This window comes from Patiria miniata, unplaced genomic scaffold (genome assembly GCF_015706575.1).
Source record: "Patiria miniata isolate m_02_andy unplaced genomic scaffold, ASM1570657v1 HiC_scaffold_5, whole genome shotgun sequence".
Taxonomy (NCBI): domain Eukaryota; kingdom Metazoa; phylum Echinodermata; class Asteroidea; order Valvatida; family Asterinidae; genus Patiria; species Patiria miniata.
In genome coordinates, this window is record NW_024037072.1 from 39,739,045 (window position 1) to 39,866,652 (window position 127,608).

General features: G+C 41.6%; 1 protein-coding gene across 1 annotated transcript; it reads right to left on the bottom strand.

The window, feature by feature from the left end:
* Positions 1-6,729: 6,729 nt before the first annotated feature.
* Positions 6,730-96,675, bottom strand: LOC119741697 (spectrin alpha chain-like). The gene is given in 76 exon segments (XM_038217552.1): positions 6,730-8,387; positions 8,390-8,801; positions 9,236-9,318; positions 15,828-16,821; positions 16,944-17,048; positions 18,064-18,219; positions 20,783-20,887; positions 21,713-21,889; positions 22,862-23,051; positions 23,858-24,075; positions 25,084-25,239; positions 26,159-26,350; positions 27,236-27,418; positions 28,204-28,434; positions 29,339-29,539; positions 30,394-30,580; positions 30,777-30,907; positions 31,312-31,437; positions 31,681-31,818; positions 33,153-33,390; positions 34,551-34,723; positions 35,258-35,335; positions 36,291-36,479; positions 37,626-37,727; positions 38,040-38,222; positions 38,881-38,994; positions 39,913-40,027; positions 40,328-40,452; positions 40,959-41,042; positions 41,753-41,944; positions 42,421-42,582; positions 43,199-43,289; positions 44,009-44,103; positions 44,512-44,616; positions 45,587-45,736; positions 46,606-46,809; positions 47,607-47,734; positions 48,444-48,606; positions 49,464-49,578; positions 50,519-50,664; positions 51,616-51,798; positions 53,156-53,269; positions 54,494-54,610; positions 55,206-55,406; positions 56,290-56,476; positions 56,866-56,996; positions 57,986-58,249; positions 58,812-58,958; positions 59,320-59,443; positions 60,183-60,322; positions 60,867-60,944; positions 61,353-61,512; positions 62,020-62,147; positions 62,781-62,940; positions 63,912-64,103; positions 64,690-64,946; positions 68,059-68,091; positions 69,667-69,845; positions 71,045-71,294; positions 71,743-71,964; positions 72,802-73,011; positions 73,633-73,833; positions 74,989-75,166; positions 76,068-76,276; positions 76,723-76,944; positions 77,804-77,938; positions 78,744-78,969; positions 79,939-80,126; positions 81,797-81,909; positions 82,563-82,678; positions 86,132-86,212; positions 86,921-86,991; positions 89,287-89,400; positions 92,012-92,179; positions 93,251-93,383; positions 96,514-96,675. Coding segments are annotated over 75 exon segments (12,897 nt in total). The 5' UTR covers position 93,383; positions 96,514-96,675; the 3' UTR covers positions 6,730-8,058.
* Between the last annotated feature and the right edge of the window lie 30,933 nt (positions 96,676-127,608).

Consider the following 127,608-nt stretch of genomic DNA (forward strand, 5'->3'; position numbering starts at 1 on the left):
TTCTTGCCGACAACTTTTACCTTGATATAGCGAAATCTAAATTTCTCATTATATTACGGAAATGAACTTATACATTGGGTATACAAAGGATTTCAAACTGAAATTACGGATATTTTTTTTGTCGAAATCGCGGTGCACGTCACTATTAAGAGGTGACCGCAGGCCTATCACGCACACGTCAAGGCTCACGCGCTACATCCTCCAGATATTTTTGTTTCACCATACACAGAGACCATGATGACCTGACCTACCTTTTATTGTGTGTCAGAGATTGACTGTACCCTCGAATTCGCCCCGTTTGCCTAATTGTAGAGGAATTGAAAAAAGACCAATTTAGCTGTGGAGTATGCGGGGTGTAGGGGAGGGGACAATGGGGGAAGCTTGGCTGGCCCCTGCGATGTTTTGGATTTTTAAGGTTTTAAGCATATAGTAGTACGGGGTGTCTAAAAAAAAAACCTCAAAGCATCCTCTTTTTCACAGCTTTTTAAAAAAAAACATCGCAAAAATATTTATACATATTTGGAGAGTATAGTCCTTTAGCTTTTCAACAACGAAAAAATCTTTCCAATCGGGTAAATTTTGATTCAGTTATGGCCAATTAGAAACAAGGACCACTTTTGCATTTTGTCCACGGCGACTGATGTTTGACTGCCGCCTTATGAACACGGACCGAAACTTGCATTTGTGAAAAAAGTACTACCAAGTAGAGGGCAAAGACAGAGCAGCAAAGTAACATTTAAGAAGTTTACCAAACAGTTATTTTCAGGACTACCATTAATTCCAAAAAGATAAATGACCATTGTTGCAAAAAATTAAAAATAAAATGAACAAAATAAAGAAAGATTAAAACATAAAGAATGGAAGACTATACCCTCACCCCGAATCCATTCACATTCCTAACAAATGACAATTGGGACCGTGGACAGATTGAAAAATCGGCACTTATTCTGAATTGGCCATAACTCAATAAATATTCACCCGATTGCAACGATTTTTTCGTTGTTGAAAAGCCAATGGACTATACTCTCTAAATATGTATAGATAATTGCGATGTATTTTGTTAAGAGTTGTGAAAAAGAGGACGCTTTGAGGTTTTTTTTTTAAAGACACCCTGTGTTACCCGCTGCCGCTACCCCCCCCCCCCCCGCACTATCCAATGGCCAATGGCGCTGGTGGGGGGGGGGGGGGGCTAATTGTGTGAAGGAAGTGCGGGTCACAGAAAGTCACTTGCTATGAAAAGTGTGCATACTTTTCGCATCTTGTGCAAAAGGATCGTGCACACGCGGAAGAGGTGACCCGTGTCAGCAGCGTAAACGGCTTGTCCAATGAGAGCCGAGAACGCGTTGACACCAAGTCATCGGGTAAACAGAAATCGTCCAATGAGAGCTCAAAATCAATCAGCCCCAACCAGTGCCGCTGGGGGAGGGGATAGTCGAACCCCATTGATGATTTTGCGGCGGTCAGGTGACTTGGAAAATCCCTGGCTACCTTTCAGGAGGGAGTGTCTGTCGTCAATTTTTGTTTGGCATAATTCCCCCCCTTCAAATTGGTCTGACGACGCTCGTGATCCCCCAGACCGCCCCAAACACAAAACCTGGTTACGGCTGCTGCAATTTGCTCGCCTTCCAGATTGGGTTGCAGTAATCTTGTATCGATGGGAATATCGCAATGATAAAGTTACCCCGGAATAAAATCGAAAGTAAAGTGGCAATATGGCTGCTAAAGCTTTTAGCGTCTCGACTTATCACTCTTTAATACAATTGGAGTACTTGTTATATATCATATAGATACTGGTTTCGTAGTGTGTTCTTATATGGGAAATAATTCCAGCGCATAGGCACCAAGCTGCTGACTTCTTAAGGGGAAACAAGATGCTATAATTACATTGTGGATAATTCATTGAGCTCTAATTTAATAACCTAGTCGTTGCATCCGTTGGTCACCAACGCTCCCTTCGCTCGAAAGGTCAACCCACAATACTGAAAAATAATCAACGCTTAGAAGTTCAATCAAGACGGCATAAGACATCAAACTGTGGAAATTCGTGTTTCATAATTCGCTCCGATGGCAGCAGATCGCTATTATACTCGCAAAATCTACCGCGTTAATTTTGCAGGACTGTCCGAGAAAATTTCCCACCGATATGCCAACATTGACATGCGTCTTTAAATGTATTTTAACACTAAAAGGTCTGCATATTTGCGCACGGACATTATGGCTAATAATGGTGAGGGGAAACGAGGCGTGGCGTTGTGTTGGTCTACAGCGTAATCTGTACGCAGTGACGTTACCTTTAGGGCCATCCTACGATTTTTAGCTCGGCGTGCTTGACATTTTCTGTTCTGGAGCGAGGTCGAACGTCGACGAGGGTCCAAAGTGCTTCATGTAACGGCTGACTGTTGACACAAAATGGAGATGCAAACACGGTTTGTAGAGTTTTGTAAGAACTCACAAATCACAACCAAGACGTTCGAGTATCTTTTCCAGAATTGGGGAAAATATAGCATTGGTTTAATCAATCCAAGACAGTGACGATAAAAATAATGTCTCGATAATTCTCGCTCATGATTTACGTATTTGGCTAAAATATTAAGAATAGACAAAACAAAATAACATATATTTCCTATGAAGCAGCCTATAATTCTTATCAGTTCAATAAATTCAACGTACAGAAAATGAAAATGTTTCAAAAAAAAATTCTCCCGAAAACCGGACTATAAGCAAACAAGTCCGTTACAAAAGGAATATTAACATCAGAAACGCGTGAGAGTTCAAACGCAGCCCCTTGAATTGCTTTCATATCATAAGCGGAAAATAATCACTCTGGAAAAGTAGCTGGCCCAACTGTTTAGGTATGCAACAAATATTAAGTAGACAGTGCTACGTTTGTTTGTTTTTAATTATGTACATGTGACAACAAATACCTCAAGGAGCTGTGGGAAAGGCATCATGTATTAAAAAAAAAAATTAATAATATCAATACATCGTCGGACCAACCAACCTCCGATGGTGTTGTCCAATACAGGATCAAGGGAAATGGTAAGGCACATTGGCGTTTCAGATAATTGCACTTGTCTGGTTTTATATCTGGGACGGATCCATTCTATTTAGTGACTACGACCGAGACAAATCAAAATCTCATTTCGCTCTTACAACCCTTGTTAATTGCTACACCCGTTAGGAAGTATGCGAAGCGTCGGCGACAGTCTGCGACTGCTTGCTGATTCCTTACATTATGATTTGTGTGCACTGTAAATTTCATGGACATCACTTTTTTTTATATAATATACCGTACGTTGAACACCTTATGGTATAACATTAAATTACTATCACTACCGTGTCCAGAAGGCATTACTTCACAATATGCTATAAAAGCTGTTTCCAAACAAATTGCTTACATATAAAAAAAGATATACATGAAGCCTTAGAGACGGAAGTATTATAAATAATGGAATGTTTCATTAAAACAACCTAGTGAAAACAAATATTTACAGTCCTGTATACAAGTAATGCATGCAACTATACATTATTTGATAATACATGTATCAAAGTATAAGTACTGCAGCCAGAGTAAGGCAAGGACCATACCCAAAGGTATCAGGGGATTAAGTTGTCCACCTGACGGATCAAATGCTTAAAAAGACGTATATACAAAAACGACGTCAGAAGGAATAAGTATACTGATGAATATGTTACATTCCGTGCCTTGAATTAAGAGGGACACAATCGCGAATGTGAATGACCGGCAGAAAGCGAACATTTAGTCCCGAAGTCAGTGACTACTAAGTTAAAATGTATATTTTGTAGCCATGAAAATATGGTGTATACTATTCTTAAATGTTGAAGACTCCATTGTTTCTCTTCAACCAAACTCCTTCATTATTTGATGAAAGAACCATGAACCATATATTTTTTTATCTTTTCAAGTCGGATGGCAAGAAAATGTAATGCACCAAAATACCTTTAAAACTATGTACAATATAAGCATATTTAAGTAGCTGGTGTTTTCTGAGATATCACAATGGTCCCCATTCCTAAACATTATCTTTAAAGAATTCTCCAATTTCCCAAGTTTAATGAAAGCACAGTCGTTTCTCGATATTTCCGGTGTGATTCTCCACACACACATGATCGTCGATACGACTCGTTTACGCGTGATACAACATGCATGGATTCATGAGAGCTATAAGTAAATGAAATATGTATTTTATAGTTATCAACGGGTCTATGGGTATAAGCAAAACAAAAATAACAAATTATATCTTTAAAAATCAGTCTCAGACGTCTCCAGCCTCTATCTCCATACAAATAATTCATAAAATGCAAATAATTGATTCGAGATATCAAATTTAAACATCATTAATATCTTCAGCCATTCCTCCTTAAAAACAACCTCTGGATAAAGGTATCGCGTATAAAAAACATATATCCGTAGGGAATACATACTAACAAAAGAACCCATTAATTCCTGTAGCGGAATAATGCCGCCATTCAAAATTTGCCAAAGTACGCTACATAATGTATGTTATAAAAGAAATAGTATAAAGTATCAGATTAAAAACAAGAATTCATTATTGCTACAAAAAGTATAGAACATTTCAGCTTACGCACGTACTATATTCTGCCGGGAAGTTTAACTTTATTCCCAAGAAATGTATCAACAAAGTACAAATCGGTGATCGCAAACGACCAAACAAATGAGTTACAAAAGCTAATATACATGTATTTATATTTCTACTGAAAAATGTACATTCTTATAGGTTAGCTATTTTTAATATGTAATACAAAAACAAAGCAGGCTTTCACGGTCATGATTTCATATTTCCTGTTTCTCACACCATATCAGCGTGATAACCTTTGACTTCAACGTATTAATCATGATAAAATGCAAACTTGCACTGCGGTGTCGCGTTCTGTGTTCAACTTGAGTATTCGTTTATTCTACTTTACTGACACGTTTTAGCGAACAACTCGTTCCACACTCGCAGCATATTCAGCCCAGAATTCGTTTAACTGCGAAAAGGGTTCAAGATGTAAAATAAAATATAAAGGTGGTTTACGCAGACGCTGTGAAATTAAGGCCAAGCCTGTCGGGCAAAAATCCTTGTAATACTCGTGTTACGGTCTACAAAATGTCTATAAATCGATTTTGCGTGCGAGTCGAGTTCATAGTTACGTCAGAGCTCACCTTTCTAATTTCATATCTGACCGATCTCCGTGCAGGCCTATACAGTTTCCCAAAAAAAGAAAAATGTGATATTTTTAGAATATAAATATGATATCCTTACACAAGCAAGGGCTTGTTAGCCTGCTTCCCAATGAACTCTTGGGCAAAGGGAGTTATTAAAATCGCAGGCTGAGTCTATTTTTGGTGTGAATCTCTGTGGATACATCTGCATGCTGTGTTCATGGTATAAAATGATATTAACAGCTGGATCTCAAAAGCCACTGGGAATCTGCTGTGAAGTGTTTTGAGCCGCAAAACCTTTCACAAATTTTCTGAAAGATACAAAAAGCCCATGCTTATGCAGAATTCATAATCGATTTCAATGTTATCTGCCTTCACTCAGTATCTGCCTTCATAGCGAACTGTGTGTAAAGTTCCGTGACCTCCCCAGATACTATGACTACGTGTCTTAATGCTAAAGTGTTAATTCCTGCACTTAATGGACACCATTTGCAAACATTCAAAACTGAAATTGTCAAAATATCATGAAATATCCTACTTGATTGTAAGTCAATAATAGGATCATGCATTCTGTGAAATCATAGCGCGTAGTATGCGGTCATTTTCGAGAAACGAGGAATTACCTATGATTATTTTGTCGAAAAGAAAAGATGATGATGCATTTTTCAGTTTTCTCAAAACGTATGTTATCTACTGCGCTGAAATTTCGACAGGCTAGTTTCTGAATAACCTACTTCCGATTTATTGTGTTCTTGTTCCTTGAATCGACAAAGATACAGTTTTTGCAAATGGTGTCAATTTACCTGTAGTTGACACCAACAGGGCGAGTATTATATTGCATTGGTTCATATCTAGTCAAGTTCAGGCATTGAAAACATGCAATACAGGAAAATAGACTGGTACCTGAAACAACCAGTCCAACAACCCTTCAGTACTGCATCTATCAACTGTGCCAAAAGAAACATCTGGCAGGTCCGGTACTAGTCTCTATTAGTCAGCCACCAGACTAATGACAGTGAATGAAGAGGTCAGACTTTTCAAAACGTTGGACCATGGTTGGGCATGTACCAGTCTAGTCTTTAGCCTCATTTTGATATAACTTGACTTCCCTCTTAGGTGTAAAATAGTGAAGAAAAGTCTCCCTTAAAAATTGAATTGAGACTTAAAACTTGGTTGGTGAAATACTGAGGACCTTGTCTTTCCATCATGAAAACTTTGAACAATTTTGTCGGCTAAAGAGCGAGTTAAGCTGGCTCGGGAGTTTGTTTGCATGTTTTTCAGCACTCGAAGTCCGAGTCTGGTTCATATGCTACACACACATTCAATCCTGAACTGGTACCACGACTTCAATTTCTTCTTCCAACTTAAATCACTACACTCTTGTGTGTCTCATATATCAAAGTTTCCTTTAGCAGGATTTTATAGACCTACAAGGGCTAGTAGTGCTTTGAGGAATTCCTTACTCCGAAACACAAAGCAACAGCAACAATCAGCCCTATAATAATTTAACATGAGAATCTTACCCCCCCCCCAAAAAAAAAAAATACGACAAAAACCCGAGAATGGTCATAAATAGGCATTGTTCATTTTTGTACAAATTTCTATATACACATCTGCCCCGGTGTGTCAGCCAAAACTAAATGAGCCTTGACGAATCCTGAAACAAGTCGTCCGAGTTAATTAGCGTAATGGCATCACCACAACACCATGTGGACGTAATAAACAAGGCAGTCTGCCTCAAAAGCCTGTTGGTCAGTTTCGCAAGGTAAGGCATGCAACGCTGGCAGCCATTGCATGGCTACATACAGTGAGAATTGATTTACTTGTCGTCATGACAAACAACTCATGCGCAGCCACTCTCCGGCCTACCTTTTTGCCATAACAGCAACGGAAATGTGTGTATTGTTTGAACACTGATATATTTCAAGCAAAAATATAATACCTGTGCCTTAAAAGCAAAAGGTGCCGACAGTCTTAAAATCCATTAGCAGAGCTGAGTAACAGTGAAACCCATCATCTTTCGATGGAAGACAAAAAGGGAGGCAGAGTGTTATTCTATTCTCTGTGGGCGATAAATTCCCGAAGGATACTGGGAGGAAGGTAATTAAGATGAAACTGACAACCCCGTCCATTATTTTTCACACCTCCGCTATATCTGGCTTTCAGCAATCGAATGTACAAACAAACTGCACGAATTGATGGAGGCATGGATCTATAAACCCCATGATGGTGGTATTTTAAAAAGGCTTTAACTAAATCACCACTGTGCACATCAAACACAGGTTTTAAGTCTATTTATCGGATGCTGGTCCAAATGTTCCATTATGCCTACACAAGTACAACAGCTGTCAAAATCTTTGTTTGCATACCATTTTTGATACAGTTGACTTCTATATCACTTATTATTTTTTATATAAGGCTTCCACGTTCAAAAATAAATCAGCGTATTGTACGGTGATCGGAACAAGTACCCAGATGACTGCAATATTATGTCAGTAAAACCGCCCGGATGACTTCAATATTATTTTTGATATCGTCTTCATCCACACCATCAAGACCGTAGCAACTCACAGTTGTCAACTATTCAACAGAGCGTAGCGTGCGGTACCATCACACGCAGGCCAATTTCAAAGAACGTGCTAAATACGTAACTTTGCTAAGCACTGAAAATAGTTGATTAGGAAAAAAAAAAGGTTAAACGTCATGCAACGTACGCTGCTCAGGATGGGTTCAGCTGATTTGTGCCTAGAAGCAGAAAAAAATGCTAAACAATATTTTCTGCTTGGCAGTGCCAAGAAATCGGTCCAAGAGATGTTCAATAAATGATTAGCAGTGGAGTCTAGATTTGAAGAGGTTTCTTCATCTGCAGATCATTTTTTCTTGAACAGACCTCCAAAGATCTTGTTCCTCTTGAGCTTGGGGGAATCTTGGCCCGAGGACTTGAGAGGCACCTGGTGGTGGTGGTGGCTCCCCTTCATCAGATTTGTGAGTTGGATGGGTGGAGGAGGCTGTGCTGTGATGACCCTGTCCACCTCATGATGGGTCCTGGGTGTGAGCTGGGGTGCTGCCCGACGGGGCTGGCTTGGGGAAGACTCCACTTGGGGTAAGGGTGAAGGCGGGGCTGGGCGCTTGGGTTGCTGGGGTTGGGTTGTGTGGGACCTGGGTGACGGGTGCAGCTGCAGAGGTAGGGTAGGGTGGGTTCGGGTTCTGGGTGTTGCTCAGATAGGATGGGTTGGGAGATGGATACCCTGGGTTGGTTGGGAGGTCTTTGATGGGAACTGGGTACAGTGCTTGGGATGAGATGAGAACTGGGTGACTGGGAATGACCGAGGGTATGTTGGTTACCGGGTACCCGGGGGGATGAAGATGGTGCATGGTAAGTATCTGAGGGTGCAGGTCTAGTGGGATGAGGGGGAAACAGTGGAGGATCTGATGGGCGGTCATGGAGGGCTGTGGATGGGTGAGGTTTGGGTACTGTGCTGCTTTGATGATCGGGCTGCCGAGGAGTTGATGGGCTTCCCTTCTTGTGATCAATAGAGGAGGCTCGCGAGCGTCGCCTCTGGGGAGGAGTGGGAGTTGGAGGGGAACTAGGAGGCTGTGAGGATGATGCGACCTGAGGAGTGCAATGAAAGCAGTGGTATATGAGATGATGGTTGGCAATCCAATGAATGGACAATGGTACCCATAACAATGAAGGCCCCAAAACTGAAGGGACACCAACCAATGAAAACAAAATACCTAAACCGGATGGTTGTTCTTTAATACTTCCATTTTCTCCAAACTTTTGAACTGTTATTTAAAGAAGTGATGTAAGTCACATGCTTATTAATTTATCCTGGTTTTAGATTTTATGACTTAGGATTTGTAGGCCGTCACATCCGCAGAGAAAAATCGAGGAGAGTGTCCAGGAACCTCTAAAAATATTTCTTTTTTTTGAATTGATGAGGCTGGCTATATGGAGGAATGATATGACATTTTTTCTCCATCCATGGTTGGCTCTAAAATGATTGATAAGATGTTGATGTATGTGTTTGACTATAAAAGCACCTCGTCTGGGGAGGAGTCCTCAAGATCAAAGAGTGGAGGAGGAACAGAGACTGGCAGAGGGGGTGGCTCGGCATCTGACTGATCTGTAAAGACAGAAAAAAAACCAATAAACAAATGATCAGATATTGACCAATATTTGACCAGCATATACACATTACTTCAAATGAAATACGAAAAAAAGAAAAGTGGTAGAATACAGATGTCATTATAAATACACATGGGGAAACTGGATATTGCCGTATATCATCATCTCAGAATTCTGAGTGTCTTAAGCCGTGTTCCCATTGGACTTTTTCTTCAGCGGCCACGCGGAAAGTTACCGTGACTGGCTTTGGTGTAATTCTACCGTGCGTTCCCACCTGGACTTATATTCCGCGACGGAACGGTTCATTCGCTGTTCGAGACTAGCAGAATGTCACACATTGCGGGCGCTGTGCACAGTCACCTTTGACCTATGCGGGATATGACGTGCCTGTGACGTATTTTTCGCGCGCTGAATTTAGTCGGCCACGTCATTTCTCCTGTGCCTTCATCAGCATTTTCACGTTCATCTAGCCCAATTAAACTCCTCACAAAATCGATCAAATCTGCCATGTTTCTAACTAGTAAAGTAGCGAAACTGCAGCAGCTGGACGAGATTGAAAAAAGCTCTGCAGCTGAGCGTAGTGCATGCTACACACGCTGTGTACGGTACGATGATAATATCACACCGCCATCAGTGCAAACGAGACAGGGAACCATACTACCATTTTCGCGCGAATTCTGTGTATACAGGAAGTGTTGTTGTTTGCATAGCGTTTTACCGTTTTACAGCGTGGACACGGTAGGTTTACAGCGCGGAGCGTTCCCATTGGACTTTTTAGCGGCCCTGTTAAGTTACCGTGGCTGCGCGGAAGTCTTCCGCGTCCTCTTTCGGCCTGTTAGTTTTACATCACGGTCGCGGTAAGTTGACAGGGACGTCAGTTTACCGTGTGTCCCCATTGGATTTAATTTTGTCATTCTACAGAAAAGTCGCGGTACTTTAACCAAAAACAGTCCAATGGGAACACGGCTTTATTGAAAATTGCAGCCAAAATTCCTTATTAAAAAAAATTTGTTTCAATTGTAAACATAACCAGTTCGCGCCAGGATTATTTTTGCCGAAAATTGGGATTTTTTCGAAAAAAGGCAAAATATAGCAGCCAACTTTTGATATACAGCCAAACGCCACAAATACTGATTCGCAAGAGTCATTTCAACAGTATTTGTACGATATTTCTTACCGCAACCTCATATTTTTCAACACTCTGAGGTGTGCCCACGGAGCACCAGTAAATTGTACAACAGGCCATGCCTTGTTCAAGTTCAACACACGGTCTGCCTCCACAGACTGATCGGACTCTGTGTGTGTGTGTGTACGAAACAAATGGGGGATTAGCATGTTCAGACGTCATCCGGAGGCAAATCGAGGCACGCTTGACGTTTTAACCCGTCAGCCGTGCCTGTGTATAAAAACAGCCAGATTGTGTAAACACGTCATTCAACTAGAACTGGTTAAATGGAAATAACCAAATTGCAAAGAAAGCAATACATTTTTTTGACTGGAAATGAAACATTTTTGAAGCTTAAAATCAGAGGTATAAGAGTGTTTGCCAGTACACTTGCATGACTGCTCTGGGATCTTTAACAGGGTTCCTGCACCTTCAGGACAATAACATTCTGTGACTTTTCCCATGACTTTTCCATGACCAAATTATGAAAATCTATGAATTACATGTACCGGTAGTTCATCAAAATGCGGATCAAAACTGTAAAACTTGTTTCTGTGGTTTATCACATTTTTAATGGGGATATCACGGGGCAAACATTTGAAATCAAATTGCTTGTATCAATGAAATTTGTCACATTTTGTTGGGTAGAAAAATCAGATTTCCCATGCTAAATTATATACAAAGTTTAAAATTTTAAAAGAATATTATGTAATTCCATGACTTTTGGCATTTTTACAAATTTCCATGAATTTCCAGGACTGAAAATTAACGATAAGATTTCACGACTTTTCCAGTTATTTTCAGGCCAAGGGCACCCTGTTTAACAACAAACCGATCACCTCAATTGGCCAGCTGAATTGTGATCAATACTGAATGGATCCTATGAGCTATTTCCACATGCCCATCACAACGTAATTAATGAATAGACCACTGACATATTGTAAAACATGATACATGTGTGTATTTGCTAACATGCCCCATTACAAACAAGCACATGACTTGTCTGCAAGTTATATGCAGGCTCCAATATTGGAGCGGTGGGGGTAATTTGCTTGTAATAAAATGGAAATGATAATACATGGACCATGGCGGCGGATGCTAGATGTTGCAGCGAGTGCGCTGGGCCAAATTACGTGGCTCTGCTATTCGCAGAAATTTGCGCTAACTACGATTACCATTCAGACATTCTGTACCTACCCTGCTATCAGAAAATTTCTTGACGCGGGGTGTACGCATAATGTGCAAAAGCCAAAACGCCATGCAAAAATTCCTTCTGCATTGAATTTCTACTATCGTTAAGGCCAAAAAAAAAAAATATTCGGTCTCTGGTCAGACCAAAGTTCCGGAATTGACGCGGGGACGCGGCTTTTGTTTTTTGTTTTGCTTTTTTTTTTTCTTCAAGCTTGGATTGTATAGACAAGGTGGGGTACTTTTTTGCTTTTTTTGGTGTCCTCGTGTACATTGGTGTCTTCCATAATTTGCCTTGGTGCTCTCGATCATTTGCCTTGGTGCAATTTCCCATTCCTTGGTGCTCTTTGGTAAAAAAAAATTGAGGAGGTGCGGCAATAGAGGGCGCTGTTGGAGCTACCGCAGAACATTTTGGAAAAAAACGATTGACGCGCATGATTAAAATCGACGCGCGCGCTGACCAGAGACCGACTCATTGTTTTTTTTGGCATAACTAGAGGAGATTTTTTGTTTTCCCTACGGTAAAGAGCCATTAAATAGTGCCCAGATCTCACTCTGTATTTTCAGAGAACTCATTGGAGTGTTTCATAAGAGGAATGTAATTAGTGTTTCTATATTTAAGCAGCCATTATCTAATTACTTGTGTATGCCGTGATGGATGGAATAGGAAATGTAACCTTTAGTTAAGATGCATGTGTGTACTTAAGCTCTGCCAAGCAAGCACAAAACAAGGCCATCTTCAACCATTAAGTCTAAGTAAATCCCAGCTGTCAGTAAGCACCTGTGCCTACAGAAAATGCACAAAGCCAATTAGGTGATATCAATCAATCCATAAATATTAGTGCTGTTGGAAATCTAGCCTCAACATCACTGAGTCTTAATGAAGAGCAGTTTAACCCTTTAGCCCTAACTCCCTACTGTCTTTTACTAAGTACTGGACCAAGTCCGCCAACATCCATCAATCACACTGCTTCCAATGCAGGCTTTGCTTCAGGCCTCCGGAGCCCAAGTCCATCATACTCCATCAATATTAAGTCAAACCAAGCCTGCAGGACCAAGTCCCCCAAAATCCACCAAAATGGGGGGATGGATTTTGATGGAGTTGGCGAGGTTTGGGTTAATCACAGTATCGTCCGAAAGTGCCCTGCCTATTACTCACTGTAGAGCCCAAAACCACTGGAGCACTCTATGGTTTTATTGATTTTTCAGTGAATCAACACAATGTAATACAGGTGTTGACAGGTTAGGGGGAAAAACCACTTCTGTATCTCTGAAGTGTTCTGTTTATTACATCAGTGTGTAACAGTAACATGTAAAATGTTCTCCCATCATTTATACCAGAGTAAGTAAATCGGCTGATGCATGTAGTATACCTTTCACGTGCAAATAAATTTGACATTTATTTTTTATAAAAAAACATTGAGTCACAAAAGTAGTAAACTGTAGTAAATTCTACGTAGTAGTAAATTAGTAAATTCTACGCAGCAACAAAAGATGGTTCCCGTCGTGCACTCGTCCGGATTATCTAATTTAATTGTGTAGCCAACCAGCGTGTGGAATAGTCTTATAAGAAGATCGTTTGATTGTGTACATGGGGAGAAGAAAACCTGTTTCTACAATACAGTGGAACGGCCGCTGTAACGAACATCGCGGGATCCACAAATTTTTTTTGCGATCGCGTAATGGCGATCATTCAGTATAGCGATTTTAAGCTGCCAGTGCTCCGATAATCACTCTTCAATAAATAGCCCATTCAGAACTTCACCCTGCATGCCCTGGTAGTTACGGAAAGATGACTTTGAACACTTGCCGATTATTTGATCATGTACAGTTTTGAGCTTATTACCTACAATAATGGGTGGCTTTCCCCTTCTTTTCCTTGGGGATATATTAGCCACTTCTCGCTTTCTTTTGAAATTTTTCAACAACAATGTCCGCATGTTTTGCACACAAAAATCGGGAGCCAAGGACGATGTTTGGTATAGCTGAATGTTTGGTATAGCGGTGTTCAGTATAGCGATGTGGATAAAGAATTTTCGAACAGAAACTTGCCAAAAGAAAATCTCTAACGGAGCTGATGGAGGCACTTAATAACAGAGTTATTTGAGTAAAATCCCACTCACTTATGGGAGCGACTTTTCAGAATCTGATTGCAAACAACAAATGTTACAATTTATGATCCTTTAGATAGAAAAATAAAATAGAGCTAAACAGTTTGAAACACCTTCCGTCGTCAACATGTGCGTCACCACTTTGAACAAGTCATGTGGTCACGTCTGTGCCACGGAATCGTCCTCGTGTCAAGATCAGCATGGTTGCGATTATTCTGTGTCAAGATGCCGCTTGCTCCATGACAATCACACGATTTCTCAGTTTTGTGACCCAAGCATGACCATTGTGACTGATGCCAACGGTTCCATCGCAGCGCAAGCAAATCGCAGGGCGGCTTTACTTTGCGAAACCAGAGGGCCGGCGTGCACAGACGAAATAGGGGAATGACGTGGACATTACTTAGTAACCGCTTGATCACGTATAACTCCAACTATGACCGGTGCCCGCAGTCTCACAGAAACTCACCATGTGAATAACCAACTCAGCCGCAACAATCAATAAATCAAACAATTACTAGAACATGGCCCAGCGAGTAAGAACCAGCAATTAAAAAACAAAGAGATCAATACCACCAGCTTGCAATACTTGTAAAAACAAATCAAACAGCGTTGCAGATGTAAAGCCATTCACAGCACTGGTAATATTATTATTAACTTCGTTGTTTCAGGCACAGTTTCTGAGCACATGGTCTATATGGTTTTATGGCTTCTGACTATTACAACACCCTAAAGCAAAGCAAAGTGAAAACTTCCAACTTAGGCCTGGAAGGCTCAGTTGGGAGGAAAACCAGTGTAGTGCTCCTACACAGGGTGGTCCAAACAAAAACAACGAAACCTCATACTTCCACTACCCTGAGACTCAATAATTTCACCAATAATTTTGTCAGTTACTTTTTAGATACCGGTAGCTGCAAATGATATACTCTACATTTACTCTAATTTAAAACTTGCAAGTTTAATCATGCGGACACAAGTCTAGAGAACTACATTATATATATTCCTTTAAAAAAACAAGGGATCAAAAAGTTAATGTTTTTCTTAAACCCTCTCCTCACATAGTTAAGGTACTTTGCAACGTTTAGTACATATCGTCCTGTGCCAAGGAAAGGACGTTAGCAGCCCAGGCATGCAAAAAAAAACCCACACTTTTGAAGATAATCGAGTTGAAAGGTTTTGTGCTCCCATTTCTAAATTAAAAATCACATAATGCTGAAATTTTGACTCATGAAATTGGTTAATAATTGAAATAGTAGTGTGCATTTTTATTTGAAAGTATTACTTAATTTTGAAGTTATTAACATTTTATGCTAACAACCTTTTACCGGGAACTCCCCCTGCCTTAAACATGTTCTAATTATAAAGTGGAATGTTAAATCATAATGTCCTTTTGCATACCTACTTCAGCGGGAAGTTAGCGCACTTGGAACATATTTTATTACATTAGTATTATATGCTAACGTCCTTTTGCCAGGAAAAAATAATGAAAAATCTCCTTCCGTCTTTTTCCTACTGTTAATTACGTCAAAATGATGTAGCCCCTTGAGACAAAATGTATATCAAATGAAAGATATTTCCATGCTCCATCGATTACCCGAAAAATCTGAATTTGACCTTTTCAACAATTGTTTGCCCTAACGGCCTTCTTCCACGCACCCGACGATATGTACATGTATTTGAGACAGTCATAGCACAAACAAAAATGCAATATAACTTTGAAAAAGAAATTGAACTAGAGTTGAATTTGAACATGTGGCCTTGATAAACACCATACAGACACTCTTATGACTGAATTTTCCAGCCATATATGTTGGTGGTTCTCCAATATCATGCAGCATTAAACCAAAGCCTTGAACCTGTGTAATGCAACGTGGCCAGGGATCACACCAACTGTCGTGATGCTAGCAACATAAGCCATGCTACACACGTGGAATAGTACACTTGGGATCACTCAGATAGAAAACATTGCCTTTTTTTTTACAATAGGACAGTGAAAACATCACAAGATATCAACACATCTAAAATCCTAGTTGAAGCAGTACTTACCACTTTTCCAAGACAACTCCGGGGAATCTTTCTCAATGGTGTGCCTTGTTGTCAACGAAGGATCTGATTCGTCGGGTAAGGAAAGCAATGAGCTCACACTCAAATTCTCATCGCCTGATAGGCTGTCGGGGGTCAGTAGCTCCTCCCCCTCATCTCTCGCCCAATCAGCAACAAGCTCCGGCGAGGGAATCTGGTAAGCTTCCCTGCTCTTGTGATTGTTATTGCTGTTCAGAATGGCCGTGTTTGTCCTTGAAGGCTGGGTTCTTTGATTACTTGGGCTTTGTCGAGGATTGCGGTTGTTGTCTAAGACGAGAGGACTAGGATGGAAGGGTTTGGAGGTCTGCCGTTTCCTGGGTCCCTGAGAGGGAGAAGTTAAACCAGGCTGTATCCTCCCGAGAGTACTGGGGCTTCGCGGAGAGGTCCTGTGCTGGCTGCTCTCGTCAGAGCTAAGGTCTGAGTCATAAGATCTATTCCTAGAAAACTGAGGCTTTGATCTTGGACTCGGGTGTCGTGGGCTGACATTGGGGGCTGATTGGCTAAGTCCTGGATCTGGTGTTGATCGCCTAGAGCTTTGCGACTCTGATGTGGTCCGCTGCCCAGCACTCTGTTGAAATGATAAGGGTGCAGGCATCTGTGGTCTGTGAGAGTCTGTGGTCTTTGAAGGAACTCTCGCAGACTCTTCTAGGATCTCAGCTTGATGGATGAGGTCTGTTGTGTCCGCATCGTCTTCAGACAGTAACTCGTCGATGGAGGTAACTGGAGAGCCGATATCCACTGAGTTGTTGTTAAGTCTTGGTGATTGCTTCTTTGCATCTCTAAGCAGTTCCGCGTCTCTAAGGAGTTCCGCTTCACTCAGGTTCTCAGTTCTCAACACAGGACTAACCCCTGTCTGCTTCTCAGTTTTATGTCCATTCGCAACTGAACTCTTGGGGGTTGAAAACCCAGTCTTGGTTCTAGGAGACATATCTGCTCTCCTGGATTGCACAGGGAAGACCTGCAAAAACATTAAAAAAATACACGGCTAAGTTAATGCACCTGTATTTGCAGATTAGGAACACCGCATTCGGCTGAAAACGTCTACAGACGGTGCAAATTGAATTTTAAATAATCGTTTACCTTTTCTGGTACCAGGGTCATTTCGTTGTCGGGCAGGACAGCTTGTAGTTTTTCCTGCAGTTCTTCCTCCATTAATTCCTCTTCTATCTGGGCCACAAGGGCAGCCTGGGTATTAATCACAATAGAAATTGTTGTCACAACCTCTTGAGGACTGTATCCCTAATTTGGCAAAGGCTGGCACGGTTAATTTAAACTTGTACTGATTACAATTAATAAAAGGTGTCAGGGATGAGATTGTCAATTTAAAAAAAAGTCTGAAAAAAAATTGGATGTCATTTTAGCACCTTGTTTTTACATGCATAATGGAAATGTTTTTGTGAGTGTCTGTTTTCAAGGCAGAGAGACAGGTTCATATTTTATGCCAAAAGAGTTTTTTGTTTGATGATTACTTTCTTGTATGTTTTAACTTGTTTCAAAGATGAGTTACCATAACGTGAGTTACCGAAATATATCCCTCTAGGGATTTTATGATCGTTTTTTTTTTTTTTTTTTTTAATTAATTGTAATGGTAACATTTGACTTACAACTAATGATGTAAGGGTACATAAAAAAATTGTCCATCAGTGCACAGTATGCAGAAACTTTCAAATGCAGGGTATTTTAATTTTTACCGTACCCTTTTCTTGTAACGTGAGTTACCGATAAAAAATGTATATTGCCAAACCAACTGAAGTTTATTTCGTTAATTTTTTTAAAAGCTCTGGCAGGAGCCTCTTCATGTCACTTGGTGGGCGGTCTGTCAGTTGGTGGATTGGTCGGTCGGTCTGTCAGTCGTTCCCCAAAAATTGACCAAACATAATTGACTAATTGACCAAATGCCATGCCGTAGTCATAAAATGCACTCTTGCTGATAGTTTTCAGAACAGCGATTTTATTTCAATCAATGCGCATGCGCGTTTATTTTGCATATGAAGTGAGACATTCCCAAACCGGGCCAGAGCTTATTGTGCACTCGCACTTGTTATAGTTTAGTGACTTTACTTCAAAGGATCTTCTGTGCGAAATATGCAACCTCAATGCTTTGACTTTTACAGAATAATACCACAGAGTTGATTGAAGACCCCCTTCTAACTGTAACATGAGTTACCATGGAATTGCCCTGATGCACAGCATCACCTACCCTCTCATCTTCTCCTAGCGATTCAGGTAGGTGCTCATCATCTCTGATAGCTTCCACATCCTCAGCTACCAAGCCTTGCAGACCACCAGGTGCTTTGTTCACTTCCTCCAGGATGTTGTCCAGTTGCTTCTGGTGGCCATAGGACTGCTCTTCGCACTTTGATATCAAAGATTGAACGGAACTTGCGTTAATAAAAAAAACCCAAGGCAGACGTGCTGTCATGAGGCGTTTCATGCATGTTTCAATAGGCTAGAATTTTAGACCCAACTCTCATACAACTCTAACGAGTCAACAAATCTTTTAGGCTGTGCATTCTCAAACAAATTTAGTATTTGATTATTCCAACTTGGACTTGATTAAATATTCAAGTTAAACACGGGTCAGTCTGAACTTGCCACCAATCAGGATTTACATGCGCTTTTCAAAAATTGGCAAAAAGCTAATAGCAAAATAATGTAAGGAGCAGGAAGCGCTATGGTTGATATTTGACTGATTTCGAAGAACAAATTTGAGATGATATTCATTACAGAAGCTCTCAAAACATGCGCAAAAGCGCAGGCTTCCAACAAAAGTGTGGCATTTGACATAAAATAAAACCACGCAACTTAATACAAAAAAAAAAACATCATGGACGTTTTCAACACATTTTTAGAATATCTTAATCGAAAACATACTTTTCAGATATTGGTTGATGATCAAATATACGTGAATATTCGTTAAATATGTTTCGGCCCAGCTCTTATACCTTTAAAATTTAATAAATTGTTATCAGTAGCTTGACTGTTTGAACATATATTACCACTTCGTAACCACTCACTGGTTATCTCAATGCCATTGAAGGATAATCTGAGTACGGCAGATTTATCTGATAAAAAAGGGTTGGTTTTCAATAACACTGTGAATTGGGCATTCACAAAAAACTGGTTTTACACAGGCCTTGCTTACCAACTCTATCACTTCCGATATCACAACACAAACTTGTTCTACCTTATCTTAACATTCCAGAGAGCGATAATATTCATTGAAGATAAAAATTACACGTGTATATTTCCCACATGATTAGGTCCTTTTTGTTTTAGACCGCAGGGCTGATGCAAAAGCGAGAGTGAGAATTCACAACAGGGAGTGGAGCAAAATAAAGTGCAGTGGTATAATGTCCATCTCTCTGACCAGCAGTCCTGAATATCCACACAGAGTGTGCAACTGCGTTAACTACACGAGCACATTTGGAATTGGAAACAGTCTTCATTGACCAAATAGGGGTCATCTAGGGAGTTTTTGCCATTTTATTTTTAACTACTACTTTTAGGTAAAAAAAAAAGGCTCCGGTTTCTGGTATTGAGATGCCCAAAAAGTGGTGGGGAGACGTGGCTTTTATTTTTTACCGTTTTTTTCTTCTTCAATTGTCGGCTGATGACTGCAAATGGTGCCCGATTGAACTGAGTGCAAATATATGGGAGTCCAGAGAGGCCAGAGGCTTATACTCGATCGTTACCCCATCTAAAAACAGGTTGAAATTTAGCAGCAGCAGGATTCCAGTCAAACCAGTGAGTTTGGCGGTTTTGAGACATCATCTTTCATTGAAAAAAAAAACACTTTTTCATTTTGCCGACGCGCATAGCTACGGTGAGGCGGGCGCATACCAGAAACCGGAGTCCTTTTTTTTTTGGCCTTAACTAACTGGTTTACTTTTTATGTGGTTTTGATATTTTGTAAAGAATCTCGAGATTTTTATGTAAAATGCTATATTAAGAATAAATTATATTATTATTGTAAAATGCCATTTGTACTATTAGCTGTTTGTCTAACCATGCATGAAAACACTTCAAAATTTCTAATTTTTCATGAGAGTGTTAGAGCCTGTGGTGATGTTTGACACTAATTGTTCATGAGTGCGTGAGAATAGCTTAGGCAAGTGTGTGGGTTTTTTTGGCAGCCCTTAAATTACTGAGTACCGTGCTTCATCAGGGGTTTACAAACCCTTGGTTTCACCTCCGTCTTCGGCTACAGCTTTATAATCTGCAGTCCCCTGATGTGACAGACTCCAGTGCAATATTGGTCCAATATCTGCCATTCATAGATATACCAAATTGTGTCACACAGGGCCAGTGGTTGGTGTATTTTACATTGGGTTTGAACACCGCAGGATTCTTATGAATCTTGGGCTGAAGATGAAGATGAAGATATTACACACGAGTCTATGGGACGCAACTGCAGCCACTTCGCATAGACACGTGTGTAATTACAAACCGTAGCTAAGTTATTCGGACACAGCCAAAGACTAGGGTTTAGTAAACCCCCAGGCCGCGATTTTTTTCGCCCAAACGACATCCGCATACATGTTTTTTTTTAGCGCCCTCTACGATACTTTTATGATACGCACGCAGGTATATAATTATTTGTTTCTCCGCATTTTGGCGAGCAGTGCGACAGCTCAGTCGATAGAGAGTAGGATTTTGCACTGCGAGGTTGCGGGTTCGAATCTCGGTTTTGCACCCGAATTTGTTTCCTTTTCTAACCTGAGGCTTTGGAGGATTTCTATTAAAGGGAAATAAAGTCCGAATTTCGTAACGTTCAAATTCCCTTTTTTTCCTAATTTTATATTTTCTTCTCATGTTTTTATAAAAGTTAAGTCAAAAATGCCATAGCGTACCCCCATATGTGGATGTCGTTTGGGAGAAAAAAATCCGCCCCCAGGCCTCATTTTCCAAACCTTTACCTTGGTCTGCCTCTTGAGGGCAGCAAACTTCTCTTCCTGAGCAGCAATAGTCTTTTCAAAGTCCTCATGTCTCTTGATCATCTCCTCAATGTCCAGAGTATCCTCCTGCACAGGCAGTTGGACAAAAACACAAAATAAGTCAGAGGACTGATCTGAACACAGAAAGGTCTTCAGGAGGGTGTAGGTTTTAAAGTAGTTCCAATCATTTGGATGGGTTTTGTCATTTCTCCATTTAGTTTGTCAATCTTGTGTCATATCATTCTGCTACTTCTGTTCCAAGCCCTAAATTTGGACTACCTCCCATGAAATTGTATTTCCCGTGTATGCTTACATCTCTAACAACTTAAAAAGAAAGGGGAAGTTTATATGTAAAACATAACTTTAGTGACTTGGAAAGCAAATACCTCCAGAATAATGTATCGATTCAGTAACAACTGATTTTAGAGGAAATTTCAGGAAACTTTTGTCCAGCACGACACTTTACAATATTGAAAATACATTCATTTATTCCTTCAATATTCTTAAAAATCATGACTTGCAGCCAAAGTGAACATGATTTACATTAAAAGACCATTTTTAACAATATTACGATAATTCATTAGATGAATTTGCGTCATGGTGATGTAAATCAATCTTGCATTTTGCCCTTCACCGAATATTACCATTGAGCCGTACATCAAATGAGATGTTGCCATAAATGGAAAAAACAAGTGCTTGGTATCATACAATGCCTTGAAATGATGCACTGACATGCCAATCTGTTTAAACCAATAGCGTCTGAACTACATTGTATTACATTGTGTTTATTCACCAAAGAATCAATAAATCCATGGAGTGCTCGGGTGGTTTCGGGTGCTACAATGAGTAACAGGCAGGGCGGTCTAGGGCGCTACAGCGACTAAAGAGTTTAATTAACCATGTTTTTCTCACCAGGAATGACTGGTCCTCAAGTACAGGGTTCCTGGCAGCCAGCCAGGTCTCAGCCTGCTCCAGGTCTCGCTTGAAGAGCTGAGCATCCAGGTAGGTATCAAACAGGGCCTGCTTCTCATGCCAGGCAGCTAGGAGGCCGTCCCAGGTATGATGAAGCTGCTCAACCTTCTCCGAGATCTGATTGTCAAAGAAAAGAAAATCGACAAGACATTAGCAAACTTTAAATCACTAAGACAATGGCTGATTTTTAGACACAGTTGTAACCAATTCATCACAAGTCTGCATAAGTAAATCACATGTGCGTTAAAAGTCATCCAGTCTCAAGACAAGCTATTATCTTCAAAGTGACAAAGTCATTCCTTTTGACATTATTCATACCCGTTGCATGTGACCCAACTTGTGATTGACTTATGATTGACTTGTGATTGACTTGTGACTGACTTATGATTGACTTGTGTTTGACTTATGATTGACTTGTGATTGACTTGTGATTGACTTGTGATTGACTTGTGACTGACTTGTGACTGACTTATGATTGACTTGTGATTGACTTATGATTGACTTGTGACTGACTTATGATTGACCTGTGACTGACTTGTGATTGACTTGTGACTGACTTGTTATTGACTTGTGATTGACTTACGATTGACATGTGATTGACTTGTGATTGACTTGTGATTGACATGTGATTGACTTGTGATAAACTAGATTACAACTGGGGTGCCTTGCCTCATCCGCTTTGCAGGCGATCAACCGGGAACAACTTGTGAACACACACACATAGTCCCTTTGCGTTTTGTAATATAGCGGTGATTATTTTTAAACCAATGCTCTGCGCATAAAGTGCATTAAACCAAAGCTCTGTGATAAAAAATGCAAAACCTTAAATTTTACTAACAATTCAGTGCCATATCTGCTACATACTTTAACTCCGGAACATTATTCCATGCTAAACACTAAGGTTTTGTGCATATTATGTTCCAACATGGTAACACACTGTCCACACTATTCACACATACAACATGACGGGTTGTTTATTGGCAAATAATGATATGACAAAACAGAGCCGGCCAGAGTTGCTACACAGATTGGAGCCTAGGTTTACTATACCCCTTGAAAGAGGTTAATATTTGCAAACTATATCCCTACCTCGTCAGACAGGAAATGGCCGTTGTCAATCAGCTCCTTGCCAGCGTTGGTAAACTGCAGCAGGCCGTCGGTCCTGCCGTCAATCTCAGCCTTGTGCTCGGCATGGCGACTGAGCAGGGATTCGGCACTGCGTACGTCGTGGGGTGTCTCGTGGGTTGTGATTAGGGCCATCATCTCACTCATCCAGGCACTGCATTGGAAATGAGGCAATGATTGATTCAAAATTTTCTATAAACTGCTAAAAAAAGGTTTTAGACCCACCTCTAAAACTGACCATTTCTTCTCTATTTAGATTTGTTCTAGCAGAATATTTGCTGTTGCTTTCAAGGTATTTTCAGCCCCTTTAGTTGTCAAAGTTCTTTGAATTATTCTTTGCTTACCGAAGCGAATCTCCCGCCGATCGAAGCTGCCATTTTTGTTTTCGACAAACAGTGCGTGCATCCTGCGTGCACGTGCAGCTGTACTGCACACAACGGTCTGTTGACTGGTTTACAACTGTGAGTTTTCTACGCTCTTGATTAAGCGGGAACCAGCGAAATGGGCATTGATACCGTGAAATGCCCAGATGACTTTACAATATCAAAAATGATACTGTATAGTCATTCAGGTACTTTTTCCAAAAGACTACAATAGACCCTTATCATGCTGCCACCATTTTCAGTCATGTTCCCTGTATCCAATAACAGTACTGAATAATAATGTTTTTAGTGCAAAAAGGAACCAGACTATTTTTCCTTCCAGCCTCACTTTGGTTACGTTGATTTGAATGGGAGAAATCCAAATGGCTGCAACATGATAATGGTCTATAAACTGATTTATTTTCACCACTTGGAAGTCTGATACAAATAACAATACAAAATATTACATAGTCATCCGGGTACTTTTCCGAAGGTATGCACTGCACTGATTTATTGTTACTACTTGGAAGCCTGGTATAAAGAAGAATTTAGAAAAACAAAAATAAAAAAATCAGCCAGATTTGGCACTGGGCCTGACCTCATCTCCCTGTAGTCATTGAAGTAGGTCTGGAGCTGCTCGGCTTGCATCAATCGGTCCTTGCGCGTGGCAGCTTCCTCCAGGAGCTGGTTCCAGGCTTCCACCACAGTGTCGTTCTTGCTGCTGATGTGATCGAAGGCGTGGGGGAATTGCTCTACGAGATGGGCAGCGTTGGTGGAGACCGAGGCAACTTGCTCCTCTAGGGCAGCCAGATCTCTCTACAAACCACAAATCATTGTTTTATCTTTAGCAAATCTTGTCAAAACTTACTCCTTTATTTCTTATACGTAGTCACCACCATATGTGGCCCTTGGCTTTGCAGTTAGTGAGTCCCATTTTAATAAAAGTCTACGATCATTTACAAATATGCATGCAAAACCCTAACACCAACTTAGTTGGTCATCTCGTGGAGAACCATGACCCAAACTATAATGTTTGTACTTCAGAATGCACTGTGCTTGTTTTTGCCCAAACTTTTTCTTTTCCTTTTCAGTTATATTTGTTACACCTTGGTTAACCTGTAATGATTATTTGAACTTATAAATTTGGTTTGTAGTATTAGTTTAAAAAAACCCTCATTTATGGAAACAATAAGAAATCTTCAGAATTTAAGATGGGGGGAAGGGAATAGGAAAATGGTGGTGATTTTAGGGAAATTTGCATGGATTTTTGGAGGGATGTAGACAAAATTGGAAATTTGGAAAATTTTAAATAAAATTCAGAAAAACTTTCATTTTAACCAAAAAGAACTTTGAGAAGCATTCACTTCAACAGAAACTGGCAAAAATGACCCCTTAAGGCCAAAAAAAAAAAGTCTCCGGTTTCTGGTATGGAGCTTGCCCAAAAAGTGGTGCGGCGACGCGGCTTTATTTTTTTTTTACCTGATTTTTTTGCTTCAAATGTCGGGTGATGACTGCAAATGGTGCCCGACTAAACTTTGTGCAAATATATGGGAGTCCAGAGAGGCCACATAAAGCTTATTCTCGACCATAACCCAATCTAAAAACACGTTAAAATTGTGCAGCAGCAGGATTCCAGTCAAACCAGTGAGTTTGGCGGTTTTGAGACATCATCTTTCATTGAAAAAAACTTTTTCATTTTGCCGACGCGCATGGCTACGGCGACGCGCGCGAATACCAGAAACCGGAGACTTTTTTTTTTGGCCTATAAGGCCCCTCCTCACTTTCACCATTTCCAAACATTACTAACATGCCCTTAAAACCGACCTCCAGTCCGTTGTGTCGTCTAATAAAAGCCTGCACGCTGGCCAAGTCATGTCCGTAGTCTTCAGATGACACGGATGTCTCTTTCTCTTGTATCCAACTCCTGGTCTCGTCCGAGTCACGGTCAAAAGTGTGAATCAGTTTGGCTGCTGCCAGGGCCTGTGACAAGGGTTCATACCAGAGACAAAGTCAGTGTTATTAAACTGCTACGGTACTGTTTACTGTGGTGGACACTCAGCCCTTGAATTCTGCCACTCCTTTGTATTAGACACCACCCTTTCATTGTCTTAACCCTAACAGAACTCAACCAATCAAACCCCAACGGTTTTGTTGGAATCTGTCAGGATGGGTACAGTACCTCTAAACTGACAGTCTTTTACATCGGGTTGGCACACCTCCAGAATCAGAAATATGTGTGTGCAGTTCCCCACATGGTGTTGGAATATGCCAGGATGGGTATGGTTCCTAGTAAATCATGCTAGGGAGTTAGGGTTAAATGCTTCCTGGAAAGGCCTAATTGGGCTACAAAATGTGTTTTTCATTGGATAAGATCTTAAAAGTAGAATATGAACGTCCACTCAACCATATTTTAAAAATTAGCATGAATATTCCTTTGCTGAGTCTTAGTGGATTCTTTTTTTCACCAGCACTTACAGGTAAGTTCTTTCAGAGATTTCGGTAACCATCCGGTTGCCTTTTTAAATGCGACATTATGACTCCAGTTCCTTTGAAAACATTCATTAAACCGTGTGTGTAGGCATCTGTTTGGTAAATAGATCGGCTAATTTACATTGAAACCACCTGCAATATATATTTTGCAAACTGTCATTATATTGTCTTTCCATTTGTTTCCAACAAAATTTTAGAGATATGTAGAAATAGTTACGGCTCCTTTGGACACAATTTTATATCAGCAAAGAGTCAAGAAAATGATAGAATCCATCCGCCATCTTGGAAAATCCGCCATCTTGGGGGGAAAAAAGGCGGGGGAAGTACAAGCCTTTTTCGTTTTTTCAAAAAGCAAAGACGATAAACAATTTGTTTTTTTGTGCCTTTTTGAAAGGAAAGTTAAGAATACCTCAGTCCTGGCATTGGTGAGTTCCTTGAGTTGTTCCCACATCTCCTCCGCGTGATGACAGCGTTCTAGTACCTCTTTCTCTTCTCCAATGGATTGGTCCACCAGATGCAGGCTCTTGGTGCCAATGTTGGTGATGCGGTACTCGTTGGCCAGGAGGTCACGGGTGAAGTCCCCAAACTTGACTTGCAGAATCTAGCATTGCAATAATATTCCCAAGTGTTTATTATGCATGGCAAGAAACACAACAAAGGCATCACCATTTTCAGAAGTTCTGTGGGTATATGGATAACTTGGAGTAAGAGGTATTGGACACAATTTGCAAATATTTTGCTGGGTAAATGAATGACGCTGGATCTAATATAATCAAGTCTGTGTTTGCTTGTTCACAAGTAACGTCTATGACAATCGGGAAAGACTTCCATACTGGGCCACCAACTCAGACCTCCTGCACAAAGTCTATGGGCCATGGCTTAAAAAGTTAAGTATTTAAAAGAATTTTTGCACTCCTTAAATAGTGTTTCTTCATCAGATTTACAACTTTTGGTACTTTTCAGGTCATATTAAGGAATATGAGTGGTGGCCAAGTATGGAATTCTTTCCGACAATCGTATCCATGCAAACAGAGAGATTAACCTAGCAAGAATTGTAGTCAATTCCTCTCAAGTTCTAATGCGTCTTCACAAGTCATGCTTTGTCATTGTGAATCCTCTGTTTCTTTGTGAAATTTCATGAGATCAACTTATGACAGACTTGACTCTAACACTAGGCCACATAAAAATTTTTTTTTTTTTACTGCCCACCTCATACTGCCCATTTTACTGCCCATTCATACATGTCTTTTTATTTGTTTCCAGCAAGATTGTAGCTATGTACAAAGGTGACGCCTCCTCTGGACACAATTTTGTACCAGCAAGAGTTGAGAAAATGGAAAAATCCATCCACTTCTTTGGAAAATACGCCATCTTGGAAAAAAAGGGGGGGGGGCAGGAGGAGGCGCCTCATTCATTTTTCTAAAAGCCCCAAAGAGAAACTGTTGTTTTTTTACTCGGGCTAAACCTGGCTGAAGGCAAGACCTACCTCAACGTGCTCCAGATCCTTCCCATAATCCTCAGAGGATGCCAGCGTTTCTTTGTCTTGAATCCAATCCAGTGTCTCCTCAGTCTCACTGTAGAACTCATACAGCTGCTTGTGATCTGTCAAGGCTTTCCTACGATGGCTTGATAAGTCAAGTAACTCCTTGTACGATGCTTCAACTTCGTTCTGCAGTACAGGAGAAAGTGTTCATGTTTCATTATATATTTCACAACTAGATTTGCTGTCACCCCCAACAAGATGCCTGAGTTTGATAATATAATTTCATTTGAATGTAATTATATTTATTTATTTCTGATATTTAATCAGGGTAGCCCATTCACAATAATGTGGTCTCCCACGGGGCCCTGAGAATTAACTTACAAGGAAGATAATTTTTTTTATTATTAGCAATTAGTCGATTAAAAGTATTAAAATATAGTCAAACAAACAGGAGATATAAAAAAAATATGGTTGTCAATTCTTCATTGTCCAAGATTTCATTACAGTCGACTCTCGTTAGTACAAACACTGTTAATTCAAATTCTGGTTATACCAAATATAAAGCCTTGGTCCCGAGTGTGCATTTATGCTCACAATGAATTGGAGTGATGTTCCTCTTAATACAAAATTCTGATATAACAAACGATTTGGCTAGGTCTGAACGAGTTTGTATTAGAGTCGACTGTATTTATCATAATAAAATGATAATAATGCAAATTTATAAAGCTCCGGTATCAGCCGCAACAGCGCTCATGGCGCTTCACTGCATTACAACCAATGTAACAATGAAATCATATGCAGAAAAGTATCAGAAAGTCAAATTCTGAATCAAGTTAAACTTACATATGGAGGTTCACCTGAAAACAAAAAAATCGACCACCCTTTGAAATTTTGGCTTTGCCTCACTGTACTGCAAAATGGCACTTTCCAACTTTAAGCTCATTTTGTAGTGACAGGTCACATTCGTTTACCTGTCTGCATTCAATATCTGTGCTGTCAAAGTGTCCCCTGGTGATGAGACCACTACTCAGGCTCTTCAGGTTGCTGATATTCTTCTGGAAGCTCTCCAAGTCCAGATCCAGGGCATCAAGCCTCTTGAGCAATGACGCCACCGAATCCTCGTCCCTGCCGTAGTCAGGACTGGTCAAGAGAGGGCGCTTCTCCTTCATCCAGGACTGGGCCTCCTGAACCTCTGAGTAAAACTGTTTGGCATAAAAGTTTACAAGGTTTATTGCATGTTTTGTCTTTGGCAACCTTTTCAATTCTTGTGTACATGTGTAATATTTTTGAAATTGTACAATGACTCTGTCCATGTTTAATCTATATTAATTTTTTTTTAATGAAGCTTAACTTTTTATTGTTAATTTTGTTTTACTCATTGTGAATTCAATGCAATTTTGCCTCTGGCAACCAAATTGAATTTTTAATAAACCATGAAATCAAACCAAACCAAACCAAACCAAACCAAGGTGTAGACATTAACATGAGCGACGATTTGATGCCATGTTGTTGTAAATATCACCAGCTCCATGTGTGCTGTTTATTCTTTACATTTTGTGAATCAATTAGGGCTGTGAATCAGAACCAGGTACCCGAGTTCCCTACCGCTGATGTCAGGAACCAGTTCCAGATTATGGGATCGGGTACCCGTAACCATCTTTACAAATTACTTGAAGTAACTTCTCAGACAATGATAAAGAAAGGTTTTGAATGCCATTTGTGGGGATTTTTTAAAATGAAAAACAAGCTATATGGAAACCAACACAGATTTCACGTTTACGTATATTTTAACATGCGACAGATGACACTCGCGAAAGCTGTAAAGCCCTTCAGACACCGCCAAAATTCACATTGCTAAGTTTTGTATAGGACTAGAGTTTCTCAGGAAATTTACCAGGTTGCGTTTTTTGTCGTCTGTTGATAAGACCATCTTTTACGGGTACCAGGTTTACTTCATAGGATACCCGGTTCCCAGATTACCCGTAAATGCACATTACTAGATGCCATCCCCTATAGTCTTCCTTTGTTTTTCTGCTTCCTGATTCTTTTAACCTTTAACCCTGAGCAGCTCCTAGCTAAGTGCGGGATGATTTCAGGGAAGCCTACCGTCTGGGACTCCAAGGCATCCAGTAGTTTCCTCTTCCTGTCTTCGGCTGCCTCTTGCAGGTGATACCACATGGTTTGTAACTGGCTGAGTTCAGTGTTGATGTCCTCCATGGCGTAATGGTTTCCCTGTATCAGCTGTTTGCCCGTCGAGATGACGGCACTGATGAGCGGCTCATGGGCTGATAGCTCTGCTTCCAATGCCTGAAAGGCCAGGGAAAGGATTATTACACCTCATATATTCATGAGTCAAACAGGCTTTTTTCTTTGGTTGATATTCCAATGTGTCTGGGATGTAATACAGGAGTGAGATTGAAAAATCTGTGAAGTAATTGGCAGAGGGCCCCAGAGCAATGTAGGGTCTATTGTATAAGTTTTTTTTTTGTCTAAAAGGCGCCCCTTAAAACACATATTTCTTTTTTATATATACCTTTAGAGGTAAAGAGACCTTTATGGTAAAATCTCACAAGTCCAGGTTTCAAAAGGGAGCTTTGAAATACCCTGTACTCAGGAAAAATCCTGACAAATTTCACCGAGGACACAAAATGCACCGTTCATTAATTACGCTAATTATACCAAGTGGCAAATGTGCAGCAACTCAGTTTTTTGTTTTGACAAAGTGACAGATTTTGATTCGTCACTTCATCTCAGAGATTTTACACTTGTGCTAGTGCTAGTGTTTTGACAAAAGAGACAAATCTGCACTCTACCCGATGTGTGGTTTATAATGTACAAATTTGACATACGAGTGCATGGCGAATTTGTGTACAAACACATGCTACGTATGCGTGACAAATATGCGCATGCTCTACTTTTCCATTTTGACAAAGAGGCAAATCTATTTAGTAATTAGTATCTCTTCAATCAAACATGTTTTTGATGAAATTGGCTATTTAACTACTGGGCTATTGCATCACTTATATATTTTTCAATTTTGTGGACAGATTTGTCACTTTGTCAAAACGGAGACGAAGTGACTGTCCAACTCTCCCTTTGCTACCGTACTTTTGCACAAAGTGTTTGAGGCCACCAAGGGCATATGAGCCCAATACACTGACCTGATGTTTCTTGTACAAGCTCTGTACAGCATGTAGGCTGGTGCCCAGGTCATTCGAGGCAATCCAGGGCTGCTTCTGGCCGATCCAAGAGATCTCATCTTCGACGTCGCGGTGGAACTGGTACAGGAGGAGGGCGTCTTCTAGGTTGTCACGCCGCAGGTGGAGTGGTTCTCTCAGAGCTTCATACCTAGTGATGTAACAAACCATGAATGCCATTACATTCAAGAGCCCATCAAATAATTAAACATTAAAACATATTTTAACAAATAAACTGAGGGTCGGAGGTTTCAATCCATTTCCACTTAATTTCTTAAAGGCTGTAGATTTTACGTCACCACAATTGCCACTGATTGCAGCGTTTGTCTCCCCCATCTGTGACTAACCTGTCAAAAATCTGGTCAGTTTTCTTCGACAGCTCTTCCTTTAAGAAATGGTTTGCTTCTCGGAAGGAGTCTGCCATGGTCTTGGCATCGGCAACTTTCTCCTCGTGGGCAGTCATCTGGGATTCCATGACCTGTGGGCAAAAAGGTCAAAGGTCATTCGATTTTTACAGTTTCAACATCATTACGAGATCCACTGTCGCACAAAGTCATTGATAAGATAATTTTGAAAGAAATTTAAAGTCAAAGATGGGGCAACAAAAATCAAAAGTTAGAAGTTTGGAGGGGATGTGGCAAGAAGGACAAAACAACTTGAAAGAACAGCACTGAGCATGAAAACAAGGTCAAACAAGCTGTGCAGAAAACAAAACAAGAAGAAACAATAATGGGCACATTTTGTAGTATTTGATGAGTAGGGGCTGACAACCAAATCCCTTTTAAGTGTTAGGGAAACTAAATAAAATAAAAACAGTGTTGTTACATCTTAAGAGCGAGCCATGTTAAAACTATTTAACATCAATTACAAACTGGCACTCACCGTGTGCTTCTTGAGCAGCTTGTTGACACTGCTCAGGTCTCGGCCCAGATCCTTGGAGGCCAGCTGAGATTCCATCTCAGTCAGCCATGTCAGGAGGTCATCCAAGGAACGATGGAACACCTGGGCCTGCATGAGGGTAATAACAGACAACAAAATTCTTAACCCTAACCCCATGGTAATACTGGTAAAACCTTCTTGGATCTTTCACAACCATCCACTGAGCAGGAAACCAACGGCAAATATTTTGTACTAAACTCCTCGACTAAGGAAAATGTAATATTGGGATTTTTATTTGTTTGCCCTTCACCAATATAAACACTGCATAATCAGTGTTGTCTAGGATTATGCTTGTTAGGATCTTACAAGTACCTGGTAAGCATCGTTCAGCAGATCTCTTTTCTTTGTAGATGACGCAATAAGTTGCTGCCATTTTTCTTCCATGAGAGTGAGCTTCAGTTGGACATCGTCTGCTGCAAAATGGTTGGCACTGATCATGTCTGTCCCTTCCTATAAAACACAAGGTTAATTTGCTTACCACAGGAAAACTGTTTTTAGCAACAAGAGGTTACCAGCAAAATCATACAATTATGCATTGTTTGTGATTCCTTCCTAGCTGATTTTTGACTTAGCAAGGAAATTTTCTAAACAATAGTTTTAGCAATGTAGAATTTGGGCCCAGTTAGATAGCAAATTCCATACATTAAAGTGATTGTTGAAGTCACAACATATGATACTGCTTTTTAGCTTAAATGTAAATGCAACCCTCTCTATACAGCAGAATATTAAAAAAATTACGTTTAGCTCGATGAAATGATAAAAAAAGAAATCTAAATGTTGTATGTTTTTTGGCTATTGCTTGAGATTTTCAACTGATGGACCAAGGTGAATGGCCACAGCCATAGACGTCAATACCTGTTTGAGACACACTCTTACAGCGCTTCACATACATGTAAGTTCTACTTATCTGCTACTATCAAGTCATACAAATAATTAAATGGTGTTTCTGAAAAGCAGTACTGATACTCTTACTCCACCGTGCAACCCCAAAATCTTATCCAAGTTGTGTCGGGAATTACGGATGTCCAGAGCAACGGCTATGTCGATTGTTAGCATTTACCCACGTAGTTGTAGCTTTGGCAGAGCTAGACAGTAGCTGCAGACAGGAGATTTGGACCTTGCCAAAATGTAACATTGTTTCAAAATGGTGGCCTAGCCATTGGCCATAGCCACTCACGACAGATCCAGACTAATGCTGTGCATCAGGTCGGGTTGACCTGGCCAAAGTGACCCGAAACATTATATATAAAATCTGACCCGACCTGACCCAACAAAAATTCAAGCAAAAACCAACCTGAACAGACCCGAAACTGATACGGACCGAAAAAACCCAATATCTGGCTTTGACAACTGTGTCCGCTTTTTGTGCTTGAACTTTCCCACGGCAAGTGAAAATTGTTGTCTCTCAGTAAAGAATCATATCGTACCGTATAGTGAAGTATAACTTAAACTACTGCAGTCACGTGGTGGGCCTACACGTTATAGACTGTGCGTGATAGACAGCAAACCACATGCACAATTGCGTGGTGGGTTGACGTTGGTCCAACTGGTCACAGTAACTCTGCAATAATATTGCACCGCGTGAATTTCCCAACCGTTTCATTCTTGGGGGGGGGGGGGGTGGTATTTCGGTTTCTTTCGGGTTTTTCACAAGATGGCTTAACCGCAACCGACCCGAACTGACTGAAATGATGGAAAAACTTACCTGACCTGAAGTCGGTTTCAGAACGGGTTGGTTTTGGTTTGGGGTTTGCACAACATTAATCCAGACACATCCTTATTACCTGTGTTATAGCATCAATCCTGTCCTTGTTAGCCATCAGCTCAGCCTCAAATGCCTGATGTTTCTGTATCTTCCCCTGCAGGTTGGTAGGGTCTCGGTAAGACTCGTCCTGGGCTATCTGGAGCTTCTCAGCAATCCAGGCCAACATCTCGTAGATGTCCTGCAGGAACTGATGCAACTGCTTGGACTCGGTCAGCTTGCGGTGTCGGGCGTTGGCCTGAGACCACAGACGGTCACGTCTGTGATAAAAGGTGGTCACAATTTCCAGAACATGGTGGTTAAAATAGCAAAAAGTGGCAATTCACTATCAAAGTGATTACAAAAGATCTGCCAAAACCTGTCGTTGGAACAGCAAAGGGATCACGCCGATGCAAACATGACCACCACTCACTACAGACTCATATATTTTCTGATCATTTTTTTGTGTTATTTCGTTAGGAAATTGGAAAAAACTCTACAGGACTTTTATTTGTATAATTATGGTCCGCAGCGAAACAGTTGACCATTGTGAAGTAACATTTATTGGCCAATTTTCCAAAAAGATTTTACTTGGCTTCGAATGCACATGCGGTACCAATGGCTATATCAGTTGCCATAATGTGAACGTTCGATAGTGAATACACATTTTTTTGTAGTCAAAAAGTGTTCAAATGGTAAATATTGGAGAAATGGCTACATCTGTATAGACTTTGTTATGGCATGTATGGTGAATAGTTGTCAACTGGAAAAAAGTCTCTTAAATTTGGATACCAGGGAACATTAATCTCACCACAAAAAAATTCAGGACTCAAATCCTGCTTTTTACTGAGGTATCTGTTTGCGCATGGATATTATTCACTCCCACTAGGAACCAGGAATGTCTGAAATGCTTGTTATGGACAAAATGACTGAAACATGAACAATTTGGGCACCATTTCTGATATTTCATGTAAACCTATAAAAACCACTATCAAAAAACTGGCAATGCTAAGTTCCAGACATTTCCAGACATTTCCAGGTGACTGACAGGCCAGTTTCTTGATAGGCTTATATTTCAGATATTTTGAGGCTAACAAAATGTCTGACACGTAAAGCGGTTTTAACAGGTTTGTGTTTCAGACATCTATGTCTGAACCGGTTACCAAATGTCTGAAATATAATCGTCACTGTTCAGGTTTCAGACGTTTTGTCCAGAACAAAGCGTTTCAAACATGTCTGGTTCATAGTGTTCACAGCTGTACTCCTGTCAATCACAATTCAAAACCACAAGTAAGGGGTCCAAGTAACAGAGGATGAATAAAGACAAAGGAATGCCTTTGTCACAGTTCGCTTGGATAGCTTGTTATCTGAGACTTTTGATGGACTTGTGCTCACTAGTGGGGACTTGAATACAAGGCTGATCCACTTAATGTTTTCTTACCTCTCCAAGACATTGCGGCATCTGTTGTTGATGTTGTTTATGTCATAGTGGCTACCTTGGACTAACTCAGAGGCAAAGGTCTGTAACTCTTCAATCTTCTCTGCTTGGGTCTGCAAAGTCTTCTCAAAACCCTCGTGTTTCTTTACAAGTGTATCAGCACTGGTCAGTGTATCCTAAATCACAAGATCAGAATCAAGGAGTCAAAGGTCAGATTGAAAGACGTCGGTCGTATTTTAAGATATTGTAGGTCGTATTCGACAATATCAAAGGTCATGTTCGAAAATGTCAAAGGTCAGAGTGAAAGACGTCACAAAGAAAGAGGTCATTTACATGTCGGAGGAAATAATACGGGATGTCAAAGGTCATAGTTAAAGATTTCAAAGGTCATATTAAAATATGTCAAAGGTCATTTCCATGTCAAAGGACATATTAATTGATGTCAACGGTCATACGTATTCAAATGTCATACTTAATGAAGTCAGATAATGTTTAAGGCCCATTTCAGCACGCAAAATTGGAAAGTAAAGAAGACATTTTTGGAATGGTTTGATTTTGGTTGGTTTGAACAAAGAATTATTGAAGCAAAATTTGGAATATCATGCCAGTGATATTACAAATCATCAGATAGACTACAAGGGGAAGCTATGTAGTTAGTCCACTTCCCACCATGGTTTCACCGGATGTATTCACAGATATAACAAACTCACCCCAATGTCTTCATTGTGAAGAATTGCTTCTTTTGATGCCAGCCACACCTCAGCCTGTTCAACATAGTCCTCAAACACCTGCGGAGCATGAACAAGTACAGAACGCACATGGCGCAAGAGTTGTGAGATGTAAAGTAGCAGTGTTGTAGTACTCGTATCCGAGTACATTTTTTTGGTACACGTACTTGTACTCATGAAAATGTACTCATACTCGCCAGAAAAAATGTTCCATACTCGTTTTCATATGGCTCTTGGGCCCCCCTCCCCGGAAAATTGCTGTTAATTTAATGGGTTGGGGGGGGGGGCAAATGTCCCTGCCCACCCTCGAAAAATGATAAATCGAGAATAAAAGTACAGGGATTTCGGGGGAAAAATGTGCTTGTCCCCCTCTAGAAAAAATCCTGGCGACGCCCATGACAATGTGCACACCACCCTTGATCACATCCAGGTCCATATAATCCCAGCCAACGCAAGAAAGTGCCACAATACTAACAGCACTAACTAACTGGAGGGCTTCAAGTCTAGCGGAGAGTAACCCTTTCATAACCATGGCGGTCAAAAGAGACCGGAAGAGAAATGCCCGTAGTGGTTAATGACAGGGGTGAGATCAGGAGAAAATGAAAAATACACAAAATAATTGAAAGAGGGTTTGAGAGTTGCCGAGGGCCCAGAGCATTGTAGGGTCTACGGTATATACTTGTACTTGCCTAAAGGTACCCCTCCAAACACCCATTTCTGGGGTTTTTCTGAATACACTGTTATAGGTATTGACACCTTAATGGACAAACCTATGGGAATTCCAGACTTCAAACGGGATTCTTTAAAATCCCAAAATTAAAAAAAAATCTTGATAAAAAAATCCTGAAATCAGGAAAAATCCTGATCAATTTCGCCCCTCAATAATGGCTGAAATTTTCAGACTTCTGCTTTTAAACTTTCATGAACATTACAATATCCGATCATAAAGTTGAAGATGCAATACCAAAAGTGCAGAACACCAACTGAACACCTTTCTTTTTCAAGTATTATTCACCTGCAGATCCAGGCACTGTGCCAGCAGCTCTTTGCGTTCCTTCCAGACGCTGTTGACGTGCTCCTTGGTATCCTGTAATCGCTTCAGCGATGCTCGCAGGTCTTCCTTGGCATAGTGGTCCTGCTGAATGAGCCTCTCGCCAAAGCCCCTCAGATACTGGAACATGCCATCACGGCCGTCAATCTCAACCTAAAGAACAAAGGAGGAATAACATATCAATAAAAACTTAGCTGTGTACAGGCAAAGCAGACAACATGCTTTCAACTTGGAGTGAAAACCTGTGGGATAACTTGACAGAAAAAAGTTTCCAGTGTACTACAAACATTATTGTGTTAGGGCTGGGGCATTTCACTGCTTCTACCCTTCTGGCTGGGGGTATGGAATTGAAACGTGGTAAGCATGTAAACACTGTCAAACATCTGCAAAGTATCAGGCCAAACACACAATGGGTTTTGTAATTATCACTGTATTACCTCCACACTAAAATCTATATAGACTAATTCGGTGACAGCCATTTTTTGCAGTGGCGCGCTCAGGTACAACGCATGCACTACAGGCTCCTTAGACCAATAGGGTTGCCAAAATGCACAAGCGCCTTGTCTTTAAGAACGCCTGCGGCATGCGCGCAGACGTAGTGCCACCTCAAAAATGGTTTCTAATTTTGTTCGCCGGATTAGTCTATAAAAGAACATTTTGTAAAGCACTGTCAATGAGCAACTCTAAATTTTACTCTATTCTGCATTTCAAAACTTGCAATTCTCAAGATGGTACATGCAATTTAAAAACAAAATTGTTGTCAAAATGGGCACATAAATCAATTGAAACTCATTAAAAGGGCTAGCAACACCCCCTTCCCACTGTCCTGTTTGAGTTAAACAAATTTTGCCTCTGAAGTTAATATGCTCTTTGCCTAACTTTCTGCAAAGCCTGCGGCCCATCTCAATTCATATCCGGGACGAGTTCCGGACATTAGTTGCAGACATTGTATCGGGTATAAGTTGCAGGATTCTGAACAACTTCCCAGCAATCTTCTCGTAATAAAATGATCAGTATTGTTATGCTCATGAACATTTCCTCGGAACATGCCCTGGACAAATGCAGAGCTTCAGACAAAGTGAATGATTCTACCTGCAACTTGTCCGGAACTCGTCTCGGATATGAATTGAGATGGGCCCTTATGGTCTCATCATTATGGGCATAGATTCCTTAATCTGTCTGACTGAACTGGCTATTAACTGAAAAGCTTTTCAGAGAGTTCCAGTCAAACAACCAGTTTCCCCCCATTTGAATAGGTGGTGCTATCAAAGGAACCCTGTGTATTTTCAGCTACAATACCTTTCTCTCCTTGTGAAGCTCACACATGTTCTCTGCTTCGGAGACACTCTTGGCCAACTCCCCCGACGTCATCCGAGTCACAATATCATTGGCCCAATTATCCTAATGAGAACGAAACAAAATAGGCGTGACATCCAGATTGGACATTGACAATTTTCTGACCACTCACCATAGCTATCCAAACTAAAATGGATGTGCTCAGTTCATTTTGTACACACTGAAAGTGCATATAAAGTTATTGAAGCAATGTGAAAATCATGCATGTAACAGTTCAAAACAGACTGCGTTAGTTTCATTTTGTCTAGGCAGATTTGTGTCTAACTGCACCCTCGATAAGAGCTCTTTTAATCCACATACTATTCAGTTTGTCTTAATTTCACATTTCGGGGTGAAAAAAAGAAGAATGCAGTTTACCATCTCCCTGAAGTCTTTGTTGAACTTCTGCAGGTTGTAGGCGTCGTCCAGCCGAGCTTGTCGGACTTTGGTCAGGTCCCGGAGAGCTTCCCAATTCTCAGTGGCCTCGCATTGCTTGGTTTGGATCTCCTTGATGTCGTCCGGGTGACTGGCTAACAGCTTCTGGCCTTCAGCATCAACATCCTTCACAATTTTCAAATATAAAAAAGGTATAACTATATAGGGAGTGTGGCCAAGTGGGTAGGGTCTGTGATTCATGATCAGAGGGTCAGTGATTCGAATCCAGCTGCTTGCGATATGTTGTGTCCTTGGGCAAATCACTTTACCCCAATTTGTCTCTTTAATTTTGGGAGTATAAACAGAGGACTAAGAGGTAGTAGTTAGGGTATGCAACTCAAGATAATAGGGTCAGGTTCTCCCATCCCACTGCTGGCAATACATGTTTTGTCCTTGGGCTAGCCACTTTACTGCATTAGCCCCTCTTAACCTAAGAATTTAATCCGAGGATTTAGGTTAACTACTGAAGGGCACTTGATTCCTGATCAGAGGGTCATACGCTCCAATTCTGCTTCTAGCCAAATGTAATGTCCTTAAACAAGCCACTTTACTACACAAGCTTTAGCTGGGAAGTAACCTGCGATGGACTGACATCCAATCCAGGAAGCAATAGAAATATTCTTGGTCATTTCATGCCACTGATATTAGATACCTCTTTGAGTGACAAATCTTTTTTTTTTGAAAATCTGAATGAAATACCGATGCTTGTCTAAGAAGAATCACTCAAAAATTGGACCTTAGTGTTTTGCAGCTTTGCTTGGCCATTGAGGACTTCAAAACTAACCTTGAGTTTGTTCTCGATTGCTGTCAAGTCCTGGATCATATCTTGATGTCGTCTCTGTAAGCTCTCCACACCAGGTAGATCCTTCCCTAGTTCCTCACTGCTCATGGCATTAGCCTGAAAAGAACAGATAATAGTCCAATTATTCCATTACAAGCTGTGCTAAGGGCCCATCTCAATTCATATCCAAGACGAATTCCGGACAAGTTGTGGACATTGTATCGGTATAAGTTGCAGGATTCTGAACAACTTCCCTGCAATCTTCCCGCAATGAAGTTATCAGTACTGGTGAGTCAAGCAGTTGCTGATGAAAATTTCCCCAGAACATGTCCGGGACAAATGCAGAGCTTGTTCCGGACAAAGTAAACGATTCTACCCGCAACTTGTCCGGAACTCGGCCTGGATATGAATTGAGATGTTTCATCGTATTGATTCCTTGATCAATCCATGAAACTATACAGTGTTTGGGCGGTTCGGGGCGGTGCAGGGAGTAATGGGTTAGTGGCTTGAACTGCAAGGATGTCAATGTCACACAGTGAAAAGAATGTATCTGGGACATTATTAGAATACTTTGGGAATGCTGTGCATTTTCTTTTGCACTTGCAATGTCAGCCATACAAACTTTACCATAAAACCAGTTTGGCAAAAATTATGATTCGGATGTAACAAATGAAAGGTCCATATTATGCTACAATGTACATCAACAGAGGTCCCAAACTCTGGACCCGACGGAGTGATCCACACCACAATGCGCACGGAATGCAACGCAAAATCTGGCACACCCCAAAAAAATGCTCAGGTCACAATTTGTCAGAGTTACAGTTTTGAGTTAATAGAATCAATGCATGTTGGGACACAAGATGTCAAACTGAGTGCTAAAATGAAGAGCAAATTCAGCACTTCCTACTACAATTGAAATACTAATATGTGAAAAAATTCAAATTGTTCTCACGGGATCCAGTCACAAATGATACTGCAGCCATCCCTCACCAATTGAATGCTAAAAAATTAAAGATGCGGAAATTGCTGTCTTACCTTTTCAATGATTCTCTCTTTGATCTCGTCTACATCCCTGTTGAAGGCGTGCACCTCCAAAGCCCCGGCTAGCTTGCTGCGGTAGTTAGCTAGACCATCCTGCATTTGCTGCCAACTAAATACGGGGAAAATACTTCACGTTTCATTGACTGCATTTCTGGACATTGCATGGTTTATGGACTGCGTGCCAGTGTTGTAGGACTCGAGTCGAGTTGGTAGTGAGCACTGAGCTGTTGATAATTCAATGTTTCATTTGTTTTGTAACAGCGACTGTCCATAGTTTTCATTTTGTTTTGTAACAGCGACTGTCCATAGTTTTCCCCTAACTGTAGTTGGCGAAAGCCACATCTGTGGTGTGGAAAAAAGAATTATACACAAGCGGCCAAGTGAAGATTTTCTTTGAGAGAAGACTTACGTCAAGGTGATGCTATCCCGTCTCTCCTTGATGATGTTGCTGTCCCCTGCAGCCTGGGACTGTTTAATTAATTTCTCTCCGACCACGTTGATCTGCCTGACAACTGACTCGTCCACTGACATATCCTGCAAACAATAATCCAATGTGGACAGTCATTTGTAGGCAGGGTTCCACCTTCACTTTTTTTTTCACTAGCCAGCCGGGCTACTGAAACAGACTCTTAACTAGCCCACTAGCATTTTCACTAGCCTGCACGTTTCAGAAACAATGTGCATACATGTAAAACGTGTATCCTGAGGCAATCTTGTCAGTGTTTTTAATAAACAGATCTAATAATTTGACCCTAAACAGTTAATAAAATTAGACACAAATTGATACAGGTTTGCTTTCTGAATGTAGTGATTTATTTTTTCCTGTCCTTTCATCTTTGCTGTAGCCCAATAATTTTTTGACTCGCCAGCCGGGCTACTTAAGGAATAGTTTGACTAGCCCGCTGCTGTTTTGACTAGCATTTGGCTAGCGGGCTACCGCTAGTTTCGAACCCTGGTAGGTAGAATGACCAGCATGCAATTTCTAAACCAAAACTATACAGCAAGCGCAATGCAAGTAAAAGATCAGGTTGAAAACTTACAGCTCCCAGATCGTCCAGTTTCTTCTGCAGCTCAAAGCAATGCTCATAGTCTCTCCCACAGTCACTGGCAAGGACCATCAACTCCTGTCGAGGTATATGCAATAATTGAATTATTAGCAGACTTACGGGCTATTAAACTTGGCATGCAATAAAATGTCATGATGTTTCATCTGATAAAATGTTCAGAAGTTGCTTTTCCTTAGAGTTGAGGTTTCCGAAGCTAAAAGTATTGTCTGATGGCATCTACCACCATCTAAAGTTCATATCAGAATATCTTCTTTTTTAAAACATTTTCATCATTTTTCCAACTAAATTTTAAAAGTTGAACTGGAGAAGAAATTGACTGGAGCGGGATTTGAACCTGCGACCTCCAGGTTGCTGTTCCGGTGCTCTACCAACTGAGCTATCCAGCGCTGTGTTGGTGTTTCCCCATTTTGTCAATGTCTTTGTTCAAAGGGCGCTAGTCATCCTGTAAATGCCATGTAGTCAGTGATCACGCCCAAAGTCACAATGCTAGCAACATTAACAATGTTGCAAACCTTGGAAATAGTCACACTTAGTTTGACATTAAAAATGACTTTAACCTTATCATGTTAGAGGAAGATGTGAACTTGAACATGGTTGCAAAATCTTTCACTCATATATGGAGTCTGAAAACGGCCAGTGTGTTTATCCTTATGACCAGACAAGGTGCACATCAGCCAAAACAATTTCAAAAACTTTAATGGTGCCTGCCTGTCCTCATTTCCAGTCTATGAGTAAGAATGCTAAAGACCCTCATCTCTGATTCCCACCTTTTCCTTAATCCAGGTCTCCACCTTCTCAGCCTGACGATTGAACTCCAACAGATCCTTGACCTCGTCCAGCTGTTGGCTACGTCTCGCCGACGCCTTGCGTAATGCCTCCCAGTGCTCCAGCAACTCCTCCACGTCATGCTGGATGTTGCTGGAGTCTGGGTGCCGCTCTGAGATGAGGGAGTCACCAGCCTAATCAAGAAACGGCAATAGATAGTTTGTACATAGTAAACAATTCAGGGGCTGTAAGGTTGGAACAGTCATCTTTTCCTTGTCTTCCACTCCTGTGACTTCGGTTTGACATCCACCCAAGCCAACATGTGGATGTTCAATTTAGTTTTGAATATCTGATTTAGTTTTGAATTTCAAAAAAACTCCTGACTTGGAGATACAAGCACTCTGTTTCAACGATACCTACTGAATAGGGCTGTGAAGAGGACCGATTTCCTTTACAATGTGTGACCGTTGTCTGCGTGATTTCTCATTACTTGCAATTTTATTTTTTTTCATTTGATTACTCCTTAAAGTAGGTCTAAGTACTCATCACCTTTAACAAGGTTCCTGGGAAGTCAAGAGGCAGTTGCAGAAGAGCAACTATTAAAGACACTGATAATTTTCAGAGTGGCGGGAAACCCTGATAAGTTGGACTTAGAGTCCGTCCTTCTTACCTTTTTGACTTCAGCGATGAGGTTCTCGTTGGCGACAATCTCAGCCTCAAACGCCTGATGTTTCTGCAGTTTCTTCATCTTGTCCTGCAGGTTGCTCATATCCTGCAGGGATTTACAGTCCTCTGTAAGAAGCTTGTGCTTCTCATCAATCCAAGAGTCAGCCTATGGAAGGCAAATGGTACAAAATAAACAGGTTTACTGATTGAAACTTCAGGGTCAACAATAATGCGCAAGCCAACCTATGGAAGGTAAATGGTACAAAATAATATCAGCCAAAATATAAATATATTGAAAGAATACTTGCTTTAAAGTTACGTTCACTGTGCTTTTCAACAAATTCAATTTTTGTTTCTATAGATAAATTTTCTATTTTTATTCCAAACAAAAACCCTCCCTTTTTCCTTTTTTTTTGGACGTCTGAAAGTGAAACCCTCTGATAAAATTGTTTTTGTTTTGGCTGGAAACTGATCTGCTTTGCGAGCAGACTGGTTCCTAGTCTGCAAATTATCGATACTGACTGTGGGGTGGGAACTGGCCCAACCCGCGAGAACCAAATTATTGTCTGGCAGAAATCAAATTTTGTGAAGAAATAATTCAATTACTTAAGTTTGGTGGGTTTTTTGTTTCAACATCTCATTCAAAAATTCAAAAATGAATATATTTTATATTGCTAGGAAAATAGCAAATGAAATAACAAATCTACTTTTCGAGGTGAAACTCGAAAACGGCACGGGGAATGCATCTTTAAGGTTAATGAGGAATTTTATGTCTGACTCACCTCTGCTAAGTCTCGTTTGAACTGTGCGTACATCTTAGCAGTAGTTAGGGCCTGCTTCTTCTGATCACTGACTTCTTTCACCTTGGCACGTCTACTCACAGAAAATAAAACAATTTGTAAATTTCAAAGTAATACTCAGAGAAAAATAAAAACTTTGTTAATTTACAAATACACATCTCCTCAAATGCAAAACTGATCTCATCTACTCCATAACTTTTACACTTCACAGTCTTTAATCAATGCGTACTAAGGGAATAAATGTGTGCTTGGGAAGTTTTAATCACTCTGTTTAAGACCGCTTGGAGTCTGGGAGCTGATAATTATCAGCACCCAGACTCCAACCAATCTTAAACAGAGTGATTTATACCGACCAAGCACATATTTATTCCCATTCATAAATACCTTTTCGATCAAAAAAATCAAAGCTTTTTGGACAAAAAAAACCTGATTTTGGTCAACAAGTTCACTAATGTTTTTGAAACACCCATTTAGCTAAATAATGGAGTGTCTAGCTCGCGAGTAAGATGTAAACAACTCCTTTTACGGAGATTGGAGCGCGCGTACTGCGCGATGTCGCGCAGAATGCACCTGGGGCGTTGCACTTTCGATAAAATTCTGACTCACCGCGCGCCTACGTGAGGATTGTGAACGTTCAACCTATAAAACGGTACGAGGCACTGGATTTTTAAGAGTCCAAATTGCATGTGACACTGGAAAAGTTTCTGAATGTAATGTCCGTAACGATGGAATTTCCCATATATGCAACCTAAATATAGGTTGTTAAAAAATTCAATACAGATTATTACATACCTCTGCAGCACTTCATTGAATTTGTTCCTGATAGCTGGTGCATCAAAGTGTTCTTGGGCAATCAACTTGTGTGCAAACTCCTCTAAAGCTGTGCCCTGTTTACGAAATAAACAATGCATGAATACATAAAACATATCAAACTGTTGAGTATTTAAGTACGAATTAACTTGATTTTCCCATTAAGCAATTTTATGTAAATTGTGATTTTGTTTTAAATTTGTATTGCTCTTACTATTTTGTAAACTAAATACTTGATTACATTATTATTTTACAATTCATAAAAAGTGAAAACTGTATTTGATTGCAATTCTAACATGACATGAAATACTGTCAACTTCAGTCACATTTGTGTAAGGTTAGAAAAAATCATTTCAAAATTGTTTAAATAGTTTACACTACTTATAAACAAAACAAAAACAAAAACTCAAATTGCACGCTTGACTTTGGCAAAGGGTAAAACTACAAATTGTCTTTTTATAATTAGGTTCCTACATCATAGCTACCTTTTCTTCCTGCGTGGCTATCAATTTATCCAAGTCGTCGTGTTTCTTAATGAGTCCATCAACTTCCTCTACCGTTGTGGCAAGTCCTGGGCCAGCCAGATATGTCTATCAAGAATCAGATTGTTAGAGTAAGCGTCTTACAATGAATTACAAACCTTACATCAATCTGCCTTGATATGAAAATGGTAAGGTGGTTAACACCTAAATGCTGCTTCAAATACTCAGGATGAAACCGAACTTGTGATGTCATGTTGTTGGAACAAATATTGACTCAGCACAGATTTACAACATTACAACTCCAGCAAATTTATGGACAAATGTTTTATGGTGTCAAATATGTTTCTGTTTCACATGACATATTAACGAGCCCTAAAAAAAAAGAGAGCCATTGCAAAGTACATACACGTACATCCATGACTGTAACATTTCAAGGAGTACCACAGTCAAGCATTCTGGAGGTCTGTTGGTCCATGATGTTTTGTATACACAAGAGGAACTCATAGTTACAGAGAAAAACTAAACAATGGGTGCCATTCACCTCCAAGGCAAATGTGTCGAGAGTTGAAACAAGTGGTCCAAATTGACACAAGTGTGAGTCCACACTAACACATGCAAGCCCCAGGTAAGTAATAATAATGATGGATACTTATATATACTGCACTTTAAACTAAGATCAAAGCACTTTACATTACGATTACCCCTGATAATTGGGCCAATGAAACATTCCAAATACAATCTCAGCTTCCTGGGGAGTATACAGCTCGATGCTGCCACTTCAGCACAAAGCAGCTAAAACCCATTACTCCTGGGTTGGGAGAAGCAATGAGTGACAAAGTGCCTTGCCCAAGGGCACACGCACCATAACCCCAGGCTGGACTCGAACCCACAACCTGCAGAATTACCTGCAGACCATGAGTTCAATGCTCCAGCGGGGCTAACAATACACGAAGTCAAGAGGATGAACAAAGCAATACATCCAGAATATACAAGAGATGTATTCTGTGCTAGGGGACCCATGCTCAAACGGTTTGGAAAATGAGGCACATCCAAAGGAACTTTAGGTTTGAATTTTCACCTCTTGCTGGCTGCTGAGTGTTTCCAATTGTTTGGCATCTCTCAGGAACACCTGTTGCTCAGCGATCTGTTCCAGACGTTCCTTCTTGGCTTGCCAGCTGGTGTGCAACTGCTCTCTCGCCTGCATGGCTGAATCAAGCTTCTCTTGAATCTAACAAACAAATGACACAGATGGGTAATTATTATCTTGAATGACTTTAAGACACTTCTTACCACATTACTGTTCACATTTACTAGTTGAAAACACAACTGATGTGTGAAAGTAAGTCGGATGTCATGACACTTACTTTGGGGTTGATTTCTTCATTTTGAAGTATGTGAAAAAGAGCGTTTAAGTCAAGTAATCTGATTTTCACTTTTTTGTAACCATCAGACGGTATTCTTTGACGTTTTAAGACCTTAAGATACAGGGATTCATCAGTTTTGACAATTTCTGTCGTTTCTGTAGGCAGAAAGGGACCATCTCGCAGCCGTCAAACCTGGAAGCTTGAGCTCAAAAGACAAATCCATGAACGAAGCCAATATATGAAAAGATGGCTTTTGTTATCACCCAATTTCAATGTGCATTGCTGACTGACATGAAGTTAAAGTCCAAATTTCACAAATCTAACTGATACAGTTTCAAAAATATATACTTTTCTCCTAATGAATTTGAATGTTTTGTTTTTACGATAAAAAACCTTTATTCCGGCTTTTGGACGTCTACAACCCTCTGAAAACGGCTTTGATTTTGCACACAAATGAACCTGCCCTGTGAGAGCCAAATTATTGCCTGGAAGCCAATAATTCAATCTATTGTGAAGAAATAATTCAATAACTAAATGTAGTTGTATTTTTCATTCAATGTCTCATTCCAAAGTGAACTGTTATATTGCTAGGAAAATAGCAATTGAAAAAATAATCTTTTTTTTCCAGGTGAAACTTGGAAATAGCACGGGGAACACATCTTTAAAAAGATGAATTAAATCAAAAGGCAATTTACTAAATGAACTTAATGCATTGTATATTGACAGGACCCACCTCCTCACTAGCGTAGTGCTGCTGCTTGATCAGCATCTGTCCTGCCTCCACTAACGAGGAGAAGTTCTCCTCCCTAGCGTCTATCTCAGCATGGCACTGCGTGTGTTGGCTGAGAGCTGCCGACGCCCCAGCCACGTCACGGATCGGTTCCTCTGTCTGGATCTCGGTCATCATCTCGTTGGTCCAGTTGATCAAGTCCCGACACTAGTCGACAGGGATTCACAACACACAAAGTCAGGTTGGCGCAGCGGTTCTTTTCTTGCCTTCCACCGCTGTGACCCAGGTTCGAATCCTGACTGGGCCAATATGTGGATTGGGTTTTCAGTCCCTACCTGATTCCATGGGTTTTCACCAGAATACTTTTCTGGAGTTTTTCTCCCACCTCTAAAACAGTATTTCTTCTCACTGTTTTCCCTCTACAGGTTTCTTCAGGCTTGTGAGCTACAGTGCCTGGGGCACTTTTGAGGAATCCTTGGTTTCATTACCAGAAATAATTAATAATAAAAATAATAATAGCTTTTTTTTGAGTGGCCTCCATCAAAGACCATTGATTTTTCCCTTCCTTAACACATTTCAGATATGTTTCGAAAAATGATTTTAGATAATGATAATTGATGGACAATAATACATGATAAACTTGCACATGTAAGGCCTGCAATGCTGACTGTGCAACAATGGGAACAATAAGTAGCAATGCTATTTTCTTAAGGACACAGTTTCAGGTTCCACACAAGCGCAGAAGCAAACAAATACCAAACAGGATCTAGATTAATTGGATGTTAGGATGTTGAGGATGTTGAGGATGTCTGTTTCAAACTGGTGCGGAACTCTACATTATGTGCAATCTGCATGTACATATACAGTAATCCAAGTTAACACGGTTAACATTGAAATAAGTTTGGGGGTTTTTTTGTTGAGAAGTAGTTTGCTTGAACAATTGGACATCAGGCATAAAAGAAAAATTGATTTTTTTTTTTCTGCATATAAGTCCTGAGTCTTACAGTTGCCAGTAGACGTTGCCAGTCGTTAGCTGCCTGGAGTAACTCCCGCCGCTGTGTGGCATGCTCCTGCAGTGTGTTCCAATTAGCTACAATGACTTGCTGCTGTTCAACAATCTGTTCTGCATTTCCTGTAAAGATGAATATAAAAGTTCATATTTGGGTTCAGGAATTAATTAATAATTATAATATTATCCCTCTCTGCAGTGTCAGTACCATTTGCCGCAGTATGTATTAGTAATTTAATTTATTTCTCTGAAATTCGTGGGTTAATTTTTTCATTTTCAACTCTTCCTTCACTCGGAACCATGTATTCATCGGTTTTCAAGAATTCTCAACTTGGTTGTTGACTCAAAGAGTTACAATCTTTCTCCCTGTATCCCAATCAAGTCATTCTATCAATGTAGGGTCCAAAGTGTGACATTTTCCTGTCCCCATTACCTGTGAACTTTGTAATTTGCCATTCAAGTATCAGTAATAATGACTTTTTTATTAGTTGGGTAGGAAGTTTGCCATCAATTATCACTCTTGGAGGAAGATATCATTAAGGAGTGTATCCAGAATTATAAAATCATATATGTCAGATGTAACAGGAAAAGGAAAAAAGTGGACCCCAAATTTTTCGAATGACCCATTTGGATAACGCCCGCACTGTGTTACCAATGGACACAGTTCTTTATTCAAGGCTGAAAAGGAAATTTAAAGTGTTTGATGTATCAACGGAGTTTCCAGACACAAACCCATAATCTACCACAGCCATTCACACTTGACACACTTAAACAACGGCCAATTTTCCTCCTCAATCCTCATTTGGGATGAACTCCGTAATTGGGTCATTACCTCCAGGGTATTCCTCCTGCAGTTTTGCGGCGTCATTGACCAGGCTTTGCAGGTGACCCTCCATGGCCAGCAGGTCGTTCTCAAACGTCTCGTGCTTGCGGATCAGGGACTGGACTGAGTTGATGTCCTTGCCAAGATCCTCAGGCATGGAATGGTATTTCTCCTGTGGATGGAGCCAGAAGCATTAAAACCTTGTAAAGTGCCAAAACCTTGCTACAGACCCTAATAGGTACTAAGAGTATATAAAGCACTTTTAACACAGATCAATGAGTTTTACAAAAAAACACCCCACTCATCTGGCCCATAAATTTAACATTGCTTAAATTATTCCTTAAATTTCTTACATAATCTCAGCTCCACGAGGAGTATACATCTTGATGCGGCCATTTCTGCAAATCGGTTATTGACTTTTTTTCTTTTAAATGACCATCTCCACCCTCACATGCAACCACAATAACTAATCATGGAGAGGAACTCGTAAAGCAATGCAAGCTCTCATTTAAGAAGCACCAAGAACAGGAAAATTGATGGCTCTTTACAAATTCAGGACTTAATTGGGCTATTAAAGAAAACGTGAATATTCAAGGCATATAGGATAATTTTCATGCATTTTATTCGTTTCTAGTAATAACACCACTCAAAATCAAAAGCAGAGTGTTCAAACCTAGCCTGTTGAAGTCTCATCTCAGTGGATATTACACTTTTCGAGAAAACAGGGGAAAAAGCATATACAGTCTCTTGATCATGAAACACCACTTCGTCCACAGCACTCTTCATTTCCAAAAATCAGTCGTTGTAAAAGACCTACATTTCCTGATTTCTTCTAACAATTTCACGGGGTGTTTAGTAACAGTACGATCTTTAATCTAAGTAAGCTTTTTGATAATAATCTGGCAGGTTATTGTTGAGATAAACACTAACGATCCTACACGCCTTTAAGTCAATGCTAGATTACACAACGCTCTCATCAGTTGGCGCACACAGACTGTATCCTATAAGTTGCATATCGGTAATACTAACCTGAATCCTGGACATGGAATCCTCAAAGTCTCGGTTGAACTTGTGGATCTGTCCCGCTGCCTCTAGCTTCTGATTCCTCTCCTGGATCTGACCATGAAGCATCTCCAAAGCTTGCCTGAACACAAAACAAGGAATCAGCAGCTTGATTCAAAGTAACGTACCTCAGAAGTTCTTATTCAAATTCAAGTGGAACAGTTCAAGCAAATCTTCTATGGACTCCATGTACAAGTACCCCCTCAATGGTTACAAAGAGAGAGTTGGGACACGTGGATGCATTGCTAATGGTGCCTGACATTCATGCGAAGAGGCTACAGGTTTGTGCATATTTAAGATAAAATGTGATCATCCCTGCCATCTCCTGTGGAGCAGAAACCTGGACACTCGCATCAAAAAAATGGAAAGAAAAACTTGCAGCAGCCGAGCACAATATACAAGACAGGAGTAGATAAGAGAGCAGACAAGAGTAGAAGACATCTTAGCAGCAGTTAAATGTGGAAAAATTGAACTGGACTGGATACATTTGCCGTAGAACATCTGCTGTATAAAATTAACATACCAGCAACCACATAAGGGAAAAAGGAACTAGGGGACACCAGGGAAAGAGATGGAGAGATGAGCTGCAACAGTACTGGGGCAATGGTACATTGGTTCCATCTAGCAAGAAATAGAGACATTTGGCAACATCATGCTGCGGCCTTCATCCTGCAGTGGATTGACAACAGCTGAAATACACACACACAAAGTTGACTTGAGATTGGACTCGTATTTTTGTGATGTGACATGTGATTGACCGGCTAGCTAGAATACAATTTTGGTATGGTGAGATTTATGTACATGTACGTGTACTCATTTATACTCTTTGGTGGAGAGAGGTAAGTGGGGGTAAAGTGGCTTGCCCAAGGACCCAACCAATGGCTAGCGGCAGGAGACGAACCCCTGACCCTCTGATCATGAGTCACACTCCCCCGTCAAACTAACAGATAGACAGGTGCATAAATCATAACACTTGGCAGTCGCGTGGGTGTTTGAAGCCCTGAAAGTACTACAATTCTTACTTGAGACTGTCTTGTTTCTCTTGTATAGTGTCAGCCAGTGGATGCTTCTCGCTGATCAGTCTCTGGGCCTGTGCCTCGCATGCCTTAAATTTGTCGTTCCCAGTATCAACTCTGCGTTGAAATTCCTCATGTTTATTTTTCAACCGCTGGGGGAAAAATATTTAAAAGGTTATTAAAACTTACTCAAATTTACTACTCTCAGATTTACGAAAAACATGTCAGCCCTTTTCATGTTCTGCCTGCAAATATGATGTGTCAAGTTTGATGGAACAACTCATGCATAGGCCTAACAAATGTGAAATTCAAAATAGTTCAAACTTTTGAACTCTGTCAAAAAAATGTGAAACTGAAATGTTTTTTCACGTAACTTTTGTAATAATTATAAGACCTCAGGCTGTACTTTTAACAGTGGCTTGTGCAAAGTCAGAATTCAAAGAGGTCGTAATGTGTTTTAATTTGTAACACACATGTGACATGTAACACATTTTATTTAACAGAGAGTTACTTTTAACATTTAATCAGTACAACATGCAAACAATTCTGCTATATCATTCACTGTAATGTTTAAACAATAGGGGCTATTCTTAAATTTAAAAATCTTACGAAATTACAAGTTTGGAGATTAATTTTCTTATATGGAAACAAAACTCATTTGTCTTCAACAATGGTGTTTTTCAAAAATATATGAATTTTTTCAGCATTGTGACATTAACTTGTTCACTCAAAATCCAAAGAAGAATGTTCAAAACCTAAGCTGTTGAAGTTTCAGCTCAGAGGATATTACACTTTTTGAGAAAACAGTGAAAAACCAATGCACAACTATTCGATCACGAAACATGATTTCGTTAATATTACTCTTTATCTCTAATGATCAGTCAATTGACTGATTGTTGGAAATCACCTACATTTCTTGATTTCTTCTGAAAGAAAGCAAGCCAGATGGAATAATTTCACGGGGTGTTTAGCACCAGTATGATCTTTAATCCAAATGAGCTTTTTGATAATAATTCGCAAGGCTAACTTTGGGATAAATGCAAATAATGTTATATTTCTCAATGATCCCATATTTCTAAAAAAAGCTTGACTATTGTTCTTACTTCCAGATGCTCAAAATCTTCTCCAAATTCTTGAGAGCTTGCTGCCTGGTACTGCACCTCAATCCATTCCCCTAACTCGTCACTCTCATGGACATACTCATGCAGGCGCTTGGCTCGCTCTAGCTCTGTGGTTCTCTCTGACACTGCATTCTGGAGGCTCGTCAACCTTTTCTTGAGTTTATCCTGAAAGCAAATTGTTTAAAAAGACAGCAACTTGCCAGTATGAGACTGAGCGGTTGCAATTCTCAGTCACAAGCATGTGGGCAGGCCCTACATGCGTGCTCAACGTGTGCAATTTATACACAGTGCAGTGTATCTGAGGTTCATTTCTATGGAACGCAGTTTGAGATAGCTTATTTGAAACGCAGCGTATAGCAAATGCTTACTTTTACAGAATGGGCACTTGGCGTTCTACAGTTATGTCCCAAAATAGTGTCCGTCTGACTATTTTTAAAATAACTACAAAACCATGAGGTAAATTTTGAAATTTGTTTGATTGTTCAGATACTCCTAAGCCTTGGCCTTGACCCCTATGAGTTTCATTTAATTTCAGTCACGCATCACTACGCATTGTCGATTGAGCACAACAACATTTTTGGACACTGTGACCAAGTTCCTTGCCTTATTCAATTTCAATAGTGTGTTAAGTAAGGCGGACAGGCTAAATACCCCCTGTTCACTTACCGGGAGCCGCTTTCAATTGAGCCCCTCTTTTATCGGCTCCCGCTTGAAAAGAAAGCGGGTGACCTGTTTCTACAAACCGTCCCACGGTTGGCACTCCCGGCTCCCGCTACAAATAACCATTTTTATAACAATGAATCCTGCGGTTTCATACGCATCATTGGCGGCTTCTACTCACCGACCGCAAAGACCTGGTACATTGCTAATCCTCTGATCTTTTGTCTGCCCTAAACATACAAGCCCCACTGCAAACCGTCACCATGCACGGCTGTAACGTGTGCGTTCATGCGTGGACCGTCTCCCGCTTTGGCTTGAAGGGTCCCACACTTCCTCAATAACAATACCGTCCCACGGTAAATGAACAGGGGGTATTTAGCACGCCCGCCTAAGCTGTGTAAAATCCTGCATGTTGTGAAATGGGCTGCAGTTGGGATTGGAATTATTTGCCTGGCTATCAGTCATCATGACAAGACCTCAGTTCAATGCTTGAGGGCAAATGATTCCAATCCCAAACCACATCAGCATTTTTTTCACAACATGCAGAATTTTACACAGCTTACATAACACAGCACTGAAATTGATTAAGGCATGAAACTTGGTCAAATTGTCCAAAAATGTTGTTGTGATCAAATGACAATTGTGTAGCGATACGTGACTGAAATTACATGAAACTCATAGGGGTTGAGGCCAAGGCTTAGGTGTAGCTGCACAACCAAAACATTTGGAAATTGACCTAATGCTTTTGTAGTTATTTCAAAAACAGTCAAACGGACTCTTTTTTGTGACATACTGTAGACCAATGAAATAACAGTATCCAAGCACACGATATAACAATAATATTTGGAGCATTGAGGCTGACCTGTCTTGCCGTTAGCTCCTCAGCCTGTGGGTTGCTGCTTGCAATCATTGCCTCAGCTTTATCCATTAGCTCTTTTAGGACACTGTTGTAGTTATCTACATCTAATTTCAGGGCCTGGAAAAAGACAAAGAAAATATTACTTTTATTGCCAAATTACATCGCGACTAGAGCGATAAATGTCCATTAAAAGATCTTTCTGCACAATGAGGTTGACGTTGCATACTTAGTGGGGTAATAAAAGAGTAAGGTTTGTTGTTTGTTGTTACAAAAAAAAAACCCATCATTTCAGAGTGGACAGTACATATTAGCTCCCCTCGGTATTTGAAGTTGACAAAAGTGTTGAGGTTACTCGGAGAAGAACTAGTTTGTTATAACTTCCAATAAGGAGGGGCGCTTATATTGACTGGCCACCCGAAATAAACCATGTTATATTTGATTTGAGGAGTGCCATGGCCTCGTGGTCTGGGGCATTGAATTTGTGGTCTGCTGGTAATTCTGCAGCTTGTGGGTTCCAGTCCAGCCTGGGGTAATGGTGCATGTGCCCTTGGGCAAGGCACTTTGTCACTCATTGCATCTCTCCACCAAGGAGTAAATGGGTATCTGTCTGCCCAGACATGGTTATTGAAATTGACTGTAGCTGCCTTGCGCCGAAATGGCAGCATCGATCTTTATACTCCTCAGGGAGCTAAAATTGTATTTGGAATGTTTCATTGGCTCAATGATCAGTGGTAATAATAATCTTGATCTTAGTTAAATGTAAGAACCTGTTATTATTGTTATTATTTATCATTTCATCATACGTATTCAGTTACCCTTAACCTAGTCAAGGAAATGTCATGTCCGTGCATCAATGAGTCCAATCTGCTTCTATGCATTCCGTATGTAAGCGCACTACTCCACACCCTGTGGAATAATTCCAAGATTGCTCTGTAACGTGAATACGCAGAAAAGTATCGCAAGGTAACCCATGGAACAGTCAATTGGGCATGCGTATTTGACCGTCGTTGAATGACTGTGTATATGCCCGGTGCATAGCAAAACTAGCAACTGAACATGTGATGTATAATCGCCAGGTAGTTTGGCTCTGGCTCTGAATAAACTTGAGAGATATACATATTTATGAGCAACTGTACCTCCTCCTTTGGTCAACATATCAGGAAAGTAAGAATAGCTGACTCCTTGACACTCACTCTACTTGTTGTTTGGAGGTATTTGAATCAGCCATCCCATCCCGACTGGCAATATTACAAGACTTCCCCTTTAACCAAGTTGTACTGATAGAATCTTAAAGGCATAATGTTGACAGCTGACACAGCAGAGAGTGATAAAGGGACATACCTTATTCCTTGCAAGCAGCTTCTGAGTTGCATCTTCACTGTTGCCATAGTCCACGCTCGTTACTAAGCTCATCTTCTCACTAATCCAACTCTCTACTTCATTGGCTTCGGCAAAATACTGCAAAGGAATAATGACATACCATAAAACACTGGTAAACTAATCTCAAATCCTCACGTCAACAGAGGCAATGCTGGGTACCCAATTAAATCTACAAATGGTCAAGTAAGTGGCCAATCCAATAATGCTTCAATGTTGATCAGAAAGGCTCTTCAACTGACAATCCATGAACAACAGAGGGATCTCTTACCAGCCAACAATGACTTTTCTGAAGTACGGTCGTGTATATAAACCTACTTTTGCTACTTAATCCTTCTGGCATGTGATTATAATGAAATGAAATAATGAACAGAGCCGAATTATTGTCTGACAAATAATAATTTGAATGTTGTGAAGAAATAATTCAATAACTAAATGTTGGTGGATTTCTTCGTTTGATGTCTGATTCAAAAGTGAATAACTTTTATATTGCTAGGAAAAGAGCAACTGAAAAAAAAGAATCTATTTTTCAAGGGAAACGCATCTTTCAGTAGCAGAAATGGACCTGATACTCAGCCTCCGGATCTAAATCATCAAACTGGAGACTGAAGCCCAACTTGGCGACAAAGACGAGGTTCCCCCCCCCCTCCACTCTCTAAAGGGTTATGATAATCACCTGTTGAGCCTCAAATGCCATGTGCAGTCTCTTCTCCCTCTCATCAGCTGCATCAAACAGCTGTCCCCAGGCAAGTGACAACTCCTGACAATTCTCCTGGACGGTAGACGCTGCAAAGTGGCTGCCGTCAATCAGGGATTGACCTGCTTGGATGACCTTGTCAATGACAGGCTGATGGCCGGTCAGCTCCGCCCTCAGTTTCTAGAGCAGATTAAAGGCATAGGATCATTTGCTTTTTATGCATTTTGTGCATTACCAATAATAAAACCATTAAAAATCCAAAGAAAAATGTTCAAAACCTAGCCCGTTAAAATTTCAGCTCAGTGGATATAACATTTTTCAAGAAAACAGTTAAAATCAATGTACAACCTTTTGATCACAAAACATAATTTTGTCACTAGCACTCATTTTTCCAAAAATCAGTCAATTGACTGATTGTTGGAAATCACCTACATTTATTGATTTCTTCTAAATGACAGCAAGCTGTATTTCCATGCAAGGTTAAAGGTCACATGGACAACACTAATTCACTTTGTATAGACAGTTGTCCCCTGTGATGCCATGCCGACAGGCAACCGTACAGGCAACCCAAACATTTCAGCATCTTTTGCATGTTATTTTGCCCACATTAAACAGTTTATGGCGCCACTTTTACACCAATCATATTTCAAGAGATATACTTGCAGTGTGGAAGAGAAAAATTTGCTGAAAGTGGGCATCATGTGATCACAACATCCAATTTGTAAACAAATGTCACATGGTCCATCTGCTCCGTTCACAAGTACCCACTCAGCGGCAAAGAAAGTACAGTTGGGAGTGACCTTACGACGCCATCTTGCCTGACTGCAATATTTTGCCGCGAAGCGCGGCCACTGTGTGTACTTAGTACAAATCCCCTGGTGTACGTGCGTCACACACAAGGAAAGGTGCGCACGCGTCAACCAGCGAAATGTATGTGTCCCGCCCACGGGACGTCGCTGCTAGGTAAAAGGGCGCCCTCTTTTGTTGGCGCACGGAGCCCATAGGGTAACATACAGACTTTGTCAGAAATCAAGTCAAGGGACAGGCTATTTTGTCAACCCACCTTGTGTTTCTGTAGGTGGCTCTGGCAGGCGGTGAACGTCTTGCCGTAGTCAGTAGAGCTAGCTGTAGGGAGATGCTCCTTGATCCACTGCATCTCATTGTTGATATCGTGGAGGAAGACCTGCAGCTTGTGGGAATCAGCCAGGATGGACCGACGGCACTCGGACGGTGCTCCAAGCTTAGCAAACCTGTCCAGATAAAACGAGAGAAAACCCAGTAAATGGTGAAACAAAACTGATAGTTGTGAGACAATTGAAGCAAAGACGCCAGAGATTTTACACACACTTTGAAGGATTTTTACCTAAATTTTTTACCAAGTTTCTTGTGTTGAATTGGTACTTTAGTTTGTGACAATGACTGCCACTACAGAGACCAGTGTGGAGTGAAATTTGGACTCCATGAAATACAGACTCATCGGTTGTATTGCCCATGCCTTAGTTTAGATAATTAGGACAGTGACATGTCACGTGTGAGGGTTAGAGTCCATGTAAGGTGAAAGAGACCAGATCTCATGGGAGTCCAAATTTTACATGACACCGGCACAGCATTTCCTCTGCATGCCCAGTTAGGACCTTACCTGTCCGTCACTGTTGCTGTTTCTATGGCGATTCTCTCCGCATCAAAGTGGTCCTCCTCTGTCAGCATGTGAGCTTGTTCTACAATGTGTGTTATCTTGTCAGCTTGCACTGCCATGTCACTCTCAAGTAACTGAGTGACAAAAATAAGAAAATAGGAATTTATCCTTAACATAACGAACCCTGAGGGAAATTGGGGGTGGGGATGATTCCAAATTTTCTGTTGACATTTAAAATAAAGTGATAACACAGCATTTTGTTTTGAAATTTGCCACTTACCTTATCACAGTTTTTATCAAGTCAATCACAAAAGTATCACAAGTCCATCACAAGTCAGTTCACAAGTCATCCGTACATAATGATAATAGTCAAGAACAGGGCGTAAAAAAAATGTAGCTTTCAAACTACATTTTTTTCTGAGGAAACTAAATCTTTTGTTTTGTAAAAAAAAATACCATGAGATGTTTCAGTGTTTCGTTACCCTGGACAGGATTTTTGTTCTGTGTGATTTGGACCTTTTGTGTAAACATTACGGCAATGCTTGTAAAGACTGTCAAAATATGTTTGGGCCACTTTCTTCACTTTCTTGGTATGTGAATGCCTTTCATTAGATACCAAGTGGCCCAACTTGGAATTCAAGTCCTTTCATTTGATTAGCTGTATCTCTGGACTAGGGTGTCCAAATGAGATGGGATAAAGACCATTGTGTAGAGTGTTTACTGCACCTTAAGACTCTATAGCTACGTTTTTGCAAAAAGAGAGTGCTAGTATTTTTAATGTTTATGGATTGACTGCTAAATTTTCTTTTGGACACCCCTGTACATCAACAGTCCTCTCACAAGTCCTTTCACCAGTAAGAATGAACTATATCCCAAAATGCCTCTGTCACTGCGCATAGGAATAGTGTCTTACTTGACTCGTGAGACTGGATGACTTGTGATAAACATGTGATCGACTTGCGACTCTGTTGTGTTCGACTTGTGATGACTTGTGACTGACTTGTATCCGACTCGTGGTAACCTGTGATTTACCTGTCCTTTGACTAATGACTGACTTGTGATTGACAAATAAATAACTTGTTATGATCTGTGACATGCTAACAACTCTGCCTTGTACCCTTACCTGATGCTTCTTAATCAACCCTTTGACACTCCTCCGATCCTGGCCCAGGTCTTGAGAGGCCAGTGCTATCTCCATCTCAGCGATGCTTGTCGCTGCATCCTCCAGGGCTCGGTTCAGAGCTTGCTGCTGCGTGGCCTGCCGCAGCTTGACCCCTTTGTCTGAGGAGCGGTCATTCAGGTCAGCCCAGCGGTCATTCAGCGCAGAGAGAGTCGCCTGGACATCGGAGGCTTTGAAGTTCTTTTTCTGGATCAGTTCCTGACCAGTCTGAATATGAGACAGAGAGATGTAATATCACAAAATGCCAGAGTTTATGGAATTTCTATATTAAAGAGGGATTTGTAGAATTTATTTCCAAAACGTGACAAAGACAAAGATGTGTTTGAAAATATGGTCCCAAAGCCACATTTTGGTGAGGTCTGAACATTCAAGGTGGATTTCAAGTTTTTATTTCTTCTAAGTTGAACAGAAATTGACTGGAGCGGGGCTTGACTGCCAACATCAGGCTGGATAACTCGGTTGAGCGCCGGAACGGCAATCCGGATGTTGCAGGTTCAAATCCCGCTCCAGTCAATTTAACAATGAACTCTGTTTTAGCCTCTGAAGAAGAACTTGCTAAGTTCGCAACGTCAGGCCACATTAATTTTTAGATCCAGTCAATTTAACTTTGAAAAAGATTTTATTTTGATAAAAGCCTTTCCATGAAAATTGTCTCATTACAGTATGCCCTAAAAACCTCCACAGCCCTAAATCTGTCAAGTGTCTACAGCTTCTGTCCACTATTGAGGGAGTCAAGATCAATGAACTCTTTGAAAGGAGGCTAGCATACCTCATTCAGCTTGTCCAGACTGTCTTTATTGGCCGTCAGCTCAGCTTCAAATGCCTCATGTTTCTTGACTTTGCCCGGCAGGTTGGTCAGTTCACGGTAGGACTCGTCGCAAGCAATCTCATGCTTCTCGTAAATCCACTCCGACAACTGAAATTGTATTTACAAAGTAATACTTGATTAATACAGAAGAGAATATGGGAACAAAAATGTTTGTATTTGTATTAAACTGGGTGACAAGGACTTAGCATTTTTTTGTTTTGTTTTTTAGGATACAAGGGACGTAAGTGGACTGTAACATTTAAGAATAATAATTTAGGTACATGAAAAAAGGACAAAAGTTATAATGACACGAGAAAAGCAACAATTTTTTTTTTCAATTTTAGGAGGACTTTATTACACTCCTCGGTTAACTTTGATTATTAAGACTGCAACTTTTTCAGTGAGTGATTTTTTATTATTGTAGCTTCCAAATGATTTTTTTTAAATCAAACATGTAAAGGGACTGCACCTCATCTGCATCCCTGCAGAACTCCAAGAACTCCTTGGACTGGATCAGTTTCTGCCTCCGGAGGGCGCTGTTTTCTTTCACCTTCTGCCTGCGAGCAACCACCTCCTCACAACGATTCGAAATGCTGTTCACAAACAAATATTTGTTTAAAAACTTCAAAGTTTTTTGCTTCCGTTTTAATTCCTACAGGTAACGCTATGCGTTTTTTTAATTTCCAAAACTCTTAAAGATAAAGTTCTTTCAGAGAAAAGTTTCAAAGCATAAAAGTTACTGTATGTATGTAGCTTTAAATATTGCTCTTTTTTCTAGATGTCAGAATAAAAAAAAAAAACATGAAAACAATAAGCCTCTGTACTGATGACGTCACTCTTTGTTTACTTGTGCGCTTTTCTTTGGCGCTACGAAACCGTCGTCCCCACCAGGCTCTCATAAGAAAGCACACATGTATTACGTCATCAGTATTAGTGTGATGTCATCAGTACAGAGGCTTATTAAAAAGCAAGGAAAGACCTGTAGTGTGATATGGGAAAAGCCCTTGCCTGTTGCATGTGGATATGACAATGAATACAACTTTTTTCTTAAAGAGAGTTCACGGTGTGCTTTAACTTGATGCATTAAAATCTCCCTGAAAAAAATATAATAAAACAGATCTCATATCACCATACAGTGAAATCTCGATAAGTCAAACCTCAAGGGAACAGGTTCAAAATTTGACTTAAGCAGAGTTTTGAGATACGCACAGTTGTATGCCATTGTTATACTACTGAAGAGAATGGATTCTTTGTTTGATTTAACAGTCGTTTTGAGTTATCAGAGTTTGACTCATCGAGATTTCAGGTTTTGCTTAAACGGCATTTGCTCACATTGTTTTGGCATAATGATCATTGTTGACCAGTTTGGCAGCTATTTCCTTCAATCCTTGCAATCTCTCGTCCTGCACAGTCAGTGTGTTCTCAAAGTCATCCTGTCTCTTGATCAGACCGTACACAATCTCCACTGTGGCCTGGATTACAGAGAAATAAAAGTAGCATAATCAGATACAGTGTTATCAACTTACTTCGCTCGAATGCAGGATAGTTGGATTACTCTTGTCAATTATTTGGAAGCAAAGCCTTGGGCACGGTTGCATCGCTGGTTATCAATACTAGCCACGGGCATCATACAGCACAAAGGATAGCCAGGACTTTTAACCATCTTTGACTAAAGACATTGGCACATTGCTAATAGGTCTCTCTCAAAGACGGCCATCTCTGTAGGAAAACTGTAACTGCGTATTTTACGCAATCAAGTACGCATTGCGCAGTGTTGATAACGTTCCAAACACACGCGCTTGTTGCTCGAAATGTGTTCCGAATACGATGCAGCCGATGCACGTTAGGCAAGTTGATGCTCGAAATGCCGATGCACGTGGATGGTCGGCAGGAAATGACATCATTTGAGAGAGACCTATAGTGCACAGGTGTAATTACATCATAAATCAACAACTATTTGACTAATGGTCTTCGCCTGAACTTGCTCCATAAGATTGCCAAAAACAACTGACTTACTCCCAAATCTTCAAACTCCAAGAATGCTTCATGGCCACTGGTTGTCGCATCGATCTGGTCTGCTTCCCTGTTAAACAGCTGCAGTTGGCAACAGAAAAAGAAATGCGAAGAACAATGATAAAGAGACCACTTATTGTTTTCAAAGTGTTGTACTCTTGTTCAAGCAAGGCAAAGTTTGTGATACCAAGCCTATCACATGACAAGGATGTTGAGTCAATCACAAGTCCAACCAAGTCAAATCAAGTCAAATCAAAAGTCAGGCTACAAGCAACAGGGAGTGAAAAATGACAAAGGAATGCAAATAGTTAGTACGAATAGCTTTTCTTGGCGAGACTTGCATGCTCTATTGACTTATCACTGACTAGTGATGGCTAGTGAATAACTTGTGATGACTTAGTTATAAGCTCTGATACTAACATTTTTTTTTTTTTTTTTATAATAACAAACGAAACTAAATAGAACATTAACAGCGTATTTTATACTCACAGCTAGATCCAAGGCGTCTCTGAGTCGTTGGTTTCGCTTGTCCCAGCCTGCTTGGATCTCACACTGTGCTTCTGATAGCTTCCTTGTCTTTTGAGCAATCGTCACGGAGTCAGGCAGGGCTTTTAGTAGTTGCTTACCGAGTGCTTCCAGCTTGGTGAATCTGACCAACAATAAGAGGAAATTTACTCAAGGTACGTCTTAAAGGCACATAGGATCATTTGCAATGATTCCAAAAGTAACCAACTGAATTATTATCCAAACGCTTACTTGGAGTAATGATCGTACTGGTACTAAACACCCCGTGAAATTATTCCGTCTGGCTTGCTGTCATTTAGAAGAAATAAAGAAATGTAGGTGATTTCCAACTATCAGTCAACTGCATTTTGATTTCCAAGGGCCAGTCAAGACTGATCGTTGGAAATAAAGGATGTTATAGACGAAATCATGTTTTGTGATCACACGCTTGTGAATGATTTTTCACTGTATTCTCGAAAAGTGTAATATCCACTGAGCTGAAACTTCAACAGGTTAGGTTCTGAACTTTCTTCTTTGGATTTTGGGTGGTGTTATTATTGGAAACAAACAAAATGCATGAAAAGCAAATAATCCCATTTGCCTTTACTTTGTCATTAACTGCGGATTTATTTGACACAAATGCTTCACTCACACATCATCATGGCCCCTGATATCTTCCAGCAGGTCCTGGTGCTGTTTCAGAAGATTCTCAGAACCCATGACATCCCTGGCTAGCTCTGTATCCAGTAATAACCCTCGAACTTCATTACACCACATAGTCTGTGAAATGAATGAAGAAACAAAACACTCTCATCAAATAAAACAACAAAGAGCATGAAGAGTTGGACAAAATCTGCTAGGATGACAAGATAGGACTGGGTAGCTTAGTTGATGAAATGCCAGGACAAATTCAGAAAATTTTCAAATAATTTAGTATTTGGATATTTGAACTTGGATTCAAAAGGTCTCTCTCAAAGACGGCCATCTCTGTAAAACTGCAACTGCGTATTTTACGCAATCAAGCACGCATTGCGCAGCGTTGAAAATGCTTGTTGCTCGAAATGTGTTCGAAATACGACGCAGCCGATGCGCCTTATGCAAGTTGACGCTCAAAATAGCGATGCACGTGGATGGTCTGTAGGAAATGACGTCATTTGAGAGAGACCTATCGAGTCTCTGAATACTCGGAAACAAGCTGATCAAGTTTTACATGCGCTGGCCTAAATTGCGTGAGCTGGTCAGAAATCAAATGGGCCGCTTATCAGATTTTGCATGCGCATGTCGAAAATTGACAATGACCTTAATGAAACATTTAGAACATCATTTGTATGGACATATGTTTTGATGTAGTTTACCAGCTAATATTTGAATGATATTTGATGTACTGAATGCTGATGTGTAACTATTTCTTACCAGTTCCTTGGTGTCATTGTGAAACCTGCTGATATCACGGCTCTGCTCCAGCTGTGCCTTCCGCTCCGCCGCTTTAGCCTCCAGCGTATCCCATAAGTCCCTGATCTCATTCTGTCGCTGGTCAATGTGGTCCCCTTCATTGGGGTAGGAGGCTTTCACACTGGAAAGGATGGCATTCCATTTCAAGGATCCAAACCACCATTTTTGTCATTTATCATTTACAACAGAAAATAAATTTGTGACCCACATTTTGAAAATTAGCAGTGACATACCTGATATTCAAGAAAATAACTGAAAATACTTTGTCACATGATACAGCTCTTGAATTTTGCACCGGGTTTTTTTTATTCCGGATATAAAGGAGTGGCAGTGTGCCATGGCCGGGTTTATTCTGGCATGTGACTGGGTTCTTTAGAGTGCTCTTAAAAGTGGTTATACACACACACATTTAACAGGTCTACGTCCACAGCAACTCGCTATGACATTCAAATTTGCAGCCTAACCCAAACCAAATCATTGTTCGGATAACGAGTACTTGCAGCACCAGTTGAAAGCTAGTTGAAAGCACTAAATCACGTCAAGGCCATTTGCCTGCGTGATTTTGTTAGTATCTGGCTCATGTGAGTAACCAACAAAGTATCACGCAGTCTAGACATACATCTATATGCTGAGGAAGTGTGACATCACCTCCTCCCTGTGTCAGGCGCACTTTCTGGACAACGGTTCAAACACATCCCTGAACGATGCATTACATGTACGTTTATAAACATACATGATCACAGACAGCAATTTTACATACTACTTTCATGAACTTTTTCACAAGTTGGAACCTGAAAATGGTTCACTGCCTTTCAGCAGATTGTCACCACACCAGTTACAAGCACAGTTGCGCTTATTTTCGTTTTAAAGAGGAGAATCAGGCCAATTTTCATAACAGCCACAGCGAAACCACAGTGTTCACTGGGCCGTTGCAGTGCGCATGAACCAATAGGCATGGTTGCACAGAGTTGACCTCTGAGTGACGTCACGACTACGCCAGGGAATGGTAAGTGGATTTAGCCGCTTCCATAGGCCTATGTTTGGTTGTACATGTAAGTAATTCAGAAGCTACCCTAGGTTTGAGAAACTTACGCCTTGGCCAAGAGACCGAGTTTGCGGAGCTTTTCACCGACAGGAGCCAACTCCCTCTGCAGCATTTCATGCTTCCTCTGTAACTCCTGGACTGACTGGGTATCCTTGCCTGGATCGTAGGACGACAGGGCGTTGAACTTGTCCATGATCCACTCTTTGGCCTCGCCCCATGATTGGTTGTACAGTTCAATGCTGCAGGAATAAAATTTAAGCAATAAAAATAAATTTAAAAAAATAAAAAATTTAAGCAATGTAAAAAAAGAATCCCACAACGTATAAACAGTACTGGGTAAACTGCAAATATGAATATAAAGCACAAATCTGCATAATAACTGCTCAATTTATAGAACAATTTATTATGCTCAATTTATTATTTCAAAAAAGGATTCAGCAAATCTTACTCTTATATTAAATATATTGTCCTCTCCAAAGTCTGTTTTTTTATCACACTCTATTGTTTATTAATGGTTGAATATTCAAATACTTGAATATTCATGACAGCCTTTACCTGGATGCTCCCTCCAACATCTTCTCAGGTTCTTCATTCTGTTTCATCAGTCTCATTCTAATATTCAATAACTGATTGAATATTCAAATACGCAAATATTTGAACATTCATCCTAGCCTTATATCTGGATGCTCCCTCTAGCATCTTCTCCTTTTCTGCCTTCATTTTCATCAGTCTCTCCCAGTGGTCATCAACCTCTTTCTAATATTCAATAACCAACTAAATATTCAAATATGCAAAAATTTGAATATTCATCACAGCCTTTTATACCTGGATGCTCCCTCCAGCATCTTCTCCTTTTCCTCCTTCAGTTTCATCAGTCTTTCCCACTGGTCGTTGACCTCTTTCTGCCGGTTGCGTACGTCCGCCTGCTTGCTGTGGCCAGTCCGCACAAACTCGTCCGCCATCTTGTTGATGCGGTCGATCCGCCCCTGATTGGCCGCAAGGTCGGTCAGGAGGTTCTCAAACTTACGCCGGGAGGCCTCCACCCGCTCTGAGAGGGTCTCCTTCTTCTTGAGGATTTTCTCCTGTCGGGGCATTTTGACAGTTCATTAAAATGACGAAAATGAGCTTTTAGCATGAGCTTTTGTAACATTCTACTAGAGATTTTTTGTGTTGCAAGTGAGCAAATGGTGACAGAGTTAAAAACAAAACACCTGAACTTGTTGATTGTTATTTTTTTTCCAGATTTACTTACAAAGTAAAGACATTATTAACACGTCTTAAGTACTGTCAATGTTCAAAGTTGATGCGGCACAGGATCTATTGCAATTATCTGAGATTCAAATCCAATAAACTTTACTTACACTATGGGTTAGACTTGAGTAAGGGGAGAATGCAAAATTCAACAGGTGGTAACTTGAGGTAACTTGAGGTTTACCTTGAGGTTTTACCAGGTTTAACAGGGTTTTGTGGGTTACCTTGTGGTAAAACCTCAAGTTACCCCTTGGTTAATTTTGCGTTCTTCCTCAAAATGCCTTGATAAATTAATTTGTCTGACATTCTGTGAAATGGAAGACACTTGAATTTCACCCAAAAATTTAGCAGAGTTCTTGGATTTATATTGGCGTGTGGGTCTATCATAACAACCGTAACAGTTTCCATGTCACTTTTCAAATGTCATGTTTGAATTGACACTCTATGACCATGCAAGAGATGATATGATGTTTATTTACTGCACGGCCTTTTGTGATACTGCCGCTTTATACAAAATTGCTTTTTATGACAAAATAGTGCATGGAGTCTTTGTTGTTTTCTTGAAAGTACAGAGATCAGTAAACTGGATTTTTCGCAGGTCATGGTTACTCAATTACACTTAAAGTCCCAAAATACTCTTTTTTTTATGGCTCTAGTGTTTGCGAGGCTCTAGCGTCGCCGCGGAAACATGTACCGCCATTATTTTTATATCATTTTAAAGCTTGGAATCTTAACTTTATCCCAGGTAAGTATTGGTTGGATTTTCAAAAGGGTTTTGAAATTATTCGTGTTCAAACAAAGGCATGTCAAAAGCAAACTCAACTGATTTCAAGGGAAATCAATCATGTGCATTTTTTCTAATGTGGAAATGCTTCATCGTGTTCACGATGTGACGATCTTGTTGCCTTTTACTTTCGTGTTTCCTTTTCTGTTTGATCCACGTAGCCTACAACTTAAATAAATTCACAATATTGTTCTTTGTTTCAAGTTAAATGTATTTTTAAAATAAATCAACTGCTTTTTGTTTTGTTATTTCAACAGCTTGTTGACTCGAGTTTGCATCTGATGTACCGCATCATCAATTTTCCTTGAAATCGGTTGAGTTTGTTTTCAACTTGTCTTTATTTGAACACAAATAATTTTTAAACTCTTTTAAAAATCAAAGTACATGTAATACTTGCCAGGGATAAAATTAAGATTCCAAGCTTTAAAATGGTATTAAAAAAAAAAAGGCAATACGTGTTTCCGTGCTGACGCTAGTGCCTTGCAAAAAAAAGGTGCGGGTACTGTGTCAAAACTGAGGGGAATAAAACTACAAACTATCCAATGTTTTCTTCTTTTGAACATGCTCGCTTGTTCCAATTGTTTTGAGTTTCAACGAACCATTCTGAGAAAATGGCTCAATTATGTTTATTTGTGCAGACATAACAAGTGGTTAGTTTGGTTTTATCTTCTCATTAATAAATCTATACGGATAGAATATTTTGGAATATTACTCTGACATGTACATATGCATTAGCTTGACTGTGAGAAAATCATTCCGTGTTAGGCTTGATGTGTGTGACATTAATAATACTTCGCGTGCAATATTACTTGAATCACTCAGAATTTGTCATCAAGCATACATGTGTTCGAGTATGATGGAATGGACGCAAGGGGGGGGGGGGGGGGTCACTGCAATGACATGAAGCAAACCACAAACGTGCAATCCAAAAACAAGGCTCTGTTTTCCCAAACTATGCTTTCTGATGATGAACCGAAAACCAATGCAAAGTCAAAACTGCTTTTCTCCCTTCACAGCGTATTGTTTTGAATTATGCTGCTGAAGGGAAAAACCAAATATTTGTTTTAATTTATGAATCAAATATTATATATATGGTTTTCAGGTATAAAGAAAATGAATCATTCTGGAGATTCTTATTATTCTGGAGATATTTCACCAAATTCAAAGTAAAAACAAAATATAAACAGTGAATAACTAAATGCAAGGGTGTGTCCAAAGCCTTTGTCAGAGACTATTGACTGATGCAGCAGCTGCAGTTAACATCCTTTCATTGCCTTCAAATTCTACAAAAAGTCTATTTCACACATGACTCGGTTCGACTAGGAAAATGAATGTGCACATTGTTTTCTATACACCTAAGCAAATAATAGATGAGCAAACAGATGCATAAAATCAATGTTTTTCAGATCCAAAGCATGATGACTCACACATGATTTCCAAAAATAGGAATTAGTCCCTCACAATCAATGTTTGTAAACTGTTAGCTGCCAAAACATTAAATTTTGGAATTTAGGTTTTTTAAGAGTTTTTTTTGGCTGTGTCAAGTCTATATTAAGCATTGTCATTATATATTACTCCATTCTTCGATATTATTTTGATATCAATATTGAAATATCAACATTTTCGATATTGAGGAATCATATCACAAATATCGAAAATGCGTCAGATTATCGTCAAAATAAATCTCCCGTTTGTGCTTTTACTTTGTGTTTATCCTTTGCTGTATATAACTCGGCGGCAACTTGTGCTTGTGACTCAAAATAAAAACATCGCAAAATGCCAAGCGGCTTCGCTTTGTGCTGTGCTTTCACTGGAATTCGCAGTCTCCCCCAATGTAAAACTATAAAAAAAAAGGCCCATTCTGAACAAACTCTCAGTGCTGAGATTTGTTTTAAAAAGTTTGGGCAATATGCTCCTGAGAAAGCCGTGGAAAATTGGGACTTATTTAAATTGAGAATGATTTTTTTTTTATGGTAATACGTACTGCAAAAAAAAAAACCTTCGCTGCGAGGGTCAACATTTGTCCTGCCTAGAATGGCTACTGCTAAAATAGTCTAAGACAAGGATAAGTACACCCGTCTTTTATTGTACCAGTTTATCAAAAAGCATAGTTTGGGAATGGCCAGCATAGGATGTGCAACCTAGGGCACTGTACCTACCATTATACTGGTTTGAAAGGGGAAGGCTTTAGGCTTCAGGGTGGAGACAAATAAGGCGACAAAATAAATGTTATATAAATTCAAATAAAAATACTGTGTAATGGCGTGTCTTTGATTTGCTTTCCATCGTATCAAACTTCAAAGCACTTTACAATTATTCCCATGTTCATCAGTCCACAAGACCAAACGACAGCCGATATCAGCCCTCATTCTATTCTCTACCCTCACAGGTACTCATTCGTAGAAGCAATTGTAGTTAAGTGTCTTGCCCAAGGGCACAAACACCATGTTCCTGGCAGAGTTCGAACCCACGCACCATCGTGAGTCAAACATGAGTCAAACACTGTAACCACTGGACCACGGCATTCTACATGGCATTCTAAAGAGTCATCAAAACCTCCCAAATGTGCTGCAAGAGTTGTGACCATTTGTTTCAAAGATGTTCATTGGATTCAAAAAAGTAAAGAAGAAAAACAGTAATTGTATGCTAAATACTGCAAGATATTTAAAGACTCTAACAGGCTTTGCAATTTGTTGAATTCCTGTTGGATAAATTATAACCGCACAAAAGAGAAGGCAACAACAAATATACACCGGTTATCTTTAGGAGAAAAAAAAAACGGGAGGGATGGAACCAGCGAAGCATCATATTGCCAAAGAGTGAGGTACCGGTATTACATTGATCAGTAAATTGGTAAAAAAATGGGCAGGGGTGCGTTAGGAAACTCTAGAAATATTTCACAAAACCAAAGCAACCAGTTTAGGGAATGAACACAAATCCGTACGGACCAACAAAGTCTGATAAATATGCATCCAGGAACTACAAGAATAGCTGGGGAAAGTGCATTTTCAGGTTTCCCTCAGCAAACTTAGCCACTCTTAAACTACAATTACTGCACCAAAGCTAAAAAAAACTTTACCCTTAACCAAAACGCTTTAAGGTAGGCTGTGTTACCTTGATTATCATAACCAATTGGCTCGGGTACTTTAGAAAGTGTGCAAGGAAAACAATTGAAAAGGTATGTTAATGAATGTTTTTCAATGTCTCCAAAAGGAGGAAAGGTCATTGCATTACAGTATATCAACACTGATGGTCATATGTTTGAGAGCACAAATTTATAAATTTTGAGCGAATAATAAGCACTTCAATGAAATCAAAGACATTTGTCATAGAGGTAGTTAGAGACAAAAGATTTGATTTGGTAATGTCTGTGTTATTTTCCCCAGAATCCAGTAAAAAATAGAGTCGGGTCACAAGGTCATGTCACATACATGCCAGCAAAACTAGGTTAAATTCCCGTAATGGGCTCCGTGCGCGAACAACAGAGGGCACTTTTTTACCACTTTCGAGAGTTCAGTGAACGGGACTGCCATGTGCATGTACTGGTTCGCGCACGTATAGCAGAAAGTACGCACGACTTATTTTACTCCGAATATGCACAAAGTCATAGTGCCTTTGCATGAATGTTAGGCACGGCCGGCACTGCATTAGAATGTCTCTCCCAGTGGTCTCCCCCAACTCTCCCTTTCTTACCGTTGAGGGGGTACTTGTGCACGGAGCCCATCAAAACGGGAAGTCCCCCTTTTTAAGGTATTCATCCCACTGACCTTTTCCTTCATCCAAGCCTGAAACTCATCGCACTCTCGATAAAAGGAGAACAGTTTGATGGCATCCTCAAGATAGCGTTTGCGCGCCAGGGCGATTTTCTTGAGACGCTTGTATGTCCCATCGATGCCCTGCTGTCTCAACTCAATGTTCTCCTTGTCAAAATGATTGGTTCTCCTCACTAGATCAGAAATAAACATCCTCAGATGAAATTATGGTTCTTTTGAGGTCAAAAACTGTAATAGAGGGATATATCTGAACAGTTGATTATCCAGGTTTTGGGGTGAAAAAGAGAGTTATTCTGATAAAAAAATGGCCTCAATTTTGTTATGTCTTAAATGTTTAAAATGTCTTCATTGTGATTGGGTGAGTGTACAACATGTCCAGTTCTGAACAACTGATTCCAAGGTATGGTTGTATTGCGGGTGCCATGTGCTGCAACAAACTGACACCCATCCTCCTTCATTCCTCTTGCCATAAAACATCACAATCACATCACATCACAAGTATTATTTCACATTTTTATTCTTTAATATAGTTCAGATTAGTTTTATTTTAATTCTATTTTCAGGATATTTAATCCCCTTTAAATTGTGCAATTGTAATTTTAATTGTTTTTATAACGTTTTTAATGTTTTATTGTATGCTTTAATTACCCATACATGGGATGTACATGTAATAAAGATTACTTGACTTGACTTAACTTTGCTGGTGCTTGTAGTTCCCCAAATCACAGGGTAAGGTTTCTCTCATCACCTCCCCCCCCCCCCCATCACCCACCCCCGGAATGGTAATCGGAATCTGAACATTTTAAATAATAGCTTCCCTTCAAATCAATCAAGGTATTAACAATAATATAATATTAATCAAGGGAAAACAAACAAAAATATGGTGAGCAACCATCACACCATCTACAAAAGATTAACCCTAATCCCAAAAGAGTTCATTTTGGGTAAAGTACCACATACTACAAACATTATGTATGCAGGTACCAAATGCTAAAAAAATACTATGAGTGCTGCACCCACTTAAATGCTGAAGTACTGCATACTACAGTGCTGCATACTACAGTTTATTACTACAATGTAGTAGTATTTTGTAGCTTTAAGTGGGGTTAGGGTTTCAAAATTACAGGCTGAACTGGGGATAAATTATGAAAAAACTTATAAAAAAAACACTCAAACCCAAATCCACTGGAAAAAAACCAAACTTGCAAAGATGAAGAAAAAACTGTACATATCTTTTACATGTTGAACTGATGACACATTTGAATCATCCACAATACATAGGGCATCTTACGCCAGAAGAACAATTAGTAGGTTTATTTCACACCATGAATTTGCAAACTGTTTAAAAATGTGTCAAGAGAGCTGAACTCACGGCTGGACTTTCTCGTCAACGACGTTCCTTTCCCGGCCGATATCTTCCTCTTTCTCTTGACCATCTCCTGTCGCGTCTTGGTCTTCCGGACTTTCACCGTCTCTGGTACCCTGACTCGTTTCTGCACTTTCTTCTTGACAACCTTGGGCTGGGTCTCCTTGACGTAATTGGCAGGGACGAAGCCTTCCTGACCCGAGGCTTTGCGAATGTTCCACCACTCCGCATTGGTTTTTTCCACCAGGATCATGACCTAGACAAATTAAAATTTAAGGGCATATAGGATCGTTTGCATTCATCCAAAAAGTAATCTAACATATTTTTATCGAAAAAACTTACTTGGATTAAACACCCTGTGAAATTATTCCGTCTGGCTTAATGTCATTCGGAAGAAATCAAGAAATGTAGGCAATTTCAAAGATCAGTCAATTGACTGATTTCTGGAAATAAAGAGTGCTAGGTTTCGGCTAAAATTTGTCGGCTTGAAACAAAATGAAACCATTCAAATACAGGCCGACACTTTCAATTCTATCATCACCAAAAAAACAAAATTCAAGGGAACATGAGAAACAATGTGACATTTCAATTTATTTGAAATACAGGATTAATCTCTGAGATTTGAAAATCAAATACCTCTGTGCAATAACAAAAGACCTCGACAACAGATTTATTTTGCAAAAAAAAATGCAAAATTATCTCACCTCTCCCTTGGTAACTTTGAGCCCTTGCCCCGAGTACGTGTATGCTGCCTTGACCTGGGGATATGTCCTTTCTTCCAACACCTCCTTCAATTCTTCTTTCTCGACCACCTCCTCTTCTTCAACCTCATAAGGAACCTCAACAATTTCAGTCACATACTCCTCCCCTTCTGCTGGGATAGGCTCTGTGGTGTTATCGGTCTCTGGTGACATTTCGAGTGAAAACTGGGAAGAAAATAGACGATACTTTTAATAAAATTAGAGGCTAAACTGTGAGAAAAGATTCAATATTGGGTTTTGTCCTTCGCTGACGTATTTTTACAGGTATGAAAACTGTATACTCAGTCATGTCCAGAGTCACAAACTACTGGGTTGGGACTTCTACCCTCGACCTTCTGCTTACTAGTGCAGACGTCTTACCACTCGTCCACCGAGCTTGCCTGGGTCGCCTAGTTGGTTCGAATCTGATATAACAGCAGGTACCGCAACCAAACTATTCATAATATGGAATTTGCTTCGGGGTGATGTAAATTCGATTTTGGGTTCTGCTGCTCTTTACCGACGTATCTTACAAACACTGTATACTACAAACTGAATTTACATCAACCCATCAATCTTAATGAACAGTTTAGTTGCGGTACCTGTTGCTACATCAGATTCAAACCTGCCAGCCGACCCTGGCTAGCTCGGTGGTTGAGTGGTACGACGTCTGCAATAGTAAGCAGGAAGTAGAGTTGTTTGTGAATTTTTTCTCACAATCACTCGGGACAAAACTGAGTATACAGTGTTTATAAAATACGTCGGTGAAGGGCAAAACCCAATATTGAATGTACAACACCCCGTTACAAATTCCATCTTGTGGATTGTATCTTACGTTGTTGTTCATGTTCGCATCTACAATCTCCTTCAAATGTTACAATTCGGCTGTTTCCACTAAACTGATCTCCTCTGTGTTTAGCAGCTCCATTCGTGCTTAGCAGACAAAAGAATCAGCCCCTGATGCTTAACAGGTCCTCAACATTAACCCCCGATCTCAAGTCTAGACTCATGGTGATGACTGACCTTGTTGTTCAACTTAGCATCCACCATCTCCTTGGACTGTTGGCTGAGTTTCAGGATGTCATCCTCGTAAGCGTTGATGCTCTCCATCAGTGTCAGGTGTTTCTGGAGGAGCATCTTGGCTGACTCCGGATCCTTACCGTAGTCATCGCTGCAGGCTAGGGGCATCTTTTCTCGCATCCAAGACTCTGCCTCATTGGCATCAATGTAATACTGTGGGAGTAAAGGTGATAAGTGCATTTACATGAAAAATATACCAGTTTCAGTGGAAACCAAAAAATTATGATAATACTTTTACAAATCTGAATGTAAAGCAGTTATTTTTTATGTGCGTGCTACAAATGTCACAAAAGATAAGCACATCTCATCTTCGGGAAATTGTGGTCACAAAGTTTTAGAACATCAAAATATTTTTGCATCTAGATTTGTATTTAACACCGAAAGATCTCAATGCTCTTATGAGTTCATTAGCCTGTGTAACTTATTAAAATTCTCCATTGTTATCCTGTATTGGCAATGCCAAGGCCCTAAATACTTGGAGTGAAGAGGCTGTACAATAAACAGTGGTATATGCTGGATGCCTGCCCAAGCAGCTATCTATAAAGCAAGTTACATCCTGAATCATCAGAAATCATATTTTTGGCAAAACCAGCCAGAGCCTCAAACCTCCAATTTCAGTTGGGGCCTGCAAACATGGATCCTCCATTACCCTCCAGAGACAAAATCTTGTTATGTCAAAATTCCTTCGAATCCTTCAAAATCTTTCATTGTGCAAAGAGAATTTGGAGGACTTGGGAGGGTTAAGCTCAAAAATTTGCACGTAAGCATTCTTACCTGGTGTGACTGGGCAGCCTGTTCCAGCCGATACCTCCGAGCCTCAGCGTACTCATTTAGCCGTCCCCATTTCTCCTGTAGCTCGTCTATCTGGGCCAGGATGATGTTGTTGCTGCGGTGCCCCGCCCTGGCTAGCTCCTCCCCTGTCTGCATCACCCCTTCGATGGTATGCTGCCTGGCCGTGATCTCTAACTCTAATGCCTGGGTGCAGAAAATGGTACAACACCAATTGTCATATTGTGTCTTTGACTGGGTAGCACTAAGACTTCACATCAAATTTTTCACTGCTAAAAATAATTTTCTTGCATAAGAAAATAAATTTTGTTTCAAGAAATATTTCCTTGTCATACTCCCCAGACAATTTTCTAGGGAGTATGACAAGAAAATGTTTCTTGAAACAAGATTTATTTTCTTATATTAAGAAACGTAAGAAAATCATTTTTAGCAGTGGTGAAATACATGTCAGGAATGGTCTATAATGTTCTCAGCTAATTACTCGGGGGAAAAAATTAGAATCCTCACCAAATATGGCAACAATGTTGTGGCGTCCATGTTTCACCCTTAACCTGTCTGTTTTCAAATGTCATGTTCAAAAACATCCAAAACGTAAAGAAACTTTCTTAAACAAATTTAAAGAATCACTATCAAAATTAACAATAACAGTTTAGTTACACTGAGTGATCCCTTGTACGCTATCTCAAAATGTGTGAAAATCTTTAAAGGGAATGTACATCATTGGCTTTTGCTGTAATTTTCAGAAATGAACTATTTGAGGGGTTAGTATAATAGATCAAATATTGTTACACTGACTTGTTTGAAGTTTTGTGTTCGAAAATGCTGGAAAAACCAAGAAAAACAAAACTGTTCAAGTAGTCTGGTTCCCTGACTCCACTAAATATAAAATGGATCAATTTACAGATGCCAGAAAATTGTAAGATAAGGTTACCAGTCTAGCTGGCCTGCACCCGTTCATGAACATGTAACCAATAGCAAACAAAATTTGGACTGAATTAATGGTAAATTTGGAGCAGTAGTTGAAAAATAGTTAGGTTTTTCCAACGGTGATCGGCCGACTACTGCTGGAAATGTTTACAAAAATACCATTTTCTTGAAAATGACTTCACACAAGGTGCCATAATTTTACAGGATGCTTTAGACTGTCATTTACTAACATCCTATTAATTAAGGTATTTTGTAAAAACTTGGTAATTTTTTTTTCGATGTTTGCAAATGTTGTATATTCCCTTTAAAGCGTTTCCCAACTTCACGGAAAGACCCATACGAGTGTGTTACTGCCAGCCAGGCCCAAGTAATTCAAACACCGCGTAAATCTCAGTCTCTGGCTAATCAGCTCACTGCGTGTTTCTGCTGTGCGCTGATGACGCTCCTCAGGTCTCTCCCTGTCACCATGGACTTGGCAATGCGTTGCTTCTCCATCAGCCAGGATTCCTCCTCTTCGCTGTCTCGCAGGAACTCAAAGAACTTGAGCGACTCCTCCAACTGGGCCTTGCGCTTCATGCTCAGCTTCGTGATGCTGTAAAGGATGACATCAGGATGAATACTAAAAATCATCAGGTGTACACAGCAAATAGTACCACAATGAAAAACAAAATGTAAGCTAGAAGAAATTTCAAGCAAGAACTATGATTAATCATAGCCTGACTTGATAATTTATTTGAACCATTCTAGTCGATTATAGTTTGACAAGTCTAGTTGACTATTCAGGACCAACTTACCAAGATCGCATCCCTTGTTACAAATAGCTACGGGCATCATATTTTACAGTAGAGAGCCAGAACCAAGTCGTTTTGGGATGACTAGCTTTTAACTAGAGATGAGTAGCTCAACCGGGTCGACTCGGTAACGGCTCAAATGCAGGCCATCATAGTCCCTACATGACATCCATGTAGCCATTTACGAACTGAGTCTTACATTGAGATCTACTGCTTTTCGTCAATTGAAAAAGTAACAACGTCAGACTGTGATAACAGCCTCGAAGGTTGCAGTGAGATCGGTAAATGATTATGTTTAGACTTAAATTTTATGTTTAGACTTAAATTTATTTTTAGGTCTGTTTGGTCCCTGTTGTCCGGCCGCCATATTTGTCTGCCATACTTGTCCGCATGCGTGTGATGTATTTCCACCACTGATTCCGCTCCATGAGCAGGATCTGTGGTTGCTGCCCCAAGTGAGCCCCGAATGACATCAGAGCTAATCGAACGGCATGGTGCTAACTCGAGTCGACCTAGGTGAGCCATTGAAACACACCCATAGTATGCAGGTGTTAGATACGTCATGAGTCAACCACAACTTGACCAATAGTCCATGATCATAGTTTAGGATGCAGATCATCATGGACCAACTGGGTCCTGTATGGAAGCATGAAGTCATTACATCTTAGGTCATTGGTCTGTCCATGAGGGGTCAGTACTTACTGATCGTAGCCAACATTGAGTAGAGCCACTCTCTTCTTGATAGTGTCACTCTCCGAGTGGTTTTGGCTCAGGTAGATATCAGCCTTCTGGTTGACCTGATTGACCCGATAGCCCTGGGAGTTAATCTGGGTCTCCGTCAGGGCGTGGCGCTGTAGGAGGTCCTCTACGCCCAAGAGATGCTTGCCACAATCACCGGACTGTAGACCCACCTGACAATGGGAGAAATATGCAAAGGGCTCCCATAAAATGAATTTTAAAGACTGTTTTGATTTCCATTGTGCAGTAATCACAGGCAAGGTACTATAAATGTAGTTGTTTTGCTTGATTTTTTAATTACTCCGACATTTGTTGGTAAAAATATGTAATATTTCACCAGTTCCTCATTCAAACATAGGCAAATAAAGTTGTAAGAGCCCCTTTAACCAGAGTTGAACTATTGACCCTGAAAATCCTAGCCAAACACCAGCCCACCTGACAAGAACCGCATTTGTGTATTAAAATCCTTACAGTGAGTCTAGCCGGCCTCACCGCTAGGCATGAATAATCAATCATCCTGTCAACAAGACTTGTCAGTAAGCTCAAGTAATGGCTGTTTGCAGTCTTCTGACTACTTTACAACCTACATTTGAGGCGTTACAGATGATAATAATCTCACCTCAATTTCTTTCATCTCTGCCGTGACGCTCTCAATCTCCCTGAACATGCCCATCAGGTCAGTGAAGCCGTGTAGTACCTGCTGTCGCTTGGCCAGCAGGTCAATCAGTTTCTGCCAGTCCCGGGATATCTGGCGTTCCTTCTGGCCGACTCCCTGGCTGGTGTAGTGGTTCTCTGCGATCAGCTCCTTGGCCATGCGATTGAGGTCTTCAAAACGGTCTTTCTGCAATTTCGGAAACGTCATCAAATAGCAGTTGTGAACAAGTCACCACAAGTCAATCACAAGTCTAGTCTCAAGTGAAAAAGGGCATGCTCTTTCCTGTAAGACGAATTTCAGTAAAATAGATGTAAAATTATTTGCTTTATCAAAGTATATATCTTTTTTCAAACTTAAAATCCTTCAATTTCAGTAAAAACGATGTAAAATTATTTGCTTTATCAAGTTTTACAGGGTTTTTTTTCAAACTTCAAACTGGAAAAACTTTGAAGAATACATTTTCGAAAGCAGAAACTTATTGTCCTGATTCAGGGGCCATCTGTTTTCATGGCCGGTTTAAAAAACTTCTCAGCAGTGTTTAAACAGCAGTTTTATAGATGTTTCTATAAAAAATGTATGGAATCTGCCACTGTTTCCACAAAAATATAAGGCCAAACTACTATTAAAATGGGTATATTAACTCTATTTAGTCTAATCATTTACATTCTCACAGGGTTACAAGACTTACTGTCCTTTCTGGTTTAGTTTATTGTCTGATTGTATGTGTATTTAGCGTTTATACAATGTGTTCATGTAATTGTTAATTAATTTAATGGGGATCCCTACTCGACAAGCATTTGCTTTTTGGAGACCCCCATCCACATCTACTTTTCTTTTAGTATAATTATACATGTATTGCGCAGGCACCAATTATGTGGAAAATAAAAGAAATGAATGAATTAAAACCACCCGTGTGATGGGCTCTTGATCAGTAAAATGTCTCAAGGGAATTTATGAATGCACAATCTACTCCAAGCCAGGGCACCAATTGGAGCCATTACTCAATAATTAATGACTCGACTTCAGAGACGTATGACTGCCTTACCCTGGCCATTACGTCTGCAGTGATAGCCTCATGTCTCTTAGTGGCAGCTTCCACAGCAAAGATGTTGTTGCTGGGAATCACGCTTTCCTTCAGGACGCTGGTCATGTCGGCCAACCAAGACTCCCGCAACAGGGCCTGAACCAGAGAAAAAATCAGTAACTAACTTGTTGAATGAATGGGAGGTTAAGTCTCAAATAACTTGTTTTTTTCAAATTTGAGGTGACAGCTATCATGGTAGAGGATGCCCCAAAAACACCAAACCCAAAAATCACCCTTTTTTTCAAAACCTTTTTACAAATACATCGCAAATATTGCTACATATTTGACAAGTTTAACTTATTAGCTTTTCAACAACAACAAAATCTTTCCAATCGAAAAAATGTTTATTGAGATAGGGCCAATTCCATGAAGTGCCACGTTTTCATTGTGTCCACGGTCTTTCATAATTGTCACTTATTAGGAATGAATTGGCTTTGGGGAGACCATACTTTCACTTTCTTTAATTTTTTAATCTCTCTTTATTTGTTTTTTTTTAGTGTTACTTTTTGCAACAATGGTCATTTATTTTTTGGAAGAAATGGTAGTCCTGAAAACGACTGTTTTGTTTAACTTCTTAGATGTTTACTGTTCTACTCTGCCCTCTATTTTCAAGGATGCAAGTTTCGGCCCTTGTTCTTATTGCAGCAGTTAAAGCATCATCAGGCAGTCGCCAATGACAAAACGAAAAAGCGGCACTTTCTCTAATTGGCCATAACTCAATGGAACAATTTTTTTGTTGTTGAAATGCTAATGAACTATTCTTGTCAAATAGGTCCTTACCATCTCTAGTACTGACACAAAGTACCTCTTTTTGTGACAATAACCAGGCTCAACGATTTCATTTTGGCAATTTCGTTTTTGAGTGTTTGCAAATGATCCAATATTCCTTTTAGTTCATCACCTTTCTAGCAAACTTTTCAGCCAATCGTTCCAGCCTCTCCTGTCTGATCAGTTCTTCTCTCAGCGCTATCCCCCTGTCATGCTCAGCTTGCTCCAGCTTCCCCCAACGCCTCTCCACATCACTGACGAGTTTACCCTCAGGAGGGGTGTAGGGGCGGAGGTGGCAGGACCGGACCAGGGCCTGAACGTTGAAGATGGCTACCTCAATGTTGGCACGCTCAGCATACCTAGTAAAAGCATATTCAGCAAGGCATGCAGTTTTGATTTTATGATCTTAAAGAGCAACAATTTTGAACATTTTGAGTTGCAATTTCTTCATGTTCTTTGAAAATTAGAATATTTTGACTTTTGCCTTTGACAAAGGTCTTGCTTGAGACTGAAAAATCATGCCAACTAATTTTCTTAATTTGTATATTTCAGGTCAATTCAGTCTGTAGGCAGTTTGCAGCAGTTTTATTCATTTTCATGACTTTCATTTCCTGCAGTGTTTGGTATAAATGTGACTACTTGCTTTAGCCAGAGTTTATACCCGCAAATAATAGCTATTTGAAGACATTGCAAATGGTATTCATTTTGAAAAAAGTTACAAAAACTAAGGAGCTTTAACATCTGAAGTTAGAATCTTGTCAAGGAATAATAAATATCTGTTTGTAGACATTGCAAAATGGTATTTATTTTGAAAGTGACAAACACACAGGAGCTTTAACATCTGAAGTTAGAATCTTGTCGAGGAATAACAAAAATCTATTTGCAGGCATTGCAAAATGGTGTTCCTTTTGAAAAAGGTGACAAAAACAGAGGAGCTTTAACATCTGAAGTTAGAATCTTGTCAAGGAATAACAAATATCTATTTGTAGACATTGCAAAATGGTATTCATTTTAATGAAGTGACAAAAACAATGGAGCTTTAACATCTGAAGTTAGAATCTTGTCAAGGAATAATAAATATACTTGTAGTCATTGAAAAATGGTATTCATTTTGAAAAAGGTGACAAAAACAGAGGATAATAACATCTGAAGTTAGAATCTTGTCAAAGAATAACGATTGTTTGAAAAAGCTTCCAAATGCAGTCGTTTTTAAAACCCATTTGCATTGAGCAGCCTTCTTTGAGCTTTTTAATTTTGTGTTACTTTAATTCAGTAACAACGAATGCACAAAAAGTTGTTATTAGTCTATTTTAAATAACAAAACTTACTTGGGAGGCTTTTCCACAGTTCTGTATTCTTTGAATTTCTGCATGAGTGTCTGTATGCCGTCTAGCGAGTTAGGGAACTTGTGATCGGCCAGTTGTTGGATCTTGGCTTCGATCCATTCCAGGAGTTGAGACACCATCAGTTCATAGTCCTTCTGCATTTTGTCGACATCCATCAGCTGGCTCACAATCTACAGAAATACAAACAGTTATGGATAAAATAAGTTCCTTTAAGGCCAAAAAAAAGTCTAAGATTTCTGGTATGGAGCTTGCTCCAAAAGTGGTGCAGTGACACAGCTTTTTTTTTTTTTTTTTTTTTCTTCTTCAAATGTCGGCTGATGACTGCAAATGGTGCCCGACTAAATTTAGTGCAAAATATATGGGAGCCAAAAGAGATGCCACATAAAACTTATACTCGGTCGTAACCCCATCTTAAAACACGTTAAATTTTTGCAGCAGCAGGATTCCAGTCAAACCAGTGAGTTTGGCTGTTATTAGACATCATCTTACATTGAAGAAAAAACTTTTTCATTTTGCCGTCGCGCATGGCTAAAGCGACGCGCGCGCTACCAGAAACCGGAGACTTTTTTTTGGCCTAATGCCTACTCTTCTAGATACTTTGGAAATGCACAAGGTTTAGCAGGATGGAGGAAGGTAGTAGAACTCCGCCACTCTATCTTTACATGGGATTTTATTTGATTTATCAAATAAATATACTAATGTACATGTATGAAGAGCAAGGATTTTGTATGTGTACGTTTGCGTGTTCAGGAGTTGTTCACAAGTTGATTCACAAGTTGAGAAGGGTGACAGGCGGCAAACACGCCTTGCCCGCAAAGCGGCCGAGGTGAAGCCCTGTTAATAGATAACAGCTTGGTCCATTAACAGGATCACTGGATCCCGCAAGGGAAATCCAAGGGATCTGATGTAAAATACGATACATTCATGGGCGTTTTACACTGGTTGTGTACTGTGCATGAAAATGGCCAATAGTACATCCTGCTGCTCATATTCAATGACCTACATTTGTATTGTCAATTGTTAATGGTGGATCAAGCAGGACCGGGATCAAGAGTAAACGCAGCACAGTTCATTTGTGGTTAGCTTTCCAATGGTTTTGTTATCCTTGCAGGACCTGATCCCCTTTTGCAGGATTCAGCATGAATGCAGCAAATTCAAGTGGAAAACAGAGCAAGGCCGGATCCAGGACAATATTTTTGAGGGGCCAAGAAGGCTTAGGTCAAAAAAAAAAAAGTCTCCGGTTTCTGGTATGCGCGCGCGTAGCCGTAGCCATGTGCGTCGGCAAAATGAAAAAGTTTTTTTTTCAATGAAAGATGATGTCTCAAAACCGCCAAACTCACTGGTTTGACTGGAATCCTGCTGCTGCACAATTTTAACATGTTTTTAAATTGGGTTATGGTCGAGAATAAGCTTTATGTGGCCTCTCTGGACTCCCATATATTTGCACTAAGTTTAGTCGGGCACCATTTGCAGTTATCAGCACACATTTGAAGCAAAAAAATCAGGTAAAAAAAAAAAAAGCCGCGTCGTCGCACCACTTTTTGGGCAAGCTCCATACCAGAAACCGGAGACTTTTTTTTTTGGCCTTAAGTATTTTTTTTTTTCAAAAAGGGGAAGGGGATTAAATATGTGCACTTTTTCCACATTTTAATATTAAAACTAAGAGGTATGTGTGGCTGAAGGCTTGCGAGGGAGATACGTAAGATTTTAAATCATTTCCTGAAAATTTAAGACAAAAAAGTGTCTTCACTCCTCCGATTAAAATAAAATAATTGTTGGCGCCCCCCCCCCCCACCCACCAATGATACAGACTGAATACAAGCAAGCTTATTTGTCTCACCTTGGCTATTCTCTTGCCTCCTGTTTTCTCCGTCTTCATCTTTGCAAAGTAGTGGTAGTAAGATGCCACATAGGTCATGACGGACTTCTCATCGGGTTTCTCGACATCCACATCTGACGAAAATACGAAATTATTAATGTTATTGCATTTCTTTTTTGAGAAAAGGGTAACTCAGTGAAGAGGAATTGTAAATCAATTGCCAAAACAAACTGAGTGTTAGTACAAGACAGGACTTGAATTGTATTCCCCTAATACAGTACGGTTTTCAAGGTACTGCATGCGTGTAAGGTATGCTCGGATTTGCCTGGGTAATGCTGCCTAAGTTCCCAAGCCTGTACTTGATTCATGTCATGGATACTACACTTGTACATAAGGGGAACAAAATGCAAACCCAGTCTTGGACCAAGACTACAAGAAATCCAGAGAGAAAAAAATAGAGAGATGTTCAGTTTTAGAGTTGGAAGGAAAACCCTAGCATGTCGGTTTGTTTGTTGGTGTTGTTGTTGTTGTTGTTGTTGTTTTAACCTTAAAGCATCAGTTGATTTGGATGGGATTTGAATCTAGCAGAATATCTTTTAAACCACCTATTCTCAAATTCTCCATTCACTTCAAAGGATGTTAATTTCATTTAAAACACTTTGAGAAAAGAAATCTCTGCGTAAAAGTACCTATTCTTCACAGGTTTCATATATTTAATTTAGGTTCCCAAACATTTTAATGTCATTGTTGATGCTAGGTCCTCGTTTGTTTTGCCCTAACTATTTACCTTCAGCATCTAGGAGATCAGAAATGCCTAACTGTTGCTTAGCCACGGTGAAGGCTGTATTCAGGTTCTCCTCATTGCTCCTGCGAATCAGACTCTCAAAGGGCACTAGCTCCGGTCTGCGATTAAAACAAAAACAAGACAAGGCAAGCCTAGTCAAACTGGTCCAAGAATTCTCCTCAATTGGGTCAGAATGGCTCTTCATTGGAAGTCTGTCCATGCATCTGGGCCCAATTACATGGCTCTGCTAACCACAGAATTACGCACTTATGATCACCATATTGTGCTAACCGCGCTAGCATAAAAATTCTGTGCTAACCCTGTAAGCACATGATCCTTAGTTGCGCGATGCACGCATGGGCAGAAGCCAAAATTCCTTGCTAATCCATGAAATACGCTTACCGTAAGCACGGAACTTTCTGCTATAGTAAGCATGGATTTATCGCTAACGGTAGGCAGAGCCAAGAAATTGGGCCCTGGTCTATCATCAGTGCGCAGGAATTAGCCCATTCATTGATGTTACAGGTTGCACATTACAACAACGTGATCTTCTTTTGCTTACCGTAAGCAAAGAATTTTCTGCTATAGTAAGCATGGATTTATGGCTAACGGTAAGCAGAGCCAAGAAATTGGGTCCGGGTCTATACAGTGGGCAGGAATTAGCCCATATATTGGTGTTACAGGTTATACATTGTATAGAATCCCACATGATACATTTTAATAGCATATGCCAGGGTTCACAGGTGATAGTCAGTCAGTGAGTGAGAAGGAGTCCAGGCTGGGTCTCTGGGACCAGCAACAAGGAGAAACACCCTCATGTGCTTGTTTTCTATACAAGAGAGATTATCTTCCAACAAGTTGTCTTAAAAGAAATAAGGGAACATGCTAAATAATGGTCTGTTAAAACAAAGCATAAAAAATGAACACAAACGTCAGTTATGCCATCATATTGCAAGTGTTCCCACTTCAAATTGCAAAGGTTGAACACAAATTGGGAAATGATAAATTTAGAGGCAACTGTTTCTTAATATTAAATTTGCTTCACATTTGTGTGGAGTAGGAAGAAGCGTTGAAATGTAATAAACCATTACATAGATACACTAATGCCTTGGAGAGCATTTGATTCTGTGCCTCATTGTCATTTTTTCATACCCACGATCACACTGTCATACTCTAAACTGCAGGTCCAAATAAACTTCAACTCTTAGGTCTCTCTCAAATGACGTCACTTCTTACAGATTGTTATGTGCATCAACATTTGGGCGTCAAATTTCGAGCAACACGCACACATTTAGAACATTTTGCATGCTGCGTGCACACGCACCTGATGGCGTTGAATACGCAGCTGTAATTTTCCTACGAAAATGGCGTCCTATGAGAGATAGACTTGACTAGTCTTGTTGACAGGATGATTGATTATCCATGCCCTGCGACCAGGCCAGCTGGACTCACTATAAGAATTGTATTACAAAACATGTGGTTCTTGTCAAAGGGCTGGTGTTTGGCTTGGATTTTCAGGGTCAGTAGTTCAAGCTACCCCTGTACTTCAAAAGGTGCACTCACAATGTTTGAATTCAGGAACTTCTGAAATATTCAATTTTTTGACTGAAAAAAATTGATTTAAAACATTAAGAAAACCGAACTTGATTTTAGAACCCGATCTCACAGCGGAGGGACCAATCATCATGCAGAAGTTCATGCATGTCAGATTTTGTCAGACATTTGGCTATACACAATCACAGCTGTGATTGGTCAAAAACATCAAGGGGCGGAGCTTAATGGATTCATCAAGTAGACTGAAATATAAACTTCTACACATTAACACAGTCACCTTACCATTTCTGAACTTACAACTGAAGATACTTCTGAGGTTTCATACACATGTGAGTCACACGCACATTATTCTGTAGTTTCCTATTTCTGATACTGTGAAGATTAGCATGTTTGGATGACATGTCTTTCACTTTCATTTTCATTGAAGCAGTTTCAGCAGCGGCACTGGTAATCTGTAATTCCTTGTTTCTTTGTTGACAATGGACTCGGAACATTACATGTCATTCATTACCTCGGGACATACAGGTACATTTAGGCCACGAAGTTGCACTTTCACATTTCCTTAAACATTGTTAAATAATAAAAGGGCCTTGGGGAATCACATACATGTATCGATCTCATTGAAAAAAAAATTATCGGGTTATAAAATAAACAACTGGGACTTTTCACCCGATTAACACACTATACATGTAGCTCAATTAAGTTTCAAAATAACTATTTTGTAAAATAAATTTTCATCTGTTAAATAATCAATCTCAATCAAAGAAGTAATGAGAACAAAAAGTCAACATATAAGTAATATGGAAACAGATTCATCCAAAGAAAGTAGATTACAAAAAAGAAAATTATGTAACCTTGGATTTGGGGCCCAATTTATTAAAACCACCAAAAACTTTCACTAAATGTATGTATCTGATATTAATAGCCTGTACGCTGAATATTGCACCAAGTTTATTATTTAGGGTAAAGCGTTTTGTAAATAAAAAAGCTATGAAAATTGTCTAAGGGAACAGAAACACTTGTTAATTATTGAGAGCGGTTACAGTACATGTACTGTACTAATTGTTCATGTCTTGATTTGATCTATTTTTGTATTGGGTTTAAATTTGCCCTTCACTGATGTAACACTGTGTACTCAGTGTTGTGCGAGCGCTTGCCTGAATAAACTCACAAGCTTACTCGGTGGAGCTTGAACTCAAGACCTCCTGCTTACTAGTGCAGATGTAGATGAAAATAGTGTGAAAATATGAAAATTCAAGTGACGTCATCATGTGACATGTGACGTCACATTAAAAGTACATATTTTGAAGGCCTATATCTATAGAACAACATGTTCGATTGGGTTGAAAGTTGGTATGTACCTAGACCAGGATGTGTTATCATAGATGAAAATTGAAGTGAGGTCACGATGATGTCATCAAGTGACATGTGACGGCATATTAAAGTGCATATTTTGAAGGCTACAGAACTGCATTGGTCCTGATTACTCTACCGCACATGTCCTATTAGTCTTACATGACATAAAAATAATATAATAATAAAAATATAAAATTACCGGAACAGCTGTATGTTCATACACAAACGTAAGTAAATCTAGTTATGTCCTATGTTTCTGCTGGTCCTGGTATTGCATGTATATTCCTTTATTAAACTATAGTCTATGGAAAGGGAGATGGAGAGAAGCCCAAGGCTTAATTTTTTCAGTTACTCTCCATGCAACGGAAGATTGAATAGTTTATAGGCAATTACATATACATCTTTGTGTATTACTAATTAATTTTTGGAATTTTGTAATAGCCGTCAGAATTGATATTAGGGTTTTTGTAAAGATGAACAAGGAAATTGACTGGAGCAGGGTTTGAACCTGCGACCTCTGGATTGCCGTTCCGGTGACTCTACCAACTAAGCTATCCAGCCCTATGTTTTGTCAATATTCTTGTTCAAGGGGCGCCACAAACCATGTGCCATTAAATTAACCACACAATTCATTTACAAGAAAAAAGTTAAAGTGCACGTACCTGTGGACATGAATCAATGCATTAAACGCTAGTCCAGTTCTCCAACTAGTAGTGAAATTTTTTATGTTGACACCAGAGTACCTGTCAATCGGATTAAACAAGATGACATTTTCAAGGTATTGAATAATTTGTTGCAGTGACCTGATATGATGGCGTACACGTCAAGTTTATGGTGGTACTGTTTACTCTAGAGCTATCTTTACACTTAAGAATAATGTGCTCACTCAAATTGCAAACAAGAAATTTTATAAGTTTAGTGAAAGTGCAAGAAAAACCTGATGATAGATTACACAAGTAGAAGTCATACGTACAAGAAAAATATGACACCTTATAATGATCTAAGCGGGTTTAAGTTGCGTTCCCCACGCTATTTTCAAGTTCCATCCCGAAAAATACAATCCTTTTCTAAATTGATATTTTTCTAGCAGTACAAAACTTATTAACTTTTGAATGAGACATCGACCGAAAAAAAATCGGACCAAGTTTAGTTAAATTACTTTACAATTTGGAATTATTGGGGGCCAGCCAATAATTCCATTCTTGCAGGGCGTCGCTAATGTACGGACTGGGAGCCAGTCTGCTCGCAAAACAAATCTGTTTGTGCCCGAAACAATTTTTTTTTTCCAGAGGGTTGCAGACGTCCAAAAAAAGGGGGGGGGGAGAATGAGATTTTTGGTCAGAATAAAACATACCTGCACGGGTTGAAAATTTATTATTAGAAAAAAATTGAATTTGTTGAAGAGCACGGGAAACGCAACTTTAAGAACTGTGGCCACCATTGTCCCTTACCCTGCAGTCTTTCTCTGGCACCACAGCAATAATGCCTCCTTGGCTGAACGCTTCTCTGTACTGCCTTCGTCCTGATTAGGAAATTAAAAAATGACCAAAACATTTGTTACACCACCATAGTTTTAAGGGTACAGAAGTGGTGGGGGTAGGTAAGTGGTAGGGGTAGGTAAGTGGTGGGGGTAGGTAAGTGGTGGGGGTAGGTAAGTGGTGGGGGTAGGTAAGTGGTGGGGGTAGGTAAGTGGTGGGGGTAGGTAAGTGGTGGGGGTAGGTGGGTGGTGGGGGTAGGTGGGAGGGGGAGGTTTGCTGGCATTGGGGTATCATTTCATTTTGTTGCAGCCTTGCAATTCTGAGAAGCACTCCTTACTTGGAGCACAAACAAAATCATTTGAATTGCCACAGCAATTTTGGCAATTTTTTTGTGTACGATCATATGGAGGCGTCTGTGTGAAGTCAATGGTATAAGGTAGTAATTGATGGTTTTGGGTGGGTTTTTTTCCTCATATTTCCCATAAAAAAAATTAGGGTAGGGGCTGTCAGAATAGGGTAGGTAGGGAAACCGGAAGCAGAAATATCTTTTTTTGGCCTAATAAAAGTTGCTTTGAAATTGCATTGTATTACATTGTGTTTATTCACTGAAGAATCAACAAACCATAGAGTGCTCCAGCAGTTTCAGGTGCTACAGTGAGTTACAGGCTGGGCGGTTTCGCACGCCACAGTGACTAACAGGTTAAAATTATTGATGACAGGAGTTTTAAATACATTTATTTTATAGTTTTGTAAATTGCTGTAGAAACACTGGTGATTCTGGCTGTGATGCCTTCTCGGTAATAGAAAAGTGTTAAATTGTACTCAGTACACAACAAGACCATCCTGACTTTTTGGTCACAGAAATCACTTCAACACCACTGAATTATCTGTACTCAGTCACTATGTCGACTGGATGTTTCTGCCTCTGGCTTTCCTCCCAATTATTACAGGGGAGTCAGGTTGGCGTAGCAGTTCTTTCCTCGCCTTCCACTCCTGTGACCGGGTTTGAATGCCCCATGGGCCAATACATGGATTGGGTTTGTCATGTTTGTGGTCCCCTGATTCTGTGGGTTTTCCCAAGAACATAATTCTAGAACGTAATTTCTTCTCATTGTCTTCTCCCTACAGGTTTCTTCAGGCTTGCGAGCTACAGTGCCTAGGGAACTTTTGAAGAATCCTTGGTTTCATTACCAGAAATGATTAATAATAATAATAATAACGTAAGCACCCAATTGTGAAGGATTTGGTGGCTAGATTCACACCTCCAAAAACTATGCTTCGACACTACAGGAAACACTACATGTGATTTAAAAGCAGGCTTGTTTTCTACATCCTGTTTATAGACAACAGTTATCAATATATTATACAACGCCTGAATAAATCCCTGGCATCTGATTGCTCGGTCGTTGATCACATGTCATTGAATTATTCGTCCCAAATCCACGGGCCGGCCGCACTGCAAATATAGAAGTTCCGTTTCAGGGTAAATGAAAGTTCCATTGCACGGTCACACTTTCGGAAGCTCTGACCAATCGGATGACAAGGATTTATTCAGGTGTTGTATAAAACAAATACTGAATGTTTCACATTCGTGCAATGGAAAGAATAAATTCATTCGGTGACAGGCTTCCATCGTTCCATCTGTCACCTCATGAAATTATTCTTACCATTGCACTCATAATCGTTCATTATTTGTATATATTATCATTCTTGTGTGTATCAGTATATTCTATAGAATATCCCATTTTCATTAAAGGTATAGTCCATCATTTGTAATTTGTGCATTTTGTTCATTTGAAGCAACAAAAGTGCTCAAGATCTAAAGAAGGGTGCTGAACAGCTAACCTGATGAAGTTTCGAGAAAAATAACACTCTGTGATCTCGATTTCAAATCAAAAGTTGCTGAACCATGTTTTGAATTGGGCCTGAATTCAGCATCCGAGACACGTTGTCACTGAGCCGATTGCAGTTACGCGCTGTCGCGCACTGATCCGACGAATAATAGCAACCGCGCGTGCGTGTGCGTCGTGCCAATGCTTGCGCGCGCTTCGCCGAATAACAAAACGAACTACTAACTTGAATTTCCTACGGTGCTCCTCAAGAAGCGTTGGAAAGGCCTTCTTTCATTGATTTCTTCAAAATGACAGCTTGTCAGAAAGAATAATTTCACAGGGAGTTTAGTCCATTTACTATCTTTCAATTAAGTATGTTTTTCACCAATAATTACGCCAGTTACTTTTTGGATAGCTGCAAATGATGGACTCTGGCTTTAACCCTCTAAAAAATAAACATGCCTTTCAGTGGCAATGGCATATACATGTGCAATCCATGCACCTTACCTCAATTTGTATGTCCTGAATCTGAAAGCGAAGGATGATGGTCCACATCAGACCCAACGTCAGCCGTGGGTTGCCGTCCACAATATCCTCAGACCCAATGCTCTCCAAGCGTACCTTATATACACACAAAATGAAAGCGAATATAAAGCTAATGTAAACCACTCAAATGCTAAGTACGTGGCGATAGAAATTATTTTAAGTTCAATGATTCATGGACATGTGCGTCACATGTTTAAACTTAAGATTTTTTTTTGACACTTTGGTCCGATTCAATTTCTGTGACTGTTCAAATTATGTTTCTGTGCAGGTTTACCTCGAGAACAGTTCAAGGGAGCAAAACGAAAGGAAATTGGAACACTACATGTAGTTTTGTTACCTTACAACAGACCATGTGTATATTAAGCACTTAAAATGAAGAATGGAAGTTTACATATGAAGCCCTCATTTATCCAGGATAATTAAAGTTGGTTCATACTTGGTGCAGTAGCAAGTATAGATTGCACATTTGTGACACCAAGTTGAAGTTATGGCAGTATTCGCTGCGTGAACATTGCAAAAGTGTAGCTGTGAATGCATCAAATTTGCTTCGTATGCGTTCGCATGGAGGATTGATTTGCCTTATCCGTAAAGTTGCATTCCCATGCTATTTTTTTTTTTTTTAATGATTTGTTTTTTAAGCTCTGGCAGGAGTTTCTACATGTCACTTGGTGGTCGGTCGGTCGGTCGGAGAGTCTGTCTGTCTGTCTGTCCCCGGAAAATGGACCAAAAGTATGGTGTTCCATGTGTGCCATTGGCATCGCATTTTTCGGCGTCGCATTTTTCAGCTCTGGCAGGGATCGTTTTGATCGATTTCATGCAAGACTTCTTGCAACACAGCCAGGGCTAATTGTGCACTCGCACTTTTGATAATTTTCCTAGCAATGTCAAAGTTAAACATTTCTGAGTGAGACATCAAATAAAACTAGAACGGCGAAGCCGCCATGGCTCGCTGTCCAAGGCAGGAAGGGAGGCTGAAGGTAGGGTTGAGGATGGGCATGAAGGAAGGGGATCAGGATTCTTGTTGATGTGCCTAGGTGTAGGGGTCAGTTTTTAAATGTCAACATAAAAAGTTAGGCGAGCCATCAGATAACAGACCGTTCGGGTACCGGGTCCGGTATGCTAATTTCTTTCGCCCCAATCGGTATGAAGCCAGAAGCCACCCAGTCACTGAAGCGTGACGCCCCAATCAGTCCAAACTGGTGATTCAGTGTTTCACAATAGGCAAGTCTAGCCATTGGTCTAGCCATTGGTCCCAATCCCTTCAACATACTGGGCGGGCTCAACCCCGAACGGTCTGGGGAGGGATTCTAATTTGAGGGCTTGCCTTAACAGATTACCTAATAAAAACATATGTATATGTACAAACCCTAACTCCAACCCTATACCCCACCCCACCCCACCCCACCCCACCCCACCCCACCCCCCCCCCACCCCACCCCCCACCCCACCCCACCCCACCCCACCCCACCCCACCCCACCCCACCCCACCCCACCCCACCCCACCCCACCCCACCCCACCCCCCACCCCACCCCACCCCACCCCACCCCACCCCACCCCCCACCCCACCCCACCCACCCCACCCCACCCCACCCCACCCCACCCCACCCCACCCCACCCCACCCCACCCCACCCCACCCCACCCCACCCCACCCCACCCCACCCCACCCCACCCCACCCACCCCACCCCCACCCCACCCCACCCACCCCACCCCACCCCACCCCACCCCACCCCACCCCACCCCACCCCACCCACCCCACCCCACCCACCCACCCCCCACCCCACCCCACCCCACCCCACCCACCCCACCCCACCCCACCCCACCCCACCCCACCCCACCCCACCCCACCCCCCACCCCACCCCACCCCACCCCACCCACCCCACCCCACCCCACCCCACCCCACCCCACCCCACCCCACCCCACCCCACCCCACCCCACCCCACCCCACCCCACCCCACCCCACCCCACCCCACCCCACCCACCCCACCCCACCCCACCCCACCCCACCCCATCCCATCCCTACTCCAACCCCATAAACTAAACGATCAAACCAGAAGCTCATGCACATCCCCAAAATGCATAGTGTACATGTACATGTTATACCGGTATACACACACGTACATGTTTTACCAGTATACATGTACATGTAACAATTAAAAACTTTAACATTTCCTTGAATTAAAATTCCTCAATAAAGTCATAAAATTTACTGCAATGATATGAACCTAACTGAAGTTATAAAGATGATACATGACAACTGCATTTAATTTTTTTCCCCAAGTTAACTAGAACCAAAAACATCAACATTTTTATCTGAACGCGGACGGCCGGACAGACGGACGGACGGACGGACGGACGGACGGCCCCCCGACGGGCGCCCGGACAGACGGACGGAAATTGGTATTACATAGGCTCGCATCTGCTTCGCAGCTCGCCAAAAAATCCTCAGATGTTTAGTTCTTCGCAAACTTCAAATTATTGGCTGCCAGACAATAATTCGGCTCACGCAGGGCAGGTAATTTTGTGCGCCAAATGAAAGCCTGTTTTCAGAGTGTTTCCAACGTCCGAAATTGGAATAATGGAATAATAAAACAGAACATACAAATTGAAAATTCGTGAGAATAAAAATCCATTTTTGAAAAACACTGGATATGCAACTTAAAAACAAACGTTCATCGGTCTCACTTTTGTGGAGAGGAATGTAAGCGCTTTGCCAACGTTTTCCATCTTCTGCACCCTGAGGGCGCCCTTATTCGGTCGGCCCAGCTTCTCCCCGGAGATGATCTCCAGCAGCTTGAGGAGAACTTTGCCATCTTGTAGGTCCACAAAGAGATCCTTCACACGCAGGTTTGCCTTGGTTACGAGAAATCAAACAAGAATCATAATAATGTACTCATCCAGCACTCAACCGATCCCGCAAGCTCGGTGGTGGAGTGGTAAAACGTCTGCACTAGAAAGCAGGAGGTCGTGGGTTCGAGTCCCACCCGAGTGAGTTTTTCTCACTTTCAATCGGGAAGTAACACCCTGAGTATACAGTGATCATACGTCGGTTAAGGGCAAAACCTACATGTAATATTGATTTACATCACCCCGACGCAATTCCATCCTACACTCTATGTGTGTTCCAGTCAGTATTATACCACATCGCCCACAGATTCTGTATCTTGATTGGCAGAGAGCAAGTCATATGGTATCCCCTTTTTTTTTCTCTCTTGCTGTGCACGGCCAAAAGACTATTACGCATACCAACCAAAGTACTATATATATAGCAACCAGTATGCATGTGTGATGTGCGCATTGCACGTTGCGCATTTTTTCCCCAAGCGTTGGGTTCAAACATTTCGTGACGGGGTACTTTGGAAAAGCGCAAGTCAATGTTCAACAAATTTCATATTGAAATAGAAGTACATTTTAATTGTATTTAGATGAAATTAATCAGTGCTCTCTTAAACTCAAGCAGAATCTGTGGGAGAGGTGTTATAGACCAAATACTGACTGCTTTATCTCGTGGTGTGGTAAAACTAACCTCCCTCGGTGATCCACGGAGTGTTCCATTTCCCGCAGTTACGCCTCAGAAAAACCGAATGCTCCATGGATCACCTCGGGAGGCTTTACTTCATCACTTGAAGCAGTCAATATATGTAAACTACATGTACATACTCAGAGTACCAAAAAATCAGGGGAAACTGAGGATATGAGATTTGCAGGTTTGCATGGTGGAAAGATACTAAGACAAGATAAGTTTGCGGTAGCACCATGTGAATAAATCTCTTTTGTGAGTATGTATGGTTCTCTCTATAAAGATAGGGCTGAATTATAAGATATTTCAGAACCACACATACTCACAAAAGAGATTCATTCACATGGTGCTACCGCAAACTTATCTTGTCTTAAAACTGAGGATATGCCTTTTTTTTAACTTACCTTTTCTAAGTATGAGTTGACCCACTTAGTAAAGGTCTTCTTTTGTATCTTGACACGCTCTTCCTGTAAGGCCTGGATGCGACCCTTCTCAAAGGATGATGCAGCTTGAGCTGGAGACTGGTTGTTGGCCATTCTGCATTTGAGAGAAAAGGTACATGTAGTAAATACTGACAATACATTAATGTAAACTAGGAAATTTTACACCTGTTTCAAAGGTATTTACTCTTGACATGTTTCTGTACAAATTTATGAGCACTTTCCTTTTCCCAAAATACACTTTCAATTTCAAAGTGAAGGGCATGAACAAAGGCAGTTTTAAAACAAAAAAACAAACTATAGGCCTACCACCACGTCCATCAATTTTCCATGTGCTGTATTTTTTTAAACAACACCTAGCGGGAATTGATGGTTTCTTGGCAAAAGCGGAAAGGTTTGAGAAGAGTTTGTTCCACATTTTTCTATTCTGGATTGTACGATGTATGTATGTGAAAAGTGATGACTAAAACTACTTCAAAAAATAAGGGAAGTGATGGGCGACGAGGAAGGGGGGGGGTTAAGGTTTAACTCCCCCCACCCCCAGTATCCCCGTCCCAGACCCCCAAAATGTATCAAAAGAGGGGAAGCGAGGGGGAAGAAAGGGGGAGGGGGCGAAGTGGGGATGGGGCGAAGTAGTTAGGGGCGAAGTGACATGGGGCGAAGTGGAAATGGGGCGAAGTGTCCGACAAGCCTCTTAAACCATCAGACTCAGGCCGTTTCTCAAACATGGCTTTATCTCCATTTCACAATCGCCTGGCAAATTGAAATTTCAAACTATCAACCCTCGATACAAAAATGTATACAGTTAATTAACAGGCACGTATCGGCTTCTCTGAATATGTAACTTTGTAAAGCACCACCTCCATTTCAACATGTTTTTGTTCGACAAATAACTTTTAGGCAGTGAATATTTGACCGTGAACCGGTCTCCGATGTTTTGTGCCCTTTTTCCGACACGGCACTGAATGTGTAGGCCCTACAGTGAGTGTTTTTTTTTACTTAGAAATTTTGACCGTGGCAAATCTTCATCTTGTTCCATGCTTTCATTGTCGTTGTGACTTCGTATTCACGAGATGGGAATCAGACCTAATGCAATTTTGGACTCTATTTTCCTTTAATAAAAAAAAAAATCCTCCAGATTGATGAATCAAAAAAAGAAAATGACATAAATCTGCAATTAAATGTAGGATTCGATTTAAAACAATAAAATCGTACAATTCTTCTTTTTGGGACACAAAAAATAAAATTTAAAAAACAATGCCTAGGCAGGCTCGAGCTCGAGCAGTGTGCTTGTTACTGTTAGGGGGGCGGGCTGTCCACTGGCCACACGTTTGCTTTTGGCAATTTAATCACATGGTGTAAGCCCACTTGCATACACTAATGAGGGCGCTATACGATCTGCCGGCTTAAAGGGAATATACATCATTTGCTTTTGCTGTAATTTTCAGAAATGGATGGAATTGGGGGGGTTGGAAATATATACTGTAGCAAATATAGTTATACTGACTTTTTGAGGTTTTGGGTTCGAAAATGCTATAAAAAAAAAAAAAAAATCATTTTCCTGTAGTCTGGTTCCCTGACTCCATATAAGAAGAAACATAGCAGTTTACATACATTGGGGAATTGTAAGGTCAGGGAACCAGTCTAGCAGGATTGTACCCGTTCATAGGTGTGTAATCGATTGCAAACAAGTGCGATGGTCAATTGGGGCCAGTATATGAAAACAAGCCAGTTTTTTTCCAACGCTGGTCAGCCGACCAGCGTTGGAAATTGATGCAAAAATACCACTTTTCTTGAAAATGACAGTATACCAGGTGCCATGATTTTACAGGATGCTTTACACTGTCCTTCACTAACAGTCCAGCAAGGTATTTCAAAATGATTTGGTAGTTTTATTTTTTGATGTTTGCAAATGTTGTATTTTCCCTTTAAGAACGAAAAAAAGCAACACCGGTTCACCGCTATTTAAACAGTTAATCACTCCAACTAAAGTCCAAGTTATATTTTGCCAATATTTTTCACGTGCCAAATATATAGTCGTGTTCCTTAACGTGGCGCACTTCGAAGCTTACCCAACTTTCCTCGTGTAGTGTTGCCAAACCTCTTTGTTGATAAACCTCAAATTCATGCAGTGAAATACTGGTACTTTTACCTTTTTAATGCTTGCTATTTAACCTCTGTGACCAATTTCGGTTTCATAAAATTTAATCCGAAATGCAAAAACGGTCGCGTCCGGAAATTGGGCACAAATTGGCGGAGTGTTCCCTAACGTGGCGCACTTGAATAAATCTCGGAAAATTCCAAATTAACATTTAAGAATTTCTGTAAACTTGATAAATTCTGATAAATCATCATTATCTTTACTTACAAACCCAGCCAGATGTTTGTCAGAAAATTATTTTCTTATTTTTCGGGGCATTTTCAAAGGGTTCACTTTGCACTTGAAAATAAAATCGGAAAGTTTCGCCAAAATAATTTTTTCTTTTAACTTTGTAACGGGTAGGCCTAAATAAACTCGCGATTTATGAACGGGAGAACTTGATGAAATTTCACTTTCTGCGAGATTTCAGTTAAAACTTTTGCTCTAGCTAGGCGCTACAGGCGAAAAATCAAAGTGCGCCACGTTAGGGGCCGCGCCACGTTAGGATACATCAACAATACTTGATTAAGTACTGATCGTTCCCATCATGCTTCGTAAATTTACCTCCATCGCCAACAGGATTACACGATCGATCAACTTTTGTCATGATCGTACTTCTATTAGAAGCCACCCAGTGTGCCTTCTACTACTAGCACTATCATTTTTGGGGTCTTCGTAACGCATAGCCCATTGGATTTGGTTGAGCCCCGGCCGTGATAGAGGAATTACTTTCTGCGCAAATTCATCTTATAATAATATTTATAAATCTATAATTCCACTTTCACAAATAAAAATTTCCCCAAAAAGCTTCCCTGGTTAATTATAACTCGTCCATTCCATTACGGGACCCACTGGCACTATTTAGAATTAGAAGGCACCTCGTGTACTATGCCCACTAGTGTTGCGTAGGCCCCTACCAATACCAGCTGAGCTAGCCGGAGCCAGCCACACTGCACTGACCATGCACTGACTAAGTTTGAAATCCAACCAACATTGTGCGTCAAATTTGCGACCAAAACAGTATTTACAATACTACTTACTAGCCTAAATTCATCCCAGAAAAGCAAGTAGCCTTAAAATTACGAACCTCTTCACATGTCCTTTCCGATTCGTTGAAATCCCATTATATCCACTTTTCAATTTCAGATAAACAACTCAGTCCAACTCCAACACAGGCTGAACTTCAAACCTAAAGAATGTAAACACGCGAGATTCAACGTGCGTGTACTCGATCGCATAGTTCTCCCATTCAAAATGGCCGTCAGCCAAATTCTTCAGCAAACCCCTTTATTATGCAAATGAACCCAGGGAACCATCTAACAGGTGTTTCGCCTAAAATCGATATCCGAACAATTGGATCCCACATTGTCCTTAATCAAAAATTATTATTAATGCATTAATTGCTTCAGAAAGCCACAGATATAAACCGACAACTCCATGCATGTTGAACAAGTGCCGATTTACAGGAATTGCCGCTGCCATAGCAACGTGAAGCGTTAAGTGATATCGTTTGTATGCAGCGTTTTCATGTTCATTCAACCGTGGTCTTGTCATACAGCGCGGTGTATCGACCACAATGGTTGCATGGTGAATCATAGATGTTACTGATATTATTATTACTGTTAAGAGCGAATTACTCCATTCAATGCATATAATTATAATTCAGTTATCGTCTTCTTGAGAGGTGTGACTTTTCCCTTTCGGATTAAAACTTAGTCGAAATCATCTGGTGTTTCATAAGCCTGGGCGGCTATATAATTCTGTGTATGTGAATTATTTCAATGTATAACTTTAATCGCGATACCCGCGAATTATTCAATAATGGTTTTATAGGCTTTATTCTACTTCAATGTTCTACTGTCAATATTGTGATGTAGTTCGCTGCACAAGTATAATATAAATAAAGCTCTCACCGTGCGAGTTTCATCCACACAAAAATGGTTTTTAAATTGACATATTTCTAGTAATACAGATATTCCCTTTCTAATGAGACATCGAACAAACAAAATATGCCCACTTTTATTTATTGAATATTTAGTTTATACGTTTCCTTATCAATAAATATTTACTTCTGTTTGTGCAACAACAACCCGACATGAAATTTTTTTTCAGATGGTTGAAAACGTCGATTATAGAAAAAAAATAGCATTATCCATTTATTTGGAAAAAAAATGTAAAATTTGTTCGGACAAAAATGGAATATGTTGAAGAGCACGGTAGACAACTTTAATCATTTTACCGTCCGGGTCGCAATAGAATAAAATTTGTATTTAAAAATAAAAATATATCATATCCATCGTTATATTGCCTAAAACTTTTTTCTGATGTTTTTAATGAAAAACTTGCCCTATCCTCGCAGATTTTAGTAGAACTCGAGGCTTTCAAAAACTGACTTCAAAAATCTGCTCCATTCTGGACCTGCCACGCTCAGGCACCAAGAGGGCGCAAATCCATTTTATGGTCACCACCAGGACCGTGTTTTGCCGGCAGCCCTTGAACTGGAACATGTTTCTGGTTTGGAACCGTTGGGGCACTTCGGTTACGCTGAAATGACATCATTGTTCCGATCAGTTGAAGTTGAACTCGCTTACGTTTCAGTGGCGGAATGATCGACAGAGCCTCCCCCCTCTCCGTTTTCTCGAAAAAAAAAAGAAAATGTCGGTGGTGACAACATATATGACAACAATCCGTCACACCGTCCCCTCCGCTCTGCCGAAAAAAAAAAAATGTCGTAGATGACAACCTGGGGCTCGAACCACCAACCCCGCGATTAAAGATCTGAGAACGGTACTCTACCGACTCAACCTCGTCCCCAGTGCTTACTTTATTTCCAACCGCGTTTCCAATAGTAAACCCTGGATAGGAAACTTTCTTCCTGTATCCTGATTGGATACCGCAATTGGCTAGTAATGGATTTTTATCGTGTACTTGGTGCTATATATTCACAACGTGCAGTAAGTGTTTTCGCGATCATTCGTCCACGCCTTCTCGAAAATACTAATTTCCTTTCCAATTTGCTCATATTAATATGAAATATGATACTGCATGTTGTCTCGATAAGATCGTAACAGTTTGATTTCAAAAATCGTGTTTTCGTAACTCACGCCGTGCTCGCGCTGCTACGAATTGACTCTGTTTTTACCCCAGACACCGCATACAAAAACAAACGCTAATGTGTAACGCATATCCAGGCACCAGACTGTTCCTCATTTGCATACGTGTGCAAAAATTAATGATTATGCAAGGGTAATTACCTGAAGTATAATCGTGATTATACAAGTCCTCTGGAGGTGAGAATCAATAGGCGTTCTACTCTGACTACCGGCGGAGCACCAGGCTTGAAAACTTATGACCTCCACTTCCTGTCCTGACCTCTGAACTCCGACCTCTTCTCATAAGGCCTTGTTCTTGGGGAGGGTCACTCAACACTCACTAGTGACAACTACAGGGTGGGTAAAATTCTTCAAACTCAAAGAGTAAGTTAAATATATACATGTAGAGGTAAAACCTCAACTACTAATATTGTTACAAAACTTGTAACTCGAGTAAACACTTAATAACCAACAGGTATAGCAAGGATAAAACATGCCTAAAAAAGGAAGAACTTGTTAACAAAATCTCAAACATAATTATATACACTGAATATCTTACTGGTATCCACAAACAAACTCAAATGAGAATCATTTGAGGGTGAGAATCAAGGGCTTGGGATACTGACAAATACACTCACTTGAGTTACTGGGTGGGAATTGATTCTCACCTCCAGAGGACTTGTATAATCACGATTATACTTCAGGTAATTACCCTTGCATAATCATTAATTATACTGCGTCCTCTTACGGCTCGAATCAATAGGCGACTTTGAAGTCACCCCACGTAGCACAGTCTTTGCAACCACTGAGGTTGCTGTAGGCCTATGGTAAAATTGACTGAATGTTGAATTAGAAGCCCAACCAGCCGTTTCTAAAATATCCCTTAAGGCTACACCCAAATTGTGAGAACACGATGCTGCTGCACCTCTTCTTGAATGTGCCTTAAATCGATCTGTATCTATGCCCGTTACGCTAAGCATTTCAACCATCCACCGACTAATCGTTGAAGAAACCACTTTCTTATGGGGTTTCATGTGGCTGATAAACAATTGAGTCTCAGTACCTCGTAATGCCCTAGTTCGTGCCAAATATTTCGAGATGGCATACACTGGGCAAATCTGTTTCTCTTCATGTGATTCTATGATCACACTCTTAATATTATTACCTGGCCTGTTTTGCTTATGTAACTTTGTTGGAATGAACCTCAATCCACTTTGAGAAACACACAAATCCCTGATGTCAATGTGTACCAAAGATGACACTCTTCCCAGTGTTACTAGTCCCAAAAGCAACACAGATTTGAGAGAAAGCAACTTCAACGACAGACTGTCATTTGGTGGTAGATTCTTGATGTATTGCAACACTTGGTCCACCTCCCAAGTCAAAGCATACTTTGGCCTCGGTGGATTTCGATTATAAAAACCTTTCATCAATTTGCAAACATCAGCTGACTGCCCTACCGGTCTACCCTCTATAGGTTGGTGATACAGGGAAATAGCCGATCTGTAGACCCCAAGAGATCTGTAACTTAAACCTTTGTCCTTCTCACATGTTACTAAGAACTCCACAATTTCAGTTATAGGTGCTGAAACTGGATCACAAAGTCCCCTTCTATCACACCAGCTACACCAAGCTGTCCATGCTGATTGATACTGTTTGTGAGTTGATGCTCTACAACTGTCGAGCATGACTTGCGAAACTTCTTGCGAAAAACCTTTCGCTGTGAACTGTTTCCGCAAAGCAGCCACGCCGCTAGATGAAGGGAACTGCTCAATGGGTGGGGCTGGCCTGAATGGGGTTGAGTTAGACTGTCCTCCCACTGAGGAAGCAGGATTGGTTGTGTTATGGCTAATGCTAGTAACATGGGGTACCATATCTGTGTTGTCCATGTTGGCGCTACTACCAGAATTGTTGTTTTGTCCATCTCTACCTTTCTCAACACCGGTGCCAAGAGACAAAAGGGCGGAAATGCATATGCTTGTTCGTTCGTCCAACTCATTGAGAAAGCGTCTACCGCTACTGCCCCTGGATCTGGCTTCCACGCCACATTACGAGGAATCTGATGGTTTAGTCTGAAGGCAAAAAGGTCTATTGTTGGATGGTACTGTAGATGTCGGCACAGCTGTGCGAAAATCTGGGGATGTAACATCCACTCCAGCCTGTCTACAAACACTCGTGACTGGTAATCTGCTATGCAATTGTCTATCCCTGGGACATGGTATGCAGTAAGTATGATCTCCCGTTTCATGCACCATTTCCATATTTTGATCGCTATAGGTGAGAGAGGCTGGAGGTATGGGTCCCTCCTTTGTGCTTGATGTATGCTATTGCTGTAGAATTGTCTAGACGCATCATTATATGGCAATTCTTCCTTTCCACTGCAAAGGTTTGAAGGGCGAGGAAAGCTGCCAGTAATTCCAGATAATTTATGTGGTGCTCTTTTTCGGTTAGAGACCACCGTCCCCCTGTCTCGATCAACCCACAGTGGGCACCCCACCCCTGGGTTGATGCATCTGATGTTATTGTTATTTCTGGATTTGGTAACCTCACTGGTTTCCCGTTCCACTGATGGAGGCATTGAGCCCACCACTGAAGTTCCTGAATGCTCGTTTCTGACAAGGTAACCAGACTCTGGTAGGTAGGGTCCTTTTGGACAATAGGAATTAAATCTGTCTGTAACGCCCTGAAAAATATCGGTGCTGGAACTACATCTTCTGCTGTTGCATTCATCTTCCCCAGTATGCTGGCCAACGCCTCTGCAGTTATTTGGGGCTTCTTTAACGTTTGTTTGCACAGAAGTTCTAACCGTTTTACCTTTTCCTCCGGGAGACTCAGTGTCATACTGCATGAGTCTATCATGTGTCCTAGAAAACACATCTTGTGGCATGGTATCAATTGAGATTTCTCCCAATTCACTAACAGACCCAGTTTCTCGAACAACTGTTGAATGTATTGTTTCTGGGACTGACAATCTTCTTTGGACTGAGACATCAAGAGAAGGTCGTCTAGATAAATAATCACTTTCATTGATCTCTATCGTAAATGAGAAATTATTGGTTTCATCATTTTCGTGAATAGTCGAGGAGCCGATTTCAACCCGAATGGGAGTACTTGAAACTCCATTATTTTGTCCTCCCATTCGAACCTCAGAAATTTCTTGTCTTCGGACCCTATTGCGATCATGAAATAGGCATCCTTTAGATCGATGGAGACCATTCAATCGTCTTTCTGAATCAACTGTTTTACCATGCTCATTGATTCCATTTTGAAGTGTTCGGACTTGACGAACCGATTGAGCCGTTTCAAATTGAAAACGGGTCGAAATCCCCCTGATTTCTTGGGTATGACAAAGATCGTGGAGATGAATTGATCGGGTCGATCCTCCACTTGTCTTATTGCTCCTTTTTCCAACATATTTGCTATTTCTTTTTGAGTTAACAGTCGTTGTTTCTTGTTCATGTGAAACTGTTTTGGCACTTTTATTTGCCACGGTTGGTATACCCACTCGATTCGGTAACCTACTACAGATTGAAGAATAAAAGCATCGTTGGTCATCTTTGCCCATTCGGAAAGATAATTTTTTATCCTGCCTGCATAGTGACGCCCATAGTAGTTTACCGAATCGGGCTCTTGTTGTTGTCTGTTGGTGTCTGGAGGCTTGACATCTAGTTTTTTTGAAACTTTTTTGTCTGGTTGTAGTCCTTTCCTTTTGATTCAGAACGAAAAGAATCATAACTCTGGCCAAATCGCCCATGTCCACTAGTACTGAAGGACTTATGGTATTGCCCACGGTTGTTCCTGTTCCGACTACTGTATGAGGCGGACCTGTCTTTATTGTAGTTGAAAGATTTCCTGAAAGTATTGCCTTTATCTTTCGGAGCCATTTTCTGTTTCGTTGTTGTACTTTGCTGACCTTTTACTACCTTTTGTGTCACTTTGTTGAGCTTGTCCTCCTCTTCGACTTTCTGGGCCCATTCATCGCCCAGGATACAGCCCATTGAAGGAGTCACATCTCTGAGGTACCCTTCCTTAATGAAGGGGTCGGCATGTCGTTGTCTGAAAATCGACACCCTTTATATTGCTGACCCTAAAAGACTGCCCGAAGACGTCAAAAGGGTTTTCACTTCTTGAAACCCCTCAGGTGCATCTTTCATCTTTTCAACTGCTTTAATGAGCGGAATAGAGGCACGGAGCATGTCCTCCTGGATCGACCAGACTGAATTATCACTCTTCCAAGCTTCAAACTTGGTCTTCTTCATGGTCCCCCTGATGGGTTTTGGCATATCTGGGGCCTTAAAATATTCGTCAATAGACGGGTCTGGCTTTATCCCTTCCACTAACGCATCCTTCTTGCTTTGCTCAAGGACATGTGTCCTCTGTTGTTTCCACCAGTCAAGTACTTCTGACTCGAACAAGGTGCCTTTAACCTCTTCATGAGGGTTAGCTAGCTTCGAAGTAGGTTTTGGGTGGTCTCGCCCTGGGATTTTTGTCACATCGTCTGCAATCCCTTCTCCTCCTTCATCATTCATGTTTTGTGCCCTTATCGATAAGACATCTTCTTGATCTGGACCCCTCTTACTCTTTGGGGAATCGGGGGCAGAAGAAAGATCTGAAGGTTGTCTTGCCCCATAATGACTATCACTGGGAGAGTCACTTGAGGATGATTAGGAGTATCTCCTTTTGCGCCCTTGTCGTCTGTGGGGTCTGGATCTTGAACTAGATCTGGAACGTGACCTCATGTCTCGCAAGGTGTCCTGTAACACACCTTTGAAAAAACACATCTGTTTTTGTTGTATACTTTCCAGACATGACAACTGTTGTTCTGAAAAAACAGAGTCATTCGGCCTTTGAAAGGAGCTAGTCGACTTGGCTCGATGACGACGTCCAGAGCGATCTTGATCAGAAGAAAGCATATCTTTCTCTCTTGAATATTGACCATGACCCTTAGAATGGAGGCGTGGAACACTCTCATGATCACTATCACGACTCATAAAATGAAGGCGTGAAGTGTGGCCTTTTCCTTCATCACGACCCAAAGATTGGAGGCGTGAATCAGACTTGCGACCGTGGGGTAGTACTGTTCTATCCTCCCCACCATTATCGGTAAAATTATCACATTTCTTGCCATCGCAAATAATCTCAACGGATTTATCTACATTACAAAAAGATCCTGACTTATTACTGAACCTTTCATCTTCTGCTGAAGACATGATGTTTCTTGTTTCCGTCAAATAACTGGAAAAACTCTGCAAAACGCATACACGTTTTTGGCGCCCGCCGCAGTTATGAGAAGAGGTCGGAGTTCAGAGGTCAGGACAGGAAGTGGAGGTCATAAGTTTTCAAGCCTGGTGCTCCGCCGGTAGTCAGAGTAGAACGCATATTGATTATAGCCGTAAGAGAACGCAGTATAATCTTGCACATGCAAATGATCCAATACCAGGGTGAGAGAGCAGGTAGTGGTGGGCGCGTACTGCTCGACACCCTGGGGACGAGGTTGCTACGACTAGGCTACCGGATCGCACTTGAAATGTTTTGAATTTATAATATATATTAACCTCAGGTTGCAATGGGTGGTGACGTCAAAAGTCACGTGTCGACATTAATCACTCACACTGCCCACTCCGCTCTGACGGGAAAAAAAAGTATCGTAGATGACAACCTGGGGCTCGAACAACCAACCCCGCGATTGAAGATCTGAGAACGGCACTCTACCGACTAGGGTACCGGCTCGCACTTGAAATGTTTTGAATTTATAATATATATGAACCTCCGGTTGCAAAGGGTGGTGACGTCAAAAGTCACGTGTCGTCATCAATCCCTCAACCCGCCCCCATCGCTCCGACGAAAAAAAAATAAATATCGTAGATGACAACCTGGGGCTCGGACCACCAACCCCGCGATTGAAGATCTGAGAACGGAACTCTACCAACTAGGCTACCGGCTCGCACTAGAAATGTTTTGAATTTATAACATTTATGAACCTCAGGTTGCAAAGGGTGGTGACGTCAAAAGTCACGTGTCGTCATCAATCCCTCACCCCGCCCCCTCCGCTCTGTCGAAAAAAAAAATGTCGCAAATGACAACCTGGGGCTCGAACCACCAAACCCGCGATTGAAGATTTGAGAATGGCACTCTACCGACTGAGCAATCGGCTCGCACATGAAATGTGTTGAAATATAATAAAAATGAACCACAGGTTGCAAAGGGTGGTGACGTCAAAAGTCACGTGTCGTCATCAATCCCTCACCCCGCCCCCTCCGCTCTGTCGAAAAAAATAAATGTCGCAGATGACAACCTTGGGCTCGAACCACCAACCCCGCGATTGAAGATCTGAGGATGGCACTCTACCGACTGAGCTACCGGCTTGAAATGTGTTGAAATGTAATATATATGAACCTCAGATTGCAAATGGTGGTGACGTCAAAGTCACGTGTCGTCATCAATTCCTCGCTTTGTCCAAAAAAAGTTTTTGCCGCAAATGACAACCTGGGACTCGAACCACCAACCCCGCGATTGAAGATTTGAGAACGGCACTCTGAGAACGGAACTCTACCAACTAGGCTACCGGCTCGCACTTGAAATGTGTTGAAATATAATAAATATGAACCTCAGGTTGCAAAGGGTGGTGGCGTAAAAAGTCACGTGTCGTCTTCAATCCCTCGACCCACCCCCTCCGCTCACTTGTCGTCATCAATCCCTCACCCCGCCCCTACCGCTCTGTCAAAAAAAAGAAAAAATGTCGCAGATGACAACCTGGGGCTCGAACCACCAACTCCGTGATTGAATATCTGAGAACTGCACTCTACCGACTGAGCTACCGGCTCGCACATGAAATGTTTTGAAAAATAATATATATGAACCTAAGGTTGCAAACGGTGGTGACGTCAAAAGTCACGTGTCGTCATCAATCCCTCACCCCGCCACCTCCGCTCTGTCGAAAAAAAAAAAAAATGTCGCAAATGACAACCTGGGGCTTGAACCACCAACCCGGCGATTGAAGATCTGAGAATGGCACTCTACCGACTGAGCTACCGGGTTGCACTTGAAATGTTTTGAATTTATAATGAATATGAACATCAGATTGCAAAGGGTGGTGACGGCAAAAGTCACCTGTCGTCATCAATCCCTCACCCCGCCCCTCCGTTCTGTCGAAAAAAAAAATGTCGCAGATGACAACCTGGGGCTCGAACCACCAACCCCGCGATTGAATATCTGAGAATGGCACTCTACCGACTGAGCTACCGGCTCGCACTTGAAACTATAATAAATATGAACCTCAGATTGCAAAGGGTGGTGACGTCAAAAGTCACGTGTCGTCATTAATCCCTCAACCCGACCCTCCGTTCTGTCGAAAAAACATAATAAACGTCACAGATAACAACCTGGGGCTCGAACCGCCAACCCCGCGATTGAATATCTGAGAATGGCACTCTACCGACTGAGCTACCGGCTCGCACTTGAAACTATAATATATATGAACCTCAGGTTGCAAAGGGTGGTGACGTCAAAAGTCACCTGTCGTCATCAATCCCTCACCCCGCTTCCTCCGCTCACGTGTCGAACAAAAAAATGTCGCAGATAACAACCTGGGGCTCGAACCACCAACCCCGCGATTGAATATCTGAGAATGGCACTCTACCGACTGAGCTACCGGCTCGCACTTGAAACGTATTGAAATATAATACATATGAACCTCAGGCTGCAAATGGTGGTGACGTCAAAAGTCACCTGTCGTCATCAATCCCTCACCCCGCTCCCTCCGCTCACCTGTCGAAAAAAAAATGTCGCAGATGACAACCTGGGGCTCGAACCACCAACCCCGCGATTGAATATCTGAGAATGGCACTCTACCGACTGCGCAACCTTCTCGCACTTGAAATGTGTTGAAATATAATATATATGAATCTCAGGTTGCAAAGGGTGGTGACGTCCAAAGTCACGTGTCGTCATCAATCCCTCACCCCGCTCCCTCCGCTCACGTGTCGCAAAAAATAATAATTGTCGCAGATGACAACCTGGGGCTCGAACCACCAACCCTGCGATTGAATATCTGAGAATGGCACTCTACCGACTGAGCTACCGGCTCGCACTTGAATTGTTTTGAAATATAATACATATGAACCTCAGGTTGCAAAGGGTGGTGACGTCAAAAGTCACGTGTCGTCATCAATCCCTCACACGTGTCGAAAAAAATAATAAATGTCGCAAATGACAACCTGGGGCTCGAACCATCAACCCCGCGATTGAATATCTGAGAACGGCACTCTACCGACTGAGCAACCGGCTCGCACTTGAAATTTGTTGAAATATAATATATGAACCTTAGGTTGCAAAGGGTGGTGACATCAAAAGTCACGTGCCGTCATCAATCCCTAACCCCGCTCCCTCCGCTCACGTGTCGAAAAAAATAATGTCGCATATGTCAACCTGGGGTTCGAACCACCAACCCCGCGATTGAATATCTGAGAATGGCACTCTAACGACTGAGCTACCGGCTCGCACTTGAAACGTATTGAAATATAATATATATGAACCTCAGGTTGCAAAGGGTGGTGACGTCAGAAGTCACCTGTCGTCATCAATCCCTCACCCCTCTCCTTCCGCTCACGTGTCGAAAAAAAATGTCGCACATGACAACCTGGGGCTCCAACCACCAACCCCACGATTGAAGATCTGAGAATGGCACTCTACCGACTGAGCTACCGGCTCGCACTTGAAACGTATTGAAATATAATACATATGAACCTCAGGTTGCAAAGGGTGGTGACGTCAAAAGTCACCTGTCGTCATCAATCCCTCACCCCGCCCCCCTCCGTTCTGTCGAAAAAGAAAATAAAGGTCGAAGATGACAACCTGGGGGTCGAACCACCAAACCCGCGATCGAAGATCTGAGAATGGCACTCTACCGACCGAGCTACCGGCTCTCACTTAAAATGTATTGAAATATAATATATATGAACCTCAGGTTGCAAAGGGTGGTGACGTCAAAAGTCACCTGTCGTCATTAATCCCTCACCCCGCTCTCGTGTCGAAAAAAATAATAAATGTCTCAAATGACAACCTGGGGCTCGAACCACCAACCCCGCGATTGAAGATCTGAGAACGGCACTCTACCGACTGAGCAACCGGCTCGCACTTGAAATGTGTTGAAATATAATATATATGAACCTCAGGTTGCAAAGTGTAGTGACGTCAAAAGTCACGTGTCGTCATCAATCCGTCACCCCGCCCCCTCCATTCTGTCGAAAAAAATAATAAATGTCGCAAATGACAACCTGGGGCCTCGGACCACCAACCCCGCGATTGAATATCTGAGAATGGCACTACCTTCTTTTTTTTTATCTCTGTAGAGTTAAGGAAAACTCATTTATTCCAAAACCAATGTCAAATAACAGTTCCAAAGAGGAAACATATAATAATAAATGTGTAACAGAGTAAATGATGAACAGGGAAATTTAACAAAATAAATCATGTGAAAACCCAATATAGAAATACATTGTACGTTTACGTATCCTAAAGTTTCTAAATAATATTATGATCATAGCCCATACTGAAAAAATTAATGAAGAAAAGTAAAATTCTGTAACTGTAAAAATTATCTACAACGTATGTACAAAAAATTACTTAGATTCTCATGGATCTCAAAAAAGGAAATTTAGAATAAAAATGTTTTAGCCAGGAAAACACCAACAAAGCAGTTCAAAAGGCAAAACGGAGCTTGTTATCAATTATTTTACCAATGGCATTGTTCTTAAGATACAGTTTCTGGAAATCCTTGTCATCTAATCTGCTTTTTTCAAAGTAAACAAAACGCTTCAGGTTAGTTTTGAATCTTTCCAGCATATCAACATCGGAGTCAATATAGTTTAACGAAATGGCACATCTCGAGTTCCAAATAACTTTCAAAAGTTTTGCTATGAGAATCAAGCTAGTGATGTTGCTTACGTTCCCCCCTGAACCCAGAATTCTATTTTCATCGTTGAGAAAGAAGTACTTGTTCCCTGTGAATTTTTTCAAAATTTGTTCTACAAAAAGCCAAGAAGGAAGAGTCTTAATACAGTACAAAAACAAGTGTTCAATAGTTTCAGGTTGCGAGTTACATAAAACACAGTGGTCGTCTTCGGTGATACCTATTCTGTTTAGCCATGTTTTAGTTGGGATAATGCGATGTTTAATTTTATACCAGATGTCTATTTCGTCGTGGTCAAGGTTCTTATTATTTCCCCGTTTCCAAATAGTAGTCCAGTCTAAATCGGTACTAATGTTAAGTATTTCCTGCCATTTCTGCTGTGCCCATGGCTCAATAAAATCTTTCATTCGAAAATTGTAATAACAAATTTTGACAGTTAGGTCACGGACAGACATATTATCCGACTGATCAGAAATATCTCTTATTTCAAGCCAGTTAGAAACGTGATTTTGAGGTCCAATACGTTTCTCATTAAACAAATTGGGGCAAATGAATTTGCGCAACCTATTGAGAACTTGACTGGCACCTCTAGGGTGAACATTGTACCGATCAGTAATTTGCCGTGGAGTGAGGAACCGTCCATTGGAACAAACATGGTGCAACAAAGTGATTCCATGAGTTCTAAAACAAATGCTGTCTATTTCTTTATCCTGATTACCAGTAATGATATCATTTTTGAACAAGGGTACTAGTTGAGCTTCGCGAACACAAGAAATATTACATTTAATTATCCCACCGGACTTATCGAACGCCTTCATGACTTCCTGATAAAAAGGAGGAATTCTTTTAAATCTTTTACAATTGTTGAACACATACCAGCCTAATCGATTGGGCCCACTGGCTTCACAAACCCAAAAGTTAAACCAAGAACGCCACGTGCCAGACGCTTTAGAGAAGTTAGCTAACCATTTAAGCTTGCAGCTGTGGATTTTTGCTTGAACGTTCAAAAGACCCGTTCCTCCGAGGTTTCTAGGAGCCCTAATGTTGTTTCTTTTTATTTTCTCTGGCTTAGAATGCCAATAGAATTTGAAGATAATGGCGTCCATTTCTTTAACCCATTGATCCGGACATGGGAGGATGCTGCCAAAGTACGACAACCCCGAACCAAAAAGACTATTGACTATAACAGCTTTACCTTTCAAAGTGAGATTTCGAGTGCGCCAAAGATTAAGAGTATTTTTCAATTTTTTCACCCTGGGTCCCCAATTATCTTCTGCAGGAACGTCATTTCCGAAATAAATGCCCAAAATTTTTAATTTATCGTTGTGCCAATCAAAGCCAAGGGGCTTGTCATTACGATTTTTCCAACTCCCCAGCCAAAGTCCTTTGGTCTTCTGAACGTTAACTTTCGATCCACTGCCGCTACAAAAGGTCTGCAAAGTGGAGCTAAGACAATCAAATTCAAGATTAGAAGAAATAAAAACAGAAGTATCATCCGCATGTTGAATAAGCTTAATACATTCATAGCTGTTGGGAATGCTAACCCCACCAAAAGAATCGTTCTTTCTGATAAGATTAGCCAGCCCTTCAGCACAAATAGCATACAATGAGGGCGACAAGGGGCAGCCTTGCCTAATACCTCTGCCAATTTCAATAGGCGCACCTATAAAATTATTCATCATAACTCTACACAAAGGACCGCTATAGAGAAGTTTAATCCACCCAATAAGACTCTGTGGGACACCCATTTTATTCATGACACTGAACATATAATTCCAGCTAACTCTATCAAACGCCTTTTCTTGGTCAATGCTGACAATAGCGGCCTCTCTATCAAAACAATTAACATAATCGACAGTGTCGCGTAAAACCATGAGATTGTCGTGAATGCTACGATTATGAACTCCGTACGTTTGATCTTTTCCTATAAGGCTGGGCATAATAGTCCCAAGCCTGTTCATAATAACCTTGGACATTATTTTATAATCTACAGTTAAAAGACTAATGGGTCGCCAATTCTTCAAATCATGTTTGCAACCAGAATTTTTATATATTAGACGCACCAGAGCAGTATTCATGGTCTTAGTCAAAATACCTTTCTTCTTACACTCTTTAAACACATCGAGCAGGTCTTGACCTAGAATATCCCAAAACTCTTGATAAAACTCTACTGTTAAACCATCAATACCCGGAGATTTATTTTTGTTCATATCGTGCAGAGCTTTCTTGATTTCTAGCTTAGAGATATCTTTACCCAAATCGATAGCATTGTCATCAAAATACTCAGTGTCAATGTCATCAAGGATATCATTCAGACTGTCTAAATTAATCTCTTCATGACTGTACAGATTATGATAAAAAGTGTTGACACAGTTGAACATTTTTTCAGGATCATCCACATAATTGCCATCACAATCAAGAATCTTAGTCATGGAACCACTTTCGATGTGATGTTTCTCAAGGTTAAGAAAAAATTTGCTAGGTTTTTCATCTTCTGTTTTGTGGATGTTGCGAGCCCTAACTTTAGCTCTCTCCCATTCTTTCATCTCGTACTCTTTGAGGTCTCTCAAAATATTATTAATCTCATCTTTATTGTCACCGGGGCTATTGATCAAGTCGTCATAACGATTGTTAAGAAGATTGATCTGCCGTTTTTCAAGAAAGGCTTTCTCACGACCGAAATCTTGAATAATTTCTCTGAGCCTAAACTTTCCTGTTTCCCACCATTCCATGAGAGAGCTAAAATTAGTCTTGTTCAACTTCCAAAAATTCCAAAAGTTACAAATTCTGTTAGAACAATCCACATCCCTAAGGAGCTCATTATTGCAGATCCAGCGACCATTTCCATGAGGGGTCATACAGTTTTCAAGCTTCAGCTTGACAAATTTATGATCAGTCAGGCCGTTCATACATGCACAAATATCCACCAATTGATGACTGAAAAAGGAGGAAACAAAAATGTAATCAATTCTGCAAGAAGTCTTGTGAGCCCTGCTATAAAATGTATAGCCGGGGTCATTGGGGTGAATAGTCATCCAAGTGTCAATAAGATCAGAATCATGCATCATACGTTTTAAAACAGATCGACTTGGATCCCCGATTGGAGAAACAGCAAGATTACAATTGAAATCGCCTCCTATTATCCAATCAGAGTCTGACTTGATTAAAGCATTAAGATCAGTGAAGAAGTTAGCTCTTTCGGGGATCAGATTGGGTGCATAAACAGACATGAGGGAAATGACTTTCTTGTTCCACACAATATCTCCCTTAACCCAACGACCATCGTCATCTTTCTCAACATTGGAAATTTTAAGATCACATTTCTTGGAAATTAATATAGCCACACCTCGAGAATGATTCGAGCCGTGGCTAAAGACAATTTCGCCTTCCCAACTTTTGCGCCAAAGATGTTCATCGGCGCTATTGCTATGAGTTTCCTGAATGCAAACAATATTAAACTTTCTTCGAACAAAACCCTCAAAAAGAGCCTCCTTTTTTCTAAGGTCCCTGATGCCATTAACGTTCATGGTCACAACGGACAAAGCATTCAAGAAACTCATCAGCAAAATAATGTTAATAGCGTAGTTCGAGAAGGCGGAAAAAAACCCAGTTCAGTTTCTAATTTGGAGACTGACCTCTGCCTCTACCACGACCTTTAGGAGGACTAAGTTCTTTTGCTGTGAGACCATCAACCGGCAGGGGTGAGTTTTCCTTGGAGTTCTTTCTTCTTTGTCGTCGTCGAACAGTTTCCTGCTTGTCAGGCGTACGGCCCTTTGCATTCTTTTCTTGCTCCTTTGAATGTTGGTCTCCCGATTGTTCTTTGGATATGACTCTTTCAGTTCCCGATGCCGAGAGTTCGTCATCATCACTTCTTTCTTGTTTTCCAGGCTGTTCTTTTCCATCTGGTACCGATGTTGTGTCCATGCTTTCTTCCTCCTCTCTAGGGACCTTCTTTTCTGGACTTGCCTCGTCATCGTTCCTCTTACGTTTTAGGCGCTCCTGCTGCACGGCTTCATCCCAGAAGGTCGGGGGCTTTTGTTGGGGGGCAACTCTTTCTTGGGACTGGGTGTCTCCGTCCGCATCCATCACTTCCGGCGTTGTTCCCTCCTGGCTTTTCTCCTCAAGCTCTTCATCAGGTACTTCTGTGTCACCATCCGCATCCATCACCTCGGGCGTTGTTGTCTCCTGACTTTTCTCCTCTGACTCTCCCTCAGGTACTTCTGTGTCACCCTCCGCATCCATCACATCCGTCTCTGTTGCCTCCTGGCTTTCCTCTTCGGGCCCTTCTGCAGGTATTACTAAAGTACCCCCGTCAATTACTTGAGCATCATTCGTTTCAGGTTCGCTGTCACTCACGTCCGGTGCAACGTATGAGTGATCATGGATCACTTGACTTACTGGAGGCATTCTCTGCAGTTCATGCAGTTTTTCATGCATTTCAGCTCGGTGATCAAGGGAGCCGCAGATGAAACACCGGACCCTCATTTCACATTCCCTGGCGATGTGACCGGGCTTTCTGCAAATCCTGCAAGTTTTCTCCTGACCGCGATGACGAACCGGTAGATTGAAACTGCCAACCTTGATGTAGCTGGGGATAGGCTTCTTAACGTGTTTGATCAGCAAGCTTCTGACCCCATTTTCAATCCCTGAGTTGAAATCATGGTGTTGTCGTTTAACATTAACGACAGTCCCATATGGCAGAAGAGCGTTGACTACAACGTCGTCATTCATCTCGTATGGTGCCTTGACGTATACGACGACCGAGCTCAAGACATCAGCTCTTTCGCACTGAACCAAAACTCCATTCAGCAGGATCCCATCTTGAGCGAGAATCTCTGCATATCTGTCATTCGCACAGGTAACATTAAACCATCCGGTGTCTAACTCGGCAATGCACTTTACGCCGTTGTCATCGTGGATTTCACGACAAACCGATCTATGGACTTGGAATGCTGTCGGTTTGTTCTGTCGAACAATGAACCTGATTGTGTTTGGGCGCTTAAGCGTGGATCGAAACGCCGACGCCATCATGAAGAAGGACAGTTGGCCGAGCAAAAGCAAGGCCAAATGCCTCTTTAGCAATTCGGGAAGTTCCAAAGATTGCACTCAAAGTGTCTATGGTCACAATAGAATATATGTACTCACTTTGAAGAGTAAATGTCAACGAAGAAGGGCAAAAAAACCCAAGACTGACGATCGAAGAATGGCACTCTACCGACTGCGCAACCTTCTCGCACTTGAAATGTGTTGAAATATAATATATATGAATCTCAGGTTGCAAAGGGTGGTGACGTCAAAAGTCACGTGTCGTCATCAATCCCTCACCCCGCTCCCGTGTCGAAAAAAATAATAAACGTCGCAAATGACAACCTGGGGCTCGAACCATCAACCCCGCGATTGAATATCAGAGAACGGCACTCTACCGACTGAGCAACCGGCTCGCACTTGAAATTTGTTGAAATATAATATATATGAACCTTAGGTTGAAAAGGGTGGTGACGTCAAAAGTCACGTGTCGTCATCAATCCCTCACCCCGCTCCCTCCCCTCACGTGTCGAAAAAAATAATGTCGCAGATGTCAACCTGGGGTTCGAACCACCAACCCCGCGATTGAATATCTGAGAATGGCACTCTACCGACTGAGCTACCGGCTCGCACTTGAAACGTTTTGAAATATAATATATATGAACCTCAGGTTGCAAAGGGTGGTGACGTCAAAAGTCACGTGTCGTCATAAATCCCTCACCCCGCCCCCCTCCGTTCTGTCGAAAAAGAAAACAAAGGTCGAAGATGAAAACCAGGGGGTCGAACCTCCAAACCCGCGATTGAAGATCTGAGAATGGCAGTCTACCGACCGAGCTACCGGCTCGCACTTGAAATGTATTGAAATATAATATATATGAACCTCAGGTTGCAAAGGGTGGTGACGTCAAAAGTCACCTGTCGTCATTAATCCCTCACCCCGCTCCCGTGTCGAAAAAAAATAATAAATGTCGCAAATTACAACCTGGAGCTCGAACCATCAACCCCGCAATAGAATATCTGAGAACGGCACTCTACCGACTGAGCTACCGGCTCGCACTTGAAACGTATTGAAATATAATATATATGAACCTCAGGTTGCAAAGGGTGGTGACGTCAAAAGACACGTGTCGTCATAAATCCCTCACCCCGCCCCCCTCCGTTCTGTCGAAAAAGAAAACAAAGGTCGAAGATGACAACCTGGGGGTCGAACCACCAAACCCGCGATTGAATATCTGAGAATGGCACTCTACCGACTGAGCTACCGGCTCGCACTTGAAACGTATTGAAATATAATACATATGAACCTCAGGTTGCAAAGGGTGGTGACGTCAAAAGTCACGTGTCGTCATCAATCCCTCACCCCGCCCCCCTCCGTTCTGTCGAAAAAGATCAATCCCTCACCCTCCGCGTCGAAAGAAATAATAATTGTCGCAGATGACAACCTGGGGCTCGAACTACCAACCCCGCGATTGAATATCTGAGAACGGCACTCTACCGACTGAGCTACCGGCTCGCACTTGAAACGTATTGAAATTTAAGATATATGAACCTCAGGTTGCAAAGGGTGGTGACGTCAAAAGTCACCTGTCGTCATCAATCCCTCACCCCGCTCCCGTGTCGACAAAAATAATAAATGTCGCAAATGACAACCTGGGGCTCGAACCATTAACCCCGCGATTGAATATCTGAGAACGGCACTCTACCAACTGAGCAACCGGCTCGCACTTGAAATGTGTTGAAATATAATATATATGAACCTTAGGTTGCAAAGGGTGGTGACGTCAAAAGTCACGTGTCGTCATCAATCCCTCACCCCGCTCCCTCCGCTCCCGTGTAGAAAGAAATAATAATTGTCGCAGATGACAACCTGGGGCTCGAACTACCAACCCCGCGATTGAATATCTGAGAACGGCACTCTACCGACTGAGCTACCGGCTCGCACTTGAAACGTATTGAAATTTAAGATATATGAACCTCAGGTTGCAAAGGGTGGTGACGTCAAACGTCACCTGTCGTCATCAATCCCTCACCCCGCTCCCGTGTCGACAAAAATAATAAATGTCGCAAATGACAACCTGGGGCTCGAACCATTAACCCCGCGATTGAATATCTGAGAACGGCACTCTACCAACTGAGCAACCGGCTCGCACTTGAAATGTGTTGAAATATACTATATATGAACATTAGGTTGCAAAGGGTGGTGACGTCAAAAGTCACGTGTCGTCATCAATCCCTCACCCCGCTCCCTCAGCTCACGTGTCGAAAAAAATAATGTCGCAGATGACAACCTGGGGTTCGAACCACCAACCCCGCGATTGAATATCTGAGAATGGCACTCTACCGACTGAGCTACCGACTCGCACTTGAAACGTATTGAAATATAATACATATGAACCTCAGGTTGCAAAGGGTGGTGACGTCAAAAGTCACCTGTCGTCATCAATCCCTCACCCCGCCCCCCTCCGTTCTGTCGAAAAAGTAAATAAAGGTCGCAGATGACAACCTGGGGGTCGAACCACCAAACCCGCAATTGAAGATCTGAGAATGGCACTCTACCGACTGAGCAACCGGCTCGCACTTGAAATGTGTTGAAATATAATATATATGAACCTCAGGTTGCAAAGGGTGGTGACGTCAAAAGTCACGTGTCGTCATCAATCCCTCACCCCGCCCCCTCCGCTCACGTGTCGAAAAAAATAATGTCGCAGATGACAACCTGGGGTTCGAACCACCAACCCTGCGATTGAATATCTGAGAATGGCACTCTACCGACTGAGCTACCGGCTCGCACTTGAAACGTATTAAAATATAATACATATGAACCTCAGGTTGCAAAGGGTGGTGACGTCAAAAGTCACGTGTCGTCATCAATCCCTCACCCCGCTCCCTCCGCTCCCGTGTCGAAAAAAATAATAATTGTCGCAGATGACAACCTGGGGCTTTAACCACCAACCCCGCGATTGAATATCTGAGAACGGCACTCTACCGACTGAGCTACCGGCTCGCACTTGAAACGTATTGAAATATAATAGATACGAACCTCAGGTTGCAAAGGGTGGTGACGTCAAAAGTCACCTGTCGTCATCAATCCCTCACCACGCTCCTTCCACTCACGTGTCGAAAAAAATAATGTCGCAGATGACAACCTGGGGCTCGAACCACCAACCCCGCGATTGAAGATCTGAGAATGGCACTCTACCGACTGAGCTACCGGCTCGCACTTTAAATGTATTGAAATATAAGATATATGAACCTCAGGTTGCAAAGGGTGGTGACGTCAAAAGTCAACTGTCGTCATCAATCCCTCTCCCCGCTCCCGTGTCGACAAAAATCATAAATGTCGCAAATGACAACCTTGGGCTCGAACCACCAACCCCGCGATTGAATATCTGAGAATGGCACTCTACCGACTGAGCAACCGGCTCGCACTTGAAATGTGTTGAAATATAATATATATGAACCTCAGGTTGCAAAGGGTGGTGACGTCAAAAGTCACGTGTCGTCATCAATCCCTCACCCCGCTCCCTCCGCTCCCATATCGAAAAAAAAATGTCGCAGATGACAACCTGGGGCTCGAACTACCAACCCCGCGATTGAATATCTGAGAACGGCACTCTACCGACTGAGCTACCGGCTCGCACTTGAAACGTATTGAAATATAATATATACGAACCTCAGGTTGCAAAGGGTGGTGACGTCAAAAGTCACCTGTCGTCATCAATCCCTCACCCCGCCCCCGTGTCGACAAAAATAATAAAGGTCGCACATGACAACCTGGGGCTCCAACCACCAACCCCGCGATTGAATATCTGAGAATGGCACTCAACCGACTGAGCTACCGGCTCGCACTTGAAATGTGTTGAAATATAATATATATGAACCTTAGGTTGCAAAGGGTGGTGATGTCAAAAGTCACGTGTCGTCATCAATCCCTCCCCCCGCCCCCTCCGCTCACGTGTCGAAAAAATAATGTCGCAGATGACAGCCTGGGGTTCGAACCACCAACCCTGCGATTGAATATCTGAGAATGGCACTCTACCGACTGAGCTACCGGCTCGCACTTGAAACGTATTAAAATATAATACATATGAACCTTAGGTTGCAAAGGGTGGTGACGTCAAAAGTCACGTGTCGTCATCAATCCCTCACCCCGCTCCCTCCGCTCCCGTGTAGAAAGAAATAATAATTGTCGCAGATGACAACCTGGGGCTCGAACTACCAACCCCGCGATTGAATATCTGAGAACGGCACTCTACCGACTGAGCTACCGGCTCGCACTTGAAACGTATTGAAATTTAAGATATATGAACCTCAGGTTGCAAAGGGTGGTGACGTCAAACGTCACCTGTCGTCATCAATCCCTCACCCCGCTCCCGTGTCGACAAAAATAATAAATGTCGCAAATGACAACCTGGGGCTCGAACCATTAACCCCGCGATTGAATATCTGAGAACGGCACTCTACCAACTGAGCAACCGGCTCGCACTTGAAATGTGTTGAAATATACTATATATGAACATTAGGTTGCAAAGGGTGGTGACGTCAAAAGTCACGTGTCGTCATCAATCCCTCACCCCGCTCCCTCAGCTCACGTGTCGAAAAAAATAATGTCGCAGATAACAACCTGGGGTTCGAACCACCAACCCCGCGATTGAATATCTGAGAATGGCACTCTACCGACTGAGCTACCGACTCGCAAATGAAACGTATTGAAATATAATACATATGAACCTCAGGTTGCAAAGGGTGGTGACGTCAAAAGTCACCTGTCGTCATCAATCCCTCACCCCGCCCCCCTCCGTTCTGTCGAAAAAGTAAATAAAGGTCGCAGATGACAACCTGGGGGTCGAACCACCAAACCCGCAATTGAAGATCTGAGAATGGCACTCTACCGACTGAGCAACCGGCTCGCACTTGAAATGTGTTGAAATATAATATATATGAACCTCAGGTTGCAAAGGGTGGTGACGTCAAAAGTCACCTGTCGTCATCAATCCCTCACCCCGCCCCCGTGTCGACAAAAATAATAAAGGTCGCACATGACAACCTGGGGCTCCAACCACCAACCCCGCGATTGAATATCTGAGAATGGCACTCAACCGACTGAGCTACCGGCTCGCACTTGAAATGTGTTGAAATATAATATATATGAACCTTAGGTTGCAAAGGGTGGTGATGTCAAAAGTCACGTGTCGTCATCAATCCCTCCCCCCGCCCCCTCCGCTCACGTGTCGAAAAAATAATGTCGCAGATGACAGCCTGGGGTTCGAACCACCAACCCTGCGATTGAATATCTGAGAATGGCACTCTACCGACTGAGCTACCGGCTCGCACTTGAAACGTATTAAAATATAATACATATGAACCTTAGGTTGCAAAGGGTGGTGACGTCAAAAGTCACGTGTCGTCATCAATCCCTCACCCCGCTCCCTCCGCTCCCGTGTAGAAAGAAATAATAATTGTCGCAGATGACAACCTGGGGCTCGAACTACCAACCCCGCGATTGAATATCTGAGAACGGCACTCTACCGACTGAGCTACCGGCTCGCACTTGAAACGTATTGAAATTTAAGATATATGAACCTCAGGTTGCAAAGGGTGGTGACGTCAAACGTCACCTGTCGTCATCAATCCCTCACCCCGCTCCCGTGTCGACAAAAATAATAAATGTCGCAAATGACAACCTGGGGCTCGAACCATTAACCCCGCGATTGAATATCTGAGAACGGCACTCTACCAACTGAGCAACCGGCTCGCACTTGAAATGTGTTGAAATATACTATATATGAACATTAGGTTGCAAAGGGTGGTGACGTCAAAAGTCACGTGTCGTCATCAATCCCTCACCCCGCTCCCTCAGCTCACGTGTCGAAAAAAATAATGTCGCAGATGACAACCTGGGGTTCGAACCACCAACCCCGCGATTGAATATCTGAGAATGGCACTCTACCGACTGAGCTACCGACTCGCAAATGAAACGTATTGAAATATAATACATATGAACCTCAGGTTGCAAAGGGTGGTGACGTCAAAAGTCACCTGTCGTCATCAATCCCTCACCCCGCCCCCCTCCGTTCTGTCGAAAAAGTAAATAAAGGTCGCAGATGACAACCTGGGGTCGAACCACCAAACCCGCAATTGAAGATCTGAGAATGGCACTCTACCGACTGAGCAACCGGCTCGCACTTGAAATGTGTTGAAATATAATATATATGAACCTCAGGTTGCAAAGGGTGGTGACGTCAAAAGTCACGTGTCGTCATCAATCCCTCACCCCGCTCCCTCCGCTCCTGTGTCGAAAAAAATAATAATTGTCGCAGATGACAACCTGGGGCTCGAACTACCAACCCCGCGATTGAATATCTGAGAACGGCACTCTACCGACTGAGCTACCGACTCGCACTTGAAACGTATTGAAATATAATATATACGAACCTCAGGTTGCAAAGGGTGGTGACGTCAAAAGTCACCTGTCGTCATCAATCCCTCACCCCGCCCCCGTGTCGACAAAAATAATAAAGGTCGCACATGACAACCTGGGGCTCCAACCACCAACCCCGCGATTGAATATCTGAGAATGGCACTCAACCGACTGAGCTACCGGCTCGCACTTGAAATGTGTTGAAATATAATATATATGAACCTTAGGTTGCGAAGGGTGGTGATGTCAAAAGTCACGTGTCGTCATCAATCCCTCACCCCGCCCCCTCCGCTCACGTGTCGAAAAAAATAATGTCGCAGATGACAACCTGGGGTTCGAACCACCAACCCTGCGATTGAATATCTGAGAATGGCACTCTACCGACTGAGCTACCGGCTCGCACTTGAAACGTATTAAAATATAATACATATGAACCTCAGGTTGCAAAGGGTGGTGACGTCAAAAGTCACGTGTCGTCATCAATCCCTCACCCCGCTCCCTCCGCTCCCGTGTCGAAAAAAATAATAATTGTCGCAGATGACAACCTGGGGCTCGAACCACCAACCCCGCGATTGAATATCTGAGAACGGCACTCTACCGACTGAGCTACCGGCTCGCACTTGAAACGTATTGAAATATAATAGATACGAACCTCAGGTTGCAAAGGGTGGTGACGTCAAAAGTCACCTGTCGTCATCAATCCCTCACCACGCTCCTTCCACTCACGTGTCGAAAAAAATAATGTCGCAGATGACAACCTGGGGCTCGAACCACCAACCCCGCGATTGAAGATCTGAGAATGGCACTCTACCGACTGAGCTACCGGCTCGCACTTTAAATGTATTGAAATATAAGATATATGAACCTCAGGTTGCAAAGGGTGGTGACGTCAAAAGTCAACTGTCGTCATCAATCCCTCTCCCCGCTCCCGTGTCGACAAAAATCATAAATGTCGCAAATGACAACCTTGGGCTCGAACCACCAACCCCGCGATTGAATATCTGAGAATGGCACTCTACCGACTGAGCAACCGGCTCGCACTTGAAATGTGTTGAAATATAATATATATGAACCTCAGGTTGCAAAGGGTGGTGACGTCAAAAGTCACGTGTCGTCATCAATCCCTCACCCCGCTCCCTCCGCTCCCATATCGAAAAAAAAATGTCGCAGATGACAACCTGGGGCTCGAACTACCAACCCCGCGATTGAATATCTGAGAACGGCACTCTACCGACTGAGCTACCGGCTCGCACTTGAAACGTATTGAAATATAATATATACGAACCTCAGGTTGCAAAGGGTGGTGACGTCAAAAGTCACCTGTCGTCATCAATCCCTCACCCCGCCCCCGTGTCGACAAAAATAATAAAGGTCGCACATGACAACCTGGGGCTCCAACCACCAACCCCGCGATTGAATATCTGAGAATGGCACTCAACCGACTGAGCTACCGGCTCGCACTTGAAATGTGTTGAAATATAATATATATGAACCTTAGGTTGCAAAGGGTGGTGATGTCAAAAGTCACGTGTCGTCATCAATCCCTCCCCCCGCCCCCTCCGCTCACGTGTCGAAAAAATAATGTCGCAGATGACAGCCTGGGGTTCGAACCACCAACCCTGCGATTGAATATCTGAGAATGGCACTCTACCGACTGAGCTACCGGCTCGCACTTGAAACGTATTAAAATATAATACATATGAACCTTAGGTTGCAAAGGGTGGTGACGTCAAAAGTCACGTGTCGTCATCAATCCCTCACCCCGCTCCCTCCGCTCCCGTGTAGAAAGAAATAATAATTGTCGCAGATGACAACCTGGGGCTCGAACTACCAACCCCGCGATTGAATATCTGAGAACGGCACTCTACCGACTGAGCTACCGGCTCGCACTTGAAACGTATTGAAATTTAAGATATATGAACCTCAGGTTGCAAAGGGTGGTGACGTCAAACGTCACCTGTCGTCATCAATCCCTCACCCCGCTCCCGTGTCGACAAAAATAATAAATGTCGCAAATGACAACCTGGGGCTCGAACCATTAACCCCGCGATTGAATATCTGAGAACGGCACTCTACCAACTGAGCAACCGGCTCGCACTTGAAATGTGTTGAAATATACTATATATGAACATTAGGTTGCAAAGGGTGGTGACGTCAAAAGTCACGTGTCGTCATCAATCCCTCACCCCGCTCCCTCAGCTCACGTGTCGAAAAAAATAATGTCGCAGATGACAACCTGGGGTTCGAACCACCAACCCCGCGATTGAATATCTGAGAATGGCACTCTACCGACTGAGCTACCGACTCGCAAATGAAACGTATTGAAATATAATACATATGAACCTCAGGTTGCAAAGGGTGGTGACGTCAAAAGTCACCTGTCGTCATCAATCCCTCACCCCGCCCCCCTCCGTTCTGTCGAAAAAGTAAATAAAGGTCGCAGATGACAACCTGGGGGTCGAACCACCAAACCCGCAATTGAAGATCTGAGAATGGCACTCTACCGACTGAGCAACCGGCTCGCACTTGAAATGTGTTGAAATATAATATATATGAACCTCAGGTTGCAAAGGGTGGTGACGTCAAAAGTCACGTGTCGTCATCAATCCCTCACCCCGCTCCCTCCGCTCCTGTGTCGAAAAAAATAATAATTGTCGCAGATGACAACCTGGGGCTCGAACTACCAACCCCGCGATTGAATATCTGAGAACGGCACTCTACCGACTGAGCTACCGACTCGCACTTGAAACGTATTGAAATATAATATATACGAACCTCAGGTTGCAAAGGGTGGTGACGTCAAAAGTCACCTGTCGTCATCAATCCCTCACCCCGCCCCCGTGTCGACAAAAATAATAAAGGTCGCACATGACAACCTGGGGCTCCAACCACCAACCCCGCGATTGAATATCTGAGAATGGCACTCAACCGACTGAGCTACCGGCTCGCACTTGAAATGTGTTGAAATATAATATATATGAACCTTAGGTTGCAAAGGGTGGTGATGTCAAAAGTCACGTGTCGTCATCAATCCCTCACCCCGCCCCCTCCGCTCACGTGTCGAAAAAAATAATGTCGCAGATGACAACCTGGGGTTCGAACCACCAACCCTGCGATTGAATATCTGAGAATGGCACTCTACCGACTGAGCTACCGGCTCGCACTTGAAACGTATTAAAATATAATACATATGAACCTCAGGTTGCAAAGGGTGGTGACGTCAAAAGTCACGTGTCGTCATCAATCCCTCACCCCGCTCCCTCCGCTCCCGTGTCGAAAAAAATAATAATTGTCGCAGATGACAACCTGGGGCTCGAACCACCAACCCTGCGATTGAATATCTGAGAACGGCACTCTACCGACTGAGCTACCGGCTCGCACTTGAAACGTATTGAAATATAATAGATACGAACCTCAGGTTGCAAAGGGTGGTGACGTCAAAAGTCACCTGTCGTCATCAATCCCTCACCACGCTCCTTCCACTCACGTGTCGAAAAAAATAATGTCGCAGATGACAACCTGGGGCTCGAACCACCAACCCCGCGATTGAAGATCTGAGAATGGCACTCTACCGACTGAGCTACCGGCTCGCACTTTAAATGTATTGAAATATAAGATATATGAACCTCAGGTTGCAAAGGGTGGTGACGTCAAAAGTCAACTGTCGTCATCAATCCCTCTCCCCGCTCCCGTGTCGACAAAAATCATAAATGTCGCAAATGACAACCTTGGGCTCGAACCACCAACCCCGCGATTGAATATCTGAGAATGGCACTCTACCGACTGAGCAACCGGCTCGCACTTGAAATGTGTTGAAATATAATATATATGAACCTCAGGTTGCAAAGGGTGGTGACGTCAAAAGTCACGTGTCGTCATCAATCCCTCACCCCGCTCCCTCCGCTCCCATATCGAAAAAAAAATGTCGCAGATGACAACCTGGGGCTCGAACTACCAACCCCGCGATTGAATATCTGAGAACGGCACTCTACCGACTGAGCTACCGGCTCGCACTTGAAACGTATTGAAATATAATATATACGAACCTCAGGTTGCAAAGGGTGGTGACGTCAAAAGTCACCTGTCGTCATCAATCCCTCACCCCGCCCCCGTGTCGACAAAAATAATAAAGGTCGCACATGACAACCTGGGGCTCCAACCACCAACCCCGCGATTGAATATCTGAGAATGGCACTCAACCGACTGAGCTACCGGCTCGCACTTGAAATGTGTTGAAATATAATATATATGAACCTTAGGTTGCAAAGGGTGGTGATGTCAAAAGTCACGTGTCGTCATCAATCCCTCCCCCCGCCCCCTCCGCTCACGTGTCGAAAAAATAATGTCGCAGATGACAACCTGGGGTTCGAACCACCAACCCTGCGATTGAATATCTGAGAATGGCACTCTACCGACTGAGCTACCGGCTCGCACTTGAAACGTATTAAAATATAATACATATGAACCTCAGGTTGCAAAGGGTGGTGACGTCAAAAGTCACGTGTCGTCATCAATCCCTCACCCCGCTCCCTCCGCTCCCGGGTCGAAAAAAATAATAAATGTCGCAGATGACAACCTGGGGCTCGAACCACCAACCCCGCGATTGAATATCTGAGAACGGCACTCTACCGACTGAGCTACCGGCTCGCATATGAAACGTATTGAAATATAATATATACGAACCTCAGGTTGCAAAGGGTGGTGACGTCAAAAGTCACCTGTCGTCATCAATCCCTCACCCCGCTCCCGTGACGAAAAAAATAATGTCGCAGATGACAACCTGGGGCTCGAACCACCAACCCCGCGATTGAAGATCTGAGAATGGCACTCTACCGACTGAGCTACCGGCTCGCACTTTAAATGTATTGAAATATAAGATATATGAACCTCAGGTTGCAAAGGGTGGTGACGTCAAAAGTCACCTGTCGTCATCAATCCCTCACCCCTCTCCCGTGTCGACAAAAATCATAAATGTCGCAAATGACAACCTGGGGCTCGAACCACCAACCCCGCGATTGAAGATCTGAGAATGGCACTCTACCGACTGAGCAACCGGCTCGCACTTGAAATGTGTTGAAATATAATATATATGAACCTTAGGTTGCAAAGGGTGGTGACGTCAAAAGTCACGTATCGTCATCAATCCCTCACCCCGCTCCCTCCGCTCCCATATCGAAAAAAAAAATGTCGCAGATTACAACCCTGGGCTCGAACCACCAACCCCGCGATTCAATATCTGAGAATGGCACTCTACCGACTGAGCTACCGGCTAGCACTTGAATTGTATTGAAATATAATACTATATGAACCTCAGGTTGCAAAGGGTGGTGACGTCAAAAGTCACCTGTCGTCATCAATCCCTCACCCGCCCCCCTCCGTTCTGTCGAAAAAGGAAATAAAGGTCGCAGATGACAACCTGGGGGTCGAACCACCAAACCCGCGATTGAAGATCTGAGAATGGGACTCTACCGACTGAGCTACCGGCTCGCACATGAAATGTATTGAAATATAATATATATGAACCTCAGGTTGCAAAGGGTGGTGACGTCAAAAGTCACCTGTCGTCATCAATCCCTCACCCCGCTCCCGTGTGGAAAAAAATAATAAATGTCTCAAATGACAACCTGGGGCTCGAACCACCAACCCCGCGATTGAATATCTGAGAACGGCACTCTACCGACTGAGCTACCGGCTCGCACTTGAAACGTATTGATATATAATATATACGAACCTCAGGTTGCAAAGGGTGGTGACGTCAAAAGTCACCTGTCGTCATCAATCCCTCACCCCGCTCCCGTGTCGAAAAAAATAATGTCGCAGATGACAACCTGGGGCTCGAACCACCAACCCCGCGATTGAAGATCTGAGAATGGCACTCTACCGACTGAGCTACCGGCTCGCACTTTTAAATGTATTGAAATAAAAGATATATGAACCTCAGGTTGCAAAGGGTGGTGACGTCAAAAGTCACCTGTCGTCATGAATCCCTCACCCCGCTCCCTCCGCTCACCTGTCGAAAACAAAAAATGTCGCAGATGACAACCTGGGGCTCGAACCACCAACCCCGCGATTGAAGATCTGAGAATGGCACTCTACCGACTGAGCTACCGTGTCGACAAAAATAATAAATGTCGCAAATGACAACCTGGGGCTCGAACCATAAACCCCGCGATTGAATATCTGAGAACGGCACTCTACCAACTGAGCAACCGGCTCGCACTTGAAATGTGTTGAAATATAATAGATACGAACCTCAGGTTGCAAAGGGTGGTGACGTCAAAAGTCACCTGTCGTCATCAATCCCTCACCCCGCTCCCGTGTCGAAAAAAATAATGTCGCAGATGACAACCTGGGGCTCGAACCACCAACCCCGCGATTGAAGATCTGAGAATGGCACTCTACCGACTGAGCTACCGGCTCGCACTTTTAAATGTATTGAAATAAAAGATATATGAACCTCAGGTTGCAAAGGGTGGTGACGTCAAAAGTCACCTGTCGTCATCAATCCCTCACCCCGCCCCCTCCGCTCACCTGTCGAAAAAAAAAAATGTCGCAGATGACAACCTGGGGCTCGAACCACCAACCCCGCGATTGAATATCTGAGAATGGCACTCTACCGACTGCGCAACCTTCTCGCACTTGAAATGTGTTGAAATATAATATATATGAATCTCAGGTTGCAAAGGGTGGTGACGTCAAAAGTCACGTGTCGTCATCAATCCCTCACCCCGCTCCCGTGTCGAAAAAAATAATAAATATCGCAAATGACAACCTGGGGCTCGAACCACCAACCCCGCGATTGAATATCTGAGAATGGCACTCTACCGACTGAGCTACCGGCTCGCACTTGAAACGTATTAAAATATAATATATACGAACCTCAGGTTGCAAAGGGTGGTGACGTCAAAAGTCACCTGTCGTCATCAATCCCTCACCCCGCCCCCGTGTCGACAAAAATAATAAAGGTCGCACATGACAACCTGGGGCTCCAACCACCAACCCCGCGATTGAATATCTGAGAATGGCACTCAACCGACTGAGCTACCGGCTCGCACTTGAAATGTGTTGAAATATACTATATATGAACATTAGGTTGCAAAGGGTGGTGACGTCAAAAGTCACGTGTCGTCATCAATCCCTCACCCCGCTCCCTCAGCTCACGTGTCGAAAAAAATAATGTCGCAGATGACAACCTGGGGTTCGAACCACCAACCCCGCGATTGAATATCTGAGAATGGCACTCTACCGACTGAGCTACCGACTCGCACTTGAAACGTATTGAAATATAATACATATGAACCTCAGGTTGCAAAGGGTGGTGACGTCAAAAGTCACCTGTCGTCATCAATCCCTCACCCCGCCCCCCTCCGTTCTGTCGAAAAAGTAAATAAAGGTCGCAGATGACAACCTGGGGCCTCGAAGCACCAACCCCGCATTTGAAGATCTGAGAATGGCACTCTACCGACTGCGCAACCGGCTCGCAATTGAAATGTGTTGAAATATAATATATATGAACCTTAGGTTGCAAAGGGTGGTGACGTCAAAAGTTACCTGTCGTCATCAATCCCTCGACCCGCCCCCTCCGCTTACGTGTCGTCATCAATCCCTCACCCTGCCCCCACCGCTCTGTCAAATAAAAGAAAAAATGTCTCAGATGACAACCTGGGGCTCGAACCACCAACCCCGCGATTGAATATCTGAGAATGGCACTCTACCGATTGAGCTACCGGCTCG